This window comes from Symphalangus syndactylus, chromosome 1 (assembly GCF_028878055.3).
Source record: "Symphalangus syndactylus isolate Jambi chromosome 1, NHGRI_mSymSyn1-v2.1_pri, whole genome shotgun sequence".
NCBI lineage: Eukaryota > Metazoa > Chordata > Mammalia > Primates > Hylobatidae > Symphalangus > Symphalangus syndactylus.
Window position 1 is genome coordinate 122,285,254 of NC_072423.2, and position 124,357 is coordinate 122,409,610.

At 50.0% G+C, this 124,357-nt stretch overlaps 1 protein-coding gene and 1 long non-coding RNA gene across 12 annotated transcripts; one reads left to right on the forward strand and one right to left on the reverse strand.

The window, feature by feature from the left end:
- Positions 1-17,464: 17,464 nt before the first annotated feature.
- On the forward strand, positions 17,465-119,168 carry SCN5A (sodium voltage-gated channel alpha subunit 5). Of its 10 annotated transcripts, none has more exons than XM_055282544.2 (28): positions 17,465-17,620; positions 33,795-34,119; positions 36,683-36,801; positions 44,680-44,769; positions 46,175-46,303; positions 53,100-53,191; positions 57,192-57,422; positions 58,964-59,027; positions 60,367-60,508; positions 61,038-61,235; positions 62,204-62,383; positions 63,029-63,400; positions 68,055-68,187; positions 69,136-69,374; positions 79,517-79,690; positions 81,214-81,564; positions 85,931-86,371; positions 87,806-87,967; positions 90,611-90,731; positions 91,928-92,082; positions 100,775-100,948; positions 104,813-104,935; positions 106,875-107,156; positions 110,022-110,075; positions 110,730-110,867; positions 111,511-111,615; positions 112,659-112,929; positions 115,651-119,168. In XM_055282544.2, exons 2-28 carry the CDS (start codon positions 33,847-33,849, stop codon positions 116,886-116,888), a joined length of 6,051 nt encoding a protein of 2,016 aa, XP_055138519.2. In that variant the 5' UTR covers positions 17,465-17,620; positions 33,795-33,846; the 3' UTR covers positions 116,889-119,168. The 10 variants fall into 10 exon arrangements, with proteins under 10 accessions (XP_055138519.2, XP_055138561.2, XP_055138510.2 ...); XM_055282586.2 differs by having other exon boundaries at positions 87,809-87,967; positions 112,659-112,833; XM_055282535.2 differs by lacking the exon at positions 53,100-53,191 and adding an exon at positions 53,332-53,423.
- On the reverse strand, positions 66,271-95,098 carry LOC129484535 (uncharacterized). 2 transcript variants are annotated; one of them, XR_008658464.2, is made up of 7 exons: positions 93,169-95,098; positions 92,390-92,500; positions 75,863-75,971; positions 75,163-75,290; positions 73,871-73,988; positions 72,645-72,765; positions 66,271-66,441 (listed from the first exon to the last, which is right to left on the reverse strand). It is a non-coding gene; the product is annotated as an uncharacterized lncRNA (long non-coding RNA). The 2 variants fall into 2 exon arrangements; XR_008658465.2 differs by lacking the exon at positions 66,271-66,441 and adding an exon at positions 70,148-70,843.
- Positions 119,169-124,357: the final 5,189 nt, after the last annotated feature.

Below are 124,357 nucleotides of genomic sequence, written 5' to 3' on the forward strand. Positions count from 1 at the left end.
ATTTGTATTCCTCTGATGATTAGTGATGTTGGGCATTTTCTCATATACCTGTTGGCCATTTGTATGTCTTCTTCTGAGAAATTTTTATTCAGATATTTAGCCCTTTTTTAAATCAGATTTTTAAAATTTGGTTATTATAGCTTTGGAGTATATCTTGAAGTCAGGTAGTGTAATACTTCCAGCTTCATTCTTTTTGCTCAAGATTGCTTTGGCTATTCAGGGTTTTTGTGGTTCCATATGTATTGGACCATTCTTACATTGCTATAAAGAAATACCTGAGACTGGGTAACTTATAAGTAAAAAAGGTTTAATTGACTCATGGTTCTGTAGGCTGTACAGGAAGCATGATACCGGCATCTGCTTCCAGGGAGGCTTCAGGAAGCTTAAAATCATGGCAGAAAGTGAAGTGGGAGCAGTCACATCATATGAAAAAAGCAGAAGCAAGAGAGAAAGATAAAGTGAGTGAGAGGGCAGGTGCTACACACTTTTAAATGACCATACCTCAAGTGAACTCACAGTGAGAACTCACTTATCACCAAGGAGAAAACTCAAGCCATTCATGAGGAATCCATCCTTATTATAGAAACACATCCCATCAATCCCCACCTTCAACTCTGGGGATTATATTTCAACATGAGATTTGGGCAGGAACAAATGTCCAAACTATATCACCATATACATTTTAGGATTTTTTTTTCTACATCTGTGAAGAATGTCCTTGGTATTTTGATAACAATTGCATTGAATCTGTACATTGCTTTGAGTAGTACTGTCATTTTTAACAATATTAATTCTTCCATTCCATGAGCATGGAGTATCCTACCATCTTTTTTATTTATTTCATCAATGTTTTATAGAGTATTTTTGTATAGCTCTTTCATGTCATTGGTTAAGTTGGTTTCTAGGTATTCTATATTCTTTGTGGCTATTTTTTATGGGATTGCTCTCTTGAAATTTTTTTCAGATTGTTTGCTGTTGACATATGTATCAGTCTGTTTTCACACTGCTATGAAGAAATACCCAAGACTGGGTAATTTATAAAAGAAAGAGGTTTAATTGACTCACAGTCCAGTATTGCTGGGAAGCCTCAGGAAACTTACAATCATGGTAGAAGGCAAAGAAGCAGCAGGCACCTTTTTCACAGGGCAGCAGGAAGGAGTGAGTGCAAGCAGAAGAAATGCCAGGTGCTTATAAAGCCATCAGATCTCGAGAGAAAACAGCATGGGGGAACCACTCCCATGATCCAATTACCTTCACCTAGACCCACCCTTGACACATGGGGATTAAGAGGATTACAATTCAAGATGAGATTTTGGGTGGGAACACAGCCAAACCATATCAATATATAAAAATGCTACTGATTTATTGTGTTTATTTTGTATCCTGCAGCTTCACTGAATTTCTGTATCAGTTTTCAGAATTTTTTGATATGCTCTTCAGGTTTTTCTATTTCTTTCTCTTGACTAATTTTCTGACCAGGACTTCCAGTATTGTATTGAATAAAAGTGGTGAAAGTGGGCATCCTTGTCTTGTTCCAGATCTTAGAGGAAAGATCTCATTTTTCCCCCATTCAGTATAACGTTGGCTGTAGGTTTGTCACCTATGGCCTTCTTTTCAAGTATGTTCCTTCTATGCCCGGTTTGTTGAGGGTTTTTATCCTAAAGGAAAGCTGAATTTTATTGGATTTGTCATGTACTGAAATAATTATATGGTTGTTGTTCTTGATTCTTTAATGTGATATGTCACCTTTATTGATTTGTGCATGTTAAACCATACTTGCATCCCTAGGATGAACCCCACTTGATCATAATAAAAGATCTTGTTAATGTGTCGTTGACTCCAGTTTGCTAGTATTTTGTTGATAATTTTTGCATCTATATTCATCAGGGGTATTGACCTGTAGTTTTGTTTTTTTGGTTGTCTGGTTTTGGTATCAAGCTAATACTGGCCTCATATAATGAGTTTGAAAGTATTCTGTCTCTTCAATTTTTTTCAAAGAGTTTAAGTAGAATTGGTACTGGTTCTTCTTTAAATGTTTAGTAGAGTTCAGCAGTGAAGCCATCAGGTCCTGGGCTTTTCTTTGATGGGAGACTTTGTAATTACAGTTTCGATCTTGTTACTCATTATTGACTTGTTGAAGTTTCTATTTCTTCGTGGTTCCATCTTGGTAGTTGTATGTGTCCAGAAATACGTCTATTTCTTCTAGGTTTTCCAATTTGTTGGCAACAATTTTCCATAATGGTCCTCAATGATTCATTGTATTTCTATGGTCTCAGTTGTTATGTCCCTTTTTTCCTTTCTGATTTTATTTATTTGGGTTTCCTTTTTTTTGTTAATCTAACAAGAGGTTTGTTGATTTTATTTATCTTCTCAAACAACCAACTTTTTATTTCATTCATCTTTTATAAATTTTTTAGTCTTAATTTTATTTATTTATGCTCTGATTTTTATTTTCCCTTCTGCTAATTTTGAGTTTTGTTTATTCTTGCTTTTCCAGTTCCTTGAGGTGCACCATTAGGTTGTTTATTTGAAGTCTTTCAACTTTTTTGATGTGGGCGTTTATTGCTATAAACTTCTCTCTTAGTACTGCCTTTGCTGTATTTCATCTTTTTGGTATGTTGTATTTCAATTTTCATTTGTTTGCAGGAATTTTTTAATTCTCTTTTAATTAATTTTAGCTAATTAAAATTAACGTTAATTAATTTTAATTAAAATTAATTAACGTTAATTATTTTAGTTAAAATTAACATTAATTTTAGTTAAAATTAATTAACATTAATTAATTTTAATTCAGGAGCATGTTGTTTAATTTTGATGTGCTTGTGTAATTTCCAAAGTTCCTTTTGTTATTGATTTCTAGTTTTATTCAGTTGTGGTCAGAAATTATCCTTGGTATGAATTCTACTTTTTTTAATTTGTTGAGACTTGAGTTGTGGCCTAAAATATGGCCTATCCTGGAGTATGTTCCATGTACTGATGAAAAGAATGTGTATTCTGCAGCAATTGGGTGAAATGTTCTGTAACTGTCAATTAGGCCTATTTTGTATAGTATGTACCTTAACTCTGGTGTTTCGTTGTTGTCCTGTCTAGATAATCTGTCCATTACTGAGAATGGGGCATTGAAGTCCTCTGTTATTATTGTATTGCTGTCTAACTCTCCCTTTAGATCTATTAATGTTTGCTTTACATATTTGGGTACTCCAGTACTGGGTGCATAGACATTTGTAATTGTTATATTCTCTTGCTGTATTGATCCCTTTGTAGTCTGTTTTATCTGATATAAGCATAGCTATTCCTGCTCTTTTTTGGTTTCCACGGGCATTTCTTGTAAGATGGGTCTGGTGATGGTGAATTATCTTAGCTTTTATTTGTCTGGGAAAGACTTCATCTCTATTTCATATTTCAAGGATCACTTTTCTGGATAGAGTATTATTGGGTGGCAGTGGCTTTCTTTCAGCACTTTGAAAATGTCGTTCCATCCCTCCTAGCCTGTATGGTCTCCATTGAGAAGTTTGTTGCCAGATGAATTGGAGTTACTTTACATATAATTTGCTTCTTTTATTTTTCTGCCTTTAGAATCCTATGTTTGTCCTTGACCTTTGAGAGTTTGCTTATTATATGCGTTGAGGTAGTCTTGTTTGGGTTGAAACTGTTTGGTGCTCTCTGACCTTTCTGTACCTACATATTTATATCTTTCTCAAGTTTTGGAAAATAATCCGTTATTATTTGCTTGAATATGCTCTACACCCCTTGCCCTTGCTCAGCTCCCTCTTGAACACCAATAATTATTAGATTTGGCCTTTGAAGTAATTCTCTATATCTTGTAGGAAATCTTCATTCCTTTTTATTTTTTTTTCTTTTTTCTCCCTTGACCATGTCATTTCAAATAGCCTGTTTGTGGGTTCACTGATTCTTTCCTCTGCTTGACTCATTCTGCTGTTGAGAACCTCCAGTGAATTTTTCAATTCATCAAGTGTATTTCTCTATTCCAAGATTTCTGTTTGATTTTTAAAAATTTATTTCAATGCCTTAACTAAATTTCTCTGATAAATTTCTGAATTCTTTTTCTGTGTTATCTTGATGACTACTATGTTTCTTTAAAACTACTATTTTGAATTCTTGGTCAGAGAGCTCACCTATCACTGTCTCATTAGGGTCAGTCACTGTTTCTTTGCTTTGTCCATTTGCAGAGGTCATATTTCCCTGTATACAACTGTTTTCACATTGAAGGATTAGTAACTTACTCCAGTATTCTCTGTATGACTTGCTTTCGTTCTTATTGGGTATATTTACTTAGACATCTTCATAATCTACCTGTTGAATTTCTTTTTTTCTACTAGGTCACTGCCTCCTTTTTGGCACTAGATGGCACCTTAAGCCCAGGATTGCCTCAGCTCTAGCAAGTAATCAGAGAGCTGCCAGTCAGGAAGAGGCCCCAAAGGGGATATTCAGCAATGTGGAAAGGCTGACAAGCGGTTTGTGCCCAGAGGGCCTGTGGAATGTACCTCCTACAGTGTGTTGCTGCTGAACAACCACTTCCACTTGCCATCTCCTTCGGCTAAGTTACAAAGCAAATTTTCTAGAGCCAGGGGTGATAATCCCGCCTCCCCACTTTGTCTCTTGCTGTCCTCAGGAATATGTCCCCTTTAGGCACTCACGCTACTTCCTGTGGGTTGAGGCATGGACAGAGCTCCTGCCAGAGAATCTAGAAAGTGGGAAAGCTGGTTATCCACCTTAGTATCACTTTTCCCAATGTAGAAACTGATTTGGCACCTGTAATCTCAGCACTTTGGGAGGCCAAGGTGGGTGGATCACGTGAGGTCAGGAGTTTGAGACCAGCCTGGCAAACATGGTTAAACCCCGTCTCTACTAAAAATACAAAAATTATCAAGGTCTGCATCTGTAGTCCCAGCTACTCAGGAGGCTGAGGCATGAAAATCACTTGAACCCAGGAAGCAGAGGTTACAACAAGCCAAGATCGTGCCACTGCACTCAAGCCTGGGTGACAGAGTAAGACCCTCTCAAAAAAAAAAATAATAATTATGAGTTAGGAAGGGGTGGAATTTTGCATGCTTGCTGCTCGGCAGCTTGGGGAAAGGGGCATTGCAGATATGAAAATCTGGTTCTACTACAGTCTGCTTGGAGTTTTTTCACTTCTTTGTGGACCCAGGAATTGACTCATTCCCATACTTAGTTCTGGGATATTGCTGGTGATAATCCTAGCACTGTATAATTTGGGTTTGGTTTTCTGTTGTGGGGAGGACAGTGAAGCTAGCTTGAACTTATGCTGCCATTTTGAAACCAGAAGTCCATGACATTGTAAAAAAAAAAAAACAACAACAACAACAACAAAGAAAAAAAACGGAAAGATAAGCCACATACTGGAAAAAAATTGCAAAACACAAATTTGATAGATGATTCAGAATATATAAAGAACTCTCAAAACTCAATAATAAGCAAATAACAATCTAATATTAAAACGGGCAAAAGATTTGAACAGACACTTCAAAAAGTAGATACCAGGATAGTAAACAGGCACACAAAAAGATGCTCAACATCATTAGTCATTAGGAAAATGCAAATTAAAATCACAATGATATACTATTAAACACTTAGCTAAAATTTTAAAAAACTGACCAGACCAGACCAAGTTTTGGGGAGATAATGGAGGAAGTGGAACTTGCCACGGCTAGTGGGAATGGTGTAACCACTTTAGAAAATAGTTTTATGATTTCTCAAAAAATTAGACATTCCTCTACTGTACAATCCAGCCATTTCACTCCTTGATATTTACCCAACAGAAATGAAAGTCTATGTTCATACAAAGATTTGCACATGAATGTTCATGGAAGCTTTATTCATGACAGTTAAAACTAGAAACAACCCAAATGTCCATCAACAGTTGAATTAGTAAACAAATTTTGATACAACCATACAATGAAATACTACTCAGCAATAAAAAAGAATGAACTATCAATACGTAAAATGACATGAATGAATTTCAAGATAATTATGCTTAAAAGAGCCAGACGAAAAATTATAATAATAATTATCCCATTATTGAAAACTCCAGACAAATACAAACTAATTTGTAGTATCAGAAAGCAAGGGCAGTAGATCAGTGGTTCCCTGGTGACAGGGGTGAGGAGATGGGTGTACAGGAAGGGACAAGAGGGAAGGATTGCAAGGGGCACAAGAAACTATTGGAGGTAATGTATATGTTCACTATCTTGATTGTGGTAACAATTTTATGGATGTATACATATGTCAAAATTTACCAAGTTGTACACTTTAAACATTACCCCATGTAAATTATGTCTCCATTTAAAAAGTACTAATTACAACAGCTTTAATCCAAGGATCAGTGTTTTAGTTGTCTATTGAGATGCAACAATCTATCCCAAGATTGAATGGGCTTTAAAAAATTACCTTCTAGGCAGGCACAGTGGTTCACACCGGTAATCCCAGCACCTTGGGAGGCCGAGGCGGGTGGATCACCTGAGGTCAGGAGTTTGAGACCAGCCTGGCCAACACAGTGAAACCCCATCTCTACTAAAAATACAAAAAAAAATTAGCCAGGCATGGTGGCAGGTGCCTGTAATCTCAGCTACTTGGGAGGCTGAGGCAGGAGAATTGCTTGAATCCAGGAGGCGGAGGTTGCAGTGAGCCGAGATCGCACCATTGCACTCCAGCTGGGGTGGCAGAGCAAGACTCTTTCTCAAAAAAAAAAAAAAAAATCACCTTTTAATTTGCTCCTAAGTTTGTGTGTTAGGAACCTGGGCAGGCTCAGCTGAGTGGTTCTTTTGCTGCATGTGGCATTAGCCAGGGTCATTCACTCAGCTGCATTGAGCTGTTGGTTAGGATGAGCTAGAACATCCAAGAATGCTTTACTCCCATCTTGGCATCTCATTGCTCTTTCACATGGACTATCTCTCTACCTATGGCAGTCCTGAGCTTCCTCACAGCATGGTGATCAGACTTTCTACATGATGTTTGACTTCCAAGAGAGTGCTTCAAAAAATGAAAGGAGAATTCACCATGGTAAGAAAGCCATTACACCTGCTACATATTTTTTTTTTTTATACTCATAAATCTGGTCACAGGTCACTGGAATACTGACATAGAAAAGCCCAACATCTCTACTATGCTTGCCAGGAGAAACAGCCAAAACAGTAGGAAGATGATTTCTGCTTTAAACTGCTATTCAAATCTCATGCCAGCACATCTAATTGGTGGAATCTAAATTTAAATCCAGAACTCTATCTGCAAAGGAGTCTGGGAAATCTACTTGCTAGCCTTCTGGCTTGGGTACAGAAAGGTGCACTAGAAGGATGTTGAAGTTGCGGCTGAGTGTCCCATCCACTCAGCCTCAGAAGCATTAAACAGTTCAATTTTGCTTCTCAGTGTGATCCAACAGGTATAGACCAGGCACATGAGCCAGGAGGCAAACGGAGGGCCTCTCCCTGCTGTCCACCCGCAAAGGCTTGACAACAACCATAGAAAAAGGCATTTCTATTGGATGTTTATCTAGAGGCATCCCAGGTGGGGCCCTAAAAGACATTACAGCTAAGGTCTGGACCCTGGAAATGAATGAGAGTTATTCAGCGGAATCTTCCAAAAGAACAAACGTCAAGCCCTGTGTTCACCCTGTTCCCATGGAAAGGTCCATCAATAAGGAAGTGGTCCCGAAGTTGGCCCAGGCTGAAGCCAAACCTCCCTGGGAGTTGTGGCTGATTGGGCCCCCAACACTCCTTTCTCAGAATGCGAGCCACAGGGATTCTGTTCTCCACAGCGCTCAGAAATTACAAGGCTGCCTCCATTCCACAGCTAAATCCAGAGCAGCTCCCCTCTTCCCCAGTGTGCATTTAGGCGGACAGGTCCCCAGACTCTCCCCAGGGACCCCAGCAACAGCCGCTGCTGCTTGCAGGCCCTGGGCAGGTCACTGCCGGTGCCCAGACCTGTCTCCCCTCATCAGAGCAGTGTGGGGGCTGGAGTGGTTGATGTCTCCCCCCTGGCAGCCCGGATCTCCGTGCTGGTGAGAGTGGGAGGCAGCTCTTCTGTTCTCCTGTCAGCATTCACTTGAGAAGCCTGCACTCCAGCCCCCTGCCTCTTATCTCTTTCAGAAGCTGATACGCTTGCTGACAAGAGGCAGCTTTTGTCAGCCGCTGCCAGGTTTAAGCATTTTCTGGCCCGAAGCATTGACTTCCAGTGAAAAAAAAAAAAAAAAAAGAAAAAGAACCAAAGTCTCCTGAATCCTCTTGTCAGGTCTAACACCTTTGTTCATTCACTAATCTCAGGAGCGTGCAGGCGGCACAGGGTAGGCTGGGACACCCAGGACTCCTGTTAGCATTTGGATGCAGAAGTGAAGGAGGTAGCCCCAGGCAGGGGAACGGCAGCAGGAGAGGCTGAGTTGCTCCTTGTGTGCCGCCTTCATTCATTATGACCGCATTCTTGCTGAGTGGGGTGGGGTAACTGGAGGATTTCAGAATCCCACAGTTTTGCTCCTAGAGATGGGGAAACTGAGGCCTGGGGCAGCCTCTCAGCTAACCTATGTAGTACTGGGACTCCAGTCCTCTTTCCAAATCCCTGATGTTTTTATTTTTAGAAATCTGGATGCTGGGGAAGGAACGGAACTGAGGGGGAGGCTCAGGAGTGCCCCCAGCGTGGGATCACTGGCTCCCTCACTTACCGGCTCCCTCCCTCTTCTCTACCACCAAAGAGAGAGCAAAGAGTGCGTTAGGGAGAAAACGTCTGATCAACAAAACAAAACACAGTCTTTTGTTTCAAAGTCCAAACTCCTGTTTCTGGGCAACGAGAGCCCCTAGACCAGGCTTATGTACAGAGCAGCAGAGATGAAATACCTGAAATCCAAGGACTGTTCCAGAACGGCAGCTCTGACTACCATCTCTCTAACAGCCAGAGATACCTCCTGTCTCTCCCCCACTCCACACACACCCACACACTCACACATTCCTGAAGGAAGCACCACTTCCGCTCACAAAGGTAAAAATGCCTCCTTTCTTGTTTTTTAAACCATTTATTTATTTATATTTTAATTTACATTCAGGGAAATTCATGCCTTTTGGTGTCCAGTTCTGTGAGTTTTGACAAATGTAGAGTCATGGAACCACCATCACGGCCAAGATACAGAACAGCCCATCACCCTAAAATGCTCCCTCCCTCACTCCGCCCCTCTGTAGTCAGCCCACACCTCCGTCCACCCCCAGCCCCCACGGCCACTGATGTTTCTTGTTCCTTTAATTTTGCCTTCCCCAAAATGCCATATAAATGAATTCATAACATCTACAAAACCTTTCGAGGCTGATTGCTTTCACCTAACACAACAAATTTAAGATTCATCCATGTTGTGTGTGTGTATCAATAAAAATGCTTCTCAAATGTATAAAAATAAAACTCTGGTGGAAACCCAATGCCCAACCACAGCTCCCATCCAATGAGAGTCTCCAGCTCTGAACACAGCTCACTAGCTCCTCTGTAACCAACGTCACCCTCCCCTCCACCTTCAGCCCCATTCCAGTCCCTGCCTGCTTGCTCATTACAGCATGCAGCCTGCCCAGAGCCTACCCACCTCCTTCTGAACCTAGTTCCTGTGGCCACACTGGGTGCTCCACAATCCTCTTGGTGCTGCTTGGTCCTAATCCAAGACAGAAAATCGCAAATGCCGGCAGAGCCAGGCAAGTAATTTAATAAACATAATACAACACGGAATGGTGGGGATCAAAGGGACTTGGCGAGTGCATGTCTCAGACAAAGATATTCACATTGCTATAAACTATTTGACACACTTTACCTGCACACCACTCTCCCTGCCCCCAAAAATACATCTGTGGGATGAATTCAGGCACCAGGATTCTGGATCTGCAGACTCTAAATCTCTCACTCTGACTCTCTTACACAACTACACCACTGCACTGATGTGAAATATGACAAAACACAGGACAACCATCGCACCTTTATGAAGGTGGCAGAACTCAGGGTGATCACATGTCCCCAGTGAAATGCAATGGAACATCGGGAAGCAGATCACCCCATGCGGACTTGAGAATATACTTTGAATAGAATATGCTTTGAGCAGATTCAGCTGCCAGAAAGGCCAGCTGAGTGAAAGGGATAATGCCCAGGAGACCCCCCTCCCACAGCAGTCTGGTGCTTCTTACCCTACAAAGCTCAGACCTGGGAAGGCTGTGTAATGTATAGAATCAATGGTTGGCTCTTTTTCTTATGGCTTCCATATTGCGTGCACAACAACACCCCTCACTCCGCGTATACAACCAAGGGAAGAGAGCATGCTGCAGTGAGTTGCCCAGAGCCCCTCTTAGGATGGAATTCCTCCATCTAGCTCCTCCTCCAGCTGGAGGTTGTTCCTCCAGCTGCCAGGAGTGTGGCTGCTGATGGCTCTCAGATGTGCCCCTGTCTGGACATTGCCCTTGCCTCATGGGAGCTGCCCACCCAAGGTTATGGCCTCTCATCAGAAGCAGGCCACTGCCAATGACTGGTTGAAGTGGAGGTAGACAAGCTTGCTCATACCACTGTGGCCTAAAATTGGGACAACTCCAAGGGGTCATCCCAACTCCTGGTCATCCCAGCTTCCAGGACGCTTGGCTGAGGTGTTGGTTGCAACCACATTAGAGTTCAACTTCCTCTGCCCAACCCTGCTTCCCTCACATCCTTACAAATATTGTTTCCAAGTGCACTCCATAGAAACTTCCTGCGTGCAAATCTCCATTTTGGAGTCTGTTTTTGGGGTTTTTAGGGAGCCCAATCAAAAGCAAAGGATGAATAGGCTTTAGATAGTATGACTGTCAAATTTAATCTGTAAAATATTTATTTTTAAAACATATTCCCATATTATTTCATTTGCTCCTCTTAACAACTCAGCTAGGTAAGTACAGAATTATCTCATTTTATATATCAGTAAAGTAAGGCCCAGAAGGGTTATGTGTTTAATACAAGGTCACATGGGCTATAAGTGAAGAATCCTATCAAGACTTCTGGCCCTCCAAGCCCTGCTCCCTAGTCACTACAATGGCCAGAGCTGATGGGTGAGGGACTGCATTTTGCAGCAAGGAGATGAGACAGGTGGAGGCAGGGGCCGATGCCATGCACCGTCATGCTTCACACAACCTGGGGTACGATGCACATTCCTACTCATCAGAGATTTCTATTTTCTCTCAATTTTCCAGCAGATGGCAGTCAAGTGTCTTGAGGAAGGGGCGGCTCATCCTCATTTGCAGATTTGCAGGTAGGCATTATTTGAGCTAGTGGGGCCACCCGCAGAGGCGAGGGCATGTGTGTCTGACTTGGGCTGAGGGTACATGTAAGAGACAGCAGATGCTTCCCACATGGGAATGGTCCCTCAGATAAGAGCATTACCCTGTCCATTGTCTAGGTATAAAGGCAGGATCGGGTCACCAGCCCTTTGGCAGCGGGTCATGGCCTTGACCATGAATATATTTATTTTTTTCTCTGCCCCTTCTAAGATAGAGGGTCTCAATTGCTCAGGCCTTCAAAATAAAGCAAGAATGCTCACAATCCATGAGGGTAGTATCTGATTACTACTTAAAACTACCTGGGGTAGTAACTGAAATGGAGGACTTTCTTTCAAAATATAGTGGAAGACATCTATTGAAATGTCACTAAAGTGACAGTGAAATAATTTTTGTTGTTTGTTTGTTTTGAGACAGAGTCTCATTCTGTCACCCAGGCTGGAGTGCAGTGGCACAATCTCGGCTCACTGCAACTTCTGCCTCCCAGATTCAAGTGATTGTCCTGCCTCAGCTTCCCGAGTAGCTGGGATTCCAGGCACCTACCACCATGCCTGGCTAATTTTTGTATTTTTAGTAGAGACGGGTTTCACCATGTTGGCCAGGCTGGTCTCGAACTCCTGACCTCAGGTGATCCGCCCTGATCAGCCTCCCAAAGTGCTGGGATTATAGGCATGAGCCACAGTCCCCAGCCGACAGTGAAATAATTGTAAAAGGACAAAATGTAAGGAAGAGGGGCCAAGAGCGGATATGATGACAACTGCCTGGAAGTTTGAGCCATAACTGCCAGAGCAGAGTGTGCCTGCAGAGGGAAAGCTGGCAAAAGAAAGCAAGGGGTAGCCACTCTCTTCAAAACCCTGGAAAGTTCTCAGGACTCCAGGCATTGGGTACCTTCGAAAATGGGGAGGAAGAGAGAGGTTAAAAACACCAGAGCTAGTAAACAGTTTGTATTCGGAGCAACTGAGCTACCAGGCCCCTCCTCACCCAACACAATCTGACTGTGGATGGCAGAGAATCCTGTCTTGTTTGTTTAAACAAAGAGTGAAAGAGAAGGCCAGGCGCGGTGGCTCACGCCTGTAATCCCAGCACTTTGGGAGCCCGAGGCAGGTGGATCATGAGGTCAGGAATTAGAGACCAGCCTGGCCAACATGGTAAAACCCTGTCTTTACTAAAAATCCAAAAATTAGCTGGGCACGGTGGCACATGCCCGTAATCCCAGCTACTCAGGAGGCTGAGGCAGGAGAATTGCTTGAACCCGGGAGGCAGAGGTTGCAGTGAGCAGAGATCGCGCCACTGCACTCCAGCCTGGGTGACAGAGCAAGACTCCATCTTAAAAAAAAAAAAAAAAAAAAAAAGGCGTGAAAGAGAAGTACAAAGGTATTAGTTCTATGGTTCATTGCCATCAAGGCCAATGTTTCTGCAACTCTCCCAGCCTTACCTTCAAGGCTGAGAGAGATTTTGTCAGCTCCAAGCATCATGTCCTCATTCAAGGCAGGGAGAATCAAGAAGAGGAAGACAGTAGAGCCAGCAGCTCTTGTCCTCTTTTACCAGGAAAACAAATGCTCTCTCAGAAACTGCCCTTCCCTAGCAGAAGTTTGCTTCTGATCCTTGGCCCTCATCAAGTTACGCGGCCGCCACTGGGTATAGGAAAAACTGGAAAGGCAAATACTGTTTGCCTCTTACAGCCTTCATGGAAGAGGCAGGCAAGGAGAAAGAGGGGTGGGGATGAATGTGGAGCAGGCAGAGTTTCTTGACAAGTGCGCCGTATAGATGGTAATGTCAGTGCCCAGTATCAGAGATGTTTTCTCTTGGGCTGGTCAGCGTCTCAATGTGAAATTCCCCAGCCCCCTGCCTAGTGGGAAGTGCACATAAGAGTCAGAGTTCCAGTGCCCAGCAGAAGGAGGAAACCAGGGTTCTCACTAGACCTCCTTACTTTCAGTAAGGCTCCTCAAGCCTGCCTCCACTGTAACAGATGCCCTCCATCTAGAGCTCAGAGATAGCCATCTGCATGAGGCAGGACCAGCCTCTGTTGGGGAGGGCTGGGCAAGGCATTTCTGGGTCTGCTGGCCTTTGTGTGGCCTTTCCCCCAGGCCTCCTGTTCTCAGCCCCAACCTGCATCTCCACCATCTAAGATGCCTCCTGGTCCTGACTGTTTATGGATCTGAGACCCCACTTGCTTCTTTGTCCACCTCCACCCCTGGAATTAGCAGAGTGAAGAAAACAGGAACACAAGACAGTTACTACACTTCCATCCACTTACCTTCTTCAATCTCTCACCTCAAGGGGAATGGATTAATAAAGTGCCGTGGATGCAGAACACAGAACATTCTGCAGTTATCAGAAGCAAAGAACCAGCTGCCTACACCACAACACAGATACAGCTCAAAAGCAGGGTGTTGAGGGAGAAACATAAGGAAAAGAAGGAAATCTAGAACAATACCCATTTATATAAATGAAAAGCACATACACACCGACAGCCATTAATCATAAAAAATGTGCTCAATTTCATTAGTCATCAGGGAAATGCCAATTAAAACCAGAATATGAAACCTCTGCACACCCACTGAAGGAGATAAAATGAAAATGACAAAAGTATTAAATGTTAAAGGATGCATACATTCACTGCTGGTGGAGTGAATACTGGTGGAACCACTGTGGAAAACTGTCTGGCAACATCTGCTAAAAGTGAACACACACTATCCTATGACTCAGCAATTCCACTCCCAGATATGTACCTGGCAGAAATGGGTACATATGTTCATCAAAATTTATGTACTAGAATGTTCATAGGTGTGCTACTCATGAACCCCAAACTAGAAACTACCCAGACACCCATCAGCAGTAGAATGGGTAAAGTCTGGTATATGCACACAATAGGATGCTGTACAGCAACAAGAATGAATGAACTACAACAACAAGCAGCAACATGTGACTCTCATGAGCGTAAAGCTGATCAAAAGAAGCCCGACACAAAAGAGCTCCTATTATACAATTCCACTTTAAATAAATATCAAAACCAGGTAAAACTAGCAAGGGGAATTCGATGTGACTGTAGTAGTTAACTCTGGGTGGGCGTAGCGGTGGTGACAGAAAGAGGGCACAAAGAGGTCTTCAGTGGTACTGATAACATTTGGCTTCTGTGTTGTGCTGCTCACACGGATGTGTTCAACAACAGAAAACCCTTTCAAGTGAACACTTAGGATTTGTGCACTTTTCCATTATGTAGTTTCAATAGAAGTAAAACACAAAAAGAAAAGCTTTGGGCTGGTAGAAGAGAAAATGCATATGCACAAACAACAATACTACCTGTTTTACAAGGATGTGCACATAAAGACCTACTTTAGCACTTAGAGAGGTGCCTGTGTGGAGAAGGAGATGGCAGTGGAGTGATGATGGGGGAAGAAATAAAACAAAAGCACAAGAGAGGAGTAATGATATGGTTAACCCAGCTTTGAACCTGAGGCAAAGTAAAGGCAAACCTTGGGCGAAACTGAGGGGCGAATAAAGGAAATACTAGTTTTTAAAACATTTATCTCTGACAGCCAACAACATGTTCCTCTTATTGCTTTAATTAAATAGGGCTGGCCAGGTGTGGTGGCTCACGCCTGTAATCCCGCGCTTTGGGAGGCCAAGGTGGGTGAATCACGAGGTCAGGAGTTCGAGACCAGCCTGGCCAACATGGTGAAACCCTGTCTCTACTAAAAATACAAAAAATTAGCTGGGCATGGTGACGAGCGCCTGCAATCCCAGAGGCTCAGGAGGTTGAGGCAGGAGAATTGCTTGAACTGGGGAGGCGGAGGTTACAGTGAGCCGAGATCACGTCACTGCACTTCAGCCCTGGAGACAATGCAAGACTCCATCTCAAACAAAACAAAACAAAACAAAAAATTTAAATAGGGCCTGGCAAGGAGAAGGGAGTAGCCAAGATCTTGGCAAGGGCTCTTTGTAGGAAGTGCCTGTCTCCAGACACTTGTTGCCTTTCTCTGCACTCTGAGGCCTCTCTTGGACCACAAGGTGTGCTTTTATGGATGAACTTCTACAGGGTCCGAGCTCTGGTTCCCCATCCCCTGGGCTTCTGTCCCCCTGTTTAAATTCAGGGTGCATGTAGACTTACCAGGCTCAGCCCACCTCTCCTGCTGGCAACATCCAGTTGCCCGATACTAAACAGGAGAGTGAAAACCCCACTTCTGCTACATATGGAAGGAAGGGAGGCAGGTATCCACCCCTACCTCCAGCAGCTTCTATCCTAGCCTTGTCTCCTGCTTGACCTAATGTCAGTTTGCAAGTAGAAGCTTCACTCTGAGGCCGAGAAGCCCGTGATGGAAGTTCTTAGGGGAGGTAGGACCTTCCTGCTACTGTACTCTCCTGCCTGGTAGGTGTGACTCTGGGAAGGCGGTACCGCACGGGGGCTGAAACGTTGACACTGCCTGCACTTCCCCTTCTGGCCGATAGTGGGAGCTGCTAGCCAACGTGAGGCTCGTCAGGCGCTAAAGGCTGGCAGCCGACCTGTGGTCCATCCGTCTGTACCCCAGACACCCCACTCAACTCGGGGCCGGAGAGGCCCATGTCCTGAACTTTCCTGTAGACTGACTTTCTTACTGATCCCCTCCTGCAAGCAGAGCAGCCCCTCCGTATGTACCTAAGGCGTCCAACGAAGCCCCACACCCAGGTCGCAAACGGACGCTGTCCCCCACCCCCCTCTTTGCCCTCCCACCGCTCCAAGATCCCCATCATGGAGGAGCAGGTCCCAGCCTCTGGGCTCCCAAACCCAGCACCGCTGTGCCCTCTGAGACCCTGGCACCCATTTGGCTCTCTAAGAGTGGTTCTTTCTTCTGGGAGCCCTGAAAATGTGGCAGAAAAGTGTACCATCCCTTCCAATGACTGTACTTTTCTCGTGGGCAAAAGCTGATGGCCTGTTTTTTTTTTTTTTTTGGTTGTTGTTTTTGTTTTTTTTTTTTTTGTTTTTTAGAAGCAGCAAGATTTATTGTGAAGAGGGAAAGAACAAAGCTTCCACAGCGTGGAAGGGGACCCAAGCAGGTTGCCCTGATGGCCTGTTTTGTTTGAACAAGAAGTGTGTCCCCATAGGCCCTGGGCATGGGCATGGGAGCAACTGTTTGTCAGCGTATGTCTCCGTGTGTGTGTGCCTGTGACCATGTCTCTGAGTGAGAAACAGTGGGTGTGTAGGTATGTGACTCCAGGCTCTGCGTATGTCAAGGTGAAGGTTGTATGTGGCTCAAGAGGGTGGAGGCATATATATAAAGAGGTATATATATGTATATATATGTATGTGTGTGTGTGTGTGCGCGCACGTGTGGGTGTCTCTGTGTTGGTTGCCTGCTTGCTTCTGGGTCTGGGTGTGTGTTTGGTTCTGTCAGCATGTGCGTCAGTGTGTTCAGGTAGATGTGTACCATTGTGCAGATTTCTGTGGCATCACTAAATGTGTCTCCAGGAAAGTGTGGTTCGAGTGAGCGTGTGTGTCTCTGTGTCAGTGGATGTGTGTCTAAGTCATGTGGGTGTCTAAGTTTGTCAGAGTGTCTTCCTCAGTGTCAGTGTGTGTCAATGATGTGTCTGTCTGTGTTTGTGTCTGTGTGGGTGTGTGGAGGTGTGTATCTGTCTCAGGGTGCATGTGTGTGTCTGTGTCAGTGCAGGTATGCCTATGGAAGCATGTGTCTGTCTCGGCATGAGTGTCAGTGTATGCCCGTGTCCACTTGGGTGGGTGGGTGTCTGGTAGCCTTCCCAAGTCAGCAAGGTTGCGTGTGTGTGTGTGTGTGTGTGTGTGTGTGTGTGTGTATACTCCGGCGTGTGCTGGTGTGTATGCCAGTGTTTGTTAATGTGTGCCTGTCCGCGTCCGCGTGGGTGGCCATCTGTGGCGAAGCGTCCCCGGGTTGCCGTGTGTGTACCCCTGCCTGTGTCTGTCTGTCCGCGGCCGCGTGGGCGGCTGTCTGTGGCTGTGAGCCCCCGGGTCAGTGTGGGAGTGTGCGCCCCGGCGGGCGCCGGTGTGTCCCCCCTCCGAGCGGGCGGAGCGCCACGTGCGGAGCCCCGGGCGCGTCGCTCTGGGGCGGAGCCAGCCCGGGGCCCCAAGCCCCAGGCCGAGCCCAGGCGGGGCCCGCCCCGACCCCGCCCCCGACCCCGCCCCCAGCCCGAGCCCGCGCCGCCTGCCCAGCCCGGGAGCCCGAACGGAGCCGCGGAGCCGAGACGGCGGCGGCGCCCGTAGGATGCAGGAATCGCTCCCCCGGGGCCGCTGAGCCTGCTCTCAGTGCCCCGAGCCCCGCGCCGAGCCGAGTCCGCGCCGAGCAGCAGCCGCCCACCCCGGGGCCGGGCCGGGGGACCAGCAGGTGAGCGAGCGCCCCCGCGCCCGGCAGCCCTGGCCCGGCCGGAGCCCCCTCCGCCTGCCGCCGCCCAACTTTCCTCCTCGAGGGCCGAAGCCTCCAGCCCCTGCGTGCTCCTCCCCTGCCCCGAGTCCGCCCAGCCGCTCCCTCCCCGATCAGTGCCCCAGAGAGCCGGAGGGGGAGAAGGGGCGCAGATCCGCCCGGCTGGAGGGTATCCCCGGGGGAGACGTCTGTAATCACCGTGCGCCCCCCTTCCCTTCCCTTTCCTTCCGGGTTTCCCGGTGCGCTGTCGAGGGCCGGGGGAGGGGGAGCTGCGGCCGCAGCTTCCCGGCCATCCCTGGCGCAGGCTCGGGGAGGGTCTGGGATTGGGACCCGGATACCGGAGGCCGCAGACCCCAAGGTCAGAGCGGCGACTAGGCGCGCAGTGAATGTGGTTCCAGAGAGCGGGGGTTGCGGGGGCTGACTGAGCAGGGCTGGACATGGGGGAGGAAGCCACGCACCCCCTTTCTCTGGGCCTAGGGGGAACCGTCCTCTGGGGCTGTCCTCTCTGTGGGACGAGATCTCTGCGCGTTTAGACCATGTAGAGATCTCGGTGCCCTTTGACGCCCTAAAGGGGCCGCATCTCCTCTATCTGATCTCTGTGCTTCTCGAAGGGGTGGAGATCTCTGTGCGCTGAGATTGGAGAGAGTTCTCTGCCCTCCTCTCTCTGAGCCAGACAGATCCACGCACGCTGATGGGAGGTGGCTCTCGACCTCTGTGTTATTTGATCGTCTTTGGTGGTGCTCTGGAAGAAAGTGGAGGTGCCAAGCTTTGTCCGAGAGGCCAAGGGCTGGTGGGGGCCAGATGTGTGGGGACTGTTAGTGGTGGTGATGAGGACGGGGGGAAATGATGTTGGGGACAAGTCCCTGGCTGTAGGCCTGCCTTGCCAACACCTGTTGGAGAGCAGCGCACAGCCAGATCAGGACGCCGTGGCTAAGATAGTGCAAGACTCACTCTTGTGCTCCTCAGTGCCTTCAGCCCAGCCCCGGGCCATGGGATCTATCTCGTCTTAAGGTCCTGGGCCTATGTTCCATTCCCAGGCATCTGCTCACCTCCTGCTGAGACCCCAGGTGTGTCTCCCAGTGAGCCTAGGCAGTATCATCCAGACAGGCAAACCAAATCACCCCCACCACGCCATGGCATCCCAAGCCCTCTCCCAGGTTCCCACCATCCTTCAGGATCTAGTGGGACCCTGAGCAGCAGAGGTCCCAGCTACTGGGGGCCCAGGCCCTTGCCGCTGCCCTCAACTCCATCTCTTTGACCTCATCTCCACTCAGTTAGAATTGGGCAGGTGCATATGAATCGGTGGTAATGAGTGAGAGGTGGAATGAGGGTGGTCAGGCTGCTGTCGCAGGAGCGTGGAGAGGATGAGATCAGGTGACAGCCAGGGTGTGGAACACAGATTCTATGTTACAGTGTCCAGCTCTGTGCTGAAAAGAGCCTCATTAAACTTTTAATCATGTCATCACCACCATATTGTACAAGCGGGGAAACTGAGGCCCAGAGGAGCTCAAGGACTTATTCAATGTCATCTAGAGAATCAGTGGATTGGGGGCACCGCTCAGTGTGAAGACACCTTGAGATCTACTTTCTGTGGGGCAAATAAGCCTAGAACTGAGCCAGGAGGATCTGAGCAGAAGGGGAACCAGCCCTGGGGTGCCAAGAGCCAGCATTCAGCCCAACGTGGCATGGGCAGCTGCTGTGCTCCAAGGTGCTCGGCCCCCTCTCTGTGTGTTGATCAAAGCTCCTCTGGAAAAATTCTAGGATTGACTTACTCAGCATGAAGATTGGGCTTGGAGGACTGGTGGGAAGCACCAGAGACAGCTGGGGATGGGGGAACAGCGGAGGCTGGTGCCCAGGCAATCCAAAGAGAAGGGAGTCCTGAGGGCAGCCAGGGACAGTGGCAAATTGCAGTTTGTGTTCTGTTCAGAGGAGGCTGGCTTATGCTCACTCTTGGGAACGTTATTGGAAGGGTGTGCAGTGATAGAAGTGTGTCCCCAGAGCCCACTCACAGGAGAGGTGGTTACCTTTGGCCGGAATAGTCAAGAATCTTATTCTAACAAAAATAACCTTCCACACTGGGTTTTGACGGGTGAATAGGAGTTTTCCAGGCAAGGACAGTGCACTCTAGCTGTCAGGACCAGTATGTACAAAAGCACAGAAAAGTGAAACAGCACAATTATTAGTTGAGTGATTCATTGGGTCCCATGGTGTGAGGAAGAGAAGAGCGGAGTTAAAGCCAAGGTCACAGTCACGGGGGCCCTTGTGAGCTCTGCTCAGGAATTGGGAATTTATCCTCAGTAATGTTACTAAAAATAGCTAACATTCACTGAGTGCTTTCTGCAGGCCAGGCATGGCACTAAGCGCTTTATCCGGTTAATCTCACTGAATCCTTGCATCAACCCTAGAGGTAGGGACCATCATAATGGCCATTTTGCAGATGGTGAAACTGGTGGTCTAGAAAGGTTAAATAGTTGCACACCATCACATTTTCTAACTAGCAGAACTTGGGTTTGAGCCCAAGTGTCAATATCTGCTGTGTACTATACCACCTCCCCAGCTCAGACCACAGGTGCCATCCAAAGTCTTTCCATTGAAGGAGAGGTGACTGGCAGCTTACCACAGGTAATAGAACTTATGGTGTCCCATCTTCCTTCTCTGTCAAGTGACATACTGCTCTCCCATTCCCCACCTCCAATGTCTCACTAAGTGAGGTGTGCTGCCCCCTGGCGCACCATGAGAAGAAGAATGGGCAAGTTAAATTTGGGTTGGCAAGCTTGATGAAGAGCAAAGGAAAAGTGACAGATGTTTCATGGTTCTGATTTGAACCTGTTGTACTTCCAGGGACAGATGCTGACATCCAGAAGGTAGTTGGAGGGAAGGGCCCAGGAAGGAACTATGTTCAGGATGGAGATCTGGGCTGGAAATGGAAACTTGGAGTCTTCAGCAGAGGTTGGTCATTGGAGATGTGGCACTGAGTTAGATTGCCCAGCGAGAGTGCAGACCTGGGGTTCTCAATCCTGGTGACATTAGCATCACTTGGAAAGCTTTAAGTAAAAATACTTATGCTCAGGCTCCAGCCCTAAACATGCTAATTCATTTGACCCTGGGATGGGGCCTGGGCATCAGGAGTTTTGAAAGCACCCAGGTGATTCTAACGTAGTGTAGAGGGTAAGAAGGAAGGGGATTGAGTCAGGAGCCCAGAAACACTCCCACCATCAAAGCAGAAGTCTGCAGAGAAGGCTGAGAAGGAGCAGCCAGAGAGGTAGGAGGAAAGCCAGGAGTAGGAGGCGCTGCAGAAGGCAAGGAGAGTGCCCCGCTCAGGGGGGAGGGTAAGTGCCCTGTTTCTTTCTGCTGAGAGACTTAAGGTACATTCTCAGAAGTTCATGGATAGATAGAAAAAGAATGAATAATTTAAAAAGAAGTGTCCATTAGATCGAGCCATGGTGAGGGTGCTGGTGACCTTGGTAGGAGAAACTCCACTCAGCGCCCGCAGAATGTAGTGCCCAGCACAGACAGGTTCTTGTTGAATGAATGAATGAGTGACTTGGTGGGAATGGAAGCCAGTTTGGAGTGGGTTGAGAAGCGAGCTGGAGGTGAGGACGTGGAGACAGTATGTGTAGACAGCTCTTTCAAAGAGTTTGATGGTTGAAGAGGGAGGAGAGAGATAGAAGGGAGCTGGCGAGGGGTGGGGTCAGGGAGGGCTGTCGGGAGAGCCTGGAGTGGACACTGTGGGCATGCGTGTCCGTGCAGCACATCGCCGTGCAGGAGCCTGGGGGAAAGCCTTTCCCTCAGTGAGGGCTGCAGGTCTGTGAGTTAAGATCGTACCAGTGAAGTGTGTAGTGGTTACTATTTGTTCAGGGGGCAGTCGGGAAGGCCTGGGTAGAGGGAATAACTCTTACTGTGAATCTCTGGGAGGGAGATTTTGATGGCAGGAAATGTGATTCCTGCTGAGGGTGGCAGGCAGAAAGGGAAGAAAGCCCTTGCTCTGCAGAGAGAAGGGTGTTCTAGAAAGCCATATTTAGGGACAAGATGAAGTTGTCTAGGGCAGGTATCCAGGGTGATAGGATTGGGAGAAGGGAGCTGGAGTAAAAGCCCTGTGGCTAAATACATGAAGAAGGCAGAGAGAGGAAAAGCAGGGCCAGTGGGTAGCCTGTGGACAGAGGCTGGGCCCCGTGGGGAGCAGACCCACTACAGGGCTGGCCAGGGCTGCAGGGGAAGCCTGGGATGGGAGAGCCCCACAGCCTGCTGCCAGCCTAGGCTGCCCTGATGCAAGGGTCTGAGGCAGAGTTCATGCCTTTGGGCCATGGAAGGTTCTAGAAGGTGTACAAGCTATAACAATTGTTCTTATGAAGTTTACATAAAAGTAGGGAGATACCGTTAAACCAATCCATACAGAAGATAATTTGAGATAGGGGCTAGTGCTATGAAGGAAATACAACAGGACAATGTGATGGAGAGACATGGGGGTGACTCTAGACTGGCTGGGCAGGGAAAGCCCCTTGAAGGAGGAGACTGAACTGAGACCTGAATAACATGAAAGAACCAAGCCCGAGGAGATCTAGGGAAAGAATGTTACAGAGGGAACTGCAAGTGCAAAGGCCCTGAGGCAGGGGCAAACTCTGTGGGTTGGAGCAGAGGGAATGGAGTGGGGATGGAGAGGTTCTGTGCCTCTGTTTCTGACCCACCCCTTCAGACTTCCCATTCGGCTATGCACAGCTTACACCACTCGCCTCAGGCTGGCAGCGGTTCCTGGGGATGAGACTATTTTTAGACAGAACTCTCCTCTCCGTGGGCCTAGAACATACCGTGTCTTTTTAAGATGATCAATATGGAATGACGCTATTTATAGAGACCCCACGTCAATTCTCGGAACCTGGGACCCCCAGTGTGGAGGAAGTCCCAGGACCAGGCTTTGTGGAGGTAGGCACCACCCCTGGCACAACACTGGAGCCATCTGACATCAATTCTTTAACACTTATCTTACCTTCTCCACCCCGCCTGCCGTCACTTGTCTTTCCTGAAGAGCCACAGCCATGGGCTGGGGAGCTTGGTACCCACAGCCTCCCCCTGCAACTTCATTTCCCCAAGGGGTACCTGGTGTGCCCCAAGCCCAACATAAAATTTAGTTGTGATTTGCGAAGCCAGAGTCTGATAGAACAGTTTCTCAACCTCTCTTGTCCATTCCTCACTCTTGTTTACTATTCTGGAGGGGCAGGAAAGGACAGTGAAAATTCTTAGGACCTCCTAGGTTCGCCTCAGAGGGCCAGGGAGAGATCCGCCCAGGACAGGAAGAATGCAAGGTTGAACTTAGGGGCTGAGCTTCCCTGGTGGGAGGTCAGTGTGGCCCAGAGCAGCCAGGGGAGACTGCCTGGAAGAGGTGGGACTGGTGCCCCTCCACAGAGGATGCACAGAATTTGGAGAGGTGAGTGCTCAGATCATGTGGCTGGGCCTGTTGTTGGGAGAGAATGTCTATGCGCTGAGGCTTCAGTTCTTTCTCTCTTCTTCAGTTTCTTCTTCTGTTTAAATCTCCTAGGGAGGCAGTGGAAAGTCATGTCCCCACAGAGGTATTAGCAGAGTGGAGGGATGGCGCTGCTCTCACAGCATCTGTGTGCAGCCAGGAGGGTCCCTTGTCCACTCAGAAACCCCTGTCGTCATCACCAAGGGCTTTCCCTGGCCCCCTAACAGCCCTGGGTGGCCGAGGCTGGTGCTGGCTGCCCCATAGGCTCCAGGTCACACGGGGAAGTGGGCAGAGCTTAGACAGGACTTCACCCTCGCCCTTGCCCAGGGAGCCCCCGTGGTTTCTGGGAATGGATTTTGAACAGGAGAGAGGCTTCTCCTGGCACCAGGAGAATGGTAAATGCCGTTCTGGTGGGTATTGATTCCTCGAAGGCCTGTGCAAGGCAAGAGGCCGCTTTCAAAGAGATGGCAGAGCAGAGAGAGGTAATCTGGCTTCAGGCACCACATCGGTTCTCAGGGTACTCAAGCTACCTTAGCCATCCCCCTACACTCAGGCTAGGCTGGGAGGTACCCCAAATGGTCTAAGATGGGGGAAAAAAATCAGACCATGGGTGGGACCAGCCCAGCCCAATCAGTGCACCCTGCCTGGCCATCAAAGCCCCAGTCTCACTGACCTGCGCCAAGTGTAGGAAAGTGGCCCAGACAAGCCCCTCAGAGCCAAGGTGCCCGCCCGTGGCTATGCAGCTCTGCTGCCTCTGGGCATGCTCCTAGGAAGAACCCCAGCCCCGCATGCATTCTGTACTGAGCCCAGGGCTCCACTCAAGGGACACCAGCTGATGTGGGGTACAAGGAGGCTAAGGGCCAGAGGCCACCCACCCCAGCCTCTGTTCCTCATGTTCTGCTCATAGACGTGGTCGGAAGAAGACACGGGAGCTCAGTCGGCCATTTGCAGCGACAGCCTCACCACTGTGCTGGGTCAGATGCAGCACAGACTGCCAGTTAAATAAAGCGACAGCTAGTTGCCAACAAAACTGGAAACCCAAGGAAAGCCCCCACTTGTTTGCTGAGCCGAGGTGCCTATTAGATGTCTAATTGCTGAGCTTCTGTTTCAGGAAGTCTGAGGGAAGGAGAGAAAAAAACTCCCTAAGGATCCCTTGGGGCCTATGGTCCCCAGAGATAGCTGGACTTCAGGTCCCTTCCAGTCCTCGCCTTTTATGATCAAATTAAGGACGTGTCCCCAGATGGGTGACTTGTATTCACAGTGCATTACACAGGGAGCTTAGATCACACTCGCCAACAAATAAAAGGTAAAAATCTCAAACATCGTGTTGAGCAAAAACAGCCTGACACAAAAGAGCCCATAAGGTAGAATTCCATATGCATGAAGTTCTAGAACAGGCGAAACCAACCTAGGTGATGGAAATCAGAGCAGTTGACTGAAAGGAATAGTGGGACTTTCTGGGGTGAGGGGATGTTTACTGTCTTATTGGAGTGGCATTTACACAGGTGTATGCATTTATCAAAACTCATCCAACTGTATACCTAAAGCATTTTCTTGTGTTTAAAGAATACCTCAGTATGAAAGAATATTAAGAAAAAAAGGTTGCACATTTGGCTATAATACATCATGGACACTTTTGTGGCATAACTTTAGGCTGGTTGATCGGCTTATTTCCCTCTGGACACCAAGAGACCCTAGAGGTGGGCCTCCCAGGTTTCCATCTCTCTTGGTGCACACAGTAGGTGCCCCATAAATGCCTCAGTTGCCATGGCATCAGTGCACAGTTCCTCTGTGAAGCTTTTTCTCAGCTCAAGTATTGAGAAAAATGAGTTGGAAGGAATTGAGCTAGAAAGAGACTTAGAACGCTGATTGCTGTCTCGGGCACCTGTGTGCCATGAGGGTGTTTCCTGGGCCACATGTGGGCACCTTTCTGGCCTGATTATGTGTACCATGTGGGTTTACACAGAGATGGTCTGGGGCCTGGGGTGGAATGCCCCTGGGTGACCGAGCTGGCTCTCCAACTCTGGGTCTCTGTGGTTTCAGGGTATTAGACCATCCAGGTCCCCGCCCTGGAGACCCATGGCCAGGGGCAGTGCTGCCTTGGCTGACAGCAAAGTGCCACTCAGCATATTCTAGATCCCCTGTGGATGGACCTGGGCATGTGTAAAGGGGCTGACAAAGAAGACTTGGGCCTGGGGGAGGGGGGTGCCCTGTACCCTGTGGAGGGGGTACCTGAACGACCTGAGCCTTTTGCAGTTCCCCTGGCCTGGCACCCAGACACTGATGAACAGTCGATGGGTTGAATAAGCTGCTGCCAAGCCCCCAGCCCCCATCCTTACTGTGGGCAAGGGCTATGAAGAAAAAAGCAGGGCCACCCGCCTTTCAGGGAAGAGAGTGGCTACCCCCAGGCCAGTTTGTCCTTGGGAGGTGGGCGAAATTCAGGGCTCAGGCCAAAGAGCCCACTCTTCCTCAGCTCCCACCTCTGGAGGGGGACCCAGTCTCAAGGACCCCCATTTCATTTCATCCCTGCCTGGGGAATCACTTCAGCAGAGCAGCAGAGCTAAAGCGGGTGGGGTTTTCCTATCAGCTGAATTAGCCTCGGCTTCAGCCTGGGTGTTGGAATAAATGAGATGCAAATGCATGTAAATGAGGGCATTCCCCAGCTTCAGGGTGGGTGTGTTCTCCTCCACCTCCGAGAGGGATGGGGATGATTCTGCAGGACTTAGCAAGATCGCTGGAGGTGGAGATTAAGAGTAGAGAAGGACAGGCTCCTCAGACTCTCCCGTCTCCCCCAGAACTGGGCTCCAGACTGGACAGGGTTAATGCCTATGCAGCCTCAAAGGAGCGGAGCCTGTGGGGAGCTGGTTAGCTGAGGCCCCGTGCAGGGACGGACCAATATGCCTTTGATCTGGGAGCAAGGACCTGAAAGCACAGGCCACCAGCACCAGCTGGCACCCCCACTGAGCCTTTGTCCAAGCTGTTAGCCCGGGAGAGCCGAGACTGTGCAGACAATTGCCTGGGCAGGAGGGATGGTCTGAAACTTACTGTCGATCCCTCCCACTTACATCCCCCACCATCCCAACCTGTGGCTTAAGCCTCCACAACCACCCACAGCCACTGCCAGAAACCAGGATGGCCACTTTCTGGTCTGTGGGGGACAATGCTCTTTCAATCCTTCCCTGCGGCCCCAGCCCCCAGCCCCACCCCTAAAGCAGGTAGAAGTCTTCCCCGCCCCCTGCCCCCGCCCGAGACAGAGTGTCGCTCTGTCACCCAAGCTGGAGTGCAGTGCAGTGGTGCAATCTCCACTCACTGCAACCTCCGCCTCCCGAGTTCAAGCAATTCTCCTGCCTCAGCCTCCTGGTAGCTGGGATTACAGGTGCCCGCCACCACGCCCAGCTAATTTTTTGTATTTTTAGTAGAGATGGGGTTTCACCATGTTGGCCAGGCTGGTCTCGAACTCCTGACTTCAGGTGATCCACCTGCCCCGGCCTCCCAAAGTGCTGGGATTACAGGCATGAGCCACTGCGCCCGGCCTCAGGTAGAATTTTTTAAGGGCTTAGGGCCTGGTGGCTGGAACTTGATGTCAGTGCCATCCAAGAGAAATATAATATGAGTCACAAACGCAAGTCACATATGCAATTTTAAATTTTCTAGCAGCCATATTTTTTAAACTAAAAAAAGTGAAATTAACTTGAACACATTTTATTTAATCCAGCATAATACTATCAAATATTATATTTAACTTGTAATCAGTATTAAAAGTTATTAACGAAATAGTCAACCTTCCTTATTGTACTAAGCCTGCAAAATGAATGTGACTTTACAATAGCACAACTCAGTCCACAGTAGCCACATTCCAAGCACTTGGTTGCCACATGGGGTGAATGAGTGACCACTCTGTTGTTGGACAGTGCTTGAGCTGGAGAGAAAAACTGCTGGGGAATCGGTTCTGCCAGGAAAACTGCTGACTCTTCCGGCATGGGCAGAAATAGGCTAGGTCTCCCTGGGAGCATCTGGGCTGCATAGAGGGAGAACCAGGCTCAGATGAGGCTGACAGGGCTGACTCTTGGCCTTGAAGTGGGGGTCACAGACACAGTCCAGACAGATGGGCCATAGGCAAGCCATAAGCCTTTATCCCACTCTCTGCACGTAGAGGCAGGAGGCAATGTGGTGCAATGGGTAGGCTCACAGGCCTGGCTTCAGACAGACTGGGGCTCACTTCGTCTCTCCTAGAGTCAGATTTCCCATCTGTAAAGCGAGGCTAATAAGCCCCGTCTTCCTAGGATTGTTGCAAGGATGAAGTAAGGTGATCCACGAACAGCACTAAGTGCAGCGCAGGGCACAGAATGAGCATGTGATGCTGCTGGGGTGGCCCGTGGTCCAGTGCCTGGGGTTGGAAAAACTGATGTCTAGAAAAGGGACTAAGTCACAGTGTGAGTGTGTATCCAGGCAATAGGAAGGTTAATCTCACACTCCCTCATTCTTTCATTCCTTCATTCACCAGTCCCTGCTTTGGGAGACCAGGACAAAAATCCAGGGGAGAGGCAGGCGTGCAAGTAAACTAGTCCATCCTGTGCTGAAGTAAGGATGGGAATTCAAGTGTGCCAGGAATACAGAGAGGAGGGAAAGAGCCAGCCCAGGCAAAGAGGGCTGGTGTGGGCAACAAGGAGGCCTTCTGAGCTTGATCTCTCATAAGAATAATAATAACAATAACCACAAGAGCAACTAAATTCATTTGGCACTTTCTGTGTGCCAAGCATGTACAAATATCAATACATTTATGTTTCACAGCAGCCCTATGAAATAGATATTATTATTAACCCCATTTTACGAATGGGAAAACTGAGGTAGAGAAACATCAATCAATTAATTTGCCCAAAGACACAAGACAAATGCATGGCCAGGGCCCAGATTCACTCAGGTGAGCTGGCTTCCAAGCACAGCCCTAACCAATTCCTTATCCCTAGGAACAGGAAATCTTCAAGAGCGCGAGGTGGGAGGCCAGAGCGGGAGGCAGAGGTGGATGCAAGGCCTGGTTCTCTGGCTCAGGGCATTTCCTCATTGCCAATGTCAGCAAGTCTGGGTGAATTTCCTTGCCAGCCACCACACTCTCTTTACTGATGACTCTTCCTCATCCCCTCATTATCTGTTGTTGATTTGGGATCCATCACTTTGGGAAGAAAACTATTCTGTGTAGTCATTTTTAGGACCATATACAAAATGGGTGCTGATTAAATGTTCACTGAATCATTCAATTAATAAAATGAGTCTGTGAGGTGTTGATGGGTTGACATGTTCTCAAGGAAACAATGCAGTTGCCTTACAAGCAGGGCTAGAAGTTCTGATGGGTGACTCCAGGCAAGGAAGCCTGGAGTGAGCGAGGTTCCTAGGTGTTATCTCCACATTTGGGGGCCTGTGGATGACTGGGGTGAAGTTACAGCTTGTCAAGCTACATCTAGTCCCATTCTCCTGTCCGTGGTGTTGCCAGGCCAGGAGCACCCAGACTCGTCTTTGGAGGGAGTCCCGTCAGCCAGGGTAGAGAGCAGGGGCCCTGTGCTCATCTGTGGAGTATGATCAGAGTGTGATCAGGGAGTCCTGACCTCCACCTGTGGGGAGTGAGCTCCTGTTTTGAGGGCACCCACACCCTTTTCCTGAGCCTCTTCTTTAGCACTGAGGGGCAGGCAGAAGGGGAGTGCCCTGTGGCCGGGCAAAGCTGCACTGTGTTCTGAGGTTGGTGAGACTGCAAACCCTAGGTGCTGGGTGCTCCAGCCCGAGGTCACCCCAACTGCAGGGAAGGAGAGAGGAGCACAGAGTGGAGGAAGCCCACAGAGATTTTCTAGGAAGCCTGGGAACCACTTCCACACAATGCTTTGCATAAATTTACATGGCAAAGCATATTCTTTGCATGCGGTGTTCCAGAGGCTCTGATTCCAAGGAGACCAAAATGCCAGACGTGACTCAGGAGGTTGAAGTGTGCCTTCCTTTGCGATCAGGGAGGGGAGTGAGTAGGGAGGGGCTACAAGGAGAGGGGAGGCTCCCCAGGGTGACCTGATTTGTCCAGGACTAGGGGGTATCCCAAGGTGCAAAAATTTTACTGCCAAAATGAGGAAAGTCCCATGTAAACCGGGACGGAGTAGTTCCCCCCACATCCGTCTCCCACCTCAGACAGTGCCTACAGCTGCACTCTACCTGCCTGGCTATTGTGTCCTGTCATAGCAGTGTCACCATTGCTGATTGAGCACCAGCTGTGTGCCTTTGCATTCAGAAAACCCTCCTTCAGGAAAGCCAGTTGAGAAAACAGTGCAGGGAGATCTAGTTTCTGGTGTCAACAGTTAGTATTCTCCTTGTGCAACATCTCTACCTTGATGTGAATACACATACTACGGGGCCTGTCAGTAACCAGCAGAGGCCAGGAAGGGGCCAGAGCTGGGTGACGGGGCACAGAGGAAGGAGTCATTGTGGGTGGGTGGGCAGTCAGAAGAGGTGTCCTGAAGGAGGTAGAGTGGGGAGGAGAGCAGGAGGTGACTCTGGCATCACTCAGGGAACACAGAATGTTGGAGAATGTCTAAATCTAGGAGCAGGGGGCTGCATGTGTGGGATAGAAGGAAAGAGGGAGGCACTGCCATGGTCCAAGCAGGGGCAAGGAGGCCTGTCCCAGGGCAGTGATGTTGGGTGAGGGTTGGGAACTTGTGGCCAGTGCCAGAAGAAAGGGTGTCAGGAGGAGCCAGTCTGGAAAGGAAGATTCACAGTCTGCTCCCATCATGAGCTCTCAGGAGCCTTCCGGATGCAGGGAGGGATGCATCCAGTTCCAGAAGCTGATGAACCTGGGGCAGGATGGAGTTGGGGGTGGGGCTCTAGAGTGAAGCCCAAAGGACAGGGAAGCCTGGCCCCAGAAGAGTGCATAGCCGGATGGAGTGGTCCCAGCCTGATAAGCTGCGGTAGGGCTGGTGCAGATGGCCAAGCTGATGCAGATGGAGCAGCTGTCCTGGGGGGGTGGAGAATCATGAGGTGCTGGCAGCTAGGGGATGAGCAACTGTGGTCTTACAATCAAGCCAGGTCCAGCCTCCCCAAACTCTGGGGCTATGTGAGACCAAGACCAGGGGCCCCTGCTTACCTATTTTCCCCTACAACCTTCCACAGCCAGGGGATGGGTTCTGAAATCTGCAGACCTGACATCCTAGGCCTGAGGGGTGTGGCTGAACCTGAGCCCAGAGCATCCTCAGACCACCCCGAGCCCTCCTCACCCTGGCAGCACCGGAAACCCTGCAGCCGGGACTCAGCCAGGCTTGGCCACAGCAGGGCGTGGGCCCTGAGCTGCTAAAGGAAGGGCAGGGACAGAGCCAGGTGCAGGTGGTGGGAGAACAAGGTAGAAAGCGGATCCCACCCGCCCACCAGGAGCCGCCTGGGGGCCCCAGAGACAAAGGACACTCTTGGTAGGTTTACTTTGGAACATGAGGCTGCCCGGCTGCTGCAGCAGAGAGCTTCATCTGGAATCTGGTTTCAGCAGCTCCCCTGGGCAGACTATACCCCTCCCAGGCCAGGGCCCTGAGCGAAGGGATGCTCTACTGGAGGCCAGCTGGGATAGGATCCTTCTTAGGACCTAGGGCTTCTTCACCAGGCCTTGGATGGAGCAGATTGGAGAGGGTATGGGAGGACTTGGACATAGGACATCTGCCTCTCTGGTCTTTGTCCATCCCACAGGGCCACTGCAAGACTCAGAATGGAATTTCTCAGGTCCAAGGTTGGGGCAGACTGGGGTCCCAGTCCACACCCAGAAATGACACAAAGTCCAGGTAAGTCAGAGCCAGAGGCCAGGGGAGTGGCTGAAACCACTCACAGTAAGAGCATTATAGAATCCCAGAAAGGACTTGGAGGCTCACCTCATCCTTCTTTACAGATGAGGAGCTGAGGTGCAGAGGAGGGGACCCCAGGGTCAGCACCTGAGCAAGGACCAAGCCAGGGTTTTAACCTTTCTCTACCAGTTGAGCGAAGCCCATCTCAGAAGCACATATTTTGAGACAAAATAAAACACATAGGATTAAAAAGGAAACCAGCTATATTGAAATACAGCTATCGGAACACAGAAACCAATTTTTGATAGAGTAGTATATGTCTTTATTCATGTTTTAAATATTAAGATCTAGCAGCAAATCTAAGTGCTATAATTTTAAAGTCGTGATGAGTATTAATGTTATTTGAGAGGCCAGCAGCAACTGTAACACGACAGGGAAATATCTGCAGTTTCTTTTGGTCACAATTTCTGCTTTGTTGCCTACATTCACAATTGAAGGAACTGCTAAATTTGAATTAGAGGTTAGTGAGAAGGAGATGCGATTTCTCCCCTAAATCTCTCCACCACCCCTTCACGGAGTCTGTTAAGAAGGGCCCCTGAACCATTCATACATAGACAGGCAAAACTAATCTATGCCATTAGCAGCGAGGAGAGTGGTTCCCTGGGCAAAGGAGGGTTAAATACTCCTTGTGACTGGAGGGCAGCCTAAGTCTGAGAGACTGGGAGCATTTTATCTCTCTGTCTGGGTGCTCGTTACCAGATGTGTTCCGTTTGTGGAAATTCTTCCATCTGTACACTTACGTGCATGTAACTGTATGAATCCTTTATTTAATACAAATTAAAAACACACCTTTACTAGAACAGACGTATGTGCAGGTGTAAGCTTGCACCCGCACACGCACACTCTGTCTCTCTCACACACACACAAACCCTTGCCAGTGTGTACCAGTGAGCCTCTGCAGATCCATGGGCGTGCATGTGTCCCCACAACCCTTGCAGGCATATGGACACAGATGGATACAGTGAGACAGAGAACACTATTTTTAGGAAGTAAGTCCAAGCAAAAGAGGTGGCTTCCCAATTTATGGAACTGATTGCTCACAGTGGAGAGGGTTGCCCCGTAAGAAGCTGCTGTCATCCAGACTGTTTTTTTTTTTAATTTTTAAAATAAAAAGACAAATGAGTCTTATTGTTTCTGTAAAAATAATGCAAGCTCATTTTAAAGAATTCAAGCAATGAAGACAAGTATAAAGAAAATAGTTTAAAATTACCCAAATTTCCAAGAGCTAAGAAAAAGAAGTCCTCACTCACATGCATTGATGAGTGTTACAGATGTCTGTCTGTTCACTCAAAGATGGAAGGGAGACAGGGAAATGCTTTTGTAGAGTGGAAACCTACTCCCTCACCTGCTATTTTTAACAAAGATGTTCCTTTAACTTTACTTGAATGAAACAAGAAAAAGACACAGAGTGGCTCTTAACGTGCGGGTCCTGGGACCTCTGTCCTGCCTCCCTTCACAAATTTCAATCCACACTTCCCCAGGGACGAGAGGTGCCCTTTTGAGTCCTGAATGTGTTGTGTTTGCTCACTATTTACCTGTCTTTTGGCCAGGTGCCTGCTTCACAGCAATCCAGGGTTCAGGGCTGCGGCCCCAAAGTCCAGGCCGTTTGCCGGCCATGTGCAGGGGTTGGTACGGCAGCGGCTCGTTGGGGTCATCAGTGACATGTTTTGCAGAAGTAAGATCAAGGCAAAGTTGACCCTCGTGAGGGAAAAGGATTCTGTTCTGGCAGAGATATCCAACAGGTGTCCACCGTGCCCTCTTGAACGGGTGCCCACCATTCCCTGGTTTGATGTGGTCATTAGCGATGCAGCCTCCCGGCTTGGTGTCACAGTCAGGAGCTGCTCCGACCACATCCTGTTTTGGTGGGGCAGTTGGGACGCATTCTTCTGCCTCGGTGTCATAGGCAGAGTGTGTTCACATCAGGTTCTGGACTGTTTGAGGCCACCAGGGGCCACATTCTCCCGGTTTGGCGTCACATGCCTGTGCTGGCTGGATGTCCTCGCTGATGAGTGGTGGCCATTTTCCGGTTCTGCTGTCACTTGGGATCAGCATTCATTTGTTCACATTTGGGAGGAGGGGAGCAAGGAGCAGTATGAGGAGCCAGAGATACTCCATCAGCTCTTCCCATTTTTCTTTTTGCAGTATGATTCAATTTATTGCTAGAATTTTATTTGGTTATTACAAAATCTGTAAGCATGTATGTATTTTTAAAGGGGATGGGGGAGATGGAAGGCAGAGTTATCTTCGGGTTACCTAAAGTGCCAGGCTAATTTTAACCTTTCCAAGGAAGGGAAATAGCTCAGATGGGCAAGGGAGGCATTGCCCATTTTTTGAGCCACATTGTTTCAGAAGGTTTCTGCACCCTGGGGATTTCCTTGGGAGCCTCTCTGCAGGGGCTCCACCACAGCTGTGTACGCTAGGGTGCTGACATCTGGATGACAACTCCAAGCTGAGAAATGTCTCAAGTGATGACAGTTAAGAAACCAAAAGATGCAAGTGTTTCCTGTTGTGTGGAATGGGGCAAAAAGAAGGTGCTTGGATGACACAGTCACTCTTGCCTGCTTGAATTCAGACATGCTTGTTAGGAGGGGAAAGGGGAAGTGACCCTGCTGCCTGTCTACATGCGTGTCCCGTAGCCTGGGGGGCTTTGGGTTTACCCAGGCCAGTGTTGCCCAGGTGTGCCTGTGGAGTTGTTGGCATCCTGGGGTCTGGAGCCTCTCTGCAAATGGTGTCCCTCCCTCCACCAGCACAGGCACCCCCAGGAGGTCTGCCCACCCTGCCCTCTGTCCCTGGGCATAGCATCAGGCCCATTGCCTCTGTCTTCCAGCTTCCCCACAGGCAACGTGAGGAAAGCCTGTGCCCAGAAGCAGGATGAGAAGATGGCAAACTTCCTATTACCTCGGGGCACCAGCAGCTTCCGCAGGTTCACACGGGAGTCCCTGGCAGCCATCGAGAAGCGCATGGCGGAGAAGCAAGCCCGCGGCTCAACCACCTTGCAGGAGAGCCGAGAGGGGCTGCCCGAGGAGGAGGCTCCCCGGCCCCAGCTGGACCTGCAGGCCTCCAAAAAGCTGCCAGATCTCTATGGCAATCCACCCCGAGAGCTCATCGGAGAGCCCCTGGAGGACCTGGACCCCTTCTATAGCACCCAAAAGGTGACTACCACCCACCTCCAGCCCTGCCTACCCTTCTGTGCAACTCCCTTGTCAATGGAGCAGAGGGGGAAGAGGGCCTGGCCTCCATATGGGGCTCTGTTTAGGGTGGCTCACGAGGCTTTGGGGGAATGAGTCACCGGTGATCTATATTCCAATCACCTTAATTTTGGAATTCTGGAATAAAAACAGGAATTATGCAGCCTGAGATGCTGGTTTGGTGTAATGAAGAAGAGAGGGTAGCCTCAGGGAAAACACGCCTCCTGTGACTACCTTCTTTGGGAATTACATGTGGTTAGATTTTCACCCCTGAAGGACTCCTCCCCGTTGTGTGGTGTGTGTGTGAATTGGAGTCAAGCCCTGAGTTCTGGCCTCCGTTTGGGCCCTGCCTGAGTTTGGGCCACACAGCATAGCATGTGGTCCTTTCTCCTTAATGGGGACAGCATATAGTCCCCACACCCACGAACTATGCATGGCTATGCTGGCTAGCTCAGGCCACGGCCACAGCAGCAGTTCCCTGAGCTTTGAGGGCTGGCAATGGGACCAAGAAGGCCAGTGGAAAGTCTGAGAGGGATGGAGAGGGCAGTGATCACTGGGGGATTTTGGGGGGAGGGTGGCGCGTGATGTTCTGCCATTGTCCCTTCTGATCATAGGGAAGGGAAGTGGCTTTTGTCCACTAGGGCAAGGAGACTCAGGCTTCCTCCTAGCATGGCTCCGACCCATGAGGTAACTGCCCCTGTCAGAGTCCCCCGCCCTGGCCTCCCTCCTCCGGATCTCAGGCCCATTTGTGCCTCATCCCTGCACCCCACTACACACAGAGCTCTCGCAGAGGCTTGGTCTCCAAGCTACCCACACTTCTGGGCCTTACTTCCACAGGAAGGTGGATTGAATTTGGGGGAGGTCTTTTTCTCAGAAGGCTGAGTATGAGGAAGACAGTGGCCAGGCACAGTACTGCAGTCAGCACCAGGCTGAGGAAGCTCATAGGGGTCAGACAGGGCTGGTGTGGCCAATGCAAGAATGTGACTACAAGGGTGTGTGACTGTGGTTTAAGACCAAGAGCCTGGGGATGAGCCTGGGGCGTGTCTTTGGGTGTGCATGCATGCATTGGATGTGTGAGTGGTTGTGCATATGAAGTAAAAGCCCACCCAGTCCACATAAACAGGTGGGGGAGGAGGCCTTGAACTTGGTCCTACTCCCAAGCCCCCAGCTGAACTTTCCCTTGGTTCAAGTGACTCCAGTGGAGTCCAGGCCAGGTTGGGGCCACAGCTGGAGACAGAATGAGGCTGGAAGGTGGGCTTAGTCAAGGTGGGCCGGCCTAGGTCATGGTTGGTCAGAGATGGAAGTAGGAATTGGGGTTGAGGTTAAGGCCACAGCTGGTAGTGAGTCAAGCTTATGGGGAGAGGATGAGTGGCGATTAGGCTGAAGTTAGCTGGGACAGGCAGGCTCCACGGCAGGTGGACCCGACTGAGGTTGAGGTCAAGACTGGACTGGGCTTTTGGGGGCTGGTGGCAGCTGAGCCTGTGAGAGGTCAGGGACACCATCTCTTCTGTCCTTGGGTCTGGGAATGCTTGAACAGCAGCTCCAGGGATGATTCCGGCCTCTCACTTTCTGTTTCCACTTGTTGATCCCTGGCCACGCTGCCTGCAGCCCCACAAGGCAATGGAGGCACCACAACAGAACTTTTGGTCCTAATCTATCCGGTCAGCTTGTCTCCCCAGAGCAGATTGGGTAGAACCTTGTCCCACCAGCTCATTCAGCAGACCAGTGGACTCACTGCCTCGCCCATGGGTGGAGGTGAGGGAGGTCTCAGGGGAATGTCAGGTTGTGACACCGGGGCAGGTGGGGAGGCACTGCTGTCCTCAAGGGCTGCTTGGGCACCTGATGTGCATGTGTCTCGGCATTCAGCTCTCGTTGTCTGCCCCTGTGCCCCATTGTGCTGTGTAGAAAGGATCTTCCAGAAGTTCAGGGAGGGGTTGCACTGCACTGTTCGTGATCCTCTGGAGGGAGGCTGTGGGCTGTGTCCTGTGGGATGGGGCTGACATTTGTCCTGGACTCCAGGAGACAGGGTCCCAAGAAAAGCTCTCTCGGGATACTGCTTCTGCATTTTCGTTTTCCCTTCTCACTCGTATAAGTCCTCCCTGCTGACCCAGCTTCCTTATTGCACCCTCCCTCCCAGTGGGCCTGGCAGGGACCCCATGCAGGGTGAGGAGGGGTCAGCTAAGGGAGAAGGGGAGGGAGGAGGCATTCCCAGGTCTGCTGAGCCTCTGCTGTGACAACAGCTGGAAAAGGACTGTAAAAGCTCCCTTCTTTTTGTGACTATAATTTTGAAACTAAATCTCAACCAACCTGACATTCCCCTGAGACCTCCCTCACCTCCACCCATGGGCAAGGCAGTGAGTCCACTGACCTGCCAAATGTGCTGGCAGCCGCCCTTCCCCCTCTCCTCCCTCAGCCCCTCTCCTCCTCTTCCCGCCCCACCCCTCAGCCACAGTCCAAGGGCTCTGATCCAAAAGCTGCCCCCAAAAGCCTTTCTACACAAGGGCCTAATGCTACTGTCTGTCCCCAGACTTTCATCGTACTGAATAAAGGCAAGACCATCTTCCGGTTCAGTGCCACCAACGCCTTGTATGTCCTCAGTCCCTTCCATCCCATCCGGAGAGCGGCTGTGAAGATTCTGGTTCACTCATATCCTTTGCAGTTAATACCTGCTGAGTACCCCCTGGGGGCCCACACTGGGGATGTGCACAGGGTGCTGCCCCCACCCCACCTCCATTCTAGTTTAGGAGTGAGAGTGGTGCTGATTCCCTGCTGGTCCTAAGAAAAACGCATGGTCATGAGCTGCAAGCTGGTTGGAAATGAAGAACCTCTGACCCTCCTCCAGACCTGCTAAGTCAGCATCTGCATTTTCATTTGATCCCCAGGGGATTCTTGGGCACATGAAAGTTTGAGAAACCCTCTTCTGATTCTTCAGGAGAACATTCTAGAAGCTAAGCTACTGAGGATCCCAGAAGAAATGACATCTGTCAGGCTCTGATATTGGCTCCAAATGTCCCTTCCCACCACACCCCCTTGGTCCGTCCTCCTCCCCACCCACTTGCAGGGACCTTCAAGCAGGTCACCAGAACTCAGCCGAGGAAAAGCCATTTCCCAATAAAGAGGCCTCCAGTTGATTCACATGTGGGCATCTTTTGAGGGAGGCAGCACTTGCTTTTTGATTAGGCGTTGACAAAATGTTTGCAGTTTCAGAGTATCTCAAAGAACTCTGGTTAGCATTAAATTATATAAACCACAGCTGAAAAAAGCTCCAGCCTGCAGAGGAGAGCCATTGGAGTGATGCAGCGTAATGAGGGATTTATCGGGCTTGGGCCTGAGAGGGGCATCATTTGGGCAGCACACAGCATGGGGCACCAGCACCTAATCACTCTGTTCTCTGGACTTCAGAGAAGGGGCCCCATAGATGGAGGCTTCCGGGAGGGTGGTGCCAGCTGCAGAGTCAGAGGCATGAGTATTTCACTGCGAGGGCCTGGGCAGACCTCCCTTTGGCCAGTGGCAACCAGGGTGAGTGCACACATGCAGGTGGCTCTGCTGTTCATCTAAGCGATGCTGCTAGGCTCAGCAGTGTGACTGATTGTGGGTCTAGTGGGCTGGCCCCACAGAGCTCCCCAAGGTCCCCTTCAGCCCCTTCTCTGAATGGACTTTTTTGAGGCCAAGACAAAGACTTCACTCAATAACCTCTGGCCAAGGCGGGAGGCATCAGGATTACAGATACCGAGTGAGGGACTAAGTAACCAGGACTGAGGCTGGCAGGCCAGGAGCTTTTCCTGTCGGGGCAGGGATGGGGGATGCTCCTCCTATGGCTCCACTTTCTTCCCACCTGTGCCCAGTGCCTGATCCTGACCCCAGGGGTTAATTGGAGGGCCATGCACAGCAAGTGATGTCTGCATGCAGATGTGCAGTAAAATGCATGCTTCCAACCACGTGTCTGCTCTCCTCCAGCCTACCCCTGCCTTTCTGGTGGGGTTCATGAGACACCCCACATGCAAACCATGGATGTGGCATGAGCAAGGTGGGAGGCAGACAGTGTGGAGAGGAACCACATGTAGCGAGCAGACTGCTATTCACAGCTGCATCTTATTTTGTGGGGCAAGTGTGGGTCTAGATTTCATCTTGAGCCATCCTGAGTTCCCTGTAGGTGTCAGGGTCTTTGCTAGGCATGCTGGGGTATCCAGCCGAATAAGACCCCATCTGGGCCCCTTGGGAATTTTATAGTCCCCTAAAAGTGATAAGGCAGCTTCGCAAATAGTTATCCTTTCTGCCAGAGTGTGGTCACAGCCTGGTAAGAAGAACAGAGCAGCAGGAGGAGGAAAAGCCAGCTTTTGCTCTGAGCCTGTCTCCGGCCTCACTCCGGGGGTGTGGCCTCTCTAACAGCGTCCTCCAGCTCTCACCTGGGGCTTCTCCTCCAGGTATCTAACCAACCCAGCACTGTTTGGCAGCCACAGAAGCCCTCGGGGATGTAGCAGAAGCTTCAGAGCTCCTGCAAGGTGCTGAGCTGGGTCGTGGGGCAAATGAAAGGTAAGGGAGGCAGGTGGGCAAGGGAGGCAGGTGGGCAAGGGAGGCAGGTGGGCAAGGGAGGCAGTGGGGGGCCCTCGAGTGCCCAGCCTGGCCAGAGTGTCCATTGAGCAATGGCTCTGAGGCTGTGAGGTGCTGCTTCCACCTGGAAAAACTGGCCCTGAGGGCTCGAGCCAGCCTCCATCCCCCAGGACAGCTGCCTCAGGGAAGTGTCGAGCATTAGTGAGGACCTGTACTGGGTTCCCAGTGGCTGCCTTGACACTGCTGCTGCCTGGGGGTGGGAGCACATTGCTGGACCTCAACAGCGCCACTTAGTGGGCTCAGTGGGCACTGGGGGGGAAGAAGAGACGTAGATTTGTGGGGTTTGGGAGCAGCCCCTCTGCAACACTCACTGTTGAGCCTTGACATTGAGTGTGGTGTGTGGACCAGTAGCATCAGCTTCACCAGGATGTTGTAGGAGTGGCCGAATCTTGGGCCTTACCCCAGAACCTGTGTTTTAGCAAGGTCCCATGTGCATGCCACCCTAGGGCAGTTGCTTCCAAATGCTAGTCTGAGGGCCACCTCAGTCTCACCTAGGAAGTTTGTAAAAATGCAAATTCTTAGCTCTTTCCAGACCAGAATCACCAGTGTGAGGCCTAGAAATCTATAAGTGCTCCATGAAGTTTTTTTAACTTGAGGTATACTACTTCATATACCATAAAATTTATCTTTTTTTCTTTTTTTTTTTTTTTTTTTTGAGACAGAGTCTCTCTCTGCCGCCCAGGCTGGAGTGCAGTGGCGCGATCTCGGCTCGCTGCAACCTCTGCCTCCTGGGTTCAAGCGATTCCCTGCCTCAGCCTCCCGAGTAGCTGGGATTACAGGCGCCTGCCACCATGCCCGGCTAATTTTTGTATTTTTAGTAAAGATGGGGTTTCACCATCTTCGCCATGCTGGTCATGAACTCCTGACCTCATGATCTACCCGCCTCGGCCTCCCAAAGTGCTGGGATTACAGGCAGGAGCCACCGCACCCAGCCAAAATTTACCATTTTTAAGTGCACAGTTCAGTGGTTTTTAGTATATTCATAAGGTTATGCAACCATCACCACTATCTATTTCCAGAACATTTGCATCACCCCAAAAGAAATCCTGTGCCCATTATCAGTCACTATGCATTGCTAAAGAACATCAGATCTCATGTTTTGAAGGGTGAACTTTTGCTCTGCTTAAATTTTTATACTCATTGAAACATCTAAGTTCCACATGTGCAAAATTCTGTGCTACACCCTTTGGGAATGGTAAGTGGGGCAAAGACAAACTTAAAAGTGGGCAGGAATGCAGCCTGGTTAGAAAATCTGCTCACTCGTGACAATCCAGGAGCTCACAGACCGTAGCAAGTGCGCGGTGATTCCACTTGGCCTTGTTCTTGGCTCCATGCTTGCAGTATATCTCTGGGAAGTTACCAAAAAGTAAATATGGGCATGTGGAATGATTTTTTTATATGTATTTTTTGTTATAATCCTGCAGAATGTGTTCCTGCCGGGATTAAATAAAAGAAAGCAACTGAACTCCATATCCTATCGCAGTCACATTCAGAGAGGCCTCACACACACACCGAGAATCATTTTGCCTTCGTGGTTGTACACGATCTGTGCATAAAATCCTCCCACGTTCCTCTACCAGATTCAAATGGGCAATCAAACCACATGCCTGTGGTGTATGTGTGTGTGCATGTTGATTTAATAGCACAAACACATGGAAATACCCCTCCACAGTTAATTACCTTTTCTTTGGGAGTTTTGTTTTTTTTTTTAAACTCCCTGGGATCTGAAGACTTAGGCAGCCCAAGTGTCAGGCATTCCCCACAACTCAGGCACTCCTTGCTGGCATTTTAATCACGAGGCTAGGAGTGGGTGTTTAGGGACAATGACATGACAAGATTGAAGGTGTTCAGCTGAGCATAGACCTGGAGAGCTGGCCTTTGCCTCAGCCCACACAAGGGACCAGCTCAATCATCAGCCTGAAATTATGAGGCAGTGCAAACAGGTGTGCCCTGGCCAGGAGTTCAGTTGACTCATTTCTTTGGTGTTGGCTACGTGCTGGGTGCCATGGGGGACCTGGGTATGCTTTAGGCAGAGTCATATGGACTGGGGGCTCAGTCTAGGAAGGAAGAGATCTCATACATGCAGAAGAAGGATTGACAATTGTGCAAGCACTGTCCTCAAGGCCATGGGAACCAGGCAAGGATTTTGAGCAGTGAAGTGGCAGAGAGACAAGAGCTTGCTACATGTCACCCTAAGCCATTGCTGTGTCTGGAAAAGATAAAACCCAGATAAATAGCTCCTGTCATTGCCCACCATGGGACCCAGGCCCTGACTGGTGGGATTCAGAGGGCTGTGTGCCCTGGCTCTTCCCTGAGTCTGGGTGTTCAAGTCTCACTCATGTCTGTCTGGGTCCAGCCAAGTCCTGTGGTACAAGGCAGCCTGTTCACACTACTGCTCCCTGCAGTGGGGCCTGTTCCCCACTCTAAGGAGAGCTGTGAGTGGTCCCCCTAGAGCTGGAAGGGACTTGGCTCCACCGAGAGGAGTCCACCACCCAGCCTTCAGCCCACGCTGCTTCACCATGACCAGCTGGGCTGACTGGTTGCTGGAGCAACCCTGGCCAGCCTTGGTGCTTATCTAAATGCCTCTTCCAGGAAGCCTTCCTGCCCAGCCCAGCCAGAGGCACGTTTGGTTTTTTCATAACATCCCATGTCAGAGCGTTTTGGGGACATGGCTCCATTGCCCCCCTAGCTCCCACTCAGGGCCAGACACACATGCTCAAGTGGGATTTCCTCTTACAAATGACAAATAATTTCCTCCCTCCTGTACGGTAGTCTCCCCACATTCGACGGTGCTCTTTACCTCGTTTGGTTTTCACACCGCCCCATGGGTGGCAGAGGCAAGGCGTGGAATAGCTTACCTGCTTGGCATGTGAGAGCCAGAAGCAGCATGACTCATGCAGACCCTCCAGTCTGGAGGCAGGAGAGTGGATCGGGTGGCCTTGAATGTCATCTTGCAGAGGTGGTGCAGCATGGGGCCTCAGAGTGGGGCCCAGATCAGGAGAACCAGGGTGCAGGCTGGCTCAGCCATTGATCAGCTTGGTACCGGGAGTACTTTCCCAGGAATGCTGTAACAAATTACCACCAATGCAGTGGCTTAAAGCAACGCAGATTATCACCTTACAGCTTTGGAGGTCAGAGGTCCAAAATGGTTCTTGCTGGACTAAACTCGGTATCAGCAGGGCTGCACTCCTTTTGGAGGCTGTAGGGGAGAATGTGTTTCCGAGGCGTTTCCAGCTTCTGCAGGCTGCACTGGATTCTTAGTCTGTGGTCCCCTTTCATCATCAAGCCAGGAATGGCCAGTTGAATTTCATGTCACAACACTCTGCCTCTCCCTCTTTTGCTTAAAAGGACCCCTGTGATTACACTGAGTCTACCTGGATAATCTAGAATGATCTCCCCACCTCAAGATCCTTAATTTAGGGCCGGGAGCAGCGGCTGATATTTGTAATCTCAGCACTTTGGGTGGCCGAGGTGGGAGGATTGCTTGAGCCCAGGAGTTCAAGACCAGCCTAAGCAACATGGTAAGACGTTGTGTCTACAAAAAAAAATTAAAAATTAGCTGGCTATGGTAGTGTGCATCTGTAGTCCTAGTTACTCAGGAGGCTGAGGTGGGAGGATCTCTTGAGCCAAAGAGTTCAAGACTGCGGTAAGCTATGGTAACACCATTGCACTCCAGCCTCAGTGACAGAGCTAGACCCTGTCTCGCAGAGGCCAGGGGAGATCCTTAATTTAATCACATCTGCACGGTCTCATTTTGTCATACAAATTAGCATATTTACAGTTTCCGGGGATTCCTCCATGGCCACCTTCAGGGTGCTGGGGGGATTATTCTGCCTACCGCAGTGACCTTCAACTTAACCTCTTTGTGCCTCAGTCTTCTTATCACCTAAAATGGAAATAAAGCCCGCATCACATATGGTTGTTGGGAAAACTGAATTCGCTGATGGACACGGAGAGCAAATTCTGGTACCTAGGAAGGGCTCAATAAATATTCACTCTTAGCATCCTTGCTTGCATATTTTAGGAGTCACCTGGGCTCCTCAGTAGATGCTTAGCAGTAGATCCCTGGGGATGAATAAAGACTGGTTGGGGGGCTTGTTAACCATCTGCCTAGTGAGGAAAGCCTTGGCACATACCCCGCGTGTGGGCAGTGTGTGTGTGTGTGTGTGTGTGTGTGTATGTGTGTGTGTAAGGGAGAAGGGGTACTGATATTGAGATGATTATCTGATCCTGCCTTGAAAGCTGGAGAGGGATATAAGCCTGGCCCTGGAGACCCTCACACAGGCAGAGGGCTGGGCAGATACCAAACTGACGGAGGGACCCCAGGGCCTGAAGTGATGCCTTCTGGTCAGGGAGAAATCAAGGCTTCCTGGAGCCATGGCATCAGAGCCGAGCGGTCCTGTTGGCTCAGTCCTTGTTTGACTAAGGGAGATTCCCAAAGCCTAATTCCCTCTCGTCCCAGATGAGAAACTAGATAATTATAAACTGGAGGCTGGTTTGAGAAGATGCTGATTTCCTGATTGCCTGACTCCCTAGAAGAGGACTGGTGGCACGGAGGGCATCTACCTGGTTAGATTCCTGAGAGGCATCCCCACTGTCCCCAGCTGGGGCAGTCGGCACCGCAGCCAGGCCTGGTCTGTGCTCTGACTGCACTGGCCTCCCGGTCGGACAAGATGGAGCTATGCTAGGGAGGAAAGAGGCAGCCCCTGGAGCTCAATTACCGCAGCTCCTGGGCGGCCTGTGGGAATCACCAGTTTGGCAGCTGTGCATACGGGGCTGAGGCCGGGCATGGTGTTGAGCGCTTGGGGGCAGCCATAGGGAGTGGAAGGCCCAGCCTCTCCTCTGGGGCTGGGTAGGGATTTGTGAGAGAAGCACAGTGTCCCTGCTCTAGGCCAGGCCCCCAGGGGTGCCCCAGCCTACAGGAGGCCCAGAGTCTGCCCCTTTGTTCGTCTGCAGGCCTTGCAGAGGTGGAGGAGGGTGGTCGGAGCTTTGTCTAGCCTGAAGCAGCAGCTAGGAATTGTAGCCAGAGTCAGGCTCAGGGAAGTCCTGGGCAGTTCAGTTCAAGGCCAAGAGCCCATAAGTAGACCTGAAGCACAGCTCTGGCATTTGAAGCGCTGCCTTGTGATGGGAGACAGATGGACATTGCCATTCAGTGAGCCGCCAGGGCTAAAAGAGGGGTGCCTGAAGCCCACAGGGCACAGAGGCAGCACCGTGTTACCAGAAAGGCAGGACAGGCTGCTGGGGAGTTGGGTGGGGTCCTGCTGAGGGGCTCCTGCAGGGTGAGACGGAGATACTCAGGTGGAGCAGAGGGCTAGCTTGAAGACTAGGTGCACAGGCAGGAAGCAGCCGGAGGAGTGGTCCCCTGCCTCCCCAGGGGTAGCAGGCCCTGGCCAGGTGTGCAGTTGTTTGGCAGCAGAGCATTCTGCAGAGAACTTCTAGACAAAGCCTGGCCTGGGCTGCTCCCCTAAAAGTCGGGGAGGGAACTCAGAGCCCTGCCACTCTGGCCTTGCCCTCCCCTGAGGAGCAATTTATAAATGCCCATTTCTCTCCCATGTGACTGAGGACAGGGCCCCTCGCCTGACTGCGGTTAAAAGCCTTTGAGGTCTGGGGCCCACCTCTCCTGCCTTCCCTCCACACGAGACCCTACCAGCAGTGTGGTTTCAGGTCTCTGGTGCCTATTAAGTGTCATGGAGCAGGGCAGGGGGCCAGCTGCAAGTGCCGGGGAAGGGACAGAGACCAGCCTGGGTGGAGGGGGGTTGGCATGGACTGGTCAGAGCCCCAATATGTCTCCTTGGAGACCCTGCTTATTTTCTGGTAGCACTGGCCTGGCAGTGATGACCCCTAGGGGCAGGACGCCCCAGCGGTGGTGGCGTGGCCAGCCCGCGCTGCTCAGCTTTCCTTGACCCCACGCACGCTCTTCAGCATGCTCATCATGTGTACCATCCTCACCAACTGCGTGTTCATGGCCCAGCACGACCCTCCACCCTGGACCAAGTATGTCGAGTGAGTATCTTCAGGGCCTTTTCTCCACGTGGCCCCCTCCCTTCCTTTCCATTCCATGCCATAGCTCCTGAAGCCGCCCCAGAAGGGGGCTGTGTCCAAGCCCAGGAACTTACCCACGGTGGTGGGGCGGCCCTTGGCTCAGCTTCTACCCTCTTTTGCCTTTCCCAGTCCTGCCAACTTCTGGCATTAATTTGAGTTGTGCCTTCTGGGGAGGAAGCTCTCCAGATTGGCAAAGTAAGACGTTTCTCCCTGTCCCGCCTAAACAGGAATGATGACATTGGAGAAAGCTCTGAAATAATAATAATTTATTGAGCATTTTGTACACACCAGGCACTGTCATAAGAACAATAAGCATCATCTCTTTTAACCCGCATGGCCACCCAGTAGCATGGGTGCAGCCACCTTCCCCATTCCACAGATGAGACTAAGAATTAGAGAAATAGCTGGCCTGATGTCATGCAGCTAGGAGGTGGGCAGCTAGGAGGTGCCCCAGGGCTATCCTCACTTCAGTAACACACTCTGCTGCCTTTTTTTCCCAAGTCCTGCATCCTATAACCATTTGCACGGTTCCAGAAACTGCTTCTGGTCTTTTCTTCCCAAACAAAAGTACCTTACCTGGAGGTTCTAAGCAGACTTGATAGGCCCTTACTGCATTTGGCTGCAGCTCTCAGGAGACCAGCAGAATGTTGGGGCAGCCTCTCTTCCCAAAGTGGTCTGCCTAGTTCTCCATGTTCACACAGAAGCTAGCAGTGCTCTCAGCTGGTATGTGCAGCTGCTCTGAATCCTGGGATGCGGTCCTCTCCCGCTCCAGCCCTGGGGGCCCCAGTCCCAGCATCCAGGCATTTTGGATTCCTCAGGCTCCCCTAGGCAGAGAGAACAGCACCCCGACTCCCATCAGCCCCATGCATTATAACATCAACACCCCTTCAAGCCCAAGGTGGACAGCTGGACCCACTTACCCTGTAAGCAGTTGAGGATTGGCTGGGCCCATTGCTAGCTGCTGAGGACCCACAAACAGGGGTGAGGGTCCATGTATACTGTCCTCTAGCACAGACCCTGTGGCCACTGTATGCCTGTTGCACACACAGCCCCCCAGGGCTGGGGTGAGGAGATTGGGAGGAGGTCTTCCACCAAGACAACTGAGAGAGAATACACAGAGTTCAGATGGACACGTGGCAGTTACACGGTAATATGGAATAAACAGATTGGCTGATGGATTCGTTAGCCAGATGTTTAGAGCAAAGTTCCCTCCCCAACTCCAGCTCTGCCATGGGGGCATTGCAGAGAGCCCCATTTGATGGCCCCTGTTGAAGGGAGCTGTGTGGGGCTCACACTATGTAGGGAACCTGGAGAACCTGGCCTGCTCAGGCCTCCCTGAGAAACCCCACTGGCCTCTCCTGCCCAGGTACACCTTCACCGCCATTTACACGTTTGAGTCTCTGGTCAAGATTCTGGCTCGAGGCTTCTGCCTGCATGCGTTCACATTCCTTCGGGACCCATGGAACTGGCTGGACTTCAGTGTGATAATCATGGCGTAAGTATCTCGTTTGCTATGCTGTGCTATGCCTTCCAGGCCAACTGGGGCGGGGTGTGCACCACCCCAGGCCCCAGACCACCCCTCTCTTTCTGGCTTCCTCCCTGCAGTCCACATGCAGGTCTGCACACAGGCTGGAGGAAGGTAGGGTGGAGGCCCTGAGCTCACCCTGGTGGGGAGAGACAGCTCAGGCAGGCCTTGGTGGTCAGGCCTACTGGCTCACCTGGGGCTCCACGGCAGCCCTGGGCTCCAGGAACGTCATTAAGGTTCTGGTTTAGTATCCTCTGCCCTTTCCACCAAGAGAAACCAATATTTCAACCCCTGGCCCACTGCAAATGGTGACCTGGATTCCAACATGATTAAGGATGAAATTGCAGCCAAGAGAAGGAGCCTGGAGAGGTGACTAAGCATCCCCAGGAACTCACACCAGGCGCACCAGCACATCAGCTTGCTCCATCCAGAGACTCAATGTTTGGCACATTTAAAGCACCCAGCCACTGACACAATACAGTGGATCCTCACACCAGCCAGAGAAGTAGGCTATATGGGGATGGCTTAGCCCATTTTATGGGTGAGAACCCTGATGCCAAGGACACACAGGGAGCCTGCCAGAAAGTGAACATGACCCCAGGCCTGCTGCAGCCCAGGCTGAGGCCCCGCCTCTTTGCCTATAGGAGAAACCCTTGCTGAGGGGTCAGTGTTGAGGCTGCACCCCACCCTGGAAGTATCAGGGGACAGATGCTGGGTTCTGATGGGACATCTGCAGAAGTCATGATCAGAGGTTCAACCATCAAAGGCGTTTTGAAGGCTGAGTGCGGTGGCTCACGCCTGTAATTCCAACACTTTGGGAGGCCGAGGTGAGCAGATTGCTTGAGCTCAAGAGTTCAAGACTAGCCTGGGCAACATAGCGAGACCCCATTTATGAAAAACACAAGAATTAGCTGGGCGTGGTGGCACACACCTGCAGTCTCAGCTACTTGGGAGGATCACTTGAACCCCTGAAGTCAAGGCTGCAGTGAGCTATGATCACATCACTGCATTCCAGCCTGGGCAACAGAGCAAGACTGCCTCAAAAAAAAAGAAAAAAGAAAAAGGCCTTTCTGAAGAAGAGGACCTAGTGTGTGCAGGGCCGAGCACTGCACCTCAGCAAGGGGCAGAGCTGGTGAGGCTCATACCCCCTGCCCTTGCAAACCCTCAGTTTCCCGACATGTGAAAGAATAGTGTTGGGTGCTGTGGTAACAGAAGCTCAATTCAGCTCTCACTTTCTAGGATGCTTGGAATCCCTGAATCTACCTATTGAAGACAGGCTTTAACCCCAGACATGAGCGGCCCTGAGCTCAGCCATGCTGTCAGGGGAGAGAGGACAAAGAGGGAAACTATACCCTGGTGAATGGGGCGCTTTCAAACTAGACGGAGAACCTGGTAGTGGGAAAATGCATCAGAATCTCTGTTTCTAGGTACACTATTTGTAAGCCAACTCTAGCCCTCCATTTTACAAGTGGGAAAACAGGCTCCGAGAGACAATACCACTTACTTGCCCCAAACCCAGTATGGATTTAGGCCTGGGTAGAGTTGAGCGAGCAAGGAAAGAGTGGTGGGAGATGAGTTGCAGAGTAGTGGGATGGAGGACAGATCGTGGTAAAAGCCAGGTGTGATGGGAGTCACCGGGGTGTAAGAACAGGCAGAGCTGTGACCTGCTTTACATTCCGTAGAGACTCCCCTGGCTATGGTGTGGACCACAGACTGGAGAAGGTAGAGACAGACGGAGTAGTTAGGAGGCTATATCTTGGCAGCCAGGAGAGAGAAGATAGTGACTGGAACCAAGGACCAAGTGGAGAATGGGAGCACCTGGTCAGATTCTGGATATACTTTGCAGGTAGGGCTGACGGGAGGCCCCCAAGGTGGTTTTTGGTTTGAGCAGCTGCTGGGTGGATGGTGTTCCCATTGGTTGAAATGGAAAATTGGAGAGAGCGACACTGGCTGAAGTAGGAAGAAAATCAAAAGTCCAGTTTGGGATGTATAACATTTGAAAGCACCCAGGGTGAGATATTGAGTAGGCAACTGGATATTCCAGTCTAGGGTTCAAGAAAGAGGTCCAAGGTGGAAGTATAAGTTTAGAAGCCATGGGGATACAGATGGTATTTAAAGCCAGGAGACCAGATGAGATCACCTAGGCATGAGTGTAGCCTATAGCCTGAATGTACTGTGGGACGCCCCAACATCTCATCTGGAGGCCAAGAGAGAAGGCTGGAGGGCAGAGGCAAATCAGGAGAGAGTAGTGTCCGGGAAGGAATGTGATTCCACTGGAAACCCGCCACCGGGAGGTTGGGGAAGGTGATGACTAACAATGGACTATTGGATTTGACAGAGGGAAGGTCACTGGTGCCCTTGACAAGAGAGGTTTCAGTGGAGGAAAAGGACATGCACCTGGTTAAGGAGGGTTCAAGAGAGAGTGGGAGGAGAGGAGATGTGGCAAGTAGAGACATCTATTTTGTGGGGCTTGCTATAAAATGGGACTGAAAATGGCGTGGTGGTCAGCGTGGAATGTGGGTCAATCAAGGGAGGGCTTTTAAAGAAGGGGGGTATCTTTGCAGGCTGGTGGAAATGATCCAGTAGAGAGAGAATGCTAGATGATGTAGATGAGCAAGGGGATTGCAGGAGCAAAGCCCTTGAGCTGGCCCAAGAGGGTGGGAATCCAGTGCCAAGGGGGAGCATCGACCTGAAGAGTGGGGAAGGCAGAATTTCAGGTGGAGATGGAGGTAGATTGATAGAGTTGATGATGAAAGGAAAGGAATTTCTCTTCTGATTGCTTCTATTTTCTCAGTGAAATAAGAAGCTTGATCATAAGCTGAGAACAGAGTGGGGAGGCACTTCTGAGGTTTCAGAGAGAGGGAGAACTTTTCATGTCAGAGCCGAGGAGGTTGCACTGACTTGGGAATGGAGTAGGGTTGCCAGGCTGGGCCCTGGGGTGCCCTGTGGGTGGGAAGCAGTAATCCACGGTGTCCTGAGGCTGGGTGTCACAGGAAGGAAGGTGGCTTCGGGCAGGAGAGGATACGCCGTCTACCTGAGCCTTTCCTAGCTCCCCAACCTGGAGCCTGGGCAAGACAGTATCACCACAGAGGCAGCCCCAGATCCCAGGAAAAGTCATTGCCCTGGGCCAAGCTTTGGCTCAGGCTGTGTCTCTGGGAGATGCTCTGAGCGACCTCAGCCCCTTAACAAGGCCTCCTGCCCTGTCTCCTGGGAGAATCCTGGTTTCATTCCCAAACCACTTCTTTCACTGGGAGTCACAAAGCAGGTGTGCCTTCCTCACCAAAACCTGCTTGCCTTCGCTGTGTGCCAGGGCCAGGGCTGACAAGGCAGAACCTGGCCTCAGAAGCTCAGACACTCTCCACGTTTCCAAGCATCTCACAGAAATGGCAAATCCACTTCCCGTAGGGCTGTGTGACCTATTAGCACATCAGCTGTGGGCCCTTGGCTGGCCTGGCCTGGCAGCTTTGATTGACTGGAATTCTGGCTTTGAAATGCATTCTCTTAGAGATGCAATGGTTCAGTAACAAGGGACTCTAGGATGATCTAAGGAGACTTGAGTGAAGGGAAACAAAACATTCCATTCAGTGAAATCCTCCATCTGACCTCCGTTACACAGATGGAGAAAGTGAGGCTCACAGAGAACCTAGCACTTGCCCAAAGTTATAGACTGAATCAGAAGGAATGCTGAGACTAAAACCAAGTCTCCCAACTCCTAACCATGGGATGGATGGGAGAGGCACCCCGAGTCTGATGTTTCTGCTGGGGTGATCCTCCACCCCACTGATTTAGAGGCTGTGGGAGGGTCTGGGGCAGGGTGCTGGGAAGCCTGCCAGGCTCAGCTTGCAGCCCTCCAGCCAGAGCTGTTCCTGTGGCCCCACTCACAGAAGGGCATTACCTGCTAGTTAGCATAGCCTCCCACCTTCTGGGGTTGTTATGGAAACCAAACCTGGAGGGGAAGGGAGGGAGGGCAGAGAGAAGGGTGGCAATTCCTGCAGTCACTAACAGCGTGGGCTTCACCATCTCAAGATAAGGGCGGGGCAGGAAGAAGGCTTCCCTGCGCTGGGGCTGGTGATGGGATAGGATTCTCACCCACCACCCTTTGCTCTTTCTGCCCCTGTCTGCTGTCCAGCTGTCTGCCCCTGGCCAGCAGCTTAGCCATCACTGAAGGAGCAGACTGGCTTGGAGGAGGATTTTTGCCAGCCTGAGAGGGGCAAAGCTCTGTCCCCTCATGCGACCCCACACTTGCCACCTCTGCAACTGGCCCTGTGTCATACCAAGCATTCCTCCTGCCCTGCCACACTCAGAGGACCCAAAAGAGGCCTCGGTGAGGATCTGGGTAGAATAAAAGAGGCAGTAGCCCACCATGTCACCAACATGGTCCCAGACATTCCACACCCTTACCCTGTAAGTCCTCTTTTAAGACTTCCTCTAACTCATGATTGCTCTCCCAGACAGACACACGGCCACCAGCTGCACTCCTATTTCCAGCCACTCAGCTGGCTTTGCAAGCTTGCCAGGAGCACAGATATGGTCCTCCCTTATTCTGTCACTAAGCTGTCCTTGTCACCTTGGGACACCAGCTGCCTAGAAGGCAGACAATGAATGGAGGCCAAGCACTGTCTGTGCTGGGGACACTGTGCTGGGGGCAGGTTCCACCCTGGGACAGGCAAAGACAGACAGAATCTAAGCTAGAGATAGGCAGAGTTTTCAATGGAGACACCAGGGGACAGACTGGGTCTGTAAGGGACAGGAGGGAAGCAAGGACGGTTGAAGCAAGGACGGTTGGTTCCCTCTCTGACCTGCACAGTATTCCACTCACTCCCTGTAACTAGAAGAGACAGACTTGAAACCAGTATCCTAGGCAAGGGGAGCTGCTGTCCCCAGCCACACCCGGTAGAACAGCAGCTGGAAAAGGGGCCCAGAGCCTCCAGCAGGCCAAAGCCATGGTTTCCATGGGATGGCAATGTCAGCAATATCCCAGGCTCAGCCAGAAAGTCTATGGCAGCACCACGTCTGGAGAGAGACCGAGAGAAGAACGTGGGACAGAGCCCTGAGGGTCTGAGCCGTCATGGAGAATGGAATAGCTCTCAGAAGTTGAGAGGGACCTTGGATCAAATTAACAGGTGTGTATGGGCCAGAACAAGCACGGTGACCTCTGCTCCCCAGCAGATGATGGGACTGCATCTGACTGCCACACTGGAGAAAGATGTACATGCTGAAGTGAATACAGGAGACGGAATGGAAACCACACCACAGAAAGGGTCTGGTGTCGCCAGAGGAAAGCAAGCTCTGGCAGTGTGTCTGCTGATTGTCCTGTCTGTGTAGGGCTTTGTGAGTAAGGAGAGATCAGCATGGTGCATAGGGCCATGTGAAGATGGAGGGGCTCCTCCAGTGGACATAGAGAAAGCTGGTGTCAGCCCAGTGTCAATTAGAGCTGGACCTGTGGACCCCAGGGCATTAAGTCCCTTGACTCAGCTGGCCAAGTTCTTTCCTGTAGATATTCAAAGCCTGAAGGGGAATTGGGAAGCTGGGAGCAGACTGGAAGGGCCTGGAGGTCCAGACCACCCAGCAGAGTGAGTCTGGCAACAGTGCCAGCCCACCCTTGCCCTCACCCAGATCCACAGGGCTGACGTCCTGTGTTTGACATCTCTCAGACACCTGCGTCAGATGCACTTGGTTAAACATCAGACATCCCGAGTCCAATGTCCTTTGTTAAACACCAGACACCTTCGGTTAAATGTCACACACCCTGGATGCAAAGCCTTTGATTAAATGTCACAAGTCACTTGCCACCATCCCGATGGCCTTGGTCACACACTGTCCGTGGTCCTCGTGGTCATGTGGCCCATATACTGCATGTCCTCATGCTCTGCTTGGTCCCTGCCCCCCGGAGACCACCTTCTTCCTCCTGTCCCTGTGGAGGCTACGGATGGGCAACTGTCCAAGTTCCAGGAGAGGGCCCACAGCCACTCGCCCTGCTGATCCTCACTCGGACCCAAGCAGGACAGACCCCAGGAAGGGCAACTCGCGTCTGGAGGCCACTGCTCCAGTGGAGACCCAGGGCCATCCCCGGAAGATACCAAGGGTCTGGGGGTGGGACCGGTAGACTTGGGGAGGCGCTCCACTGCCTTGGGGCCCCTCATCCTGCCCTTTTCTCTTCTTGGGTTGTTCCTTGCCTGTGAGTAGTTGAAGAACAGATATTCAGGCAACTTCTCTTCCCACCTTCCAGTGCCTCTGTCTCGGAAACTCTTGTTTTTTCCAATGAGTATTCAGGCCACCTCTACCTCGTGACTTCAAGGACTTCTGAGCCAGGCACAAGTTGATCAACAGACCACAGAAGATGTGAACCAAAACTAGGACCAGAAACGCACTTGCTTCCTGTATCACCTGACCTGAGCCTCCTGGAAAATAGGCTTCCCTCTTCACTCTGATGTGTCCCTAGCCCCAGACCCCACATGTGGCTTCATGTCATGGGTCCCAATGATATGGAGAGAGTGGCAGAGTGGTTGCCTCCTAGCACCGGTTATCCTTAGCACTGTCACCAAGAGAGCCACCGGGAAGCTTGCCGTGTGGACATCCTTACGGCACTCAAGCTGAAGTCCTGTGTTAGGAGGGTTGAAATCCAGAAGAAAACCTGAGGGAGGCCCTGGGCTATCCACAGCACTGCCCCCACCCCCGTGGGAGGGGGCCAAGGGAGAGGGCTGGTCGGGAGGGCAGGCGGAGGTTCTGCTTTGTAATTCCCAATAACTGTGGTTTGATTCTGCAGGTATGTATCAGAAAATATAAAACTAGGCAATTTGTCGGCTCTTCGAACTTTCAGAGTCCTGAGAGCTCTAAAAACTATTTCAGTTATCCCAGGTAAGATGCCCAGGTTTGCCTCTCAGATCTCAGCTACAAGTGACTCTCTCTCTGTCTTCCCCATCCCCTTTCCTCCTCTGACTGTGTGTCTCCTATTGGCGTGTTGTCATTGTCTCGTGTGTGAATTTCCCTTGTTACAGATACACAACTGAATTTGTGGACCTGGGCAATGTCTCAGCCTTACGCACCTTCCGAGTCCTCCGGGCCCTGAAAACTATATCAGTCATTTCAGGTGAAAATCAGGTTAAACGCCAAGGCTGGAGGGATACGCCTGGGCCTTTCCAGCCACGTGGGAGCCAAGGCAACCCTCCAGAAGGCCCTTCGAATGTGCCTGTCACCAGAATACCTTTCCCAGGGCTCAGGTGCCAGGGGCTATTGGCAGTGGACATGCCTGTCCCCCTGGAGCCTCAGAATGGGCTTCAGGCTGCCCACCCCAGCAAAGCCCACTCTCATAGACACGAGGGGGCAGAGAGCACCCCACGGTGGGGCCTACATTGAACCTAAATTTTTCCCAAGATAGTGGACTGCTTTTCCAAACCACACTCAGCTATTTGAATAGCTAAAAGTTGTACATGAATTGCTTCAGCCTGAAATGGCAGCTTCTGATGAGGAAACCAAAAGAAGTCTGTTTGCGGGAACACCCACACACACCCGGAATGAAAGAGGAAAACTCCAGCACGGTCTTTCATGACTGAGTGCCTCGGCTCACCTTGTGCCCCATCTGGTGATAGAAGTAGGGCCAGAGCCCCAGCCCCATTTTGTGAAACAAAGCGTAATCTGTGGACAGGCATCATCGGGCCTTGGTGTCTAACAGCCCTCGCTGCATGGTGCGGTAGAGGTTTAGCAAACCACGCATGGTAGCCTCAGGAAGAAATTCTCCTTGACAGATGTTGGCAATTGCACCTGGGAAATCTCCTAGGCCCAGATAACCTCTCTAGAAACCATTCTATCCATCCATCCAGGAAAACTCTGAAAAGACTTGTGATTTCTGAGCCTGGTTGTGCGATGAGCCGGTGCTGAAGCTGAGTTCCACCCAGGAGACATTCCTATCCTAAGTTTGTATTCCCTCTCCCCAGACTCAAAGCTCCTCCTGTTTGGAGGAACTTGCTCTGGAGGGGCAGTGCCCAGAGGTTCCTTCCAGAAGTCTTTTCCGAAAGCAGCCGCATTTAGAACTGGGTAAGGCACCTCTTTTAAAAAGACAGCTCAGCCGGGCACGGTGGCTCGCATCTGTAATCCCAGCACTTTGGGAGGCCGAGGCAGGTGGATCACTTGAGGTCAGGAGTTCAAGACCAGCCTGGCCAACATGGTGAAACCCCATCTCTACTAAAAATGTAAAAATTAGTTGGGCGTGGTGGTGCACGCGTGTAATCCCAGCTATTTGGGAGGCTGAGGCAGGAGAATCGCTTCAGCCCAGGAGGTGGAGGTTGCAGTGAGCCGAGATCACGCTGCACTCCAGCCTGGGCAACCGAGTGAGACTCTGTCTCAAAATAAAAAAAAATAAGGTGGCTGGAGATAGGTTGCATGCCATCATTCTAGGGAGGTGTGAGAGTTGACGGGAGGATCGGTTGAACCAGATGGCTACATCCACTCCTGATGTGGAACCTGGTGGCTCCCAGGCCTATGGCTTGCATGGAGCTATTGTCGCCCCCAAGGAGTCAGAAGCCCTGCTCTAAGCTCCAATAAGGAATCTGGACTCCCCCTGGTAGGGCTAGTTATCTTGCCAGAGCAGCCCCCAGTTATGCTATGTTCACACTGAGCTTTCTGGCCTCTAAACCCACTATAGTGTGTTCATAAGGGCCGCATCTCCCCCAGAGCTCCCACAAGTGGCCCAGACCCCTGCCAAGGGCCAGTAGCAAGGAGGCAGTCTGCTCCCACTCAGTGGCATGGAGCCAACTGCATTGATACAGACATCATGGACCTTGGCACACATAGACTCCGAAACCACATAGTCTGTCCTCTAGGGCCCTGGGGACAGCCTCACAGGCACGCACCCCACCAAAGTAGACAAACACACTAACCACAGGACTTAAGGCATATTCCTGGTGTGTTTTATAAGAAAGATTTACAAAGGGAAATATTTCTCGGTCCTGGGGAAAAGGAGGAAGCCCACCAAACTCAGCCTAGCTCCATGGGACCTCTTCACAGCTGCCAGCAACCTAGTGAGCCAGCAGGCTCTGAAAGCGGCTAATAGAAAAATGCCATGGTCAGCATTATGGAAGGCCCTCGGGAGGAGGTTCCTCTGAGCTGAGTCTGAAATAGCCCTAGTCCTCTCTAGATTCAGTCGCTTTTCCGTAAAATGAGAGTGAAATCAGAATTGGTGGTTTCCAAGGGCTCTTCCACCCAGCCTGTTAATTCAGTGGCAGGAGGATTTCCCAGTTGATCTCCTGGGGCCAATCCCTTCCTGGGTCTTTTCAGAGAGAATCCTGCAGTTTCATTGCAATCATTCTTGCCAGAAGTGAAATCTATCATCAGTATGAGAAATGTTCAAAGGGGTGAGTTACCCTCGGCCACTATCTCCACAGACCAGGTCAGGGGGTGCTCTGCTGGCCTTGAATGGGATACTTCAGGCCAAAGAGACTTTAGCCTAACAATTGAGGCAGAGACCAGTTTGGGTATTCAAGCTGCTGTCCATCAGTCTTCACTTTGTTCCCCTTGAGACATGCAGGTCTCCAGCCCAGTAAACCCACCAAAGGGTACAGGCAGCTCTGTTACACGTGAGGAGCTCTGGACCACGAAGAGCTTGTGAATCTCACCACCACCACTACTCTGGGCCCAGACCTGTGAGGTCCACCCACTGCCCAGGCAGTTGCCAACATCTGCCAGGATGATTTCCACAAGGAAGGCTGAGTGCCTCTGAGCCCTGGGCGGGCGGCAATGTCAGTGGCACCATGGGGAGGTCATCCTCTCCCCATCTTGTGTTTGCTCACCATAGCCTCCCTGCCTGTGGGTCACAGGCCCAGCAGCAGCAGGCACAGAAGCCACAGGTGCTCCTAACACATTAACCGGCTGGACAGTGGATGGATGGAGCTTAATCTGAGATCTGGCTGCTTGGGACAGGGACATGAGGGGCAGGGCCCTGCTGCTGGCAGAGGAGCCTCCTCATTCCCCATGCTCTGCTTGCACTTGTCCTAGGACAGTTGCTAAGGGCCAGACTGGTGTCTGTACATGCTTTTCTGTCATTCCGCTGTGTGGTGCTGGCTTCTGCAGGGAGCTAGGCTGTGCAACTAACAGAACACAGCCTCTCAGCTATGGGGAATGGGATGGATGGGGGTGTGAGGAGGTCCTAGAGGGACAGGGCAAGTGAGAAGATGCAATGCAGTTTCCTGAACCTTCCCTAAAGGTGGGTCTGAGCCAGCGCAGGCCCCTTAGACATCACCCACCAGGACCCTGCCAGACCCTCACCCACAGCCCCCAGCAAACACCCGACCACAGCCCCCATCCTCTACCCGACGAGACCTTGGGCCCCTAGTTTCCTCCAAACAATCCACACTCCCTGTACATCAAATAGAGCCGGCCCCAGCAGTGGGGCAGGGGGACCCCCAGCAGGAATGGCTCTATTTCTCCCCATCTCAAGATCAAGGCTGAGGCCCCTCCATTGCCTCCATCTCCTTTTCCATGGACTACATTAAAAGGGGTAGGCCTGGCATACCTTCAGAGCAGCCAATGGAGGTCATGGTCTGAGTATGTGTTTTCTCAAGAAAATAGCACTTTCCACACCCATGCCATATATTTGGCTGATGGAGAGCAAAGAGGAGCAGTCTCCCTCTGAAACTACAAAGCCAGCCTAGACTCCTGCCCAGGGAAATCAGGACAGAATCTCAGCTGCTGAGGAAAATGGGGCTTGGGTCTCAAAGCCCAGGAGAAGCCTCCCTTATTCTGTCCCCACCTCTGGTTGCCTACTCTGGCCCCACCCCAGCTCAACTCAGGCCCAGCCCTCCACCAGTGGAGCACAGAGCTCAGTGTCCCTGGGTGACCCCGTGCTTGTTCTTGCCTTCCCCAGGGCTGAAGACCATCGTGGGGGCCCTGATCCAGTCTGTGAAGAAGCTGGCTGATGTGATGGTCCTCACGGTCTTCTGCCTCAGCGTCTTTGCCCTCATCGGCCTACAGCTCTTCATGGGCAACCTAAGGCACAAGTGCGTGCGCAACTTCACGGCACTCAATGGCACCAATGGCTCTGTGGAGGCCGACGGCTTGGTCTGGGAATCCCTTGACCTTTACCTCAGTGATCCAGGTGCGAACTCGCTCTGCAGCTGGGGAAGGCTTTGCGAGACCAGCAGAGCGGGGTCACCTCCCACACAGGTGTCACCAGAGGGCAGGCCTCCAGGGCTGTTCAAGCCCTGCCTGATCCCCCAGAGACCCAGACAGAGGACAGACGGGGAGCAGACTTAGGGCCTGCCTTGTGTCTTCCCAGGCTAGATGGGGAGGCAGTGCTTGAGGAGTGGGAAGTATGGAGTTAGATGGAGGGCCAGTTAGGGGAACAGCAGCTGCAGCATTTGGAGATGGGACTGACCCTAGAGTGTTGCAATGGCAAGGTGACCAGCCTGCCCACAGAGTGTCAGCTTAGGAAAGGGGTGGACACGGAGCCAGAGTAGTTGATGAAGCTTCAGGGTGAAGCCCCACCTAGCTGGCATGGAGATTTCCCAGTTGACATCAGTGTTCCTTGCCAGGATGCTCATTCCATATACGTGCACCCCAGAACCCTGCAAGAGGGTTGGAACAAGCCCAGTGATTGGGCCAAGTTGTGTGAGCCCCTCCGTTATTTCACTGCCCCGTGGCTCACACTTCCATTCTCCAGGCTGATGGCCAGCACCACTCTTGATTAGAGCCATTGGTCTGTTTCAGAGGTACATGCCGCTGCAAGGCCAGATTCCAGGCCACAGGACCCTGGGCCAGAATGACCCTGAGGGCCATTCTGAAGTTAGGGCCTCTTACATACACCAGCAGTCCACTTTGGAAAACGAAACATAGACACTCAATGAGTAGTTCAGCAGTGGCCTCATAACAGCACTTCTAAAACTTCCATGTGCAACCAAGTCACCCAGAAGCCTCTGGAAAACAGACTTCTGGGCCCCACCCCTAGAGTTTCCGAGTCAGTAGGTCTGGGTGGCAGTCGGGAAGTTGCATTTCTAAGCAGTTTCCACTTGATGCTGATGATGCTGGTTCAAGGACCATGCTTTGACAACTGTCGCCTAAGACAAAGCCAGGTAATGGTGAGTGCTGGGGACTGATGACTGCCACAGAGAGGAGAGGACAAGACGGGTGGTCCTGTCTGGTGCAGCCCCATCCGGACAGACCACAGCGTTAGCATGGTGACTATGGCAGGCATCACCTCCACCATTTCATGTGACGGAAGTGAGTACAGAGCTGGGCAGTAGCCGGCCAAGGCCCCACAGTGACTCGGCAGCCAAGCTGTAACTCTGCCCAGACCCTTGCCTCCTGGCCTTGGTGGGCCCCCTGAGTGGTTTTGGGTAGGGTGCAGAAGCTTCCTGTGGGGACAGCTGAGGCCCTGCCCAGGGCTACCCGTGTCTTCTGAGAGCATGGGGGCACTGGCAGCAGGATGTCTGCAGAGGAGCAGGAGGAAGGCCAGAGACGCAGCCAGAGTTGCCCAAAGCCTGGCCAGGCAGAGGGCAGGGGCAGGGAAGGGGCAGAGAGGAAGGAAGACCACCTAGTGACACTAGTGATAGTGAGGTCTCCACCTCCCCAGAGCCCTGGATGCAAGGCAGAAACTTTTGGGCCAGAGTGCCCCTCAACAGCATGATGTTTCTCTTACAGAAAATTACCTGCTCAAGAATGGCACCTCCGACGTGTTACTGTGTGGGAACAGTTCTGACGCTGGGTATGTGGCACCCACCACCCTGGGTCTCCTTGTCCTGCCAGGGGAGTCTCCTGGAGTTTTCTCCACTGACTGTATTTTCTATTTATGCCCTGACCCCAGGGACAGCGAGGCCTTCTTTTGTCTCCCTTCCCTGCCAGGACCCTTCCCCAGCTTCCCCACCTTGCCCCCAGCACAGAGGAGACAGCTACTGGAGAAAGGTCAGGGACACAGCTTCAGGGAGAGCTAACGGAGCCGTGAAGGTGGGCTTGGACTGAGGGATAGCTTAGGATGCCTTCTACAGCCCCCCAACCAGCCCACCCCCAGCTCTATTCCCTTCCAGGAGCTCCCCAGAACTGCTCCCTCCAGCTCCAGTCTTCCCTCCCTCGCTGCTGATCTGTCCCTTGGAGTGAATGTGGTTTCCCCAGCAGCCTGGACTTTCCTTGAGATGCCCAGTAGCCACGTGCAGCTTCCAGGGCCCTGTGCACACCAGGGTCTGGATCAGTGTGACAGTGCCATGAAGTGTTAGAGAAGGGGGTCACAGAGGGCCACCTCAAAGGAGAAGTACCAAGTTTGTTGCCTCCTTCCCATCACCAAAGAGATTGTCTGGAGGGTCTTGGGGCATTAGCAAGACACAGAGGTCCCTGGATACATCTATCCACTTGCTAAGTCCCTCCTGTGTGTGTGTGTGTGTGTGTGTGTGCGTGTGTGTCTCACACACATACATGCACACATGACTCCAGACCAGCATTTCCTCTTTGGAGAGAGGCTATCACCTCCAGCTCTGTGAACGGTGGATCTGCCTCACTGAACCAGTGGCTGTGTGCACAGTTGTGCAAATGGGCTCCTGACATGGCCAAGCCCCAGCCCATCCCCTCCAGAATCATTTCTCTACCCCATGGCCCTGCCTTTGCCCTGGGCTCATCCTGTTCAGCTCAGCCGAGGCTCACTGCTCTCCCCAACCCTGCTCTCTCCCATGCCCATACTGTACTCAACTCCTCATGGGGTAGACGGGCAGAAGAAGAGACATGAGCCAGGCTTGAGTGCTTCCTCTCTGTGAGGAGAGGCAACTTGATAGTAACTGGGGATGGTGTGTCGTATGGGCAGAAGGGAGCTTGATTTAGGCCTAGCAGAGTACACATAGGTAGAGTAAAGAGGAAGATAGTGTCCCAGTGGGAGGCACAGCACGAACAAAGTCACAGAGGCAGGATCCAGCAGCATGGCACTAGGTTTGTGAAGCTCAGCTTCACCGAGCAGTGGGGCATAAACTGGGTTGCCCAGGGAGACAAGTCCGGCCCAGCAAGGGTCTTAAGGGCAGCAGACCCCTGACAGCATGGAACAAAGTCTCTGTGTGTGGCTGCAGGACATGTCCCGAGGGCTACCGGTGCCTAAAGGCAGGCGAGAACCCTGACCACGGCTACACCAGCTTCGATTCCTTTGCCTGGGCCTTTCTTGCACTCTTCCGCCTGATGACGCAGGACTGCTGGGAGCGCCTCTATCAGCAGGTGCGTGTGTGCCCACAGAGGGACAGCAAGTGTGGGCTCAGGGTCCAGGCTACACAAGTGACTAGCCAGAAGTGGCCCCAGCAGCCTCCCCACTGGTGAGAGCTTTGGAGGGGACAGGGGACAGGGGACAAGGACCCTTGCTTCTGAGGGAGAAGGGATCAGCAAGCAAAGAAACTTTCTTTTTGCTGGTGATGAAGTACCAGTCCCTTTGTATAGGATGCTCTCTGCTCTGTGAATGGGACACTCTTTCTCCCTGTAGGATGGAATATTCTCCCTCTGTGGGCACAGCATGCCCTGAGTTGGGTGGGACATTTTGCCTCCCTCCTTGGGTGGGACACAGTCCCGCTGTGTGCAGGTCATTTTCCTCTGCAGGTCAGCATATGTCCCTCTCTATAGGTGGGACATCTCTACCCTCCTCCCTAGGCTATGGCTATTTGAACCCCTGGCACAACTAGACTAGGTGACTTGGAAATGCCATAACTCAGAAAGGGCCCCAGTGAGGGTGACCTCTGCCCCCTTGCTCCCCCAGACCCTCAGGTCCGCAGGGAAGATCTACATGATCTTCTTCATGCTTGTCATCTTCCTGGGGTCCTTCTACCTGGTGAACCTGATCCTGGCCGTGGTCGCCATGGCCTATGAGGAGCAAAACCAAGCCACCATCGCTGAGACCCAGGAGAAGGAAAAGCGCTTCCAGGAGGCCATGGAAATGCTCAAGAAAGAACACGAGGTGGGTGAGCAGTGCCACCAAGGAGCCTCTAAGCCCTCACCTGACTGTAGGTGCCTATAGGTGGGGCATATGCCGGTTAAAGCTGGTGCCTGTGGGCATGGTGCAGTGCCTGCTGGGTAAAGGTATTTTCTGTGAATGTGGTATCTGCTGAGTAAAAATTTGGAACCTTCTGGGTTAAGACGTGCCTGTTAGTGAGGAGCCTCCTAAGTAAAAGTGACATCTGCTGGGTAAGGTGGGTCCTATGAGTGTGGCTTGTGCTGAGTAAACTTGTTCCCTATGGTCATCATGTCTTCCAGGTGAAGGTGGCGCCAGGTGGGTAAAAATGGTGCCTGCTGGGTGGTAGCTCCTGGGTAAAGATGGTCCCTGTGAGCATAGTGCATGCTGGATAAGAGATCCATGTGTACATGCACATAGTTTATTCTGGTCAAGCGATGCCTTCTGGTGGGGTAGTGAAGAAGGTCCAATGTCAGAGAACAGAGCTGTCTCAGAAAATAAGCACTGACAATGCTGCCCTAGCCATCCCCAGTCCCCCACATGGTGGAGCCTGGAGGCTGGCTATAGAGTGAGCTATTAGAAGCCAGGCTGTGGGCATCCACCTGTTCTTCTGACTACCCCATGCCACATCTTCCAGTACACTTTTGGCCAGCTAAACCTTCTAGAAGAGCCTCTGCCCTCTGGTTCTGCCACTTCTCTGTTCATCTGCACCCACCTCCCACCTGTTCCACACACTCCCGTCTTCCAAGGCTGCCCGCTTTAGCCACTCCTATCTTCCTTCCTGGATCTTGATCTTTCCCAAAACATTCTGGGTCTGTCTGACTTTATCTCCATCATGTCCTCATTTTGGGGTAGGTGTGCAAGTCCACTTACTGATAGGAAAACCAAGTCACTGAGAGTTGCCTGGCCTGCCTGAGCCTGAGGCTGCACAAAGTCTCAATGATGGAAATATCCCTTCCTCCACTCTTTTCCAGGCCCTCACCATCAGGGGTGTGGATACCATGTCCCATAGCTCCCTGGAGATGTCCCCTTTAGCCCCAGTAAACAGCCATGAGAGAAGAAGCAAGAGGAGAAAACGGATGTCTTCAGGAACTGAGGAGTGTGGGGAAGACAGGCTCCCCAAGTCTGACTCAGAAGATGGTCCCAGAGCAATGGTAATCCCAGCTGTGGTTCTAACTTTTCCAGGGTGGGTCCGGCATGAAAAGCCCATCATGCTAGGCCCCTGTATAGTCACAGCCCCCATGGTTGCTCCTCTCTGCCCTTCCTGTTTCCCGTGGCCTTCCTTAGAGTAGGGGAGCTCTGGGCAGAGGGACAGGGTAGTTTTGGGTGTTGTGATATCCCCAACCTGAGGCCAGTTTCCCAGCACTGGAGCTGGGGCTGGGGGATGAGGCCCCATGGTATGGGTTGGTAGGAGTTCAAGGACATGCCCATAAGAGTGAGGGGCCATTCTGAGTGCCCCAGATCCTCCTCAGGCCAGGCCTGTCTGCAACACCAGGAGCCTTCCTGCCTCCTTCTCCCTTGCCCAGCCTGAGCTCTAACTCCAAGCCCAGTTAAGTTTCAGGCTCCCAGCTCCAGAGACATAGATTTGAGGGGAGTAGACATCCCAGAGGATACAGGATTATCTCTAACCCCACATCCCCTCTTCCAAACACCCCCGGCCCAACCCACTCAGTTCCTGTGTGGCCCAAAAAGCCCTCAATGCTCTGAGAAGTTTAGCTGAGGCCAATGGCACAAAAGACAGGCTGGGAGCACATGAAGAGCACATGTCATGGTCGTGTCCCTTCTCCTCGTGCCCTTAGAATCATCTCAGCCTCACCCACAGCCTCAGCAGGACTTCTATGAAGCCACGTTCCAGCCGTGGGAGCATTTTCACCTTTCGCCGGCGAGACCTGGGTTCCGAAGCAGATTTTGCAGATGATGAAAACAGCACAGCGGGGGAGAGCGAGAGCCACCGCACATCACTGCTGGTGCCCTGGCCCCTGCGCCGGACCAGTGCCCAGGGACAGCCCAGTCCCGGAACCTCGGCTCCTGGCCACGCCCTCAATGGCAAAAAGAACAGCACTGTGGACTGCAATGGGGTGGTCTCATTACTGGGGGCAGGCAACCCAGAGGCCACATCCCCAGGAAGCCACCTCCTCCGCCCTGTGATGCTAGAGCACCCACCAGACACGGTGAGCCAGCCCCGAGATGCAGGCATCAGGGCAGGTCTGCTCTCCCAGAACTGATCACCAGTGCCAAGTCCAAAAATACACGCCAAATATTTGTTGAGCACCTACTGTGTGCTGGGCTCTAGGTGCATAAACTTACAAAAAAAACTCTGCCCTCATAGAGCATCCATGCTAATGGGGACAGACAGACAAAAGTCAAAAGAAAGCTGGGTGCGATGGCTCATGCCTGTAATCCCAGCACTTTGGGAGGCCGAGGTGGGGAGATCACCTGAGGTCAGGAGTTCAAGTCCAGCCTGGCCAACATGGTGAAACCCCATCTCTACTAAAAATACAAAAATTAGCCGGGCATGGAGGCGTGTGCCTGTAATCCCAGCTACTTGGGAGGCTGAGACAGGAGAATCACTTGAACTCAGGAGGCGGAGGTTGCAGTGAGCTGAGATCACGCCATTGCATTTCAGCCTGGGCAACAGAGTGAGACTCCATCTCAAAAAAAAAAAAAAAAGAAAAAGAAAAAAGAAAGAAAAAATGTCTATATTGTGTGTAATGGTGATAAAGAGGGATGATAGTTAAATATGTCACAACTAGTAAAGCCGTCATTACCATCATCTGGCGAAGCCTGTTCCAGGCACAAGGAACAGCAAACGTGAAGGCCCTGAGGCAGAAGTCTGTCTAGCCTGTTGGAGGAGTTGCCATGAGGTCAGTGTGAGCGACGGGGAGAGAAGTTGCAGTGACTGTTACAAAGGTGATAGGAAGGGACCGGCCAGATTGTGAAAGGCCAATCAGTGCTTTGGTCACTTAGTCCTATGACAGACTGATGGCTGCCCAATCAGCCATCAGGTGTCCTTGCTGACCCCGGGCCTCCAACACAGTGACCAGAGCAGCCCACCCAGGAAAAAGCTGAACATCTGGCTCAGCCCCCAAGGCCTGCAGGGCGCACTTGGAGAGGAAGGTAGAACGGATGGGAGGCTTGACCAGGAAGATGGAGGATGACCTGAAGATGCAGGGCTTCCAGCCACATGGCTTATTTTGTGCCACTCAGACTCTTGCTCAGTCTGTGGGACTTGGTACAGGTTAATTAATCTCTTTGTGCCTCAATTTCCTCATCTGTAAAGTGAGAATTATACGCCAGCAAGTTGTGGTGACGATTGAAAGAGTGCAACTAGGTCCAGTGTTGAGACCCATACTTGCCTGGTGTTAGAGCCATTGGTATTACCTGTTATTGGTATTAGTGAGCAGGAAGGAGTGAGGTTCCTGGGGTACACTGCAGAATGCCCAGGGCCCCACACTCCTCTGGAGCACAGGGTGAAGGGAGGAAACTGGGCACCCCTGGGGGCAGACCACAGCTTTAGGTAGAGCTGGGGAGGCCCTGGCCCATCTGAAGGGTGGGGTGTCTAGTTTCCAGGAACATTAAACCAGGCAGGTTCAGCCCTGGAGCCTCAGCCTCATGGAATAGGGTCAGCAGCTGGGAGCGCTAATAGAATTTCCTAATCTCGTTAAGGAGAAAATCATCTCATTGTACTGCACATGTCGGGAGGAATCCAAGTTCAAGCACTTCATTACCAGGAATTCTGACTTCACCCATTCTCACTTCTGTGGGGCCCGTTTGTAACCTTAAAGGGATTAGCAGGCCAAGACAGGGTCATTTGCAAAGTTAAAGGAATTAGCGAACCAAGATGGAGACATTTGAAGAGTCAAAGAGATTAGCAGGCTGCAGGCCCCTGGGAATGCCTTCTGTGCTTCCACTGGGTCCCCAGTGAGACATTTCTGTCCAGTTCTAGTCTGAAAACAAAGCACAGGGTTGGGCACACTGTGGGTGCCTAATCAACAAGGATGGGGAGGAAGGGCCAGCCCAGCAGACAGCTCACATTCAGTTTATCCAGGTTGGGAGGTAGGGGCTGAAGACTTACTTTGCCCCCTGCTTGTATGAGACTGCCTGGTTCCAAAAGTCCAGATGGAGGTGGGAGAAGCACACTGAATATCCATTCCTTTTCTCCCCCTACATGTTAAATCTTCATCCTCATTTCCTGTGGCCACCTAGCAAGTTAGGAACAGAGCTGGAACTCTAACCCAAGCCTTCTAATTGATTCCCAAGAATTTATCCATTCAAATAATATTTATCTAGTACCAGCCTGCCATGTGGCGTGCCAGGCAGTGTTGAGACTCCAGGGTTATAGCAGCGAACAAAGAAGGCAAGATCACTGTCTCTTGGAGTTTATACCACAGTTAGGAAGACAGTAAACTGATCAATATTTTCAGGTAGTAATAAGTTATGTGATAGAAAGCTGCTAAGGGGAGGGATGAGGATGAGGGCTGTTAGAATACTCAGGAAAGCCTTCCCAAGAAGGTAACATTAAAATTGACAGGCAAATGATTTTAGGGAGCCAGCCCTAACGATGCAGAGGAATAGCATTCAGGCAGAGGGAATAGCAAGTGCAAAGCCCCTGAGGAGGAGACATCCAAGGGATGAGAGGGACTAACAGGGCCAGGTGTGGTGAAACATTAAAATGAGTTTCATGAGTTAGGATTTGGACTGTGCAGGGCCTTCTAGACCATAGATAAGTTTGGATATACTGTGTGAGTAAGATGGGGAGGAGTAGGGTGGGAGGAGTTGTTGAACAGAGGAGTGACATTATCTGATTTACTTTTTAAAGGAATCCCTTTCTACTATGCAGAGAATACAGGGATGAGAAGAAGAAAAGAAGCCAGTTAGGAGGCTGTTGCAGTGGTTTTGAGAAAGAGATGATGACCACCTGGACTAGGATGGTGTATTAGTCAGCTATTGTAATAATAATGCTGTGTAACAAACTACCCCAGAAGTCAATCTCCAGCAACAAGCCTTTATTCTCATGCTCACTTACCTGCAGGTTGACTACAACGTGGCCCATGTAGGTTAGGCTTAGCTGGGAAGCCCTGCTCCAGACTGCATGCTGGCTGGGCTGGGCTCCATGCTGTGGGTTAGGCTCAGGGCTGCTCTACATCTTTGTTCTGAGGCTCAGGCTGAAAGGGTGACAGCTACCTGGGGAAGCTCTTTTCATGGAGAATTCCTGGAGCACAAGAGCAAGATAAACAGCACTAGCCCAGTTGAGGTTTCTGTTCACAGCATGTCCACTAACATTCTGTTGTCCAAAGCAAGTCATTCATGCCCAGGGCAGGGAAGTTTAATTCACTCTCGGTGGGAGGGGAAAGAGAGTGCATATGTGCCAAGTGATAACCAAACTATCATAGATGGCAAAGAAGGAGGGGAGAAGTTGGGAAAATGTAAAACTTGCTTGTGAGTTAAGCTGGCCAAATTCATGGTTGCGTTGGACCTAGGGTAGTACCGTTGCACCAGCCACCTCAGCCCTCTCAGGTGCCTCCACTTGAATACTTCCATTACTGGGAGCTCACTACCTCCCTAGGCAACATTTCAGAGCAGTCCTGCCAATGGCCGGGATGTCCTTAACTTGAGCCCAGATCTATTTGGTACCCACCCTATGCCCTGCTTCTTCTACCCTGGGTAATCTAGGCCCATCTTCCCTCTGCCCTACGAAGATTACAGAGTCTTGCTATTGCATGCTGAACAGCTCAGCACCTGGGCCGTGGTCATGCAGGGCCCTGCTGAAGTGAAGGTTTTATTGGCCCTCCTTGGTTCTGCGGGAGGCTCTGGGTAAGCCTAGAGAATGCCTGCCTGCCACCTCCCTTCACCAGGGCTGTTTCCAGGCCTGGGTTTTTTACTGATAAAAATGGTACATGCATGGTGAAAACAAACCCCACAGTGCAGAAGTACATGAAGTGAAAAGGGAACTTCTCCCTCTCTTTCCCCTCCCCCACAATCCCATTCCCCAGATATGTCCACTTTAATTATTTGGTATGCATTTTCCAGATCTCTTTCTTGTTTTTTCATCAAACTGTTTGTCTTGGAGATGTCTCCATGGGAGCATACAAAGAACTGCATCGTTCTCTTTGTTGTCTATCAGAGCCCAGAGTTGGATTGTGTCTATAATTGATTTGAATATGGTTGCTATTGATTGGTTGTTTTGTTCTTATGGTATTAGGAACACTGCTGCAATGCACATCATTTATGTGTATTTTTGATGCACATGTGTAATTATTTATGAAGTTAGATTACTAGACGAGGACTTGAGGGCCAATTTAACATTTTCTTGGTAAATCCAGCCTAAATGCCTCCACAAAAGACACAGCCCCCACCAGCCATGTGTAAGCATTGTACTTTATCCTTCTCTTAGCATTATCTTAGAGCATGTTGGATTTTTTCTTTTCAGTTTCTTTATGCTCTTGACACCAGGAAGCTTGTGGTCAATTAAGACTCCCAGATCATTTTTGCATGTACTAATGTGTATGGCAGCATCAGGCTCAGGGAGGACCTGTGATATGTGTAGCTTCCTGACCACACTCAGGAATCACTGCTGATGAGAGGCAGTGAAGAAGAAAGGAGAATGAAGGAGACAGTGATTGGGAGGAGGGGTGGAGGGAGTTCTTAACTGGGAGGGAGTTGGGAACAGAGAAGCCCAGCATCCGGTGTCCCATCAAGACCTTCATCCTATCCCTGAGGCATCCCCAGCCTGAGTCTGGACTGGCCACCCCAGGTCCAGCAGGACTAGAGCTGGGGGCAGGACCCTTTTCCCCAGGCTGACGCAAATCTCCTGATTGCACTCAGACCACGCCATCGGAGGAGCCAGGCGGGCCCCAGATGCTGACCTCCCAGGCTCCGTGTGTAGACGGCTTCGAGGAGCCAGGAGCACGGCAGCGGGCCCTCAGCGCAGTCAGTGTCCTCACCAGTGCACTGGAAGGTCAGCAACCCTAGGTCATTTAAGCACCCCCCACTTCTGCTGTAGGCACCCTCACCTTTATCCCAGCCTGACCCAGGCATCCCCCATTTGTCTTGGCCTGCTTTGGATATCCCCACACTGTCCCAGCCTTCTCTGTTCTGTGTAGCCTTGCCTGTTCTTCTGTGTCTTTTCATGTTTCAGCTTGTTCTCTCCTGGGTATCACCATGCCTGTGTTTCTCCCAAACACTCCCACATCTGGCCTGTCCCAGATGCTTGTCAGTCTCATTCCATCGTCTCCCAACCATAACCATGTCTGTCTAGGACCATCCTGTCCTGAGCACACCCATGCCTGTTCTAGCTATTCCCATATCTACTTCAGACTATTCCAGGCATCCCACATCTTTCCCAGCCATTCCTGCCCTAGGCAACTCCACATCCCTTCCAGTCTGAATTGGGCACCCCCCATCCTGATCTTATTCCCTCCTATCTCGGATGTATTCTCATCTTTTCCAGCCTGTCTTTGGCATCCCCTCTCCCATTTGTCCTGACACATCCCAGATGTCCACATCTGTCTCTGCCCATTCTGTCCCAGGTGTCCTTGTGTCCGAACTTGCATGTCCCCATTACTGTCTCATCATTTTCAGCCTGTCCTCCCCTGAGTGTCCCCAGGTCTATGTGGGACTGTTGTCTTAAGCAGTTGTATGTTTGTCCTGGTAATCTCTCCTGCCCCCATTTTCCCCGTCTCCATCTTTGTTTCCTGTCCCTATGGCCCTCTTCTCTCATATTTCCAGACGAAGGAGCCAGGACACAAGCCACCCATTCCCTCGGCCCTCCCTGCTCCCACTGTCCCACTGTCACCTAGCAGCCCTATCATCTCCCAGAGCAAGTCATAAATCTTTCCTGGAAGGTATTCCAGATACATATGACTCAGTCAACAGAATCAAACTAACTCATTGGCTGTCCCCTCAGAGTTAGAGGAGTCTCGCCGCAAGTGTCCACCATGCTGGAACCGCCTCGCCCAGCGCTACCTGATCTGGGAGTGCTGCCCACTGTGGACGTCCATCAAGCAGGGAGTGAAGTTGGTGGTCATGGACCCGTTTGCTGACCTCACCATCACTATGTGCATCGTGCTCAACACACTCTTCATGGCACTGGAGCACTACAACATGACAAGTGAATTCGAGGAGATGCTGCAGGTCGGAAACCTGGTAAGGGCTGCCTGCAGCTGGCTCTCAAATGGGCATCCTGGCACGAGGGGACCTCGGGCAGCTGGCACAGCCTTCATGGGTAAGGAAGAAGGGATCCTGCACACAGAAGGATCTTTTGAGGGTGGGAATCATCATAGAGGACGTCTTGGAGGAAGGAGGGAATCAAAGGGTCGGCTTCTAAGGAGCTGAAAAATGTAGATTTGGAGTGGGAGGGTGGAGTGAAAAGAAGTGTATGCAGATGCCCAGAGTCTAGAAAACAAAAGTGAGCTGGGGGTAAACCTGAAATGTGTGGAGACTTGAGATTTTGTAATTTGTAGGTGGAGGAGAGTGCGTGCAGAAGGAGGTAGTTCTCTTATGGATGGAGCTTGCATCACTGTTGTTGGATGGGGGAAATCGTGGATGGATGGTTGGATAGAAGGAGGGAAGTATGGAGGGATGGATGGATGGATGGATGGATAGCTGGGTGTAGTAAGTAAATCAGGCAGAGCCAGATTTGAATTCTGACTCAGCTCTTACTAACTAGCTGATCTCAAGCAATTTACTCAGTAATTGGCCCAATAAATATTTGTTGAATTCAATAAATGTGAAATTAGTATGACAATATCAACCTCATAGGAAGGTAATGAGGACTGAATAAGATAATGTGTATAATATGCTTGGCTCATAGATTGATAAACAGTAAGCACTCAAAACAAATGATAGCTGTGCTATTGTTGTTGTTGTTAGACTGCTCCTGGAAGTCAGAATGTCTGGGTTCTAATTCCCATTTTTTTTTCTTGATACCAAATCAAGTTCTGCCTCTTTATTATACAGATAGGGAAACCGAGGCCCAGAGACAGGAGGGATGACATGGCAGGGGCAGAGTTGGGCATCTCTCAACTCCCAGGACAGGGCCATATTGGATCAGTCCAGGTAAACAGAGTCAGCCCGTCTTTAGAGGATCCCAGGGCTGAGTTGCCATGAGCCCACTGGCCTCAAAAAGGAGCTTCTGAGATCGTTATCGAGGTTGGTGTGGGGGTGGTAGGGGGACTTCTGGCCCCATTTGATCTAAGCTTGCTGTTACTGCAGACCCAGCCTGTCTCAGGCCCAGCTGTTCAAGTGACCCCCATAGGCAGGTAGGTCTCTCACACTGTGGGGTATGAGGATTTTCTTTTCTTCTTACTTTCCAAACCCAAGACTCTAGGTAGTTCTCTGCGGGGCCTATTCAGATTTTTTCACCAATTTGAGTCCACTTGCTGTAATTTTACTTTTCTTTCCTTCTATGTGCAAACAGAAGGCAAAGCTACATCTCAGCGGGTAGAAGTCTCATGGCACTGTTGGAAATGTTGGGTGGTCTTCAGATGGTAGTTATGCAGGGTTTCAGTTGAGTGTGTTTTTATCAGGTTGTGACCATTGGGTTGGACTGAGCAGCAAGTTAGGTGTGATGAAGAGCACTGGTGGCTTCACTGGGTCAGCAAGTTGTGGCTGAACTGCATTGTATTAAACTTGTTGTTAAAATATTGATAACAGGCAATGTAGTTGTGTTATAGCTATATTTTGTTCTGTTTGAATAGCTTTATTACTAATATGTAAGGTTTTGATTTTATTGCATTTAATATATTCTAGGTAGTTTAAATATTAAGTGTTAAGAAACAAAGCCATAAAAATAAGCATGAGTAAATAATCAGCATGGGAAAAGACTTTCTAAGCATGTCTCTGAAGACAAATTCCATAAAGGAGAAGACTGATAGATTTAACTAACTTTTTAGCCCATCACACAAATAAAGGTAAAAGGCAAATGAAACTTCTGTTTCCAGCAACATTATGGACAAGAAAATCTGAAAAGTCTCCTATTAATAAACAATTTAAAATACAGGAAGCATCCTTTGAATTACATAGCTAAGTGCATGAGAAAGTACAGTAGTTCCTCTTATCCATAATTTTGCTTTCCATGGTTTCAGTTACCCATGGTCACCCATGATGTGAAAATATTAAATAGAAAATTCCAGAAATAAACAATTCACTAGTTTTAAATGGCACGCCGTTTTGAGTATTATGATGAAATCTCACACTGTCCTGCTCTATTCTGCTCGGGGACATGAATTGTCCCTTTGTTCAGCGTATCCATGCTCTATGTGCAACCTACCCATTAGTCACTTACTAGCTATCTCTGTTATCAGATAGACTGTTGTGGTATCACAGTGTTTGTGTTCAAGTAACCCTTATTTTATTTAATCATTATTCCCCAAAGCAGAAGAGTAATGATGCTGGCAATACGGATGTGCCAAAGAGAAGCCAAATATATGACAAAGAGAAGTTGTTAATCTCTTATTGTGCCCAATTTATAAATCAAACTTCATCAGAGGTATGTAGATTTAGGAAAAGGCATAGTATATATAGGGTTCAGTAATATCCATGGTTTCACGTACTCACTAGCAGCCTTGTGGGAATGTATTCCCCATAGATAAGAGGGGGCTACTTTAACAGAAACCCCAAGTGCCAAAAACAAAAAGAAGCTTAAAAACCATAGCAGTAAACATGTGAAATGGCTCTGTAGTTGCCCTGGGTGGGGTGGGGAGGTGTTGATTTGCATAATCTGGAGGCTTGGATTTTAATGAGCATGTAGAGACAAGACATTCAACCTTGGGACAGTGTGAGTAGGGGTCGAAACTGAGTAGCCCCATAAGAATATGACCATACATTTAGAAAAATGGTGAATCAGAAAAAACCTACACACAGGCCCTGGGAAATGATAAAGAATCCCTGTCTTAGCCAGGGCTGGAAAGGAAAAAAGTAACCCCTGAAAGGCTTGTGACTATGGATTTGGCCTTATACAGATTTGGGGTTCAAATTTACACCTGAGTAGTCCTGGAACCTACATCTAAAAAATTAACATAGAAAGTGATCCTAGAATGATGTCTTGGGGCCCCTAAAAGGGAACAAAACTTCTCTGGAAGGACACACCTTTAGCCCAGGTCAAGCTGGATTTCCCAAATTATAAAACACAGAAGGAAATATTCTACCATGAGGAAGAGTCAGCAGACATACACACGCACAGACACAATCAGGCTATCCCCTTAAAAATGTCACATAGTAGAATTGCTTGATAGAGATGATTAAAATGTTCATAATTGGCCAGGCGCAGTATCTCACACCTGTAATTCCAGCACTTTGGGAGGCTGAGGCAGGCAGATTGCTTCAGCTCAGGAATTCGAGACCAGCCGGGACAACATGGCAAGACCCTGTCTCTATTAAAAATATACAAAAATAGCCGGGTATGGTAGTACGTACCTGTGGTCCTAGCTACTTGGGAGGCTGAGGTGGGAGGATCACTTGGATCCCCAGCAGGACCGAGATTGCAGTGAGCCGAGATCCTATCACTGCACTCCAGCCCAGGTGACAGGACCAGATTCTGCTCAAAAAAAAAAAAAAAAAAAAGTTCATAATAACTAAAGACATAAAATAAGGGATTAAAAACATAAGAAAATAATACAGCTTTGAAAAAGAACCAAATAAAATCTCCAGAAATGAAAAATATAGACATTGAGATTAAAATTTCAATGTACACATCAAATAGCATATTAATACAGTTGGGAAGATAATTAAATGATTGTAAATTTAGATCTAATAAAGTTGCCCAGAACGTAATATAGAGAGATGAAGAGAAGACGTAGAAGAAAGAAGGAAGAAAAACATATCTGACATTATTTTCCAGATTATGTTGTTGTCTATTTAGATCATTTTAGGAAATCTACAGAGAGGCTGTTAGAACTAATAAGAGAGTTCAACAATATTAGTGGGTACAGCCTCAGTATTCCAAATAGTGTTCCTAGTCACCATCAACAATCAATTGGAGAAAATAAATTTTTTAAGTTATCACTTATGATCACAATAAAAACTATGAGAAATTTAGCTATAAATAGAGCAAAAGATATGCAAATTTCATATGAAAAAATTATGAAACTGCCGAAAAACATAAAAGAAGACATAAAAGTGGAGAGATGTACCATTTTCATGAAGGAAAATATGAATATTGTAGAGATACAAATTCTTCCCAAGTTAACCTATAAGTTCAATGTAATTCCAGTCAAAATCTCAATACTTTTTTTTAATGGAACTTGACAAGATAATCCTAAGACGCATATGGAAAAGTAAAGCAGATCAAGATAAATTAAGGACTAAGGTAGAGAATTTACCATAGTATGTTAAGATATCTTATAAAGCTAAAAATACTATAGTATTGGTGCAGGGATGGAAAAACAGATTGTGCTACAGAATTGAGACCACAGAAATAGAACAATCCATATTTGGTGACTTGATAAATAACAGAGATGGCATTATAAATCAGTAGGAAAAGGCTGGATGTGGTGGCTCATGCCTGTAATCTCAGCACTTTGGGAGGCTAGCCAAGGTGGGCAGATTACCTGAGGTCAGGAATTCGAGACCAGCCTGGCTGACATGGTGAAAGCCTGTCTCTACTAAAAATACAAAAATTAGCTGGATTTGGTGGCATGCACCTGTAGTCCCGGCTACTCAGGAGGCTGAAGCAGAAGAACCGCTTGAACTTGGGAGGTGGAGGTTGCAGTGAACCGAGATCGCGCCACTATACTCCAGACTGGGTGATACAGTGAGACCCTGTCTCAAAAAATAAAATAAAATAAAATAAAATAATCAGTAGGAAAAGGATTGGACTGTTTAATAAATGATGCTGGGAGAATGATTATCTGCGTGGAAGAAAATCAATTTAGATCCCTACCTCACATCATATTCATAAATTAGATGCAGGGGAATTGGACTTAACACCTAAATGTGATAAAGCAAAACTTTAAAGTTTTTAGAATAAAAACAAGCAAAAAAGCTTTAAGATCTTGGGGTTGGGAAGGCCTTCAACCATCCAAAAAGCTTATATCATGAAAGAAAAGATTGCTAAATTATAAATTGTTAAAATTTATAATCTCTGTACAACAAGGGATGTTACAAACTAAGTGAACTCACTACCACAAACTGGAAATTGATATTATGATTAGTATTTAACCAGAAATACATGGAATCCAGGCAATATTGAAGATTTACACATCAATAGGAAAAGAGGGATAGTGATAAAATGATAAAAACACAACCACAACAACGGACAAAGGAAATGAGAAGCAAATCACAAGAGGTAATTCAGATGGTTATAAACAAATGAAGAGAAACAGAGGAATGGAAATTAAAGCAACATTGAAATACTATTTTTTACCCTAGCAGAATAAAAAATAGACTTCCGTGTGCTGACAGGGTTGTGGAACAGTGGGAACTCACAGCTCGTAAGAGTGTGGATTTGGTACAACCATTTTGGGGAGCAATTGAACAATATCTGGTAAATCACAGATATAAACTGTGTACCCTACAACTCAACAATTCCAGATATATATATATATTCTTAAGAAAGTCTCACACATCTGTACAAGGAAACATGTATAAGAAAGTTCTTTACAGTACTTTTAGTCATAGGGGAAATTGGAATCAACATAAATGTCCATTAATTTTATAAAGTGGATAAATAAATTGTGGTGTACTCATACAATGAAATACTGTACACGATTAGAATGAATACATATAAATGTGTCAATAAATCTCAAACATGATGTTAAGAATAAAAGGAACAAAGAATAAAAAACATGATGTTGAGAATAAAAGAGAATATATAAAGCATAGCCTATTTACATAAAGTTAAAAGAATACAAAAATACTATGTGTTGTTGTTATATACATTAAAAATGTAAAAATGTGTAGAAATGATAAACATCAAATTTGGGATAGTGATTACCTTGGAATGAATATAGTACTATAGGTGGCTCCTGGTTTATCTGTGATGGCACATGATGGGTAAGAATTCATAGTAGAAGCCATCATTTGAATTACTGGTTTAACTCCTTTGTATCTCAGTTTCCCTATCTGTAAAATGGGGATAATAAACATTACATATCACTTAGGGTTATTGTGAGGGTTAAATGATTTAATATATGTAAAACACTAGAACAGTGCCTGGCATACATCAAATGCTATTTAAGTATTTGCTATTTTTTTTTTTTTTTTGGTAAGGAAAAAGAAAAGAAGATTTGAAACAAATATGGCATAATGTTAATATTCATTAGAGTTTGGTGGTGGGTGCACAGGTAATCATTTTATTATCCTATACTTAAAGTGTATATCCTGAAATATTTTAAAATGTAAACAAATACAATAAAGGTAAATGACAAATCAGGAAAATTGTGACAATACAAATAGTACTAATAGACAAAAGGGTAATATCCTTAATATATAAAGTATGTTTATAAACCATATAAAAAAGCAAACACCTTAATAGAACAATTAAGAGCAAAGGATATGAACTGGAAATTTCACCAAAGAAGAAGTACAAAATAAAAAGAAATGTCCAATAAAACAAGAGCGTCCTGTTGGATGAGAAAAGGTCATGGGAATGGAATACCCAGTATTAGCATAGTTAAAGGGAAGCAGTTACTCACATGCAGCTCGTGGAATTGGTTAAAACCTTTCTCCGAGGATCATTTAGCACTATGTGTCAGAATCTAAAAACGTTCATTGACTACACAATTTCATCTCCAGAAATCTTTCCTAAGAAAAGAATTAGACAAATTGTTTTAAAACAAGCACGTAAAAGGATATTTATTGTGGCAATGTTTTCAATAGGGAAAAAGGAATGACTATCACAGGGAAATGGCTAAACCAGTTATAGCACATCTGTACAGTGGAATGTGCCACAAATGTAAAAAAAAAAAAAAAAAAAAGAAAAGGATACTGTAGATTGTGTTTAATTGGCATGGAAGGATGTTCACAAGGTATTATGTTTTAAATACGGGTTTACAGTGCATGGAGTATGGTCCCATTAAAGTCATATGCCAAGGTCAAAGAGAATTTGGGGTTCCCCATAAGTTCCCCCAATTCCTGGAAAGCGGCCATTTGCACTCATTGCTCAGTGAACCTCCTGCCAGGAGTTAGGGGAAGTGGGTCACCATGCTCAGAGCCTCTATCTGCCAGATCTTAGTGAGCCTATAAAACATGCAGAGTTGTTTATATCTGAAGGCAGCCCCTGCCTGGGTCTGGAGCTCTTGGCCACTCTTAGCAATCATAATAAATGCTGCTGACAGTAACAATAATTTCCCTCTCATATGGAGTATCCACTTTACAGCCATTAGCTGTAACTCCTAGAAACCTCCTATGGAGTTATTATTATCCCCATTTTATATATGAGGACACTCAAGGCTCAAAGAGATGAAGAAACTGGCCCAAGATCACATAGAGGCAGCCCCTGCTCTGGAACCCGGGCCTGGCCACCATTCTCTGCATATCTTAAACCATCAAGCTTTGATCACATGGCCTTAAAAAGCCTGGTATGAGCCTGTGGAAGGAAGAGGTCTGTTACCAAAATGTATGTACTTCTCAAGCTTAGCTGCATATTAGAATCACCTGGGAAGTTGTTTTTTTTTTTTTTTTAAATCCCCATACCTGGGCTCCACTCCAGTCCAAAGTAACTAGAAACTCTTGGATGCGACCCAGGCATCCATATTTTTAAAGCTCCCTAGGTGATTACAGAGTGCACCAAGTTTGAGAGCTCGTGGTCAAAAACAGCACTTGAACTTCGAATCCCAGGAATCTGGTCAAAATGTAGATTCTAATTCAGCAGGTCTGGGGCCTTGCAAGATTCTGCATTTTCAAAGAGCTTCCAGGTGATGCTGTTGATCCTTGAAAATTCTTTCATCATTTCCCCGAAGGGCATTTCCCAAGAGCCTCTCCTGTCTCTTTTTTCCTGAGTCCTAGCTCCACCTGGTCACTGCAATCTCACCACCAAAACAGCTGGGAGCCTGCACAAAGTGAGGTGCAGGGCTTTTCCTGAGCTCCATTCTCTAGAAGTGAGTGTCGGCACTCATGGGTGTCAGACCCACCCTGGTGCACCCCGGCAGTGCTGGGGAAGACCAAAAGTGGGGGTCCAAGGGAGGCGCTACCCGGGCCCCAGCTGTAGGAGCTCTCAGCAAAGTGGTGCAGGCTGTGCTGCTGAGTGAGGGCTCTAAGCACAGCTGTGTGTGTCTGAGGCTGGGTAGGGAAGGCTCCTGGAAGTCAAACAGAGCAGCACGGAACAGGCAGGACATGGCGCACGGAAGGCCAAAGGCTCAAACGTTTGTACATCTATTCAACAGATACTAGAGGACCACCTATGGGCTGGGCACCATTCCAGGTACAGTAGGGAAAGGTCCCTGCCATCACACAACTTATCTTCTAAACAGAAGAGGCTCGATAAACAAATAGCTGTTAGATGGTGGTGTGAAGCAGAGGAAAACGAGGCAAGGATGGGGGATAAGGAATGTGGTGGGAGGGAGGCACATTTAAAGTTACCAGGACGCCCATGGATCAGGTGGCTCTGAAGGGAGTGAGTTATGCGGCTGGGGAAAGGCATGACCCGGGGAAAGGCATGACCCAGGGAAAGGGAGCAGCAAGTGCAAAGGCGCCGAGGAGGAAACAGCAAGGAACAGGCGTGGCTGGAACAGGAGAGCAACAGGCAATGGGGCTGGGGGTTGGAAAAGTCACGAAAGCAGGTTTGGGTGCTGGGGAGAGAAGCAGGTCTCAAGGCTGTCTCTCTATGTGTGAGGAATGCAAACTGAGGCTGGAGGATTTCAGGGTCCCTCCCTTTCCCAAGACCCGGCTGATGGAGGAGCAGTTCCCTCTGGGCACAAGCACTAAAGGGACCCCTGAAGTCAGGAGGGCTGGGCTGGTGGGTGGTGCCCTGTGTGGCAGTGCTGAGGAGCCCACCCACCTGCCCTCCCGGTGCCTCTCTCTGAGCCAACAGCATCCCGCTGCCCTCCAGACCACCTCCACAGGGCCTCTTCTGAGCTGATGGTGACAAGATGGCACTGGGGTGACCAGCAAATGCCTCTCCTTCTAGCACAGAGCCCCGTCAGGGCGGGTGCCCAGACCAGAGTGGCCTCCCCACCTGATTGCCAACCCCAGTGAGGTGACTCAGCCATGCCTGTCTTTGACCCCCACCTCCTCACAACTGCTGCAGGTCTGACACTGTTCTCAGGGGTACTCTGGCCCTCTGGCTTTAGCCCTCCCCTCCAAAAGACCCTGAGTGCCTCCTCACTGCCCTCAGGACAGCCCCCCAACTCCTCAGCATGGTCAAGAGGCCTTGCATACAGGACCCTGACTTCCTGCCATCCACACCATCACAGAACATTCTCTCCTCTGGGAACCAGGCTCCCATCAATTGGCACACTGCAGGGCAGCTGGCACGACTCTCTGGTCCACTGCACCATGGGATCCTTGACCACAGGGTTCTGCCAGCCAAGGCTGGGCAGCTCAGGACTCGTAAGTCAATGAACCAGGCAGAGCTCAGCCTCTGCCCACTCAGGAATGTTTCCAGAAGAGAAAGGAAGTTTCCCTAAATTCTGAAGAGCAGCACTAGGTTCCTCTCCTCATTCTCAAACTTAATAGCTACATGACCCCAGACAAGTTACTTAACCTCTCAGTGCCTCAGTTTCCTTACCTATAAACTGCAGGCAATGATACTTCCTCATGGGGTTGTTGGATGAATCAAAAGAAACAACATGTGCAAAGTGTTGTGACCAGCACTTGACACATAGCCCTCGGGAAGCAGTGGCTGCTGATTATCACAGTGGGCAGAGTCCAGCAGGCAGATGAGGAGGAAGGGGCTCCTGAGGAGCTGGAACAGCAAGGACAGAGGCCCTGGGTGAGGGGAGCCATGAGCATCGTGTTGATGCGTGGATTTGGAATGTGACGGGTGAAAGCCTTTCCTGTGGACACACAGATCAGAAGTCTAGTGCTAGGTCATGTCACTGTCCATCGCAAGTGCCCCCCAGAGCTGTGAGTCTCTGTGGAGCCTGCGAAGGGCCCAGGCCATTCCCAAAGGCCAAGCTGGTGTGCCTGGTATGCTTGGTGAGCAGCTGCAAGGGCTGGGAGAGCAGGCTGGAGAAGAGGGCTGTCCCCAAGGGGCTGGGCCATGGCCAAGCAAACCCCTACTGGGAGCCTGGGCCCAATCAGAGCTGGCAGCTCTGGAGGGAGCCCCTACCACAGCAAGAGTCAGGAGGCAGGTGCCCCTGCTGGCCAGGGGTTCTTTCCATCCCAAACAATTCCTGCTCCCTCCTCAGGTCTTCACAGGGATTTTCACAGCAGAGATGACCTTCAAGATCATTGCCCTCGACCCCTACTACTACTTCCAACAGGGCTGGAACATCTTCGACAGCATCATCGTCATCCTTAGCCTCATGGAGCTGGGCCTGTCCCGCATGAGCAACTTGTCGGTGCTGCGCTCCTTCCGCCTGGTACCTGGCTGGACCCACCGCATGGGGGATGGTGGTGGGGGTGGAGGGCTCGGCACAACCCAATCTGAGGTCATCACTTGGTCATCCCTACTTTGATCTGTCATGCCTTCACCCAATAGCCATTTTCTAGGTACCCCTGGATGCCTGGCCCAGTGCTGGTGATGTGGGGGGTACAGAGGCAGGCAAGGCAGGAGACATTCCTCCAGAGGAGCAATTGTGGTGGCCATCCTGATGATTTGCAAAGCCCTTTGTGGTCCACAGTGACCCCTTTAGCCCTCACAGGATCCAGAAGTGGGGCTGGTATTACTACATTTCCATTTCACACATGAGGAGACTCAGAGAGATGAGACGAATTTCCCACAGCCACGTGGCAGATAACAGAGAGAGCTGGGCTGGTAACTGCTCATCCGAGGTTCTGCCTGCTGGTTTCTGAATCAGCATCTTTAAAATATTAATGCACACACAAATCACCTGGGGATCCTGTTAAAATGTAGATGCTGATTCAGTCGGTCTGAGGTGATGTCAAAGCTGCTGGTCTGTGGACCACACCTAGAGGTTGAAATGCTTGAGAGGTCCAGACATGGGGCGGGAGGTATAGTCAGGGAAGGCTTCCTGGAGGAGGTCCTGAGCACCGTGGGTTGTTGCACATACAGTGGATGGGAGTGGAGCGGGGGGAGTGTGTAGGAAGGCAGGATGGCGGGGGCAGGAGGGAAAGCCAAGGCTGTGGGTTCTAATCCTGACTCAACTGCTATGAACCAAGGGACTTAAAGTTACTCCCCACACCAGCCTCCTCTCTGCCTTGGCCTCACTTCCAGGAACTGCCCACTAGATTCTCCCAACAGGGAGTGTCCTTGCTCTTTCACACCTGTCCTCATCAGGTGTGACCTGTCCCCTGATAGCTTTAAGATGTTGCCCTATCTGTGCTCTTTCCTAATATTGTCATACTATGTCCCTGAATATATTTTGGCAGCTTCTTCTGTCAAATGAGGTAATGCCGGTGCCAACCTCGTGGTTATTGGGAGTTCTGATTGAGTTCATCCATTCTAAGCCCAAGGCCTGGCACGTAGACATTCAGTGTTAAGCACCTTTTCCCCCCTTTCTCTGTGATGACTGAGAGGCAGAGGTGATGAGTCAGAGATGGTTTGAGCTGTCCCAAAAGATACCTGATGAGGACAGGTGTGAAAGAGCAAGGACACTCCCTGTTGGGAGAATCTAGTGGGCAGTTCCTGGAAGTGAGGCCAAGGCAGAGAGGAGGCTGGTGTGGGGACAAAGAGAAGGGCTGAGTTGGGGAGGTGAGGCTGGAGCTGTTGACCTGACTCTCAGAGCAGTGCCCAGTGAAGCTGCCCTCAGGCTGTGGAGAGAAACAGTAGTGGGTGCTTTGGGAGAAATGGGGGGAAAATGGGTGTCAGTGCCCTCCAAGGGCTCCCTGGGCTTTCAGGTAGGAGCTAGAGAGAGTGAGGGTGCCCATGTGTAGCAGGAGTCAGAGCCTCTCACAAGGTCCCCTCCTCTTCCTCCTTCCCCAGCTGCGGGTCTTCAAGCTGGCCAAATCGTGGCCCACCCTGAACACACTCATCAAGATCATCGGGAACTCAGTGGGGGCACTGGGGAACCTGACGCTGGTGCTAGCCATCATCGTGTTCATCTTTGCTGTGGTGGGCATGCAGCTCTTTGGCAAGAATTACTCGGAGCTGAGGGACAGCGACTCAGGCCTGCTGCCTCGCTGGCACATGATGGACTTCTTCCATGCCTTCCTCATCATCTTCCGCATCCTCTGTGGAGAGTGGATCGAGACCATGTGGGACTGCATGGAGGTGTCTGGGCAGTCATTATGCCTGCTGGTCTTCTTGCTTGTTATGGTCATTGGCAACCTTGTGGTAAGTTGGCCAAGGGCTTCACACACACATACACACACACACACACACACACACACACACACCATCCACTCATCTACCCAGCTACCCACCCATCCAATTATCCATTTACCTACCCTTCTATCAGTCCATCTACCCATCCATCCATCCGTCTATTCATTTACCCACATTTCCATCTAACTACTCACTCATTTATTTCATCCACCCCCCCATGCACTCACTTACATCCATCTATGTACTTATCAACAAACCATGTATTCGATGTATGCATTTGTTCTTGCACCTATATGCTCATACAGCCATCTATCTATTGATCATCACTTATCAATCACCCACCCACCAATCAATGCACCCATCCATCTGTTCACCACTCCAGCAATCGGAAGGATCAGTAGATCCTTCCCCAGTTACCAAGCCACCCATCCATTTATCCACTCATTCGCCTTGTCATTCATCCAACTCCCTTTTACTCATTCACTCATCCATTCATTAATCTGCTTATCAGTCACCTATTCATCAACTTCTATTCACACACTTACGCATCCATATGCCCATTCATCTATGCACCCACCCATTCACTTACACAACCATCCATCCCTCCCTTCATCCGTCACCCATCTGTCCACTCACCCAACCATTCACTCCTCTACTCATTCACCCACCTCCCATCTATCAACTCACCATTCACTCATTCACCAATTCCATCTATCTACTCATCTATCTATCCAGTTGTCTACTTACTCATTGACCTATCCATCCATTCACTCACTCTTCACCGCATTTTTTTTTTTTTTTTTTGAGACTGAGTTTCACTCTTGTCACCCAGGCTGGAGTGCAATGGCGCCATCTCGACCCACTGCAACCTCTGCCTCACAGGTTCAAGTGATTCTCCTGCCTCAGCCTCCTGAGTAGCTGGGATCACAGGTGTGCACCACGCCTGACTAATTTTTTGTATTTTTAGTAGAGACGGGGTTTCACCATGTTGGCTGGTCTGGTCTCAAACTCCTGACCTCAGGTGATCTGCCCACCTTGGCCTCCCAAAGTGCTGGGATTACAGGTGTGAGCCACTGTGCCTGGCCTCTTCACTGCATTTTGCTCATTCATTCATTTACCCACTTACTTACCTATTTATTCATTATTTACTCATTTTGTTTTCATTCATTATCTGTTCATCTACCCATTATTTTACTGTCATACACTATCAATGAATTATCACATGGTATTTCAATTTATCTTAAACACTTTCTAAGCCCTTGTTGCATGGAAAACATTGTGCCACATGCTGTTGGGCATACAGAGGCAAATGAGGTCTAGCGCCAGCCCTGACATCACTCACCAGCTTAAGAGATTATTGGGGAGGTGGAGAGTTCAAACAGGCCTGAAATAACTCTCAGACTCGTCAGAGTGATCAGAACCATTAAGGAGGAGACCATGGTACTGTTCCCATTCAGCTAGGAAAATCAAGGAAATCTTCCTGGAAGAGATTTTGGAGCTGACCTGATAAACAGGCAATGCTGAAGAGGGAAGGAGCAGGATGAGCAAAGCACAGGTGCAGACAGGTGGTGGTCCAGGTAAGGTGGGGCCCATAGGAGCTTTATATGTCACCCTGAGTAGCGTGGTAGGAGTCTCTGCTGTCCCATCATGAGGGGCCCACACCTTTGCTCCTGTGGGTACCTGTCCGTCCTTGGGCAGGTGCATCTTGTCTTGTGTCTTTACAATGTGGGGAATTCTGGAACTGAGAAAAGCCAAAATTTAAATACCAGAGAAGGTGCCTTAGGAAGAGGCAAAGCTGGGGTCAGTCAGTGGTTCAGGCAGCAATCCGTGTCCACTGTGGACATGAAGCCACCTTCCTGGGTACACAGTTGGCCCACACATGCTCAAGAAGCCTGCCTGCATTGTCTGGCTCCCACCTGTAGCTGTATGTCTCTGCTGTCATGGGCAGTGCAGTCACATCAGCTCACAGAGAGGTTTTACATTCACTTTTTCAGGCTGCTGTGGGGCAAGTACTATGGGCCATAGATTCCAGAGCCTTTCCTCGAACCTGTCTGCTCTCTTCTCCCATGTGCCTTATCCAGGCCAGGACAGGACAGGCCAATTTGGCAGCAGTCTGCCACCAGCCCATGAGCTCAGAGGCCAGAGGAGTGCAGAGCCCAGAGAGAGAGGAGCCAGGGCATCAGTGCACAGTGCCACTAGAACCCTGCTCCTTGGCTGGCCCCCAACTCCCCGTTATGCCCCCCCAAACTAGCTATCCCTTGGGGTGGAGGGTTGCTCAGCCAATCCCAACCCCAGGGCCTGCCAGACTGTCTGATCTGGGGAGAATGAGAATTGTCAAGCACTCAGCCCAGGTCCAGGCTGAGCCACCCCTCACACACAGAGCCCTGCGATTTCCCAGCAGATCTGCCTGTGGATGAGAAAATTAGAGGCTGCTGGAGGAGGGAGCTAATGCCAGCCCACGCAGCCCCCTCCCCGGCCGCCTAAGGAACTGGGCCGCTGCCGGGCGTGGGAGGAAGCAAGATTGCCATTGAAATGGGAAGTGATGATCAGGCAGGGCTGGGAGCAGCAGCAGCACGATTGATGGGGAAAGCACTGGAAGAAGATGAACTTCTGAAGCCAGCGACAGGGAGGACCCTAGACTCCTGTGTGGGTGGGCATGGCTGCCCAGGTACCCACACCCCCTGCCCTACTCCCAGCCTAGACCCAGGACTCCTGGAGGTTGGGGGATGCAGGGCCTGGTGTGAGTGAGGCTGTGGGGGAAGGATCCAGTGGGCATCCTTCCTGGGAATGGAGGTGGCCATGCCTGGGTCCTTGTGGACAAAGGCCAGGGGCCAGGCCAGAGGTCGGTGTAGATAGCAGCTCAGAATGGTATCACATGCCCTACCCCCTAGTGATGACAAAGAAAGCTGCCAAGTGTCAAAAGTGATCATCTCTCTGTAGAGATAGTATGGGAGAGCCTACCTCTTCACCTTCTGTACTGTCCACATGAATATGTATTACTTTTAAGCCAAAGGCATGTTTCTGAGGCCACTTTTATCAGAATTCTTATTCCCACCTTGCTGATAGGTATGGGGTCCCTGGTAGAGGTGTGTTAGAGGCTCTTGAGAAACCGGAACAGAGTCTCAGAGTGGATTTCCAAAAAGAACTGTGCACCCACCCTCACACACCACCCTGCCGTAAAGGCACTGGGAGGGAGGAGACACCAAGCCCATGGCAGCCTGGCGGCCTGGTGAGCCATGGGCCGGTCTGACCCATGCATGTGGGAATCAGCCCACAGCCATCTTAACTGACCCTCCAAGAGACTGGGAAATGGACACAAGCCCAGCCGCTTGTCACACAGCAAAGGCCTTCTTTTTAAACAAAAGCTAAAGCTTCACACTTGTAGGAGGGCTTAACGACAAGCAATTCTCCAGAACCATCCAAAGGCAGAGGGTTATGCAAACTGCCTTAAGAAGTCTCAAGTCCCTAAGCCCTGATGATAGACCTCAATAAAATACTGCGCCCTGTGGAACCTCCGACACCGCACCCTCCCCTGGCTCCCTGCAGCATAGCAAGGCCTTGACCTTCACACAGCACCCTTCCTAGCACCCCTCGCAGCCTAGACACGGTCAGCTCTCCATGGCCTGACCCCCTGGTTAGTCCAAGTGCCTGAGGGCTGCCTGTGCCTTCCTGACCTCTTTTCCAGCTATTGCACCTTTCTCTGCCCAGTCCCAGCGTCCCTCACCTGGAAAGTGTGGCAGACTTGGGCCTCAGGTAGTATGTGCCCTACAGCAGCAGCCCCAGGCCTCTGAGCACCAAGCTGGCTTCAGTGGGGAACTCAGAGGCAGGTCACTGCTCCTCCTCTTTCCAACAAAGTCCCAAAAGCTCTGTGTAGCTTCTCGGTGGGATTCTGTCTCGTCCCTGGACTCACACTTCCCAGGAAGGAGACCTGTGCCCATCCTGACCCCAATGCCCCTCACTACTCCTAGGGCAGCAGGAAGAGGTAAAGGGAGAAGAAGCCTTGTATGTAGAAGCCACTGGTGCCAAGACAGAGCTCAATGTGTGTGACTTTGGGCTAGCCCCTCGCTTTGACACTGAATGCACGCATAGTTCTCCCGCTGAACCTGAGCCAGGACACGACATCCTCAATTCAGACTGCGTCTGGGCCCTTGGAAAGAGGGATTCAAATTTGTGTTTTCTTTTATAGCTAAACCTTCCATATTCAATAAAATGAGGGGTTAGGATGAGGGCTCAGGGCCCTGGATTTGAGCCTCAGAGCTGTTTGTCACAGGTAGTCTTAAAGGTCTCTGGGCCTCAGTTTCCCCATCATAGAACTGGGACTGGATGGCTTGGCATGGCACAGTGCCTTGGTGAGCCTGACCCATTATCTCGACAGGTCCTGAATCTCTTCCTGGCCTTGCTGCTCAGCTCCTTCAGTGCAGACAACCTCACAGCCCCTGATGAGGACAGAGAGATGAACAACCTCCAGCTGGCCCTGGCCCGCATCCAGAGGGGCCTGCGCTTTGTCAAGCGGACCACCTGGGATTTCTGCTGTGGTCTCCTGCAGCAGCGGCCTCAGAAGCCCGCAGCCCTTGCCGCCCAGGGCCAGCTGCCCAGCTGCATTGCCACCCCCTACTCCCCGCCACCCCCGGAGATGGAGAAGGCGCCTCCCACCCGCAAGGAAACACGGTTTGAGGAAGGCGAGCAACCGGGCCAGGGCACCCCCAGGGATCCAGAGCCCGTGTGTGTACCCATCGCTGTGGCCGAGTCAGACACAGATGACCAAGAAGAGGATGAGGAGAACAGCCTGGGCACGGAGGAGGAGTCCAGCAAGCAGGTGGGCCATCACCCCTGCATGTATGAGGCACCTACACATACAGGGCCCAGAGCTCTGCTGTCCGGGCCACCCAGCCTCACTCAAAGCGGCTTCCCCTGCCAGACTACCTTGGCAGTGGGTAGGGGTAGAAGGCAGGCCCTCCCCCCAACAGCCAGCCTCTCAGAGGGGTGCTGAGACCAGCCCTCAACCCTCTCTTCCTAACTCAGTCCAGAAGCTGACCTGGGGAGGGGCTGCTATCCACCACTCATGCCCTGGCTGGGCATGGGGAATTCATTGTACAGACAGGGAAACTGAGGCATGGCAAGAGAGACTTGCTGGGTGTTCCTCATGAGTTTAGAACAGAGCCTCTAGCCCCCAGTTCCCACACTGACCATTGTCCCAAGGTAGAGTGTCTTGGCGAAAGAGAAATACGGTTTTCTGACCTCCAGACTGCCCCTTCCCTCCTCCCACACCCAGGGCTCATTCTGAGATTTAAAAATAAGCATCCCTAAGACTGAGGTGTCAGGGACAGCACTATCTTATCTCCCAACCTGTTATTTTTAACACTTGGGACCAGAGTCTGCACAAAGCAGGCAGGGCCCGCCCCGCCCCTCCCCTCCCCTCCCCTCCCCTCCCCTCCGTTTTCCCCTGGCCTGAGCCAGGCTCAGATGGCTTCTCTTCAGGGCTTTAGGTCAAGCCCCCAGGAGTGTTCTCCCTGTTGAGTCAGGCCCATCTTGGCTGCTTCCTCTGGGCCTGCACTGGGTGGGCCTGGCTGTGGAGAGCAGCCGCTCCCCATGTGTGGAACTTGATCTAAGGCTCTGGGCTTGGTTTCACATCCTCCTGCCTCCCTGTGGTCCCAGAGGCCACTCTTTCAAGTCAGGTTGCAGGGCAGGGGCAATGTCTGCTCAGGGAGAGGAAGTGTTGGTGTTGCCAGGACCACAGTTTCCAATGATCTCCAACACAGGAGGGGAATTCCAGCTGTCTCTCCTTTCCCTTCTCTGTTCCTTCTCTTGAGCCCATCGACTCTGGCTCCCTGGGGTGTGTGTATGTGTGTGTGTGTGTGTGTGTGTGTGTGTGTGTGTGTACAAGCTGGGAGTGCCACGGGGATTCATGAAGGAAGTCAGTGTGACCTTCCTAAGTACAGTGGCCAGCATTTGTGAGCTGGACATCGTGGCCCAGCTGCACCCTTCCAGGGAGTCTGGGGAGGGGGAGTTATGCCAGGCTGGCCAGGGGCTTCCTCTGTCTCTAGGCCCTTTGCCTGGATCTACCAGAAGCCTCCCACCTGCCTGCTCAGGCCCCCTGAGGGAGGGGTCTTCAGTGAGATGGAGGCCCCATGAAGACAGCCGGAGGCAGTGCCCCAGATGCATGGGCAGAGTCTGAAACCCCCAGGGTCAGGGCCCTGGAGACCCTCTGGCTGGGTGTGTGGACTCAGCTCATAGGCTGGGGTCTTTTCAGCAGGAATCCCAGCCTGTGTCCGGTGGCCCAGAGGCCCCTCCGGATTCCAGGACCTGGAGCCAGGTGTCAGCGACTGCCTCCTCTGAGGCCGAGGCCAGTGCATCTCAGGCCGACTGGCGGCAGCAGCGGAAAGCGGAACCCCAGGCCCCAGGGTGCGGTGAGGTAATGCACGCCTTTGTCCCTGAAGCCAGCTAGGCGCCGCTGCTTGGGTCAGAGCCAGGCTGTGAGAGGTGCACGCCTGCATTTGCTGTTGGGAGCCACAGCCACTGTCATAGGCAGCGTGGAAGGCCAGTCTGCAGAGGGGAGGGTGGGCATCCCTGTCGTGACAGGGGAGAGATGGTACAGGGCCCAGGGCCAACGGGAAATTTTGGAAATTCTGGTCCCAAACTCTGATGCAGGACTAACCCACTACCTCCACATGTTCACCCTCTCCACATAGTCCATCCCTGTGTTTTGGTCCTGTTTGGCAAATGTTTGTCCTGTGAATCTCCCCATCCAAAGAAGACTTCAGGAGGCTGGGCATGGTGGCTCACGCTTGTAATTTTAATACTTTGGGAGGCCGAGGCAAGTGGATCACTTGAGGTCAGGAGTTCGAGATCAGCCTGGCCACCATGGTGAACAGGTTACCCGCCTGATTCTATAAGCACTGGAGTTCGCAACCCCTGAGCAAAAGGCCTGTGGCATTGCTGACTAAGCTGCCCAGCCTCACTCACATCTAGCCCACGGAAGGTGGAGGGCACGTGTTCAGAGTGCGTGGTGGCCACTGTCCTGCAGCCTGACCTTACTCCGTCCAGCACTTGTGCCTTTTCCTCTTTTGTGAGGTGGGCCCTTGTGAGCTTTGCAAGCATGGTCAGTTTTTGGAGCACTACTGGAGTCATCTTCCTGCCTGTGCAGATCACGGTTCTCCCCCCGATGGTCTGAGCTGTGAAGGCATGTGGGGACAGGAAGACACAGGAGAGAGGCAGAATGCCATGTGAGAGAAGCGGCTCTCTCACACGGATGTTAACCTTTGAATGAATTTTATAAGTCTTCCTTTCTTCAAATCAGTTCATGGGGGAGCCCATATAAGGGAGACACAGGCTGGGGTTTTCCCGGGAAAGGGACTCCCTCGTCTCACCTGCAGTAGGACCTGAGAACATGTCCTCTCACATGACAGCCCCATGGACTTCAGACAGCTCCAGTGTTTCTAAAGAAAAAATAAGCATGCTGCTCTCCTCTGGCCTGCCCCTTTCATCACCCAACTCCTTTCGTCCCCCAACTGAGCTAGGAGGAGAGGGGAAGGAACCCTCGAAGCCACAGGGGACCACGAAAGACTGAGCCTCACCTCTCTGGCCAAGGATCCACCTTCTCCGAGCAGTAGGCTCTGTTTTCCCTCCAGAATGCACCCCTTTCCCATCACAGATCTCAAAAATGGAAAAGAAGCCCCTGAGACATCAGCAGATTGATTCATCAAAGGAAAAGAAAAGAAAGAAGGCAGCCGTAGGAGCATAGCCATGCCCAAGAATTCAGACAAGCCCCTCTCTAAATGGAGCCTGAGCCTGAGATGATGTGAGGTGGGGGCAGCCGAGATGGGGGCTTTGGACCTGACCTGACACAAACGATGGATTTTCTTCCTTCACTGACACTCCTCCCCTGACGTACCCATCTTTACGTCCCGTTCCCTAGAAGCAGAGGGATTCCTGTGCAAATGACTTGTTGAGCGGTGTTCTCAGGAGAAACCCATGAGAAAGAGAAACAGGATGAAGCAAGGAAGGAAGCTACGGAAAGGCTTTCCAGCTGCAGTCAGCCTCATCCTGTCCCAAGTAGAGCTCTGGGGCATGAATTGCACCACAGCATTGTCCCAACTCAAGGCTGTGCCCCAGATGCATGGGCAGAGTCTGAAACCCCCAGGGTCAGGGCCCTGGAGACCCTCTGGAATACAGAAGGGCTGGCCTTCTGTATTCGTGTATCAGTGGCTGCTGGGCATCGGCCACCCCTCGGGACGGGACAGCAGTCCCCCAGCTGAAGATGATTTTCTGGAGGAGGGCCAGCTAAGCAGCTAGCATTCACAGTGGCTGGGAATGGGTGCACTGGTCTTAGGCAGTGGAATTGGGCAGGGTACCCACAGTGGCCCCTGTAACACCCCTTTACACCCACACCCACAAGTGACACACACAGACACTCACAAGAGCACACCTGCATGCACATGCCTCTCTGTAGCCTCCCTATAATCAAGTTATTGAGGTCAGGGCAGCAGACTTGCAAGGACAGGAAGTGGAGGGCTCCATCACCTTCTCAGTCTCTGGGCTCTGTCCAGCACACCAGAACCCACGGGAACTGCACAAAATGTGTGAGTGGGGTTGCTGGCCTGTTCTCTGCGGTGTGACCTTGCTGCCTGTGTGTTGCCCGGGATCCTGGTTCTGACTCTGTTCTGGATGTGACATGCCTGTTTCCACTGTGTGTGCCACACCACCACGATGCGTCCATGTCCCACTGTGTGTCCATGTTGCTACCCCATGTCTATTTTGCTCCCAGCTAGATGCAGTCCCCATCCCCAGTGGCTTCCCAGAGCCCTTTCACAGCCCCCACACCCCAGCCTTAGACTCTAGCAGACCAGAATCACAGACCCGGGAGCCCCAAGGTCCAGCCTTGGCCCAGCCCTGACCGGCAAAAGGTGGCTCTGTGCAGGTGCCAGGGTGCATCATGAAGATGCTGCCTCCCTTCAGGGAGCCCCAAGCTCCTGCAGACTCTGGGCTCGAGGCCAAAGGGTGCCACTCAGCCCACACTCACACCCTTTCCCACCCTGTCCCACACCCCTGTCCATAGACCCCAGAGGACAGTTGCTCTGAGGGCAGCACAGCAGACATGACCAACACCGCTGAGCTCCTGGAGCAGATCCCCGACCTCGGCCAGGATGTCAAGGAACCAGAGGACTGCTTCACCGAAGGTAATGGCCCGGGCAGCCCTCTGCCCTAGCCTCAGTTCCACCCAGAGGGGACAGGAGGACCAGCAGCTCCTTGGAGCCCAGGGCCACGTGGCACCAACACCCTGCCTTAGATATCTGCCCACCTCCTCCATTCCTCTGCGACCCTGGGGGGTTCCTCCATCTGCCTGACGTGTCTGCCCGTGGAGTGCTGGGCTGGACAGCTGCACCAAGAACTGGAGACACTGTGTTTGTGGTGTGTTAGCACCACTGTATGCCCAACAGCAGTAGGGTCTGGGTCTAATTCGCTCCTGTACCACCAGGCCCTGGCACGGTGCCTGACACATAGTAGGCCCTCTGTAAATCCTTGAGGCAGGGATGACACGTGGCCATGTTGATTGGCATCTATAGCTTTTATGGATTGGTGGTCTATATGGAGGATAGCTGGGGATAAAATGAGAACTTGGCCGGGCGCAGTGGCTCACGCCTGTAATTCCCACTTTGTGAGGCCAAGGCGGGTGGATCACCAGAGGTCAGGAGTTCGAAACAAGCCTGGCCAACGTGGTGAAACCCCATCTCTACTAAAAACACAAAAAATTAGTTGGGCGCGCTGACGGGCACCTGTAATCCCAGCTACTCAGGAGGCTGAGGCAGGAGAATCTCTTGAACCCCGGAGGCAGAGGTTGCAGTGAGCCAAGATTGCACCATTGCACTCCAGACTGGGCAAGAAGAGTGAAACATCTCAAAAAAAGAGAAAAACAAAATGAGAGCTTGCCCTCCATGTGACACATCCATGGGGGCTCTCATTGAGGGATCTGCCCTTCCCAAGGCTCAGAAACTACAAACATGGAGAAGACCCAGGGAATGCCCAGGAGTTCCCACCATTTTCCCAGGGGGACAGTTTCCCAGATGAGCAGCAGACAAGCTGGAACCTATCCCAGCCCAGCCTTGTCCCTGCCCAGACCCGCCAGGCTGTTCACCCACTCGCTGGGTGCTCAGTCCATCCATCCTCCTCACAGAGTGCCTGCAGAGCGTGCGGCCCCCACGGGCGGTGCCCACGGCCCTCGCTCACACGGCCCTGCTCACCATATTGCCCTGTTCGCCACCCACATCATCATAGCTCCTTCTCTCAGTCATCTCTTTAACCATCCAACCTTCTGCCATTAGACGTGGGCATTCACAGGCCCTGAGCTGGGCCTGACCCTCACTGTCTCCCACAGGCTGTGTCCGGCGCTGTCCCTGCTGTGCGGTGGACACCACGCAGGCCCCAGGGAAGGTCTGGTGGCGGTTGCGCAAGACCTGCTACCACATCGTGGAGCACAGCTGGTTCGAGACATTCATCATCTTCATGATCCTACTCAGCAGTGGAGCGCTGGTACCCTCCTGGGGATGCACGGTTGTGGCAGGGACGGCTGGAGGAGGAGGGGAGGGCAGGGAAAGGAGGTCTCCAGCTGGAAAGTCAGGTCAGAAACTGGGGCAGAGCCTCTGCTGAAAATGTGCTCCCCAGACCCCCAGAGCAGAGAACAGCTCACAAACTTTCAACACCCGCGGCACGTATGGAGGGAGAGCAGGAAGGGCTCTCGGAGGGCATGTGTCCAGGCCTTCGTCTTTGTTCCACAAAAGGGAAATGATTTGCCCCAGATCACCAGCCTCCTACACCAGAGCTCTGGTGACACACCCACCTGCACACAGCATCAGTGTTCTGTCAGGCTGTCACAGTGCAGTTAACCATGCTGGCTTATAGTACAGTGCTGGCTCCACTGAGTCCATGTCTTCAGGCTGGAGACTGCGCCCTGTAGTTCACACATGATGATGCTTAATCCCTATGACAACTCTTTGTAGAAACATTAAGTAACTTGCTCAAGGTCCCACCACTCAGGAACCACAGATCTGGCATTTGAACCCAAGCAGTCAGATTCCAGAGTCCTTTGCCTTGACTTATTTGTTCGATCAGTCTTCTAAGCCCTCCTTGTATCTAGCTCTGTGTATTCAGCCATGTGGGAGCTACAGGAAGAGGCCCCAGCCCTGGCCTCAGGAACACCCAATCAGGGTGATGGGAGGCCAGAGGGGGTGGAGCAATCAGGGTAGTCTCCCTGGAGGAAGCAGATAGAGCTGGACTGTGGAGAACAGGGAGGTGTTGAAGCCAGGAGGAGCAGTGAGGCCCTCCAGGGTTGCCCCATCTGGCTCCCAGGCATGCTGCTCTAATCTTTCCAAGCACTTCTAGGAAGAGATGGAACAGCCCTGGAGGGGGTTCCGGAAGGTGCTGGTGAAGCAGGGAGAGGGGTGATTAAGAAGGCAGAAGATGGATGGGCACAGTGGCTCACACCTGTAATCCCAGCACTTTGGGAGGCCGAGGCAGGTGGATCACCTGAGGTCAGGAGTTCGAGACCAGCCTGGCCAACATGGCAAAACCCCATCTCTACTAAAAATACAACAGTTAGCTGAGTGTGGTGGCACTCACCTGTAATCCAAGCTACTTGGGAGGTTGAGGCATGAGAATCACTTGAACTCGGGAGGCAGAGGTTGCAGTGAGCTGAGGTCATGCCACTATACTCCAGCCTGGGGGATACAGTGAGACTCCATTTAAAAAAAAAAAAAAAGACATGGAAACTTTACTGGACTAGGGGAAGTAAGAGCCCTGTGGAAACTCTGCTGGACCAGGGAAAGTAAGAGCCTGTATTGCTGGGGAGGTGAGAACCCCATAGATGAGCAACTAACAGAGAATGCTTTAGACTGCAGAGTGAGAGAAAGGGCACTTTGATCCAAGGCTATGTGCCTCCATTCCATGCTGCCTCCTCCTGTGGGGTTAGACCATGGGGAGGCACTGTGGCTGTCACTTCGAAACCTCTAGGCCTCCCACCCTACCCGATGCTGCCTTACCCCTGTTCCAGAATGGGCCTGGAGCCATAACTTGCAGCCCGCCTGCTGTTTTACCATTGGCAGCTAGAGCCAAATCTCTGTAGGCTTCAGAGAAAGATGGTTTGACAATATGTTAAAGAGTTTTGTTTTTAAACAGCCACAAACAAGGGCAGCCAGAGCCATTTCGTCTGGGCTGTGGAGGGAAAGCTCAGCTTGGCATAAGTGAGGAGGAGTTTTGGCAAGCATCTGGCAAATCTAATCAGGGTAGACAGCCAAGCTCTGTTGTTAAAAAACCACGTCAATGATATATTGAGAAAAAGAGAAATCTGAGTGTGTTATTTAAAGTTGTAAACTTGTTTAACAGAAAGCAAACTATATCCTTTCCAAATTGCTGAGGGAAAATTTTTTTTTTAAAAAAAGAAAAAACAGAGATCTCACAGCAAAAGGTAGAAGAAAAAAGAAGCAACAAGAAAACATAAAATCAGAAAACAAAATAATATAATAGAGGCAAGATCAAACACGTGTTTTAATAATAAATGTAACTGGATAAAATTCATCTTTTAAAAGGAAAGGACTCAGGATAGATTAAAAAAAAACCCTTCAGCCATGTGCTTTCAAATGACAAACCTAAAACAATGCGACTCAGAAATATTAAAAGCCACCAGGCATGGTGGCTCGTGCCTGTAATTTCAGCACTTTGGGAGGCTAAGGCAGGAGGGTGGCTTGAGCCCAGGAGTTCAAGACCAGCCTAAGCAACATAGTAAGACCCCACCTCTACAAAAAGATTTTTAAAAATTAGCTGGGCATGGTGGCATATGCCTGTGGTCCCAGCTACTCAGGAGGCTGAGGGGAGAGGATCACTTGAGCCTGAGAGGTCAAGGCTGCAGTGAGCCCTGTTCACACCAATGCCTTCCAACCTGAGTGACCGAGCAAGACCTTGTCTAAAATATATATATATATACATATATATGTATATATACACACACACATATATATAAAATAAATGTGTATATATTATATATGTGTATATATATTATATATCATATATATAGTGAACTAATAAAGTAGGTCAGGCAAATGCAAATAATGACAACAAATTCAGCGTGCTTTTTGTTTGTTGAATTCAAAGTTAAAAGCTTGAGACGAGACAAAGAGGGTGCAACCTATAATAAAAATATAACTATTGGCTGGGTGCAGTGGCTCATGCCTATAATCCTAACACTTTGGGAGGCTGAGACAGGAGGACCGCTTGAGGCCAGGAATTCAAGACCAGCCTAGGCAACATAGTGAGACCCCCGTCTCTACAAAAAAGAAAAATTAGCCAAACATGATGGCATATGTCTGTAGTCCCAGTTTCTCAGGAGGCTGAGGTGGGAGGATTGATTGAGCCCAGGAGGTGAAAGCTGCAGTGAGCCATGAACATGCCACTGCATTCCAGCCTGGGTGACAGAGCAAAACCCTGTCTCAAAAAAAGAAAAAAAAATGTGTGTGTATTCGTGTGTGTATAAAATACATATATATTCATACACATAAATATAATATATAAAATCTATAAAAGAATATAGATGTATACAAAATATATAAATATAGATTATATGAAGTATATAAATATATATGTACAAATATATAAATATAAAAAATATATTTGTATATTAAATATATAAATATAATCCATATAAATATATTCATATATATGAATATATCTTTATAAAATATATATTTATATAATTATATATACATACATTTATAAATTATATACAATTATGTAAACCTATATATAAGTATATAAGATATAATTATATACACCTATATAAGTGCATATTTATGTATTATTATATGTATAAATATTATGTATACATTTGCTTGGGATTGCATAGCACTTCAATATATAAAACCAAAACCACTGGAGAAAAAAACAGGAAAAAGTGACAACAGTGCACTAGTACTGGGAAACTTTGCTATATTTCTATTAGTTCTTGACATTCAAGTGGAAAGAATAAGACAATGAGAGATCTAAATACAGATATATATATATAAAATAAATTTGACCTAACATAATAATAATAAAGACAATAGCTAACTCTTAAATAGCACTAGCTATATTCCAGATACTGTTTTAAGCATTTTATAAGCATTAATTCATTTAATTCTCACAATAACCCTATGAGATAGGTATTAGTATTAATCCTATTTTACAGATATGGAAAGTGCTAGAAATGGAAAAAATAGGAGGATAAAAGCAAACACCTGGCCAGGCGCGGTGGCTCACGCTTGGAATCCCAGCACTTTGGGAGGCCGAGACAGGCGGATCACGAGGTCAGGAGATCCAGACCATCCATGCTAACACGGTGAAACCCCCTCTCTACTAAAAATACAAAGAATTAGCTGGGCGTGGTGGCGGGCGCCTGTAGTCCCAGCTACTCCGGAGGCTGAGGCAGGAGAATGGCGTGAACCGGGGAGGCGGAGCTTGCAGTGAGCCGAGATCACGCCACTGCACTCCAGCCTGGGCGACAGCGAGACTCCATCTCAAAAACAAAAACAAAAAAAATACCTAAAATGTAAAAGTCATTCTTAAGTAAACCTTGGATCAAACAAAAAATAGTTTGGTGGTAGTTTAGGGGAGTTCAATTGATTAATTAACTAATTAACAAAAGAAGGCCACTCATGCACCAAAGGTGATGATAGTGTGCTATAAATCAAAGATTGTGATTCCATTAATTCTGTCCACGTGAGATCTGGAAAAATAAGAAAAGTGTAGAGGTAGAGAAAAAGCTGTGACTGGTAGAAAAAAACTAGAAAATAACAGTATTGAGAATACTGCATGTGGAATACAGCCAAAGCTGTAATAAAAGGAAAATTCATTACTTAAATACTCTCATTATTAAATAGAAAGAACATTATTTAACTCAAGAAATTAAAAATATAACAAAATAATCTTAAAGAAACCTAGGCAAGTAATTAATAAGATAAAAACCTTTTTTTCTTTGCCCCATATGATCTGCAGTAATAAAAACATAATGAATTAGAAAATAAATAGTAAAATTGACACAAAATTCCAAAGCTGATTCCTTGAAAATTTAAAGCAACCAAATTGATAACCACTAGGTAATCTAATTTCTCACATCTCCAAAAACAGATTCTTTCACATTCTCAAGGAAGAAAATAATTCCAATGCTATTTAAAGTACTCTAGTGCATGAAAAAAGACAGAAAGTCTAGAAATTGTTTCTTGTGTGTGTTTGTGTGTTTGTTTGTTCGTTTTTGAGACAGAGTTTTGCTCTTGTTGCCCAGGCTGGACTGCAGTCCGGGTTCAAGGATTCTCCTGCCTCAGCCTCCTGAGTAGCTGGGATTACAGGCATGTGCCACCATGCCTGGCTAATTTTGTATTTTTAGTAGAGATGGGGTTTCTCCATGTTTGTCAGGCTGGTCTCGAACTCCCGATCTCAGGTGATCTGCCTGCCTCGGCCTCCCAAAGTGCTGGGATTACAGATGTGAGCCACCGCACCTGGCCTATAAATTGTTTTTTTAAAAGCTAAATAATGCTGATTTTTAAAACCTCAAGTATACCAAAAGGAAAACCTTGGCCAGTTTTTATGCTTCATACTCCATACTTCTGAATAGTGATGTACAAATCTTAAACAAAATACATGCAGATAGGATCTAGAAATATATTTAAAACATTGAGTACGTCATATGACAAATGTGTCATATCCTAAAATGTGAAAATAGTACCATATTAGTAAAACTATTTATATTAATAGGACAAAGATAAAAAACCATATAATTATTTCAATGAATGCCTGATTTCCAAAACTCTGGTAAGAACAGAAATAAAATATATTTTCTTCTACTGAATCCAAACGACAAAAAAAAAGAAATAAAATATTTTTCTTAATTTAGTAAAAAACTGACTCTCAAATTAACTTATATCATCATTAGTAGTAAAACCACTTGAAACGTTTTCATTAAAGTGAAGAATAAGAAAAGGATGATTTACCTTTTTAGCTATTGCTCATTATTTAATAATAGTCTTGAATTACTAGCCAGTGTAATTAAGAAAATTGAACACATGATACAAAAGTTGGGAAATAAAATAATTGAAGTTAATCCAGTCAAGTATAAAAGCAAGAGTTAAAAATGATAGAAATATATCATTATTTATAGATAATATGATTGCCTAGAAAAGAATTTAAACCTATTTTAAAAACATTATATGGCCAGTTATGAAATAAATATGCAAAGAATTGTTGCTATTGTTGTTTTATCCTAAGAAAAACCATTTAGTCACAAGTAACATCTTTCAAATATTTGTTACATGCCAAGCACTGCAAGCATAAAATAACTGGGAATAAATATAATAATGAATGTATAAGAGATGCATGAAGAAAACTGTAAAACTTTGCCAAGCAGTATAAAACAGAACAAATAGATAAACATACCTTCATCTTGGGTAGGAAGACTTCATATAAGTTCCTAAAGTAATTAATAGATTCAATGCAATAACAAGCTTTCAACATTTCTGAGGAAATATGACAAAACATTGGTAAAGTTTAAATAAAGTTGAAAATTATTTAAATGTCCAGGGAAATTCATGTGATACTAATTCAGGAACAGACAGAGAACAGTAGAACCACATAAACAGATCTGAAGTAGATTTAAGTAAATAAAGAAATGTACTATATGATAAAGTTGACTTTTAATCAGTGGATTTTAAGTGGATTATTTAATAAAGTGTTGGGGCATTTGATGAGCCACATCCTGAAAAAAAGTATTAAAATGGATATTTACTCCTTACCAAACTATATGTAATTTTTAAAATTGTAATGTAAAACAATGAAACCACAAAAATTGTTTTAAGAAGGTCATTTTTCCTAGCCTCGGAATAGATAAGGGCTTTCTTAATGCAACACCAAAAATTTTACTAAATGAAAATTATAATAAATGATACAATCATATAAAATGATATAATAATTGAAAATGAAGTACACAGAACTTCAGTATGGTAAACAAAAGCAAGTGAGATTTAAAGGCAGGGTGGTGTCACAAACCAGGTTGGTGTTACCAAACAAAGAGTTAATGTCCCCAAATAAACCAGACACTCAAGTACAAAAATAGGCAAAGGATATGAACAGGTAATTCCCAAAAGGAACACGGCAAATATCCAAAGAAAAGATGTCAGCATCGCTCCTAATAACATAAATGAAAATGTAACAAAATACAAGTTTCTTTCATTAGGCTGGGAAAAGTGAAAAAGGAGAAATGACAGCAATGTCAGTGGGGTGGTGGAGAAGAGCCCCCTTCCTGCCCCAGAGATGGAGTGTCAATTGGTGTTGCCTTCGGAGGGGTCCATTCCCAGGCTGTACCAAAAGCACACCTTTGGCCTGGCAACCCCATTTATCCTCAACAATCCCCTGTCCACTGCAACTTTATTTCTACTAGGGATAAACTGTAAAGAACCGAAATGTGCATTATTAATAAGGTTATTGGCTAAATAAGTAGCAGCATATGCAAATAATGAAATATGCAGCCTTTTAAAATAGTAATATATATTATTGCATGTATTCATATTATTGAGTGGATAACTGTTCACAACATATTGTTTAATGGAGAAAGTAATTTCAAGGCAAATATTTAGTGTGTCTCATAAAACTGTGGTGATTGTGTGTATGTGCACACACATACGCACTGTCAAAAATAATACTCACCTAAATGTTAGCAGTGGTTACTTTGGTGTCATTAAATTAGAGATGCCTTTTACTTTCTTTTTTATAATTTCCATATTATTTAATTTTTATAAGATGCACCCATTTTTATACTCAGATAAAAATACAATACACCTAGTTTTTTTTTATCTTGAACAACTCCCAAAATCCATTTTGGGACCTGAATTATCCTGTTGTGCCATCTACAGTGCCTCAGTGAGCCATATGTATGCCTCAGCAGTGCCAACAGCACTGGTCTCTTGGGTCACTGTCGCTCACAGAGGCCCTGAAGTCGGACAGGAAGGCCCAGGAGTGGCAGGTGGAGGCAGCTCCCCCAGAGCCCTAGTGACGTGTTCAGTTGCCTAGACAGGAGCCTCATAGCACACTCTGGACAGAGAGAGAAACAGGAACAAACCAGTAGGCTGGAGGTAGAAGCCATCTGAGAGCCACTGGAGTTTCTCTGTTAGCTCAGGAATTTGAGTTGAGGCAGAAATGAGGAGGTGGAGAAAGACTTACAACTCCTAGGATTTTGGAAACTTTGACTCCTAGAGCCTGAGAATTGCAGATTTGACTTTATCTACACCTGTGTGGTTCCTAAACATCAAATCTACAAACGACTTTTAATATAGTTTCTTTAAAATTCAGCTTTACATCAACTCTCATTGGTTTTTGCTTATTTAAATAAATGTTGTGTAAAGTGAAACTTAATCATTATTATTAATTGGAAACCAATATTTTTCCCATGAAAAGTAAGTAACCGTATAAAGTAAACAAAGCTAAAGCAAAACGGAGTGAAAACGAAAATATTTTATGTTGTTGTTTCCATCAGGAAGCTGTGAGCTGAGCCTGCATACCCTCTCTCCTTGTTAAAATGGCAAGTTTTAGAAAGGCCTAGCCCAAAACTCAGACTTGATCTTCATTGCGAAGGGAGAAGGGGTCGCACCATTCACTCTGCCTTATTATCCATCTACCACATAAGGCCATCTCATGGCCTGCCGGTGGCACAGGCCCCGCTTGGAGGGCATTCTTATCTAGTCCAACACTGCCAGGGAGGAACCCCATCCACAGCATTCCTCACCCCTTCCCCACTCTCCCAGGCAGCAGGAGGTGTCAGAAACGGTGCCTAGGCCAGGCGCAGTGGCTCATGCCTGTAATCCCAACACTTTGGGAGGCTGAGGTGGGCAGATCACGAGGTCAGGAGCTCAAAACCAGCCTGACCAACATGGTGAAACCCCATCCCTACTAAAAATACAAAAAATTAGCCGGTTATGGTGGCTGGCATCTGTAATCCCAGCTACTCAGGAGGCTGAAGCAGGAGAATCACTTGAACCGGGAGGTGGAGGTTGCAGTGAGCCAAGATTGCACCACTGCACCAGCCTGGGGGCAACAGAGCAAGACTCCGTCTCAAAAAAAAAAAAAAAAGAAAAGAAAAGAAACAGTGCCTGGTGCAGGGTGGAATTGGCAGTGGTCCAGGCTTCATGTCTGCCTTGTCCGGCCTTGTCTGCAGGCCTTCGAGGACATCTACCTGGAGGAGCGGAAGACCATCAAGGTTGTGCTTGAGTATGCCGACAAGATGTTCACCTATGTCTTCGTGCTAGAGATGCTGCTCAAGTGGGTGGCCTATGGCTTCAAGAAGTACTTCACCAATGCCTGGTGCTGGCTCGACTTCCTCATCGTGGATGTGAGTGTGGGCACCCGAAGGGAACAGGAAGGGGAAACCCATTGCCGGTGCGGGAGAAGGGGCTGAGGCAGAGGGCCGAGTGGGAGCCAGCAGGCTGAAGGGGAGGCGCGCAGCAGTGCTGTGGGGCAGGCAGAGAGGAAGGAGGACATGAGTCTGAGAGACCCAGGACTTGTCCTCAGGTTCCCAGGCTCAGAGGAAGAGAAGAAATAGGAGACAGGGTCCTGCCTCTAGAGCCCCCAGTTTGGAGCCACAGCAGGTGGACACCTAGGCCCCTGCTTCTAGGGGAGATCGTTCAAGAGTAGTCAAGGTAGGGGCGTGAGCCAGGGCAGGGGCTGGGGACTCAGGGTCCAGAAAGGGAAGTGAGCAGACAAGCTTGTGCTCTAGCACACACCACAGCAGACTGTAAGTGTCCATCAGGCCCACTAGACAGATGGCCAGTTCAGAGCCTCCATGCACACACGAGGAGGACAGTTCAGAGCCTCCATGCACACATGCCAGGGGTAGAAGGCTGCTGAAAGGATGCTGGGCAGGCAGGGGAGAGCCTCCAGCTCAGGGAGAAGGTACTGGCTGGGGAGGATGAGAGAGGGGTGGAGTCACCCCAGAGGAGGAGGAAGCCATGAACACTGGCTCAGGGGCTCTGGGTTGCTGCCCTAGATGATCGGGTAGCTGTGAGGGCTGCCTGCCCAGGCTGTGTCCAAGGAGGGCCTGGGGCAGGAGGTCAGCGTGGCTTCTGAACACCCGGTTGGCAGATGGAGTGTGAAGCCCCTGCCCCACAGCTACCCAGGCCCCAAGACACTGCTGGGTGCCAGGCAGCATGAATGCAGGGTCTGAGAGGGGGCCTGACATCAGTCAAGAGGGAGAGTAGCCAAGCAGAGAGAAACGGGTCAGTGCAGGGCAGGCCTGGGTTTGCACTCACTGAGGACAAAGGAAGTGAAGGCAAAGGGTACAGATGGAGGGACCTCTCTGGGGGATCGAACAAAACAGAGTGGGGGTCAGTATCTGCAGACTGAAAAGGGCTTTCCAGAAGGCGCCGGGTTTGCTGATGGCTTCTGGCCTTGACATCGGGCTCTGCAAACCAGCAGGAGCTATCCTTCCTGTGGTTAGAGAACAGGCTCAGGCCTGTGCAGTCTCCATACCCCACTCAGAGGCTCAGCCCCCAGTAAGCCTGGCCAGAGTCCAGGTTGAGGCTACCAAGGCTGGGTGGGAGGTCAAACTGTGGGTGGCCATGGTGGCAGAGCGCCTTGGGCTAGAGGGGATGCACAGAGAGACACAGATCCAGGTCCTTGGACCTGTAGTCCAGGCCTCTTTCCCAGGTGGCCAAGAGGATGCTAATGTTGGGGTGAGGGGGTGCTGGGGTGGAAGGGGGGCAAGGAGAGCTCTAGACACACTGGACTGCCCGGCCCAGCCCTCAGAGCCTCCCTGAGATGAAGCAGAGGCCCCTGAGGTCTCCCCGTTGAGGGACTATGGGAGGGCCTGGGATCCTGGCAGCTAAGCCCTGAGGCTCCCTGACACGCTGTTCCTGCAGCATCTTGGGCAGTTGGGCCTGCTGAGGGTCTCCTGCAAGGCAGGCCAGCAGGACTCTGCACAGACTTCTGGGGAAGCACCCACCAGCCACTGGCCACCTTGGGGAGGCAGAGCCAAGGCAGGGGAAAGGGAACCGGCAGTGCTTCCCTGCTCAGGCCCAAGAGAGGAGAAGGAGCCTGTGGAGAAGGCAACCAAGGCTCACAGCAGGGAGGGGCCTTGCCCAAGGCTAAGCAGAAGGAAGTGGGTGTGGAATCCAGCTTTCTTGACACTGGCCACGCTGCTGTGCCCCTACCCCATCTGCGTGCTTCATGGGAAAGTTTGTCTCAGGCCTCAGAGTTTAGGGAAGGATGTTTCCAAGATGAATTCTGCATTATTTTTCACTAAATGCTATTGGGTCTCTACTGTGTGCAAGCACTGTTATGGTGCTGGAGATCTTAGGGAACAAAATAAAAACTCTTCCCCACATGGAGGAAGGTGGCTACAAACAATCAGCATAATCAATAAGCCACTTTTACATTATGTGAAAAAGTGGTATCTACCATGGAGCAAAGAGAACTTGGGAAGGGTGGGGTTGAGGGGAAGGTGCAGGTTGCCACTTTTAAATAGGATGATCAGAGTAGCCCACTTTGGTAACATTTGAGCGGGTTTGAAGTTGGGGTTAGCCAGGCCAATGTCTGGCAGACATTCCAGGCAGAGGTTGGAAGAGCAGTGCAAGGACCGTGTGTCAGGAGCACGCCTGGCATACTGGGGGAAATGCAGGGAGGCTAGAGCCACTGAGCAGAAGGAAGTGCAGGAGATGAAGCCAGATTGCAGGGGATGCAGCCAGATTGCTGCCTTTGAAAAAATATGGGCTTTTAGAATGAAATGGGGGTAGGGGGGCGGAATTGGAAGGCTCTGAACAGAAGAGTGCCGTGAACTGACTGATTTTCTTTAGGGGTCACTCGGTCATGGAGGCAGGGGTAGAGAGGAATGAGTAGAAGCAGGGAGAAGAGTTAGGAGGCTCAGGCCATGATCCAGGGAGAGACAATGGTGGCCAGGCCAGGACGGTGGCAGTAGAAGTGGTGAGAAATATTTGGACTTCAGACGTATTTTGAAGGCAGAGCCAACAGGAAATCCTGATGGGTTAGACACAGGGTGTCAGAGACAGAGAGGAGGCAGGGAGGACGCCAAGGATTGTGGCCTGCACAGCTGGAGGGATGGAGTTGCCGTCACCTAAGACGGGAGGCCATCGCTGAGGCAGACGGGGCAAGCTTTGGAAAGAACAGAGACCGCAAGACAGCCTGTTAGGAACTGGGCAGGCAGACCAGCTGGACCTGGCACTCTGGAGGTCCTGCCCTCAAGGAGAGGTCCCTGAGAGATGCCCCCCGACTCTCCAGGATTGGGGGCCAATAGCCCAGCATCCTTGAGGGGTGAGTGGGGGCAACACAGAAATCAGTCTGGCATGTCTTCCTTCCCCTGGCCTCTTTGCTCAGCTCCCTCCCCTGGTGCTGCCAAGACTGGGAGGAGGCTGTGGGAGTCAGGCCTCTGCCCCAAGCCTCTCCGAAACCCAGGCTGGCCTGAGCACCAGGATGGTGTTGATGGTGACTGCAGGGGAGGTCAGGCAGGAGGCCATTTTTGGACTGTGATCACAGGCCAGTGGTGACGTAAGAAGGGAGTGCATGCCCACGGAGCTTTAGAAGGATAAAATCCACAGAGTGGAAGTGCCCTGGGAGGGGTGGGGCAGAGGGAACAGAGAGCTGAGGCTCCTGGTGCCACCGAGTCCCCACCTTTGCTTTCCTTCTTTGAAGACGTTGAAATGCTGCACAGTCTGGCCTTGGGGAAATGCCCCACGATTGTCTATTTGCTCCTACTTAACCCAGGACCGCCTCTGCTTTCCCAAAAAAGGCTTCTTTGGGGAAGGAGACAGGTCCAAGAATTGGAATTGAAGGAAAGAATGTGAAGACCAAAAGCCCAGGCTTTGTGTCCCTGCTCTGCCACACCAGCAGAGTGGCTTTGGAATTCAGTTTTCCCATCTGTAGAATAGAGGTGATGCATCGCAACATCGCAGGGTTAGTAGGGTTATTAAAGAGCATGTATGTGAAGTACACATAGCAGCCTCTCAGTAAAGGCCCAGAAGCCAGGACACTCTTGGGTTCGCCCCAGCTTGGGCCCCGGGAAGTCTGGCCCAGTGCAGAGCTGGCCTGTGATGACAGTCCACCGCAGGACTAATAAAGAGTGGACACGGGAGGCCTGTGGCTCTCTCGCACCCAGCACCATCTTAGGGGGCCAGGAGCCCTACTGTCTGTCCCCAACAGTGAGGAGCTGTTCCCATCCTCCCCATTTCTACTTTGCCTCCCCCAGGTCTCTCTGGTCAGCCTGGTGGCCAACACCCTGGGCTTTGCCGAGATGGGCCCCATCAAGTCACTGCGGACACTGCGTGCACTCCGCCCCCTGAGAGCTCTGTCACGATTTGAGGGCATGAGGGTAAGAGAGGCAGCTGCCTTCCCACCAGGGAGTGGGAGGCGGTCCCACGGAGGGACCCCCAGCCTCAGCTTGCTGACCCACAGGCCCAGCCCACTGCCATCCCGGGCCCCTCCCTGTGCTTCTGATGTCCTATGGCCGTGGAGACTGTGGCCAAGGCTGACTTGGTAGAAGCATGGCCCAGTACCTCCAGGAGAGGCACAGCTGGGCATGGAGGCACCCTGAAGGTAGGCAGCTGTGAGAACCCACCGCCAGGGCTCACCCTCCAGCCCTGTGAGCTCCCGTGAGGGCTGGGACAGCACCGGACAAAGGAGAGGAAGCAAGACTTGCTGGGCACAGGGGTCTCAGCTACACCCCAGGCCACTGGCACAGGGCCCCTGTGCTTCTGCTATCCTGCAGGGCTGCATCTGTGTGTGCCCACTCTCTGTGCCCCTCTGCATGCCCTGCCTCCTGGCAGACACAGGCTGCCAGCCCTCTGTCTGTGATGGGCAGTGGGGCTGTGGTCGGGAGGGTGAGGGAAGAGGCATAGAGCAAGCTGCATTCCCAGCATCAGACAGAGGCTGTAGAGGAAATGACCATGTGCTTAGTGATCTCCTGTGTACCATTTTCCTAGTGCAGATCCCTATGCATTTTTCAAGTCACCACATTTTACCAAAGAATGAGAGCAGATAAGGCAGATTTGAAAGCACACCAAGAAAAACATCAGCCAAGATATATAGCAAGAAAACAAATACACATGTGTGTGTTTGTGTGTACTTGTGTGAGGTGTTTTTTTAACAAAACACATCAGTTCTGTGTGGCTTCAGAAGACATGTTTGTTTGTCTCTCACTGACCCAGCAGGCACCATTACACAGCTCAGCCTACCAGTTGGTTGATGGCTTTGAACCTTGCCCACACCCCCAATCCATGGAGACACACATAGCTTATTCCTGGTGGGAAACCATCCACAAGATAATATTCAGAGTTAAATGTCTCTTTGGGAGCAAGGACATTTGATTCCAGAGGGATGCAATGAGACACTAGGTGCCAGGAATGCCTCTGTGGTAGCCACTGGCCACAGAGCCAGCCAAGGGCAAACTCCCAGGGCTTCCCCACCTCACTCTATACCCAGATGTTTGGTGTCCTAAGAGCTGGGTTTTCCACCCTGTTCCAGGGTTCAGCGTGCCTGCTGAGGAACAGCATCCCCCAACCTGGCATCTGGCCCACACCACACAGTCCACACCAGCTTCACCTCCAGTCTGTGTGGCACATGTGTTCCCGGTGCATGGACAGCTGGGGACTTGATCTATGAGTAGGGTGGAGGGCCCCAAATGCCTCTATTAGGGAATCTTCTATAGGGTGTTGTGAGTTTAGATGCAGAGCATGAGGCTGTGGCTCCATGGGATCTGAGAGCCCCTCACTGGGGAGCGGGTATCATGGGGAGTACCCATGCCACCTGCTCTCTGGCTCTGCTCTTATGGGAGCACTGGAGAACTGCCACAACACCCTCTAGACACTGCACTGAGGTCCCATCCATCCCAATAGCAACAACCTAAAATAAACCAGAATTTAGCTCCAAAAATGTAAGGACTTGTGGGATTGTTAGGAAACCCAGTCTTGGGGACGTTTTGAGAGGTCCTTTCCCATCAAGTTGCTGGTATCCTCAACCAGCACACACCTTGGTGAAAATTAGATTTTAAAGATCACAGATTCAGGGCAGGGCCAAGAAGGGAAAGCAGATGTTCTGAAGCCACAGCAGACTCTGGGGTGCACTCCGCTCACTCCCCACCAGCTCTTCTGGCCATGGAGCTGGCCTCTCCCATGAGTGTGGGATCTGCACACCCACCTGCACAGCCCCCTGCAGCCAGGGAGTTCATTCTTTCATGGGGTGGCAGGGGGTCTTGAAAAGGGCATGTGCTCTGGGCACCCCCAGGAACTGAGCCACTTCTCTGTCCACTTGAGGTGGTGGTCAATGCCCTGGTGGGCGCCATCCCATCCATCATGAACGTCCTCCTCGTCTGCCTCATCTTCTGGCTCATCTTCAGCATCATGGGCGTGAACCTCTTCGCGGGGAAGTTTGGGAGGTGCATCAACCAGACAGAGGGAGACTTGCCTTTGAACTACACCATTGTGAACAACAAGAGCCAGTGTGAGTCCTTGAACATGACCGGAGAATTGTACTGGACCAAGGTGAAAGTCAACTTTGACAACGTGGGGGCCGGATACCTGGCCCTTCTGCAGGTGGTAAGTCCTGGAGAGAAGGGACTTCTTCCTCCCAATGGCTGTTGAGCAGCATGGCCATCATCCATGATGTGGGCAGGAGCGGGGGCAGTGGGGCCATGCTGGATCTTCACAGGAGGATCACAGTGCCCAAAGGAGGCTCAGGACTCTCCAGGGATTTGGCTTCTTGGGAAATCCCCAGACTTTTAGTTCTAGAACCGATACCACATTCTCCAAATTGCAGAGTATGGGGATGGTCTGTGGTGCTGTAGAACCGACTCCCAGCCAGTAGTCAAGTTGATCTCTTCAGGTTATCAGTAAGGCAGTATGATGGCACAGATTAAAAAATGAAAGACCATAGACTACTCAGGAACTGAACTATTAGCAAAGTTGTGACTGTGGCCACCCTCTGTTATAAAAGATAGTGTTAGCCCTTGTGTTGTTTGAAAGAACATATTTCTGGCCAGACGCGGTGGCTCACACCTGTAATCCCAGCACTTTGGGAGGCCGAGACGGGCGGATCACGAGTTCAGGAGATCGAGACCATCCTGGCTAACACAGTGAAAACCTGTCTCTACTAAAAATACAAAAAAAATTAGCCGGGCGTGGTGGTGGGCGCCTGTAGCCCCAGCTACTCAGGAGGCTGAGGCGGGAGAATGGCATGAACCCGGGAGGCGGAGCTTGCAGTGAGCTGAGATCTCACCACTGCACTCCAGCCTGGGCGACAAAGCCAGACTCCATCAAAAAAAAAAAAAAAAATTTCCATCTTTGATGTGCAATGTTTAAGCACACACAATCCTTCTAGGGTTTCCACTGATTTTGTGAATATGGTGGCTTCAGAGATTATAACACATTCCATAAAATTAACCTACCATTAGCCTTGACCAATGCAACAGAACCACAATGCATAAAGCTGCAACTTGCTTGTCTTGCTGTTCCAATCTTAAGCCCAGACACCTGTCTGTGGTCCCCAAAGCAGAGGAAAACTCAGCAGACTCTCACCTGGAAACTTTATACATCCACTCACACCTCCACCCATCCCTTAAGTCCCAGTGGTAGTCCCACAGAGACTCCCCTGCACTGCCTAGTGGAGAACGGTAGATTAGTACCAAACCCAAGGAGCTGTCTATTCCTGCAACTGTCCCTCAGAATGTCAGAACTTTGGAAGAAAAGACCTCCTTTTATAGACTAAGAACGGCTCACCTTTCCAGACAAAGCCACTCGGTGTTTGGGAAGAATTCAGTCATAAATATCTCATACCCTTGGGTGGTCCCCAGCAGTTTCCAAAGTATTTCTGGGCCTATCTTTATAGGCAAGGGCCTCTTGGTACAGGGAGCTGGAGTAGCTTGCCTACTATGAGCAGCCTTAGCTTCCCCTTCTGCCCTACCTGCCTCATAAGAATTCTTAGACACAGGAAGTTTGTGTACCTGAGCTTGTGCTTAGAAAGGAAGCTTGGAGGCCAGGCATGGTAGCTCATACTTGTAATCCCAGCACTTTGGGAGCCTGGGGTAGGTGGATCATTTGAGGTCAGGAGTTCGAGACCAGCCTGGCCAACGTGGTGAAACCCCATCTCTACTAAAAATATAAAAATTAGCTGGTCGTGGTGGTGCGCGCCTGTAATCCCAGCTACTCAGGAGGCTGAGGCAGGAGAATCACTTGAACCTGGAAGGCAGAGGTTGCAGTGAGCTGAGATCACACCATTGCACTCCAGCCTGGGCAACAGAGAGAGACTCTGTCTCAAAAAAAAAAAAAAAAAGAGGCTCGGGGCAGGACTGGATTTGGCCAAAAACACAAATGAGACTTCACTGGGGAGTCAGTCTCACACCAAGCGTGTCTCTTGGGGTCTTTCTGCGTAGCAGCCCAGACTAGGGCAGACAATGCCACCAGCACTAGGGCCCTCTCTGGTTCAGCCTCCCTCTTTACTCCCTTGGTGTAGTATGCTGGAGCCAGCTTGTGCCGGCTCACAAAAGCTCATTGTTACATTATCAGAAATTTTGCAAGCTGTTTATTAAATACAGCCATTATAAAAAATTGAATTCTATAAACTTATAAAATTAACTAAATGATATTAAAACAAAGGTAATAAATACTCAAGATTCATCATTACATTTTAGTATTATCATCTACGCTCTTGAGGCTTTTTACATCTATTATGTCTGTACAGTGGGAGTACCATAATGCTAAGCTCTTATGCATCTCTTCTCAACTCCATTGAGTAACTTCACATTGGTAACCTGAAATCGACCATGGTGAGAATATTTACACAAGAGAAATTGGCAAACCAACAATCAGGGTTTTTTTCTTTTCTTCTGGGATGTCAGCTGTCAACCATTTACCAACACAACATTGACAAAAGAACCCCCTTAAGTACAAGGGAAGGTTGAGATTCTTCGGGAACTTCCCTTGAAAGTCCATGGAGCAGAAGCCACATGGTTCTCTGAGATGTAGGACAAAGGAGACCAGTCAGCCCTGGAGTTCTAGAACACACAGTCGGAGTTCTAGAACACACAGTCTAAGTTCCACCTCTGTCTCCCTGACAGAATCACTGTCAGGATTCTGTGATGTGTTAGAAATGGAAATGAGGGTGGATCTGAAGGGAAGACCTCCTGCAAGCCCCCTCAGACTCTTGGCCTCAATCAAGAAGCTTATTCCCTGCTGCATGGCCTTCTTGGGGCATCTGCTCAGCTGCTTCCCCTCCCCACCCCTAGTGCTAAACAAAGTCTTTCTCTGACCACCCAGGCATTTAGATGCTGCTGAAGGGGTGAGGGGGGGTGGCTTGCTTTTCATAAGAAGCTTGCTTCTGGCTTCATCTGTCCAGACCAGAGCCCTAAGTAGCTCAAGCGAGGTGCAGAATTAAATGATTGTCTTAATCTTGTCTTTTCCTCCCAGGCAACATTTAAAGGCTGGATGGACATTATGTATGCAGCTGTGGACTCCAGGGGGGTAGGTTGCCACAGTGGCTTCTTCCACCAAGTCAGGCACCTGAGGCTCCTGGTTGCTTGGCCACCAGGGAATCAGTGTCTGCATCTGAAAGCCCAGCCCACAAGGGCAAGATCTCGTGTCACTCTGGAGTTCAGCCTCTCTGGAATGCCCAAGCCTGGCTCTGGGGCAAGGTTGCTTGGTCTCCTAAGAAGTCCCAGAATTCTCAAATGTTTTTTCAAATTAAACTCACTGTAGTTTACTGACTTTTACCCCAGGAGGATGGGGTGGAAGCAACAGAGACGCAAATCAAGCTTCTTCTTTGTCCAGCACCCCACCCGGTCACACTGACAGCTCAGTCAAGACTGAGAGAGGTCCCCATGTACTCCAGCTTCCCATTGGCCCAGGGCCAGAGCCAGGCACTGATACTCTGCCAGCCCTGAGCTCAGCATGTCTGCTGTCCTTACCTGCCACCATCCACTCCTCTCACCTCTATCCCTACCCACCTCTGGCTCACAGACTCACATAACTGGGCTAGTGACCTTCCTCTAGATACACCCTCTCTCCCACAGAATGGACACTCCTAGCCAGCCCTCTGCCTCTGCCCCCCTCCCCTCCCCATGTGACCCCCCGAGACCCCAGCCTGTCTGATCTCCCTGTGTAATTTCTCCCTCGCAGTATGAAGAGCAGCCTCAGTGGGAATACAACCTCTACATGTACATCTATTTTGTCATTTTCATCATCTTCGGGTCTTTCTTCACCCTGAACCTCTTTATCGGTGTCATCATTGACAACTTCAACCAACAGAAGAAAAAGATACGTAGAGCACCAGCTCCCCACTGGGCTGGGCAGGGCAGGGCCGGGTGCCAGGGGATTGAGGGGCCATTCAGGCTCCAGGTCCCATCTCACCTTCCCTGTTGGGGGAGAAGGGTGTGTCCAGGGATGTAACACACCTAGGCCTGTAAGAAGGTAAGAAGGGGCTTTGGTGGGAGGCCCCATGCCTGCCCTAATCCACTTGAGAGATGAGACTCCTGGGAGAAGCTGGGGTGAGAGCTGCAACTGTTCACCTGGTCCATGATCAGAGGTCATGGGTAAGGCCTGTGCAGAGGCCCTGGGTCTTCCCAGAGCTTCGTCAGAGAGGCTATGACTGGGTTGTAGGCAAACCAAGTGAAAAGAGAGAACCTGAAGGCTGGTTGAGCTGGGAGGGAAAGGGTGGAGGGTGGATACTGGATTTGCAGGTCATAAAGCCAGAGAGATCTCAAGGTGAAAGGGGACAGGGTTCCTGGATAAATAGATTTGGGGAAGAATCTATGGCGCAGAATAGGGACATATTTTGTCCAGGAGAGGAAGCCAGGAGGTGGTCGATCCTGGCATCCTCATCAAGAAGGCAAGATCCTGGTGCCCTCCATGCTGGGGCCTCTGAGAACCCCAGAATGAGGTTGGTGCCTTCTCTCTGCACTTAGGGGGCCAGGACATCTTCATGACAGAGGAGCAGAAGAAGTACTACAATGCCATGAAGAAGCTGGGCTCCAAGAAGCCCCAGAAGCCCATCCCGCGGCCCCTGGTGAGCCAGGCTCCTGGTTTTGTGGGAGTGGGGAGGATCTTCTGGGGTCCCTGGGAAGCTTTCGTGCCACACAGCCAGCCATCAGGGCTGCTTCACAGTCTTTCAGCCCAGCCTGAGGGGCGCTATCAGATGTCTGATCATGAAGAGAGGTCCCAGCCTCATACAGATAGGGAGGAAGGTATGATAAGGATGTAGCATCCCAGGACACTCCCCATCCACAGGAACCCTCTGTATCTGAGCGAATCTCCTCCTTCCCCTCAAGCATGCAGGCTTTCCCCAGGAAAAGCAGTGCAGCCTTCACAGCCCCACCCCACCCCACTCAGAGCCTCATCCTTGGACCCGCAAAACAGTCAGGGAGCCGGATTCCTGAGTCACCTGGTGGGGAGAGCCAAGAGCTCTGGAGAGCGGGGTCCTCTCCAAGACTGACTCCCTTGGCCCAATCAAGCCATTATCCAAAAAGTTGTGTGTGTGTGTGTGTCTGTGTGTGTGTGTGTTATTTATAATCTTTTCCAAGTGGGAGAATAGAAGAAATATATATATAATCTTATTTCTTCCCCCAAGTAATCTGGGCTGATTTACAATTAAAGACACATACAAATACGGTTAGTAGAATAAATAAAATTCCATAAAAAAGTGGAGCAAATATATTAATCTAAGCACTGACATAATTACTAAGGTTGAAGTTTAAATTTGCCCTTGAGCCTTCAGACTGTGGGAACTAAAAGGGAAGCACAATGAACAGTGTGTTAAGGATGCTCAGGGCAGGAACAATCTCTCCATGAAGATCCATCATGGAAGGCCTCATGGAAGATGGAGCTCTGGGGATGGGCCTTGAAGCCCAGGAAGCATTTCAGCAGGATAGCCAGTGGCTTTAGCCTCCAGGACTTTTTCCTCTACACTATCTGTGGCAGTGTGGCAGGGGCTTTGGGCTCACTAGAGGGTAGAGTGGGAGGGTGGGTGGTCTGGGATGAGAGGCAGCAACAGGCATTTGCCAGCCTCCCCGAGGGCCCTGCTGAGCACTTTCCATTTGCCTCTCCTTTCAGAACAAGTACCAGGGCTTCATATTCGACATTGTGACCAAGCAGGCCTTTGACGTCACCATCATGTTTCTGATCTGCTTGAATATGGTGACCATGATGGTGGAGACAGATGACCAAAGTCCCGAGAAAATCAACATCTTGGCCAAGATCAACCTGCTCTTTGTGGCCATCTTCACAGGCGAGTGTATTGTCAAGCTGGCCGCCCTGCGCCACTATTACTTCACCAACAGCTGGAATATCTTCGACTTCGTGGTTGTCATCCTCTCCATCGTGGGTGGGTATACAAGTCACCTGGACAGAGAAGCCCTCCCCAGCCAGGCCTCTCCTCTAGCCCCTGGGTCTCTGCCAAATGCCACGTACAACCCTAGCTTCTTTCATTATTTTTTCAGTGCATTTCTCACCCCCCTTCTCCCCTCACACATACGCGCACACACACCTCTCCAGAGAGAACTTATCTAGAAGGGCCCACTTGGGCCAAGGAGACCAACCTGGCAGAGGACCCAGCAACTCGCTCCTGGCCCCACCCTCCAGAGGACCTGGGAACACAGTTCTCTAACTGCTTAGAGAGCTTCAAGGATGAGTCTGGGAATGGGAGTGGGTGCTGTGGAGGCTAATTCTGCCTGCACTTAGGTTGAAGGAGAAGGAAGCTCACTCAGGATGATGTGGGTCCCCAGGGATGGGGGGATAGGTGGCCCTCCAGTGTAGAAATTATCCCTGAAGATGGAAAATTCTGGAGCTAACTGCCAAGGTGTATGCCAGACTCCTTCAGACATCACCTGCCTCATGCAATTCACCCAGTCAATTCAGCACCAAAGGAGGGAGATTGTACAGCTAGGGAGAAGCAGAGACCCAATCCTGACCCATGTCTGTTTGACCTCGGAGCCCAGATCTTTTTTTTATATAACAACTTTACTGAGACATAATTCATATACCATAAAATTCACGGTTAACTTTAAAGTCACTTTAAAGTATACAATTCAGTGTTTTTTAGTATATGCACAGTGCTTTGCAACCATCACCACTATCTAATTTTAGAATATATTCCTTTCCCCAAAGGAAACTCTACCCATTTAATAGTCAATCCCCATTCATTTCCCCTCTCCCTCACCCCTGAAAACCACTTATCTAAAATTTTGAGGGACCACCAAACTGTTTTTCAATATGGCTGCACCTTTTTACATTCTCGCTGTCAATGTATGAGGATTCCAATTATTTCGCCGTTACCAACACTTGTTATTGCCTGCATTCTTTTTATAGGAGCCCTCCTAGTGGGTATGAAGTGATATCTCACTGAGGTTTTGGTCTGCAAAAGCAAATGACTGATGACTAACGATGCAGGACATCTTTCCATGTGCGTGTTGGTCATTTATATATCTTCCTTGGAGAAATCTCTATTCAGATCCTTAGCTCATTTTTTAATTTGGTTATTTTTCTTTTTATTGTTGAGTTGTAAGAGTTCTTTACATATTCTGGGTCGTAGTCTCTTATCAGATATATGACTTACAAGTATTTTCTCCTAGTCTGTGCATTTTTTCATTTTCTAGTGGTGTCTATTAAAGCACAAAAGTTTTACATGTTAATGAAGTTCCGGTTTACTTATATTTTTTCTTTTGTCACTTGTGCTCAGAGCCCAAACTCTAACTCTAACCCCCTGGGGCTCTGCCTTGCGGTGACTGTTACTTTCATCTTTCTGCCATATACAACCTCCGCCTCTGGTAAATGTAAAGGATAATGCAGGGGCTAAGGCAGGCACTGCTGTGGCTATGGTGACAGGCAGATGGAAGCACAAAGTAGGGTCAGGAATCTCTGGGGGGTCTCAAGCAAGATGAGGGTGAGAGCGTGCCTTATGGGACTGGAGAGGAGCTTCAGAGAATGCAGGATGTCAGCAGCAGGAATGGAACCATTGAGGGACGGTCTCAGAGACTTTGGAAGGTTCAGCATGTACTTTGGGATCATCTCCTGGCCCGCTGTTTGGGCGGTACCAGAGAGGAGGAGTGGTTAAGAGATCAACTTGGAGCCCGAATGTCTCAGTCAAATCCCAGCTTCTCACTCACTAGGTGGCAACTTGGGTAAGTTACCTCACCTCTGTTTCCTCTTCTAGAAGATGAGGATGATGGCATCTGCTCACTTCCTAGGACAATGGGAAGGACTAAATGAAATGATGGCTATAAAGTGCTCAGCCCATTGCCCCAGTGATCGTAAACACTGGACCCATGTCAGTCAGTGACATTGTTATATAAGGAGTCTGGAAAGGGAACTTGGGCCATATAAGACAAGTTTATTTCACTCTTTATTCCATGATTTATATCCATGCCCCTTAAAACTCCAAACCCAGGTAGTCACAGGAGACCCAGGGGTAGCGACGCCCTCAAAGGAGGCAGAGTTAGGAGAGTGATAAGAACCATCACAGAGAAGCTGAGAGAAGACACTGGCCATGGCGTGGCATCAGGGAGCACTGATTTCTGCACCAGTGTTTCATGCCCTTCGATGGGCACACAAATCATCTGGGCTTCTTAAGATGCAATGGGCTGGGGTGGAGCTGAGATTCTGCATTTCTAATAAGCACCCAGGAGATCCCAAGGCTGCTGGTCCTCAAACCACACTTTGAATAGCAAGGAGCTAAAAGACCTGAGTTCTGATCCAAGCTCGGTGGGCAGGATGCTAAGCAGATCCCCTCTGGCCTGAGAACCCAAGATGTAGAAGATGGGCCTAGGACAGCTCTATTGTGCAGGTACACACTGAAGATTAAGGAATGAGGGGGCTGAGAAGGAACCCTGAAAAGGACCCATTTTTCTGGGTCACAGATGCAGACAGATAGAGACTCAGACAGACAGAAGCAGGCAGAGTCCTAGCATGCCCAGTGGACGCAATCCTGGAAGGGCCGCCTCTCCTTGGCTCCTTGCCATAGAGACCCCCACCCCCACCCCCTGCACAGGGATGCTGGCTGGAAGACAGAGGTGCCACCAGTAGCCACAGTCTCTGTTGTTTCCCACAGGCACTGTGCTCTCGGACATCATCCAGAAGTACTTCTTCTCCCCGACGCTCTTCCGAGTCATCCGCCTGGCCCGAATTGGCCGCATCCTCAGACTGATCCGAGGAGCCAAGGGGATCCGCACGCTGCTCTTTGCCCTCATGATGTCCCTGCCTGCCCTCTTCAACATTGGGTTGCTGCTCTTCCTCGTCATGTTCATCTACTCCATCTTTGGCATGGCCAACTTCGCTTATGTCAAGTGGGAGGCTGGCATTGATGACATGTTCAACTTCCAGACCTTCGGCAACAGCATGCTGTGCCTCTTCCAGATCACCACGTCGGCCGGCTGGGATGGCCTCCTCAGCCCCATCCTCAATACTGGGCCACCCTACTGCGACCCCACTCTGCCCAACAGCAATGGCTCTCGGGGGGACTGCGGGAGCCCAGCTGTGGGCATCCTCTTCTTCACCACCTATATCATCATCTCCTTCCTCATTGTGGTCAACATGTACATTGCCATCATCCTGGAGAACTTCAGCGTGGCCACAGAGGAGAGCACCGAGCCCCTGAGTGAGGATGACTTTGACATGTTCTATGAGATCTGGGAGAAGTTTGACCCAGAGGCCACTCAGTTTATTGAGTATTCGGTCCTGTCTGACTTTGCCGATGCCCTGTCTGAGCCACTTCGTATCGCCAAGCCCAACCAGATAAGCCTCATCAACATGGACCTGCCCATGGTGAGTGGGGACCGCATCCATTGCATGGACATCCTCTTTGCCTTCACCAAAAGGGTCCTGGGGGAGTCTGGGGAGATGGACGCCCTGAAGATCCAGATGGAGGAGAAGTTCATGGCAGCCAACCCATCCAAGATCTCCTATGAGCCCATCACCACCACACTCCGGCGCAAGCACGAAGAGGTGTCAGCCACGGTTATCCAGAGGGCCTTCCGCAGGCACCTGCTGCAACGCTCTTTGAAGCATGCCTCCTTCCTCTTCCGTCAGCAGGCAGGCAGCGGCCTCTCTGAAGAGGATGCCCCTGAGCGAGAGGGCCTCATCGCCTACATGATGAGTGAGAACTTCTCTCGACCCCTTGGCCCACCCTCCAGCTCCTCCATCTCCTCCACTTCCTTCCCACCCTCCTATGACAGTGTCACTAGAGCCACCAGCGATAACCTCCAGGTGCGAGGGTCTGACTACAGCCACAGCGAAGATCTCGCCGACTTCCCCCCGTCTCCAGACAGGGACCGTGAGTCCATCGTGTGAGCCTTGGCCTGGCTGGCCAGGACACACTGAAAAGCAGCCTTTTTCACCGTGGCAAACCTAAATGCAGTCAGTCACAAACCAGCCTGGGGCCTTCCTGGCTTTGGGAGTAAGAAATGGGACTCGGCCCTGTGGATCAACCAGGCAGAGTTCTGTGGCACCGCGTGGACAGCTGGAGCAGTTGGCTTGTGCTTAGAGGCCTCAGACAGACCTGTGACCTGGTCTGGTCAGGCAATGCCCTGGGGCTCTGGAAAGCAACTTCATCCCAGCTGCTGAGGCAAAATATAAAACTGAGACTGTATATGTTGTGAATGGGCTTTCATAAATTTATTATATTTGATATTTTTTTACTTGAGCAAAGAACTAAGGATTTTTCCATGGACATGGGCAGCAATTCACGCTGTCTCTTCTTAACCCTAAACGAGTGTCTATGGAGCAGCCGGAACTCTGTTCTCAAAGCAGAAGTGGAATCCAGTGTGGCTCCCACAGGTCTTCACTGCCCAGGGGTCAAATGGGGTCCCCCTCCCACTTGACCTGAGATGCTGGGAGGGCCGAACCCTCCACTCACACAAGCACACACACATAGTCTTCACACACGGAGGCCAGACACAGGCCATGGGACCCAGGCTCCCAGCCTAAGGGAGACAGGCCTTTCCCTGCCAGCCCCCCAAGGATGGGGTTCTTGTCCACGGGGCTCACTCTGGCCTTCTATTGTCTCCAAGGTCCCATTTTCCCCCTGTGTTTTCACGCAGGTCATATTGTCAGTCCTACAAAAATAAAAGGCTTCCAGAGGAGAGTGGCCTGGGTCCCAGGGCTGGCCCTAGTCACTGATAGTTGCCTTTTCTTCCCCTCCTGTAAGAGTATTAACCTTAAAACCAAAGGACACAAGGGTGCCAGCCCCACTCATGGCCTAGCATACAGCTTGTCCTCGCTCCTGGAACCTGGCAGGCCCTGCCCAGCCGGCCAAGGGAAGAGAAGGCTGAGCCATGTGGGTTTGGGTCTAAGAAGTTCACCAGCCCTGAGCCATGGTGGCCCCTCAGCCTGCCTGAAGAGAGGAAACTGGCCATCTCCCAGGGCTCTCTGGACCATACGCGGAGGAGTTTTCTGTGTGGTCCCCAGCTCCTCTCCAGACACAGAGACATGGGAGTGGGGAGAGGAGCTTGGCCCTGCGCCCTGTGCAGGGAAAGGGATGGTCAGGCCCAGTTCTCATGCCCTTAGAGGGGAATGAACCATGGCTCCTTTGAGAGAGGGGGCACTGTGGTCAGGCCCAGCCTCTGGCTCAGCCCGGGATCCTGATGGCACCCACACACAGGACCTCTTTGGGGCAAGATCCAGGTGGTCCCGTAGGTCTTGTGAAAAGGCTTTTTCAGGGAAAAATATTTTACTAGTCCAATCACCCCCAGGACCTCTTCAGCTGCTGACAATCCTATTTAGCATATGCAAATCTTTTAACATAGAGAACTGTCACCCTGAGGTAACAGGGTCAACTGGCAGAGCCTGAGCAGACAGGGGCTTGGCTGCCCCAGTCCAGCTCTCCCACAGAGCCCCACCGGGCACATGCCTCCCAGGCCACCTCAGTCTCACCTGCCCACTCTGGGCTGGCTGCTCCTAACCTACCTCGCCGAGCTGTTGGAGGGCTGGACATTTGTGGCAGTGCTGAAGGGGGCATTGCCGGAGAGTAAAGTATTATGTTTCTTCTTGTCACCCCAGTTCCCTTGGTGGCAACCCCAGACCCAACCCATGCCCCTGACAGATCTAGTTCTCTTCTCCTGTGTTCCCTTTGAGTCCAGTGTGGGACATGGTTTAACTGTCCCAGCGACATTTCTCCAAGTGGAAATCCTATTTTTGTAGATCTCTATGCTTTGCTCTCAAGGCTTGGAGAGGTATGTGCCCCTCCTGGGTGCTCACCGCCCGCTGCACAGGCAGGAATGCGGTTGGGAGGCAGGCCGGGCTGCCAGCCCAGCTGGCCGGAAGGAGACTGTGGTTTTGTGTGTGTGGACAGCCCGGGAGCTTTGAGACAGGTGCCTGGGGCTGGCTGCAGACGGTGTGGTTGGGGGCGGGAGGTGAGCTAGACCCAACCCTTAGCTTTTAGCCTGGCTGTCACCTTTTTAATTTCCAGAACTGCACAATGACCAGCAGGAGGGGAGAAGAGAGTAGGAAAAAGGAAGGAAGGACAGACATCAAGTGCCAGATGTTGTCTGAACTAATCGAGCACTTCTCACCAAACTTCATGTATAAATAAAATACATATTTTTAAAACAAACCAATAAATGGCTTACATGACCTGATCTAGGCTCTGTCCTTGTGCTGAGATTTGACAAGAGTGGTAGCAGAGGCCCGAGGGCCTGGGAGATGGCCTCCTCCTGAGCAAGTCTGGAGAACTTGCTGAGAGACCATAACTGACCATCATAACCATGGTTTAAGCATACAATTCTGAGACAGTAAGCACATGCACACTGTGGTACCACCATCACCACTGTCCATGTCAGGAACTTTTTTGTCAGCCCAAATTACCACCCTGCACCCATTAAACACTAACTCCCCACACCTCCCTTCCCCCAGCCCCGGGGAGCTGCCATTCTGCTTTTCATCCCTACAAATTTGACTACTCTAAATGCCTTATATAAGTGGAATCATACAATATTTGACAAATTCGACCACCCTAAATGCCTTATATAAGTGGAATCATATAATATTTGACAAATTTGACTACCCTAAGTGCCTTATATAAGTGGAATCATACAATATTTGTCCTCTTGTGACTGGCTTATTTCACTTACCATCATGTCCTCAAGGTTCATCCAGGTCACAACACATTTCCTTCCTTTTTAGGAATTTTTTTTTTCAGGATTTCCAGAATTTTTTCTTAGTTTTTTTCATAAATTTTCAGAATTTGCATCCTTTTTAAGGCTGAATAATATTCCATTGTATATATTTTGCTTATCCTGTCACCCGCTGAGGGACACTTGCGTTGCTTCCACATTTTAGCTATTGTAAATAACGCTGTCGTGAACATGAGTGCACAAATATCTGAGACCTTGCCTTGAATTATTTTGGGTAGATACCCAGAAGTGGAATTGCTGTTTCATATGGCAATTTTATTTTTAATTTTTTTAGGAACTGCCATACTGTCTCCCACAGCACAAGGGTTCCAGTTTATCTACATCCTCATCAACTCTTGTTATTTTCTGGTTTTTTCAAATAGCAAGTCATCCTAATCTGTCCGAGATGGTATCTCATTGTAGTTTTTTTGTTTGTTTGCTTTTTGTTTTTTGAGATGGAGTCCCGCTCTGTCACCCAGGCTAGAGTGCAATGGCACCATCTCAGCTCACTGCAACCTCCGCCTCCCAGGTTCAAGTGATTCTCCTGCCTCAGCTTCCCAAGTAGCTGGAACTACAGGCACCAGCCACCACCAGCTAATTTCTCTACTGTTTTTAGTAGAGATGGGGTTTCACCATGTTGGCCAGGCTGGTCTCGAACTCCTGACCTCAGGTGATCTGCCCATCTTGGCCTCCCAAAGTGCTGGGATTACAGGCATGAGCCACTGTGCCTGGCCTCATTGTAGTTTTGATCTGCATTTTCCTAATGATCAGTTACGCTGAATATCTTTTCATGTGCTTATTCGTCATTTGTATTTCTTCTTTGGAGAAATGTCTATTCAGGTCCTTTGAATCTGGTTATTTTCTTTGTCATTGTTGACTTTTAGAAGTTCTCTATATATTCTGGATATTAATTCTTTATCAGATATATGATTTGCACATATTTTTCCCCATTCTGTGGGTTGCCTTTTTACTCTGTTGATACTGTCTTGGGATGCACAAAACTTTAATTTTCACTAATTCCATTGTCTATTTTTTATTTTGTTGCCTGTGTCTCCTCCCATCTTATTGACTGTGCCTTTTCAGCCTCCCTTGGCAGAACATCCTCTGGTGTCTGACCAATGTTCAAGTTCTTTAGGCCCTGTGCTCTCTCCCAGAAGGAGTGGAAAACACATTCTTTTCCCCTCCCATGGCTTTGAAGAGTCTTGATCTTTTGCTGAGGCCAGGTCTCTCCTTGGACCCCCAGGCCAGCAGATTCAGCTGCTTACTTTGGACATCTCCAGAACTTTCAGGCCCAGCCCAGCCAACTCTGAGCTCCTCTGCCTCACCCTGAGCCTATCTGTGAAGGTGCTCCCACAAATCCATCCTCAGCCGCATGCAGCCCTCACCTCTCACCCCTCACCTGGTCCAAGCCCCGTTGGCTCTACCTCCTTCGTGTGTTTCAAATCCCACCTTTTGGCTCCATCTTATTGTCCCTTCCTTGCGTGAGGCCAGCATATCACCTCATGGAGGCCACCAGGGAAGCTCCTTCCTCTAACCTCATCCATTCCAAACTCTTCTCCACTCAGCTACCAGAGTGATATTTTCATCCAAGATAATTACCCCCATAAGACTGCACAGTGGCTTTCTATTGCCTCAGGATTAAGGCAAACCCCTCAGAGGTCCCCCCAGCCCTGCCAACCTCTATAACAGCATCTCTTCCAACCCCTCAAAGGCTCCAGGCTCTTCCCCCTCCCAGCCTTGCCAGAACACTCTTCTCCTTTCCACTCAGCCTTCAGACCTCCCTGAATGCCCCTTCCTCTGGGAACCTCCCCTGACACAGCCCGGTCCCCTCCCCACGATGTGCCCCACTCTTGATGCTTCCCTGCCATAGCCCTCCACACTCCTTGCAAATACCTGCAAAGCCATTATGTGACCAAACACAATCCCTGATGTAATAGAACCCAGCCTTGGTCTCTGTCCCTTCCTGTCTCTTTAGCTTTATTCAGGGGCGATCATCTTCCCTGGCCCTGGAGAAAACCCGGGCAGAGCCTGTAGCTTTGCAGCTCAGTCTTACGTTATTTTACCTAATCAGTCAGTTGTGTTATAAACACAGACTCAGCCAGGCCAGGAGAGCATTCGATCCCATGACTTGTCAGAGACAAGGTGGCTGGTGGGTTCTCCTCCCCAGGCCAGGCAGATGGTTAGGGATGCTCTCACACAAGGCATTTTTGTGGGATCTCTCTTCTGGGTACCCCCTTATGATCTCTTCCTTTGCCCATGGGAACCATGAGCCTAGCCCTTCCTGGCAAGGCCTCTTGTCCCTCCAGGTGGCCCTGTCATAGTGGTGCACACTGGCTCTCTCTCCACCTGCCCACCTCTGGCCCACAAGAAACACTTGGAGCACTTGCCCCACCTACTGTGGGTGGGGTCATGCCCTGACAGCAGTGCCCTCTGCAGCCACCCCCAGCACAGCTGGCCCGCAACCCTTCCTCTGGGTTCCCAGGGCGGGAGTCAGACCACACTCGCTCATCCACTTGAGCTTTCTTGGATCCTGGAGGCCCAGTTCTCTGTGTCTCCAACATCTTAAAGCTCTCTGAGAAGCTCTGGAAGCCGCCTTGGCCTGCCCAGAGTTAGAAGGTGGTGTGTGACTGCCACAAGCCTTGCCAGAACCTCCTGCAAGGGAAGGCTGGGGTCCTGGAAACAGCACAGCAGCAGCTTTCTCTGAAGAAACTGGCTCCCAGGGTCCTGCAGCCCTCCACTCTCTAAGACCCCTTTTTATATCCTTGATATGACTAGGGGCCCAAGTGGGTGGTGCCATTTATTTCCCTTGTAAACCAACTTCATAGGAGAGGCATGTGGTTCAGTGCCCTGAAACCTGTGATATTGGTTCCTTGGTCCAAACTGGGGCAGGGATAGTCCATTCAACACTGGGCTAATCATCTTTCCCCAGCCACACGAGAGTTTTTCAAACGGCAGACCATGTCCAGTTTTTTTTTTTTTTAAAGAATATCAGAACTTAAAATAACAGTATATCCCATGTGGTAAGAGTGAGTGTTGTTTGGAGAAACTGTTGATTCAGCTCTATATAAAACTTGGGTGAGTGCCCATGTGTGTATCCTGGTGAGTGATAGAAAATAAACTTCTTACTAGGAATCTCAGTGAAAAAAACTTAAAAGCAGCACAAGAACACAGTCTATGTCTGCTTTACTCAGCACTGCATCCTGGGACTAGCTCAGTGGCTGGCACATGGTGGTAACTCAATGACTATTGCGTGTGTGAGGAAAGGAGGGAAGCTGGAGGCTGCGACTCCACCATGGGGCTGTGAGGGGAGTCAGGTCTTTTTCACAAGCTCCAGGGATTCTAACTATCGCCTTTGTCTGGGCCAGCGGGCAGCTTCCCGCATTGTTCTTGAAACCAAGGCTTGGAGCCCATGCTTCTCGGCCCCTTGGGTGGGGTCCTCCCTGGCTGCCTGAGGTGGGCCCTCACCTGGCCTGGGATGTGGGCAGGTTCACCTGGAAAGAGTGAGTGAGGCTGGGAAGTGGCTGAGGCCGGGAGAGGAGGCCTGTGCTTGCAGCAAGGCTGCAGCTGTCGCTGGGTCACTCTGGGGTGAGGCTGGGGTCCAGGCAGCGGGTGGCCCTGTGAGTGACAGATGCCGGCTCCTGTGTCAGCGGGAAAGTATGCAGCCCAGAGATCTCAGCCCTTGGCAGGGAGAGAGATGCTCCTGGACAGACGTCAGCTCTCACCCTGGGGGCCACGGCAGTGTTGGCAGCTTCCCTACCCCCGTGCCAGGAGCTCCTCCAACATCAGCCCTGATGGCCACGAGACTAAAAGCTCAGAAGGTTGGGAGCGGCCAGGGAGACAGAAGCCCAGGCACTCCTACAGGCAGAGACAGCAACTAGGGACAGCAACTGAGAGTGAGGCAAGGGTGTCATAGCAAAGATGCCAAAGGGCAGCCACTGATGGGCTCAGAGAAACAGCAGGGACTAGTGTCTCCTGACCCTGGCTGCTTCTGAGAGTCTGTGTGTGCTGGCACGGTGCCTTTGCACCCCACCATTGCTCTAAGCACACTGTTACTGTGCAGCCCACCTGTGAGTCTAAGGGCTGTGCAAGGCCAGGCCAGACCTGTTTGTTCATAACACAGTCTTCAGCCCCTGCCCCAGCACCTGGCACAGATAAGGAGCTGGGAATGTTTGCAGAAGAAACAAACTGATTGATCAGCCAATTCACTCTCTGCTGAGTTCCCCTGGACCTGCTCCTCCGTTTGAACCCTTCTTGTCCCCTCAAGTTTCCGGCCCCTTTTTTCACCAGCAGTCCCACCTTCCACTCTTTGTTTTTCTGGAAGGAGGTCAGACACAGGACCATTTGAAATTCTTGCCAGATGGAGAAACGTGTGGATTCACCATGCACTTGTGCACACGCAAGGCACAGAGGCTGTAGTCAGTTTGTCAAGGATGAGGAGGGGCACACAGGGAGATGCCTCAAATCCCAGGAATGAATGTCAGGCTTCCTGTCCCAAACCTTCTTGGGCCAGGGCCCTCAGGACTTTCTCAGGGACACAGGTAGGCAGACAGGCCAGAGAAGAGTCAAGCAGAGAGGATGGGTGAGGAACTTAGTTCAGAAATGATACTTAAAGGCTGGCAGTTGCCAAGCTCCATCTGAGGGCATCCCAGA

Excerpts from the sequence above, each read along its gene's own strand:
- SCN5A (XM_055282544.2), top strand. The coding sequence starts at position 33,847 with ATGGCAAACTTCCTATTACCTCGGGGCACCAGCAGCTTCCGCAGGTTC. Across the intron at positions 57,423-58,963 it reads CCTTTACCTCAGTGATCCAG|AAAATTACCTGCTCAAGAAT; the intron begins GTGCGAACTCGC and ends TTTCTCTTACAG. Across the intron at positions 60,509-61,037 it reads GGGAGCGCCTCTATCAGCAG|ACCCTCAGGTCCGCAGGGAA; the intron begins GTGCGTGTGTGC and ends TTGCTCCCCCAG.